Here is a 119,537-nt window from a genome sequence, read left to right on the forward strand (position 1 = left end):
GAACGGAATTTCTTCAAATCAGAAGTGATGTATTTACCATCCATAACACCAATTCAGCAGACCTTTGGCATATAATGCGTCATTCTGAAAAGTACTTAACCATTTGCATGCTGGGAAATTTGTCGTCTGCTAAAATGTTGTCAGCTGAATTTTTAAAATTAGCATTTTCTTCGATTTGTTTCAAAGAATACTATCAGAATAGCAAACAGTTTGGATCCTGATGAAACCCAACCTTCTGTGGTGTCTCATCTGGATCCAAAACTGTTTGCAAAGGCTTTCAAAACTCGGTTCCAGCACTGCAAGAGTTAATTTACAAGCATTAAATAAAAATCAGATCTGTTTTAGGAAAACGGTTCAAATCATTAAGAAAGTATAATATTAATACATCAATATCGTTTAAATGTGTTTTTGAAACTTTTTTTAAATTACCCAGTTCTGTGTAATAGATTTATTTCAAATAATCAATGAAAACATAAAACATACCAATTTATAACACATTGCACAAAAAGTATGTTATGTTTGTACATAGCCTTTACATGTATTCGGTACTGTAACACAAAGAATGTAATTAAACGAATATACCAATATGTTACCATCCTAACAAAATGGATAATGCCCTTATAATACATTTGACCTTTATGTGTGACCTTTACAAAAGGAAACAGGTCATACACAAAACAAGCTATCTGCACATGGTGAACATTTTTAGCCGGATTTTTTTTGAAAAAATCTCGGCTTATAGATTGATGTTGTCGGGCGGGCGGGGGGGGCGGGCGGGCGGGCGGGGTGGCGGCGTGCTCGAAAATGTTAAAGTTCTTATTTCATGGTATAACTTTGGTATGCTTGGACCTAGAGTCTTCAAACTTGACATGAAGGTTGGCCAGGATTAACAGATGACCACTGGTCATTTCAAGGTCATTCATTTGAAGGTCAAGGTCACTGTGACCTTCAATATAAAAAATGTTAAAGTTCTTATAACTTTGGTATGCTTGGACCTAGAGTCTTGAAACTTGACATGAAGGTTGGCCATAACTAGTTAGTAACCACTGGTCATTTCAAGGTCATTCATTTGAAGGTCAAGGTCACTGTGACCTTGAATGTAAAAATGTTAAAGTTCTTATTTCATGGTATAACTTTGGTATGCTTGGACCTAGAGTCTTCAAACTTGACATGAAGGTTGGCCAGGATTAACAGATGACCACTGGTCATTTCAAGGTCATTCATTTGAAGGTGAAGGTCACTGTGACCTTCAATATAAAAATGTTAAAGTTGTTATAACTTTGGTATGCTTGGACCTAGAGTCTTGAAACTTGACATGAAGGTTGGCCAGAACTAGTAAGTAACCACTGGACATTTCAAGGTCATTCATTTGAAGGTCAAGGTCACTGTGACCTTGAATGTAAAAATGTTAAAGTTGTTATAACTTTGGTATGCTTGGACCTAGAGTCTTGAAACTTGACATGAAGGTTGGCCAGAACTAGTAAGTAACCACTGGACATTTCAAGGTCATTCATTTGAAGGTCAAGGTCACTGTGACCTTGAATGTAAAAATGTTAAAGTTCTTATTTCATGTTATAACTTTGGTATGCTTGTACCTAGAGTCTTCAAACTTGAAATAAAGATTGGCCAGTACTAGAAGATGACCACTGGTCATTTCAATGTCATTCATTTGAAGGTCAAGGTCACTGTGACCTTAAATGTTAAAATGTTAAAATTGTTATAACTTTGGTATGCTTGGACATAGAGTCTTCAAACTTGACATGAAGGTTTGCAAGCACACTTAGATGACCACTGGTTATTGTTGTTCATGTATATGCATGCATTCAAAACATAACACAAGGTTTGCTCATGCCTTGAAAAGTACTTACATTTCATTTTGACCTTTGAACAATATTTCAGTAATTTAAGTATTGCATTGACAAAAACACGAAAGGTACTTTCCTGTCATTTAAATCAAAAATCCGGCTTCAATGCGGTCATCTCCGACCGCGGAACTCTTGTAAAATTTTATGGTGAAAAAGGAAGTTGCAGTGTGGAAAAGCTATATATTTCTAAAATGTAACCATTTTTTGCCATGAAGTCACGTCCAAAATTAACCTTTCCCTGTTACCTAGACCCTGAAGCTAGGGACATGAGCTCCACATAGTGAATATTAAGTCTCCAAATGGTGAACAATTCGTCCTCGAGTCGATTTTGTCTTTGAGTCTGACATTGTTATCTTTGTAGTTTGCAAAGATAAGTTTTGTTTAGCATGATTTGTGACGTTATAGCAAACACTTTCGTCTTCATACTCAAAATAAATAAAATTTTGAAATAAAATGTTATAAAATACTATCTCACAATGAATTTGTATTTGTTACAGTATTAATAACTTTTGGTGACGGTCAATTCAGAAGTGTTCAATTATCGATCATCTTTATACCATCACCAATTTTGTCAGATACGTTTCCCCTCATTAAAAAATGACTTGATATTGAAAACATTACCTTATTCTGTAATAAAGAAAGGTAATTTTTAGTGGTTCGCTATATTGTATAGATTTTACAGTAAAAAAAGTATATAACAACTCAATGAGCCCTTGAGGCGAACGATATTCGCCCTTATGGCGATCCTTAGTGTACCTATTGGCAGAGGCATACGGTTGTGAATGAACCAACTATTAATTCCAAATTACATGACTCAATCTATAAAGCATCCCATAGCTCACAACAACAATAATCACATAATGTTGTATCTTTGCTTGTTATCAATGTTACAAATGGTTCCATTGTTGTAAAGTTCAGGTAGACACTTAAAGTGACCATGCAATTTTTTTTCCCTTTTTCTAATTTATTTTTGTCAACATGTTTTACAGTTTACAGTTTATAAACTTATAACATCAAAAAAGAACTATTACTGTAAAATTTGCTTTTTTATAAATATAGGGAATGTATAACTGAATAAATGCTAAATACAAATATGTGAATGTGTTAAGGGCGAATGTGTACAACTCATGGGCAAATTCAGTGGGCTTTGTTAATCAACTGTTTTCTAATGAACATAGCTGGGAATCAAATAATTATTTGTTCAATAGACTCATTTGATATGATACTTAAAGCTTGCACAAGCTTAGTCCCAGCTTTGACCACAAAGCTGGTTATTATAGACTTATACCGTTAACTGTCAAACTCAAGGGCAATTTTAAAATTGCATAATTATGAAAGACAAGTCAAGCTATTAACAGCCTTTCCTTTTTCATCACAGGATGCCAAGTGAAATCCTGTTGTGTTCTCTTCAAAGTTGATTAAAATACACAGTCATCTTCCTGTTGTGATCTCTTCAAAGTTGATTAAAATACACAGTCATCTTCCTGTTGTGATCTCTTCAAAGTTGATTAAAATACACAGTCATCTTCCTGTTGTGATCTCTTCAAAGTTGATTAAAATACACAGTCATCTTTGTTTCTATGCTCGGTGGAGATTTCACAGTTTACCCATCACTCCATTTTCTGAAGACCAAAAATAAAGCACTAATTATTATTGTTTGGATAAACACCATTAACCTCACAATGGCCTTGATGCAAGAATATATTAAATTGCTGTTAAAATGAATACATTAGTATTCTTACACAAATAAAGTAAAAATCCATTTAAGAATCTACCAATACATTTACTATAATGAAGTAATTAAACCTGTTAATCTAAGCATTAACAAAAACCAACTTCTGCTTCAAGCATGCGCCCTTATTGATTTTTATGCCCCCGGATCGAAAGATCGGGGGTATATTGTTTTTGGCCTGTCTGTCATTGTATGTGTGTGTGTGTCCCAAAACTTTAACCAAAACTTTTACCCTGGTCATAACTTTTGCAATATTCAAGATAGCGACTTAATATTTGGCATGCATGTGTATCTCATGGAGCTGCACACTTTGAGTGGTGAAAGGTCAAAGTCATCCTTCAAGGTCAAAGGTCAAAAAAACATATTCAAAACTTTAACTAAAACTTTAACCTTCTTCATAACTTTTGCAATATTGAAGATAGCAACTTGATATTTGGCATACATGTGTATCTCATGGAGCTGCCAATTTTAAGTGGTGAAAGGTCAAGGTCATCCTTCAAGGTCAAAGGTCAAATTTATGGCTTCAAAGCGGCGCAATAGGGGGCAATGTGTTTCTGACAAACACATCTCTTGTTGTTATTTCGAAAACATATTTTTTTAAGTTAATTAGTTCCAACATATTAATATTATTGCTTTTGAAAACTAGTGTTGTGTAAATTAATGTCTGTTAATAATTCAATTACCTATAGCAATATGCTAAAGCTTAAGTTTGACAAATAGGCACCAATTTTATTTTGCCATAATTAAATGTTGACATTGATTCATACTACACACTAACACATGATAATCATTTAACTCGGGGGTCAGAGAACAGAATAAATGAGTCGCGTTCTGAGTAAACTGGGCATAATGCTTGTGCGTAAAGTGTCGTCCCAGATTAGCCTATGCATTCCGCACAGGCTAATCAGGGACAATACTTTCCGCCTAAACAAGATTTTTCAGTAAGATGGGACTTTCTTTAAACCAAAAATACCATAAAAGCAGAAAGTGTCGTCCCTGATTAGCCTGTGCGGACTGCACAGGCTAAGCTAGGACGACACTTTACGCACATGTATTATGTCCAGTTTTCTCAGAACATGACACAAATAATTGAACATCTGAAATTATTTTTTAATTAATTCCATATTTATCATTTTGAAACTAATACTATATATTTTGGTATGTATAAGCAGAAGCAAAAAGTCACCAATTCCATTCAGCATGTGGATTCATGCACAGGAAAAATGGAACATGTGTGCAATAAAAATATAGTAAGTTTGTCTATAATTTTCCAACAATCTGTTTTGGGCATATGTTTAGAGTTTCTTAATGTTCAAAACTGGAAGAAAAGTAAGTGTAAGAAATATTAGAGTAATTACAATAAATAAATTATTATTATTCACATCCTAAAAGGGAGTAATTTTAATATATTTTATGTAAGTTTTAACGATAAGAAAAATGTACCTGCTGAACCAAGCTCCCACATTTTCTGAATACTCTTATTGTGTGTTGTTAAAATATGCAGTGATCTTCTGTCTGAAACAATGACAATCTTGACAAAAAAAGATAAAATAACTCGACTGACACTTATACCATTAATTCTATGACAAAACCTTTATAAGATTTTACAATTAACACATACTGATTTGGTTAGTAACTACACCATAGTTTAACATACAAAAATATGTAATCCACCTAACAAAACTAATTCTTCTGATAATATAGTTATTTTTCTCATGTTTATCATGAGAATAAAAACATATTGCTGGACATTGAATTAATTGGCCGATTCACATCTTATCTGAATTAAATAATTAAAATTAAGCACTTCATATATGGCAAGATGAATTTATTTTGGATACAGCTATTTTGTATGAAAATAAGTTTAAACAAAACTCTTATTGTAAGCTCAACTATATACAGTTTGATATATATATATAGTGTTTCAATATTGTAAATAGTTTGAGCATTAACAAGATCAGAAGAATACCAAAGCACAACCATTTTCAGAATTAGACTTGGATCCATTTGAAACACAAAGGTAAAAGGGTCAGGTTATTATTAAATATCTATGTGCTTTACATCTTCAGCCTACTTTCATAATTACCCCCCTTCGTTCAATGTAATCAAATTTAGCATTTGTAGCAAAGAATTTGATAAATGTTCAAATGATGACAACATGTTGCTGACGTAAAAGAGGTTACCAAAACCAACAGCTGACTGAGCAAGTGAGAGGTCTTCTTTACCAACACCTGACTAAGCAAGTGAGAGGTCTTCTTTACCAACAGCTGTCAGAACAAGTAAGAGGTCCCCTAAACCAACAGCTGACAAAGCAAGTGAGAGAGGTCCCCTAAACTAACAGCTGACAAACCAAGTGAGAGAAGTCCCCTAAACTAACAGCTGACAAACCAAGTGAGAGAGGTCCCCTAAACTAACAGCTGTCAAACCAAGTGAGAGAGGTCCCCTAAACTAACAGCTGACAAACCAAGTGAATGAGGTCCCCTAAACCAACAGCTGACCAAGCAAGTGAGAGAAGTCCACAAAACCAACAGCTTACCTAGAAGGTGAAAGAGGTCCTGTAAACCAACAGCTTACCAAGCAAGTGAGAGAGTATCCCTAATCCAACAGCTTACCAAGCAAGTGAGTGAGGTCCTCAAAACCAACAGATGACCATGCAAGAGAGTGAGGTACCCTAAACTAACAGCTGAACAAGCAAGTAAGAGGTCCACTTCACCAACAGCTTATCAAGCAAGTGAGAGAGGTCTCCTGAACCAACAGCTGACCCCGCAAGTGAGAGAGGTCCCATCAACTAACAGCTGACCAAGCAAGTGAGAGAGGTCCCCTAAACCAACAGCTTACCAAGCAAGTAAGAGAGGTTCAACAAGATGTGTTTGTGAAACACAATGTCCCCCTATATGATGTTTGACCTTGTAGGATGACCTTGACCTTGTGAAGGATGACCTTGACCTTTCACTACTCAAAATGTGCAGCTCCATGAGATACACATGCATGCCAAATATCAAGTTGCTATCTTCAATACTGCAAAAGTATTCATAAAATAAGCGGTTTGGGCCACATATATTTGACCTCTGACCTTGAAGGATGACCTTGACCTTTCACCACTCAAAATGTGCAGCTCCATGAGATGCTTATGCATGCCAAATATCAAGTTGCTATCTTCAATATTGCAAAAGTATTTATAAAATAAGCGATTTGGGCCACATATATTTGACCTCTGACCTTGAAGGATGACCTTGACCTTGACCTTTTACCACTCAAAATGTGCAGCTCCATGAGATACACATGCATGCCAAATATCAAGTTGCTATCTTCAATATTGCAAAAGTATTCATAAAATGAGCGATTTTGGCCACATATATTTGACCTCTGACCTTGAAGGATGACCTTGACCTTGACCTTTCACCACTCAAAATGTGCAGCATCATGAGATACACATGCATGCCAAATATGAAGTTGCTATCTTCAATATAGCAAAAGTTATTGCAAAATGTTAAAGTTGGCGCAAACAGACCAACGTACAGACCAACAGACCAACGTACAGACCAACAGACAGGGCAAAAACAATATGTCCCCCACTACTATAGTGGGGGACATAAAAAGCCAACAGCTGACCAAGAAAGTGAGAGAGGTCCCCTAAACCTACAGCTGACCAAGGGAATAGGTCCCCTAATTAAACAGCTGACCGAGCAAGTGAGCAACAGGTCCCCGCTATCTTCAATATAGCAAAAGTTATTGCAAAATGTTAAAGTTGGCGCAAACAGACCAACGTACAGACCAACAGACCAACGTACAGACCAACAGACAGGGCAAAAACAATATGTCCCCCACTACTATAGTGGGGGACATAAAAAGCCAACAGCTGACCAAGAAAGTGAGAGAGGTCCCCTAAACCTACAGCTGACCAAGGGAATAGGTCCCCTAATTAAACAGCTGACCGAGCAAGTGAGCAACAGGTCCCCTGAACCAACAGCTGACTCAGCAAGTGAGAGAGGTAACCTAAACAGACAGCTGACTGAGCAAGTGGGAGAAGTCCCCTAAAACAACAGCTTAATGAGCAATTGAGAGAGGTGCCCTGAACCAACAGCTGACCAAGCAAGTGAGAAAGGTCCCCTAAACCAACAGCCCCAAGCAAGTGAGAGGTCACCTTGATAACAGCTGACCTAGCAAGTAAGAGAGGTCCCCTTCACCAACAGCTGATGGAGCAAGTGAGAGAGGTCCCCTAAACAGACAGCTGACCCAGCAAGAGAGGTCTCATAAAACTAACAGCCGACCGAGATAGTGAGTGAAGTCCGCTACACAGTCAACTGACAGAGTAAGTGAGAGAGGTCCACTAAACAGACAGCTAACTGAGCTAGTGAGAAAGGTCCCCTAAATAGAGAGCTGAACAAGCAAGTGAGACAGGTCCCCTCAACACACAGCTAAACGAGCAAGTGCGAGAGGTCCCCTAAACCAACAGCTGAACGAGATAGTGAGTGAAGTCAGCTACACAGTCAACTGACAGAGCAAGTGAGAGAGATCCACTAAACAGACAGCTAACTGAGCTAGTGAGAAAGGTCCCATAAATAGACAGCTGAACAAGCAAGTGAGAGGTCTGCTAAACAGACAAATGACTTAGCTAGTGAGAGAGGTCCCCTTAACCAACAGCTGACTGAGCAAGAGGTCCCCTTAAAAAACAGCTGACTTAGCAGTAGTTCCTCTAAACCAACAGCATACTGAGCAAGTGAGAGGGGTCCCCTTAATTAACAGCTGACTGAGCAAGTAAAAGGGAGTCCCCCTAAACCAATAGCTGGCCGATCAAGTGAGAGAGGTCACCTGAACCAACAGCTTACCAAGCAAGTGAAAGAGGACTGCCAAATCAACAGCTCACCGAGCAAGTGTGAGGTTCCCTGAACCAACAGTTGACTGAGCAAAGCGGTACCTTAAACCAACAGCTGACCAAGCAAGTGGGAGAGGTCCCCTAAACCAACAGCTGACCAAACAAGTGGGAGAGGTCCCCTTAACCAACAGCTGACTAAGCAAGTGAGAGGTCCCCTTAACCAAAAGCTGACCAAGCAAGTGAGAGAGGGCCCCTTAACCAAAAGCTGACCAAGGAAGTGAGAGAGGACTCCCAAATCAACAGCTCAACGAGCAAGTGAGAGGTCCCCTTAACCAACAGTTGACTGAGCAAAGCGGTCCCTTAAACCAACAGCTGACCAAGCAAGTGAGAGAGGTCCCCTAAACCAACAGCTGACTAAGCAAGTGAGAGAGGTCCCCTTAACCAACACCTGACTAAGCAAGTGAGAGAGGTCCCCTTAACCAACAGCTGACTGAGTAAGTGAGAGAGGTCCCATAAACCAACCGTTGACCAAACAAGGGAAATAGGTCCCTTAAACAAACAGCTGACTGAGCAAGTGAGAGAGGTCCCCTTGACCAACAGCTAATCGAGCTTAGAGTTCCCCGAAACAAACAACTGACCAAGCAAGCCAGAGAGGTCTCCTAAACCAACAGCCGACCTAGCAAAAGAGACAGGTCCCCTTTATCAACAGCTGACCAAGCAAGCGAGCAAGAGGTCCCCTAATTCAACAGCTGACCTAGCAAAGAGGTCCCCAAACCAACAGCTGACTGAGAAAGTGAGAAAGGTCCTATAAACAAATAGCTGATCAAGAAGAGGTCCCTTAAATCAAAAGCTTACCGATCAAATTAGAGAGGTCCCCTAAACAAACAGCTGACCCAGCAAGTGAGAGAGGTCCCCTTAACCAACAGCTGACTGAGCAAGTTCCCCTACACCAACAGCTGAAAAAACAAGTAAGAGAGGTCCCCTAAACCAACAGCTGAAAAAACATGAGAGATCCCCTAAACCAACAGCTGAAAAAACATGTAAGAGAGGTCCCCTACACCAACAGCTGACCAATCAAGTGAGAGAGGTCCCCAGAGCCAACAGCTGACCAAGAAAGTCAGAGGTTCCCTAAAACAACAGCTGAAAAAACAAGTAAGAGAGGTCCCCTAAACCAACAGCTGACCAAGCAAGTGAGAGAGGTTCCCTAAACCAACAGCTGACCAAGCAAGTATGAGGTTCACTAAACCAACAGCTGACAGATCAAGTGAGAGAGGTCCCCTAAACCAACAGCTGACCAAGCAAGTGAGAGAGGTCCCCTCAACAAACAGATGACCAAGCAAATGAGAGGCCCCCTCAACCAACAGCTGACCAAGCAAGTATGAGGTTCCCTAAACCAACAGATGACCAAGCAAGTGAGAGAGGTCCCCTCAACCAACAGCTGACCAAGCAAGTGCGAGACGTCCCCTAAACCAAAAGCTGACCAAGCAAGTGATAGAGGGCCCTTTTACCAACGGCTGACCTAGCAAGTGAGAGAGGTCCACAAAAGCAACAGATGATCAACATCATTTACAACAACACAAACATTTACTTCCATTTGCTGGTATTGAGACAAGTGAGCAATCAAATACAACAACACACACATTAACCTTCATTTGCTAAGTACTTAGGCAAGTGAGCAATCAAATACAACAACACACACATTTACCTTCATTTGCTAAGTACTTAAACAAGTGAGCAATCAAATTCAACAACACACACATTTACCTTCATTTGCTAATTACTTAGACAAGTAAGCAATCAAATACAACAACACACACATTTACCTTCATTTGCTAAGTACTTAGACAAGTGAGCAATCAAATACAACAACACACACATTTACCTCCATATGCTAATCACTTAGACAAGTAAGCAATCAAATACAACAACACACACATTTACCTTCATTTGCTAAGTACTTAGACAAGTGAGTAATCAAATACAACAACACACATATTTACCTCCATTTGCTAGGTACTGAGACAGGAAAGGTTCTAATGTCGCCAGCGGGACACACATATTGACATGCGGGTAACTAGCACCAGACACTGAATCCCTGTTGGATGAAAAAACAAACAAATATCTCATGGGAAGCATGTACCTAACAGTTAATCAAAACAAAATTTGAGGAAAGTTGTATAATCCGATAAATGGTCTAGAGATTATGGTGAGATTATTCACACAGTATAAAGGAACATAATAATATTTTAAAGGTTTTAAGAATCTTGCCATTAATACTTGCATAAATAATGTGCATTCAGGGTGTTCAATTGAGTCATTTTGTTTCAACATATGTGTTAAATTTTATAATTAAGACAGGCAGGTAAGATTCACCTAAATATTTAAGTAAAAGCATCTATTACTGTATATTTAGTAAGACACGTTTTATTCTAAATAATGAGCATAATGTGACCTCAAGAATTTTTTTAATAACTTTTAATGTTCATTAAATAAAGGTGTTATAATTAAAAGATACGATATTTTCTTAATAACTGACCATTTCAAGGAAGCCACTCTAAACCCTGATGCTTAGTTTTTTTCACTTTTCTTTTCTAGCAATAATCTTTTTGAATAATTGGCTAGATTTTCAAGACAATTTTAACAATTTATTTTTAAACAAGATGTGTTTGTAACACACTATGTCCCTCCTCCATATATTTGACCTTTGACCTTGAAGGATGGCCTTGACCTTTCACCACTCAAAATGTGCAGCTCCATGAAATACACATGCAAGCCAAATATCAAGTTACTATCTTCAATATTACAAAAGTTACGGCAAATGTTAAAGTTTTCCGCAAACAAACCAACAAACAGACAGGGCAAAAGCAATATGCCCCCAAGTATAGACTGGGGGACATAAAAAAATTTATTAGACAGGCTGAATTCATAAAAATGGCTAACAAATCAGAAATATTTTTTATGCATATACATGTAATGAGAAGAGGCCTATATTTGCAATCAAAGGGTTATTCTTTCCAACATCGTATTCTTAAAACAGGCATGGCGAAATTAGAAAAAATCTGCCGGTCATCCGGACAGGCATTTCAGAAAATGTGCCGGTCCGGAGAAAATTTAGCCGGACCGTAAAGCAACAACAACTTAACTAGAAAATTCAAAAATGGCAGCGATCACATCTTGATCTCTTTATTCAACCGGCCGTTAAATTGATTTTAATCGCTAAGAGGTTACACTGGCAGCTAATTGGTGTTAATCGGTTGTGTAATGTCAATCATGTTGTGAAAAATTCGCGTGTCAGTTTTTATTACATGTATTCCCTATTAGAACGGATTGGTGCGATAATTTCAATAACGTATGTGCAAGCCGAATAATTATCAAATTAAAGTTATTCGAAACGATTTTAACATTCTTACTTTAATATGATTGCAGTTTGGAGCGGCTGTTAAAATATACTGCGCACAGTACAAAACACGTTACCTGACATTTAATGATTAAGGCATTTCATTTTTCAGAACGTTTACTAGTAATTAATTAAATAAAAAAGACGATTTATTTACATGCTAACGCAGTGTAATTGTTAACAGAGATTCATTTTCATTTTTGACCAGTATCAGAAAGTCCCCGGGAAGCACGTTTTTTTACATGGCACTGCATATGATGCAATAAAAACATTTCTTTGTACATGTATCGTATTGCATTCAATCTAAATTTAAATTCGCTCGTCCAATGAAAGCTCTGCCCCATAATGCACTGTACTCTTTACACTTATGAAAAATGGCGTATGCATATGGTTGTGTTGATCACGATACCATATTTTATTGTCCTTATCCTACTCGAAAAATATGTAAAAGCTATCAAGATCTTTTTTGTTAGAACGCAGTTGGCGATTTTGCAAACGAGTTTAAAGTAGGTGTTGTGTAACAAGTTGGATTTGCTAATTGTACGTAACAAACCTACAGCAAACATCAAAACAACGAGCGATTTCATTTTCATGATGTAGTAAGCGATTTGCTCTTCGAATTTTCAACTTGAAAAAAAAAGATTTGTTTGCAATCATTTCACATTTTGCCGGTCACCAGGACCGACATTCTTGTTAAACCTGCCGGACCAAATTGAAATCTGCCGGTCAGGACCGGCGGACCGGCAATTTCGCCAAGCCTGTTAAAATCCTTCAAAAGGCTCAAACATCAGAGGAAGACAATACAGACTGAGCTTACCTGGAATTACAGATCACCATGGCTACCAGTTGACCTTTGCTATTGAACACACCCCCGCCACTGGCACCAGCATGTACAGCACAGGTTGTCTTAAAATGTTACAGTACTTGTATAATTAGAACTTCAAGAAATTTTAGAATTTGATATATGCAACATGAACATGAAGAAAATGATTCTTTTCTTTTGAAAAACACGTATTTTGTACATTTTAAGCCCTCACAACACTAAGGTACACAAACTGCTTCATGTTAAATGTATTCAATCACGCAAAATTCAAAACATAACACCAGATTGCTGTGCACATGATGATGATCAACATTGACCCTTTGCATGCTGGGAAATTTATCGTCTGCTAAAATGTCGTCTGCTGAATTTCTACAATTAGCATTTCTTCCATTTATTTTTCAAAAAATACTATCAGAATAGCAAACAGTTTGGATCCAGATGAGACGCCACATTTGTGGCGTCTCATCTGGATCCAAACTGTTTGCAAAGGCCTTCAAAATTTGGTTCCCGCACTGAAAGGGTTAATTGATGTTTAATGAAGTGACATATCTAGTTCTCCAAGGTATTTCAAATTACCTGAAGCATGACTGGTACATTCCCAATCATATTCACCTTGGCAACCACCCCTCTGGTAACCATAGGAACAGGATCACCATCATGTCGAAATATGGCATACCCCACCACATAAACTACTTCTCCTGTAATGAAAGGAATGTCTGGTTTTGGTTTTGAATACCATTTATCATCCCCCGCCAAAGGCGGAGAGATATTGTTTTGGCGTTGTCCGTCCATCTGTCTTTCTGTCCGTCCGGCACTTTTGTGTCCGGAGCCATATCTTGGAAGTGCTTTGGCGGATATAATTGAAATTTTGTATGAGTATATATATGAATAAGAGGATGATGCATGCCAAATCGCATTGTACGCCAATGGACAATAATGGAGTTATGGCCCTTTGTATCTCGAAAAAATGCTTTTTTGTGTGTGTCCGGAGCCATATCTTGGAAGTGCTTTGACGGATTTCATTGAAACTTGGTTGGAGTATATATATGGATAAGAGGATGATGCGCGTTGGCGTTGTCCATCCGTACAGACAACTTTTTTTGTGTCCAGAAGTATATTGGCAGGGGATATCAATTCAACTAATTTGCTTGTTTAATAGAGGGTGACTACTTCACATGGTTATTTGATAAATTGCACTCTTTCTAAAACCATCATCAATTTTTGGGCATAAGGCGTTTCTTTTCATTAGAAAGAGAAAACATGTCTAAAACAGCAACAGTTAAGCCATAGTAAGTTTCATACACTGAACTCTTTATCTTTTACTGAAAACTAAAGGTGTATGAAGACTGAACATGTGTATGCAGTATGTAAGGTGATGGAGGATATTTACAATGTAGTTGCCTGAAGAGCACTTTTGAACTAGATTTCTACTCTTGAACTAGATTTCTACTCAAGAACTAGATTTCTACTCTTGAACTAGATTTCTACTCTTGAACTAGATTTCTACTCTTGAACTAGATTTCAACTCTTGAACTAGATTTCAACTCTTAAACTAGATTTCTACTCTTGAACTAGATTTCTACTCTTGAACTAGATTTTTTGCAGGGGTAACAAGGCCCTGGAAAATTTCATGTTTAAAGAATGTTGCATGTTTTGTTGTTTAAGGAGTTACAAACAATTATGGATAAATTTATACCAACAGATGTTGCATATTTTAGGGCATAAAATTGTACATTAATGTCATCATAATTGTGTATACATGTGATATATTAAGATAACAAATCAATCATAAAAATCACTAGATAATTGATTGCATTTCTGAATGTACTTTTTTCTCTTGGTGATGAAAAGATAAAAAAGAATTAATGATTTTTGTACTAACTGCAGAAGTATTCAGGATCCCAAAGCTCTACAGAAAATCATTGAAGCCCAAAGCAATTAAAGTATGCATACTATCTTGGTAATGAAGCTTCTTAACATTAAGTTTTGCCTAGTTTCAGCCAGTTTTGCCTGGACTAGCATGGTTTGGACAATGCAGTTTATACCTATTTCAGAATGTCTAATATCCTATATTTTTGTACCAAAATCAATGAAATAAAATGAGTGGGTAAAAAGCTTCTCATGTTGGATCCCAGCTGATGAGTTATAGTCACAACAACAAAATGCATGTCACTTTAATATGAGTGCACAAAGCAGGGAACTTAAACATATGAGCCTTGTTCTGAGAAAACTGGGCATAATGCATGTGCGTAAAGTGCCGTCCCAGATTAGCCTGTGCAGTATGCACAGGCTTATCAGGGACGACACTCTCCGCTTTTATGGTATTTTTAGTTTAAAGGAAGTCCCTCCTTACCTAAAAATCAAGTTTAAGCGGAAAGTGTCATCCCAGATTAGCCTGTGTGGACTGCCCAGGCTAATCTGGGATGACACTTTACGCACATGCATTATGCCCAGTTTTCTCAGAACACGACTCATATCAGAACAAGGTTGCTCACCTGAGACTTCTTGTTACTTAACTGCCATGAGCAGCTTGTGTGATGTGTGTAGAACCATTTTCGAAATTGGCTTGGATGTCATTAGAACATAATATTCTGACCAAGTTTCATTAAGATTGGAGAAGATGTCTTCAAGTGTGTTTACAATCTTGCATTATAGCCGTATAAGGAATCCTGCACCTCCCTATTGGCCATGTAATTCACAGACCACAACCATTGTTATCGTGGTTATCTCCTCCGTCTGTCCGTCCATCCGTCCTGGCCACAATCACCTCCTACACTATTAGCACTAGAACTTTGAAACTTACACACATGGTAGCTATGCGAATATGTGCTACCTTGCACTATTTGGAATTTTGATCTGACCCCTGGGTCAGAAGTTAAGGGGGTTGGGGTGGGGCCGGATCAGAGATTTTCACTTATTTTTATATTGACATATTGTTTTTGCCCTGTCTGTTGGTTGGTTGGTCTGTTGGTTGGTTGGTTTGCGCCAACTTTAACATTTGCAAAAACTTTTGCAATATTGAAGATAGCAACTTGATATTTGGCATGCATATGTATCTCATGGAGCTGCACATTTTGAGTGGTGAAAGGTCAAGGTCATCCTTCAAGGTCAAAGGTCAAATATATGGGTCAAAATCGCTCATTTAATGTACACTATTGCAGTATTTCAATATTCAAGATAGCAACTTGATATTTGGCATGCATGAGTATCTCATGGAGCTGCACATTTTGAGTGGTGTAAGGTCAAGGTCATCCTTCAAGGTCAGAGGTCAAAATTATGTGGACAAAATCGCTCATTTTATGAGTACTTTTGCAATATTGAAGAAAGCAACTTGATATTTGGCATGCATGTGTATCTCATGGAGCTGCACATTTTGAGTGGTGTAAGGTCAAGGTCAAGGTCATCCTTCAAGGTCAGAGGTCAAATATATGTGGCCTAAATCGCTCATTTTATGAGTACTTTTGCAATATTGAAGATAGCAACTTGATATTTTGCATGCATGTGTATCTCATGGAGCTGCACATTTTGAGTGGTGAAAGGTCAAGGTCATCCTTTAAGGTCAAAAGAAAAAAAAAATCCAAGGGAAGTAATAAGCTTTAAAGAAGGTAATTAATATCTTCAATATTTCAAAAAGTTATGACCAATGTTAAAGTACATAAAATAAAAAAATGAGTGAAAATCTCTGACCCGGCCCCACCCGAGCCCCCATAACTTCTGACCCAGGGGTCAGACCAAAATTCCAAATAGTGCAGGGTTGCACATATGCTCAAAGCTACCATGCGTGTAAGTTTCAATGTTCCAGTGCTTATAGTGTAGGAGGAAATAGTGGCCAGGACAGACGGAAAGATGGACAGACAAACGGATGGACGGACAGCGGAGATAACCACAATATCCCCACGCTTCTTAAAAAGCGAGGGGAATACTATAGCCATATAAGGAAAAATGCCTGGCCCCCTGTTGGCCATGTTTTTCAACTAACCTGACCAATTGTCAAACTCATTCAATATATCTTAGGGACAAAAAAAAAAGTTTCATACAGATTAGACAATAAATGTGGGCTCTAGAGTGTAAACAAGGTATTACTATAGCCTTATAAGGAAAAATGCCCCCTCCCTAGCGCAAATGTTTTTCAACCAACCGCCACTATTCAACCAACCGCCACTATTTCCACACAGGCTAATCAGGGACGTCACTTTCCGCTTAAACAATGGACTTCATTTAAACGAAAAATACCATTAAAGTGGAAAGTGTCGTCCCTGATTAGCCTATGCGGACTGCACAGGATAATCTGGTACAACACTTTACGCACATGCATTTTGCCAGTTTTCTCAGAACAAGACACATATTATTAACAAATAGTAAATAAATGTATCAATTTGGATATAGTATTATATTATTATAGATGTTGATTTTCCTACCTTCCTCAACACTCTTAATATTGCTGGCACTGGCAGTTTTCTGACCCCTGAATGGGCGACTTTGTAACACGGCAATATCAAACTGGGTCCCCAAAGGGCTCCTATAAATGACATCACAGGCACTCCTCTGCTGACCAGCACTATTCATGACATTCACTGCATGAACATGAGCAAATTAGAACAAGCTTAAAGCTACATTAATATAAATTTAAAATATCATCACCATTTACTTAAGGACCCAAAAGACAACAAGAGCACCGCAAAGCGGGTGCCAACGCTTGGCTGCGGGTGAAGTTTTTAATAAATTAATGCTTGTCAGAAGAATACTAGAGGTCACAGTGACCTTGACCTTTGACCTAGTGACCCAAAAATGGGTGTGGCGTGTAGAACGCATCAAGGTGCAGCTACATATGAAGTTTCAATGTTGTAGGTGGAAGCACTTTGATTTTAAAGCCAATATAAGGTTTGAGCACGACCCGGAAGGCGGAAGAGCTGGCTATGACATTACCTCAACATTCTCAGAAAACAGCAGAGCTAAAAAACAAGACAGTTTTAAATTAAACAAAATACATGTAATTGTGTATGTAATAAAGAGCCTGAATTAGACTCCACACTTTGGTATTTATACAAATATGAAAATTAACCAATTCGCTGTTATGAAAAGTATATTAGTATCATTTAACAGATCCTTCAACAGTTTGTTTCATTATCTGTAGAAAATATTTCAACATGACTCTTCATTCAGTAGAATTTAACTGAAAGTTTCTAACACCAGGTTTCAAAGACCTTGATTCACAACAAACACCCACCATGTTTGATGTGCTCAATGTCTCTCAGAACATGGCTGCAGGTCAGGATGACCCCTAGGTCAAGGTCAAGGTAAACTCCTGACCCCCAGCCAGAACCTACACTGACACAGCACACCTGTGATATCATCCTAGAGCACATCCTGGCACCTGCATTGATAGCAATAAAAATATCATAAGCTGGATCCTTAGTAATACAGCACACATATGTTTTTGGTCTTACAAACCAATGTGGGAATTTGGAGTCAAACGTGCATATTATCAGGCTTTTTACACACCTGAGCCACACTGAGTCTTGTTTTTTTCTGGATGCACCATGTGATCTTTCCATTGAAAAGGAGGTAAGCATAACAAACTAAACAAATGCATAAGTAAATATTATCACCCCATTTACTTCTTACATATTATACATTTTTAAGAAAAATTTCGAACAGTTACCTAAGCTTGAATCAATGCGGCCATTGTCAGCCCAGGAAGTCTGCTGGACTGTAACATGTCTCTTTACAGCATGAATCAACTCTGTAATAGAGCAAGCCAAGGAAAGGCCAACCCATTCTGAATTCTTCCAGCAAAGGGATGCAATCATCATACCTGTAAGGAATCTGCAATAACACAATGAAGCTCACATTAACATTGAGCTGTTTAAATAAAATTGTTTGAACTCTTTATGCCTTTAAGTTTTAATAATCAAGAGGGCCTAGTTGCTCAGTTGACTGAGCACAAAAAATCTGGGCATCTCAGGTTCAATACCCAGTTCAGCCACATAACAAGTGTGTTTGTTGGTAATGAAATTCTGTCTATGGTCTTTCTACCGACTTCCCCTACCTCAGATTCAAGGACAGGTGTCAATTACTGGAATAAAAGAGTCGCGTTCTGAGAAAACTGGGGATAATGCTTGAGCGTTAAGTGTTGTCCCAGATTAACCTGTGCAGTCCGCACAGGCTAATCAGGGACAACACTTTTTGCTTTTATGGTATTTTTTAGTTTCAATGAAGTCCCTCCTTACCGAAAAAAAAGTTTAGGCGGAAAGTGTTGTCCCTAATTAGCCTGTGCAGACTGCACAGGCTAATCTGGGATGACACTTTTTGCACTTGCATTATGCCCAGTTTTCTCAAAAAGCAACTCAAATGTGTGCACTTAGTACTGGTAACCAGCTATCCCAGGATAAGTGTGAGTTGGATAAATTATAAAGTAAATTCTAATTTAAACAAGAGCTGTCTCCATAGGATGATATATGCTCCCGATAAACACTATGATAGAAATTATGAGCATTTTTCGAAACCTAACTGCATTTTTCGAAACCTAAACCCGGACCTTAAGTTCAAGGTCAAGGGGTCAAAATTTGTGTGCGTATGGAAAGACCTTGTCAAAATACACATGCATACCAAATATGAATGTTACATCTGAAGCGACATAGAAGTTATGAGCATTTTTCGAAACCTAAACGCAAAGTGTGACGGACAGACAGACAGATGGGCAGACAGACAGACGGACAGTGCGATCACTTTATGCCCTCCATTGGTGGCATTAAAATTACAATCATTCAGACTTTTTTATGTTAACGCTAACAGTTTTAAAACAAGGCTATTGTCAAGCAATATGGCCCCCTACCGGCTCCACCATTGTCAGAAATTCCACCATTTTCATTTATTTTTTTGGGTTACCATTGCAACCACCTTTTTTGACGTAGGAACAAAATGAAATGACGTGCATAATGTCCATATTGCCATCTATCCATGTTGCAAGTTTCATGAAAAAATATTAAAAACTTTTAAAGTAATCGCAGGATCCAGAAAACCACCATTTTCAGCAGTATTTCTAGTCTTTTTGTTGCCATAGCAACCAGAAATTTTGACGTAGGAACAAAATGAAATGACGTGAATAATGTCCATATTGCCATCTATCCATGTTCAAAGTTTCATGAAAAAATATGAAGAACTTTTAAAGTTATCGCAGGATCCAGAAAAGTGTGACAGACTCACAGATGCACAGAGCGCAAACCATAGGTCCCCTCCGGTGAAACCGGAAGGGGACAATAAATACGACCCATTTCTACCATTATCTCCTTCTTTACATTAAATGATACAATGCAGTCATGTACCTTATTCCATTTTGAACAAAGAAGAGTGCTCCACCTTCACAGCCAGGGAGGCAACGGGCATCTGTGAAGAGTAACACCTTGTCATGGCCAGCCACTTTACTGATAATACCACTACTTCTACAGTTCAGAAATATTTCAGGATGCATTGCACCAAATGGGGTTGCACAAATTTCAATCAAATCACCAGCGACATTGTCCAGTGCATTTCTAAATAACAATGAACTTTGCGTCTGCTCCCAGTTTTCTATCTGTATCAATACAAAGCAAGGGAGCAATATATAACAGAATAAAGAATCTTGTTTTTTCCCTGTTGAATTGTTATTCTGTGCTGGTTCTTGCATGGTTACTGGTTTCTGTGTTTGTCCAGTGATGTCATCTTCAAATTGCCAGTGTTCTTGTGGAAGCATTGCTTGTATCACATCCCTTAGATTCTTGATTTCAAACACACTGATTATCCTTCCAGCATGTTTACTTAAAGAACTTGCATGATTACTGACACCACCACTTAACACCGTGTGTATTGTACTCCCTGTTGGATGTAATCCTGTCCTGTTTTCAAATGCATTAGGAAGTAGGACTTCAACTGTAGCCTTGCAATGAAATATGGGCTTTCCAAACAATGAGGAACCATGACGACTGATTTTATCCAGTAGCTGGTCATGAAAGTAGTCTTGAAGTGTGTATAAGATGGAAGCATGTGTTATAACATACCCATGGCCTGGATCAACTAAAATACCACTTGCTGAGCCGCATACTGCATTAGTTTTAGTTGTGACACTTACTTGAATTGTACAAATTTGATTGTATTGACTTCTTTTCACAAAATCTGCCATAGTGAAGTTCCAGATAGAACACTCCTGAAATATACCAGTATCCACTTAGACTTGTTAATGCTTGTCAAGAGTTCATATTATTCATCTGAGCATGTTACTATGACAATTGAATAAATAGGTTTTCACACAAAAGGTTAAAAGTAATTTGTCAGTCAAAAAACTCTCATAAACGATGTTACATGTATAACTGACTTAATAATGGAAATACTACAAAATCAAAAAGTACTACACTACAGGAATCTAACTCATATTTACCAAACTTTATAATTATTAAATAAATCTACAATAAAAAAATCTATTTTCTAAATGATATGATAATTTATCATCAAATTGACCACAAATAGTAATACTGTAATTTTATAAAATAATTTGAACATATATGACCCTCAGAAATTATCACAATATACCATAATGCCTTTATAACATTTATATAGCTAAAACATATTTTAAAATTGTAAAAACTGTGAATTTATCAACTTTAAAGCATTATTATTATGATTAAAAATTAATAAAAAATAATATTTGTTAATCATTATTACTTAAAATTAATTGTAAATTCTTCATAATCAAACTTTTTTTTAAATTTAAGTTGCAAGAAAATACAAAATGCAATAGAAGTGCAATTACTGGATCTAATAATGTTGTTAGATGTTTAATAGTAATGCAAGTCATCTACCGTAATTACTCTACGTTTTCTTAATTTTCGGACACACGATTTTTCGTCCATTATTTATGTCTCTAAGTTTTCATACAGAATATTTTACAGCGCTATTTTACTAAATTTCGGTCCTGTTTTCGATATCTAATGACACTTCGATCATGGGGTTTTACAACCAGATTAACATCATAAAACATGGAATGTGCATGCCTGAGGGCAACGGACCATTACATTGCGTTATTGGGTAAATAACCTTGTAAACCGGTATATAACAATGGTTTCGCCCGATAGCATTAGCGTTATGACACTTACCAGGGGCAGTACCAATTAACAGTTCAATTATCTACCGCAATGGTCCTACCCCTTCTAAGTAAAATAACTGTGACAAATACTAAACGCTTCAAAGTGTGAAGCACCCTATTGCAAGTTTTACGAACAATGGAAGGTGTTAAAAAACAACTATCTGAAATGAACAAATAAAGAATTCATAGTTTGCTTTTTTGCGCTATATACAGGTTCATACTAGCGAGTATCGGTACGTCACATTCTCATCTTTGAACTTGTTGGTCAAAGTACAACCTTGTAGTAACTTTCTGTCAAATAAATTAAGCATCTAAAATTATTTAAAATGCAGTGCAAATATATATAACTGTAATTTATACTATACGGCATGGTATTTTACAAGCGCATGCTATGACCAGTAGTCGTTGATACAATTGACGCTATTTTCGGACACTTCAATTTTCGACTCTAAGTTTTCGGACACCTGCATTTTGTGAATATTTTTCGTATCTATGTTTTCAGACACAAAAACAAAATATTATTTTTAAGTGTCAAAAAACATAGAGTAATTACGGTAACCACTTGACAATGACATTCAAAAACATTTCTGCTTTTGTACAATTGTTTCTGTTATTGCACCAATAAGTATCATATGATGAATAAAATTAATATATTACATTATGCATGGTTTTTGTAAAATATCTTAATATTATTTTTATAATACTTATTATAACTTGTACTAATGTTTATTAGTGTTGTTTTGTTTTTTTTCCGATAGATTTTGTAGAGTCTAGTGGATTCCTGTATTAACATTACCGCTGACCCTTACCCTTATACAACTCTACTAGAACAACTTGCATTGCATTGTGTGGACTTAATCTAAAACTACCGTAGTGCTGCAACAATATACCGATATACGGTATATATCACAATACGCAATCCGCATATTGCGTTGCGATACGATTTTCATCATACCGGTACGCAAATTCTACAAAAAATCCACATTTTGTCCAGACAAGCCGTCCGAAATAATCAGGGGTGGCGAAATCAAATGTCCGAGTTGCCCGAGTCGTACATTTGCTTGTCTGGGCAACTGATTTTTTTCAATTAAGTTGTCCGTGGACAACAAGTTTGTTAAAAGTCGGGTCCAGGTATACAAAAAAATACATTGTATTAAAGCCGTAATTAAGTTTTACAAAACCGGATGTTGACATGCGATTACATTGTCAGTGCAATTTGCGGAGCAATCAAGCTAAAATACGGGCACTCTCCTGCGCAGTGATCTCCCTTATTCTATAAGAGACCAGGAGCATGCCACATTTTAAACATTAGACAGTGTACAGACTGGTTTCTTTATTTTTACAATCAGACGGAAATAAAAAGTATCAAAGTAAGAAAATCAAAACAACGTCTACCTTGTTATTTTAAACGACTTTAATGGTAAAAATGGAACATTTAGTTTTTTTAAATCTTCAACAACGGAGCAGAAACCCGAAGCTTTCAGCAGTCCACCTCCCAAAAAAACTAAGAAAGATTATGATAAAAAATATGATCTAAGTAAATGCACCAGAACTTTTCAAGAAACTTGGCTCACAGATTTTCAATGGTTACCAGTTGATGATAATCAAATTGCTACCAGTAGCGGAGCAGAGCCTCAGTCTGATGAGGTCGACATATTGGACTAGTTTAATTTGTTAAGATTACGATGTACTTATGTTCAACACATGTTTTAATAACACTAGCTTTGCAAGATTAAAAGTTTTAGAAAGTCTTTATATTGTTTATAATATACTTCTATAATGAATGTACTATTGAAATACAACTATAAACAAAACTAGCAAATCATACTCATTTTAGTATATTCCACATTGTTTTACATTAATCAATAAATGCGTTTATAATTTATATAAACATTAACGGACAAGTGAAGTTCAGCAACGGACAAGTTAAATTTCCTAAATGGTTGTCCGTGGACAAGTATAGTTTTTTGAGATTTCGCCACCCCTGATAATGATACATGTATCAAGGTAAACAAAACAAATCGGTGTAATCTGTTTAGTAAAAATAAATTCTTCCGTAAAAATATCATTCTAAAAAGTCTATTATATGGAGTAGCGATGTAACATGGGAGTCTGCAAGATCTGCTTTTGCATGTCATACTGTTAAATTTAAGATGAAGCTTATGGAAATACGAAAAAAAATTACAATTAATTACAAAATAAAAATGTAAATTGATGTTATTATAAACAGAAGTAATAAGATAAACAAAAATTTTACGTAACAGCATTCTGATAAGTTACATGGCGGGCTTTTAAACATCAACAATTTTCTTTCTGGAAATTATTCTTCTTGTCATCTTTTATAATAGTTCTCAAAATGGCAGACGAAACGAACGCCAAGTTTGACTTTATAGACAATTCCAAGGGAAAAAGTGCTGTTTGGGCATATTTTAGTCTTAAAAGGAAGAGAGAAACGAATGAGGTCGAGGAAGGGGTAGGATATTGTAAGCGGTGTGTAATTCCGCATAAGTTAGCGATATATTGCAATATATTGCAATACAGGTTATTGAACTGACAATATATTGCAATACGGTTTTTGGCGTATTGTTGCAGCACTATCTTAAACAATATTTAATTTGAACATGCAAATTTATTGCAGTCAACGGTAAATCACAGCTTCTCTCCACTTGATAATCAGCGATTTTCGTATTGACAAAAGTTTTTTTGTCAAAATACCGTTCTCACGTTCTCAATTATTGTGCATCTGTCCGAATGAAAAATATCCGAAATTAATTCGCTCTCGAGAAATGTGTCCTGTTAATAAAGAAGACGCAATTTAGTAGATGTACTTAACATTCAAATTTTATTTGTGTATCTTTTCATTTTGCTTCACATTTGCTTTTTATAAATCAGCAGGTTTACATAAAATGCAACGTATTTTTTTCGTGCTTATGTCCCCTCATGCCTACTTACACGTCGTCCAAAACATCCGGTACAAATCCAACGTCAAGGTCGAAAATCGGTTATTCCGTAATTACTAAAAATAGATAATTGGTATTCGCGTCAGATGATCTGCGCATGATACATTTTCAACCTTGACCTTTAAGTACAAATCTTCATTTTTCTAATGAAGCAACGATCAAATTCTTTATAACTTGATATTTGTGGTAAATTAATGAATCTCTGTAGTAGAATTTACAAAAGAAAATCTCTAAATGTGGCTGTGTATCGAGCAAAATATGTAAATTTTTCTATGACGTCACGTGTACAAAGTTCAAACTGCGCCGTGTAAAGTCATATGTAAACCCTGTTAACGCCTGGCACAATACATGACGGTGAGTGTTTTGTGAATATTATTTAGCTGATAAAATTCGCTAGGAAAGGCTGTGGGCTAGCCTATGAGAACAGTAAATGCTCAATATTTGATGTAAATTTCTTATGTATATACTGGAAAATTGCAGACTTGATATGTGCCATTTTAAGTGGCATTTTCGGACGATATGAATGGCCTATTGCACTCCATTAGGCGCCTTTGCGTTATTATGAAAACAGCTTACAGAACGGCAATGTATTTCCCGGGGATTGAATGCATCATTAGAATACGCCCATCTTGATTACACAAACATATGACCTTCGCTTGAAATATTTTTCAACGTATGATGACGTTCCCATTTAGATTAATTTGCACAAAAGAAGGTCGACGATTATTAAATAGGTCAAGACATGAAAATCGTAAATGTTTAAATACACTGTAAACAACTCTTTCATGAACCAATTAAAATTCAATTAAGTATGTTCGTGAATTATATGAACTATTACAATGCAAATATATTAGTGTCATCACATGTCGTACACTAGTCACTAATTTGCTTTAAAAATAGGTATATTCAAGTTCAACCATTTAAAAATTAAATGAATGTTAAAGCCTATCACTCATAATGCATAATGGAAGTCTATGTTTTTCTGATGTAAAATGTGTTCTTACATGTAATTAAAATAAGACAGTTAATGTGTAAACTTGTCTACTAGTACTACAGCTACTACAAACCCTCTCAAAGCTCACTCTGTGTTATCAACATTTCAAGCTTACTGAAAAAACAAATAATGTGCTAGTTTAGTCATAAACTTCTTAGGAAGCAAAATCACAATACTAAGAAGTTACATTTAAATACTTATAGTCAGTGACTTTCTTATGTTCAAATATTAGCAAAAATTGTGTTATTTAAATTTATTATTTTGATTCACACCTTTGTTGAATTAATTTCCATTTATTTAGTCCATCAAATTAAAATGTAGCCTATGTTAAGAATGATTTTGAAGAATGGTTTTATGATATCTTTTTATGGTTGATCCTCCACAAATCAAATCTAAGTAGGTGTCATGAAATAGACTTAATTAATTTGCCATTTCGGTTTGAGAGACTGATATAAAAAAATAGTTTATTTATTTCGGTTTGAGAGACTGATATGAAAAAATAGTTTATTTAAACAGCGTTTTTCCTCACCACTTTGGGACTGGTACCGGTCCAATTGGGACAATTAGCCTCTTTTTCCATCTAAATTGGGACATTTATTAATTTTAGCTAAGTACTTAACAATTTATGTACAAATCATATTATATTAACTAAAACAAAGAAATTTTTAAACAACTGCTGTATTTAATTCATTTACTAGCAAAATATAATAGTTGTACAGGATAATTTCTCTAGGTTAAATGGTCTTGACACTGATCTGAGCCTTACTTGAATGTTGAGGCACAGTCGAAAGTATCGACATCACTGTTATAAATGTGAATTGGGAATTCATAATGTGAATTTTTATTTTACATTTGGGAAAAATGGTTGAATTGGGAATGGTGCCGTTTTAGGGTTCCAAATTTATATAGAGGAAAAATGCTTTATAGCTATTATAATATATTTTTTAATGGATCTGTGGCCCATACTGTTTGTGTATGTTACAGTAGCCTAAATACTTGTTGGTAAAATGACAATTTTCGAATTGTAAAGAATTGTAAAAACATTAATATTTATGAATTGTTAAGAGAAGCAACAAAACATGAATGTTGTAAAAATATATAAGTTATGTAATGGTTTCAACTTTGTATCATAATATTGTATCATTAACACTGATTAAAATTGGACATTCAAGTAAGGACTAGTGAAATATTTGTTTCAATAATTAAATAAAACAAAAAATATTATGAATGAATTGAATCGCAATGAAGACAAGTATTTTTTAAAAGTTACGAAATTGCTTATATATTTTAATAGTGGGGAAAAAATATAAAAATGGCGAAAATGGGTGGCGAAAGGTTTTTTTAACCCAGGGAGAGCCCTTATTACTGACTGTTTACATCTGAGATAAGTCTGTGTTTAGTGATAAATGTACTATTGTATTAATTTAAATGCTATGAGTTTTTTTCTAGACACATTGTTGTTCTAATTACTGTCACCCTTGACATCATTTTTTGAAGTGCTGTACATGTATATGATGGCATTTAAATACAGTAACTGTATAAGAAAATAGGTAATTGTTCATAATTTGATAATAATTGTGTTAGATTTTGCCAAACTTGTTAACTATGTTGTTTTGAGTTTTTTATGTCCCCCACCACTATAGTGGGGGACATTGTTTTTGCCCTGTCTGTTGGTTTGTTTGTTTGTGCAAGCTTTAACATTTGCCATAACTTTTGCAATATTGAAGATAGCAACTTCATATTTGACACATTTTGAGTGGTGAAAGGTCAAGGTCATCCTTCAAAGTCAAAGGTCAAATATATGGGTCAAAATTGCTCATTTAATGTACACTTTTGCAATATTGAAGATAGCAACTTGATATTTGGCATGCATGTGTATCTCATGGAGCTGCACATTTTGAGCGGTGAATATTTGGCAAGCATGTGTATCCCATGGAGCTGCACATTTTGAGTGGTGAAAGGTCAAGGTCATCCTTCAAGGTCAAAGGTCAAATATATGGGTCAAAATCGCTCATTTAATGTACACTTTTGCAATATTGAAGATAGCAACTTGATATTTGACATGCTTGTGTATCTCATGGAGCTGCACATTTTGAGAGGTGAAAGGTCAAGGTCATCCTTCAAGGTCAAAGGTCAAATATATGGGGACATAGTGTTTAACAAACACATCACTTGTTAAATTACGGATTTGGTAAGTTAACCAGTGTATTCAAGTGACTCATTGTTTTCATTTAAACATGTCTACCAATAAGTAAAAAAATAATGCATGTTGTTTTATTTTGTTTTATTTAAGGTATGCCATTATTTGAAACAAATTCAATGTGCAATGATAACTCACACACTCTGCTCTTGTGGACATGGATAATGGAGACTCACTACTGGAGGATTTAGAGTAAGATGAGTATTGCTTTATGAAAAAATTAAGCTGTGCTCTGTGAAAAGGTGGTTTAATGCTTGTGCATTAAGTGTTGTCCCATATTAGCCTGTGCAGTCCGCCCAGGCTAATCAGGGACGACACTTTCCGCCTAAACTTGATTTTTGCTAAGAAGAGACTTTCTTTAAACGCTTTAATAGAAAATAAAAAAGCGGAAAGTGTCGTCCCTGATAAGCCTGTGCCGACTGCACAGGCTTTTATGGGATGTCACTTAACGTACAAGCATTAAACCCCCTTTTCACAGAGCACGGTTCAATTACATTAATTTTTAGCTTGGTGTTTTCGGAGAAAACCTGAGGTATTGTCATAGCCAGCTCGTCATGTCGTCCGACATCCGCCCTCCGCGTCGTGCTAAAACCTTTACATTCTGTTAAGGTTTTAAACATGGGCTCTTAAATCAAAATGCTTCCACCTACAACTTTGAAACTTCATATGTAGATGCACCTTGATGAGTTCTACACACCACACCCATTTTTGGGTCAATAGGTCAAAGGTCAAGGTCACTGTGATGCTTAGAAAAAAAATGACAAACTTTCATTTATTCAAAACTGCAGCCGTAGCCAAGCGTGGCACCCGTTATGCGATGCTCTTGTTTAAACAATTGTATTGGGCCATACTTTTACATGTATGCAATACAGCATTAGATGACAGTGTGTTATTTCACCAACACCAGTTGCCTCTTACTGATTAAATTTGTGGTGCTGTATTGATTAACATTGAATTGGGTAACATAATATTACAATTTGTATATTTATTACATGTAATCAAATTCAATAAATGGGTCATCAGTATATTATTCATTAGAAATTCAGAAATACTATATGGTTCAGTTTTTGTAACATTATTATGCCCCCCTTCGAAGAGAGGGGGTATATTGCTTTGCTCATGTCGGTCGGTCGGTCCGTCCACCAGGTGGTTGTCAGACGATAACTCAAGAACGCTTGGGCCTAGGATCATGAAACTTCATAGGTACATTGATCAAGACTCGCAGATAACCCCTATTGATTTTGAGGTCACTAGGTCCAGGGCCCTCAATCTATCAAATCTGCCGCCGAATTTCGGCGGCAGTCCCCCACCTGAAAAGTATACTTTTTTCCCCTTTTGGGGGGAAAAATTCTCCCTAAAAAAAAAAAAAAAAAAAAATTTTTTTTTTTTTAATAGAAAGATGTGTCTCATGATAATTATATCTCAATTCTATTTCAATTTAATAGTTTCAAACATACTAAATTATGAAAAATGCAATGAATATAGTGCAGACATGTACAAATGAAATAATGAGAGAGTAAGTAAAAAATTCCTCCAAAAAGGGAAATGCCGCGAAAATTCCCCGTCCTAAGGGCTGCGGACCCCTTCCCCCAAAGTAGTGTGAGGACCCTGAGGTCAAAGGTCAAGGTCACGGTGACCAGAAATAGTAAAATGGTTTTTGAATGATAACTCAAGAACGCATACGCCTAGGATCATGAAACTTCATGGGTAGATTGATCGTGACTTGCAGATGACCCCTATTGATTTTGAGGTCACTAGGTCAAAGGTCAAGGTCATGGTGACCCGAAATAGTAAAATGGTTTCCGGATGATAACTCAAGAACGCTTTTGCCTAGGATCATGAAACTTCATGGGTAGATTGATCATGACTTGCAGATGACCCCTATTGATTTTGAGGTCACTAGGTCAAAGGTCAAGGTCACGGTGACCCGAAATAGTAAAATGGTTTTCGGATAACTCAAGAACGCTTTTGCCTAGGATCATGAAACTTCATAGGTAGATTGATCATGACTTGCAGATGACCGCTATTGATTTTGAGGTCACAAGGTCAAGGTCACGGTGAACCGAAATAGTAAAATGATTTTCGGATGATAACTCAAGAACGCTTATGCCTAGGATCATGACACTTCATAGGTACATTGATCGTGACCCGCAGATGACCCCTATTGATTTTCAGGTCACTAGGTCAAAGGTCAAGGTCACAGTGACAAAAATCGTATTCACACAATGGCAACCACTACAACGGACAGTCCATATGGGGGGCATGCATGTTTTACAAACAGCCCCTGTTTTAATAGTTTCTTTTGAAATAAGGGCTGTTAATTGTACATTTTGATGTTGTTGTTTTTTTAAGAAAAAAAATGAATAATTGAATAAAAACTGTGTAATTTTCAGCCAATCTGATCTGTTTGGAAACCACAGTGAAGGAAATGGGGTAAGAATTGTTCGTTAAATACACTTTGTTGAAATTAAAAAAAGCACGAGGTCATCTATGTATTAACCAATATTATTTATGATGTATGTATGAATAAACATTAAAGATCATAGTGTTGCAATAATATTTTTGTACTTGATGATTATTAAAAGGAAAGAAATATTTTGCAATATATATTTGTTTATAAATTGTGTACTGTTAAGTACAGAGTATAACATATTTTCAGTCTCTTTTCAACTGGGCTGATGAATTCCTTGGTGACGATCATGATCCTTCAAACCTTGCCCTGGATGCGGGTAACCTAGCAACCAATGTAAACTCGACCTATCACCTCACCTCCCAGAACTATGCAGTCACGTCCACAAATCCCCTTCAGTTACAAAGCCTATCCTCTCAGCATCTCCCCACCCAGGCAAATGCCGGAATCACAGTTCTCCAACAAGGTTTTGTGTCGTCTTCCCAGTCTGATGGGTAAGAACATTTATCATTATAACAGGCTACAAAAAATCATTTATTTTAAGGCACAAGCTCCATTTACAAAGGCTGTTCTGCTTAAGCTGATTTTTATGCCCCCGGATGGAAAGATCGGGTATATTGTTTTTGGCCTGTCTGTCTGTCATTCTGTCCCAAAACTTTGACCTTGGTCATAACTTTTGCAATATTGAAGATGGCAACTTTATATTTGGCATGCATGTGTATTTCATGGAGCTGCACATGTTGAGTGGTGAAAGTTCGACTCAAGATCATCCTTCAAGGTCAAAGGTCAAATATATGGAGGGGGGGGGGGGCATTGTGTTTCACAAACACAGCTCTTGTTAATTTGTGTATTTAGTGCTTTTCCCAGCAAGGCAAAGGGGCATGGCGCATCCTCAATATTTCAGTCCAGGGGTCATTGACTCCTGGTTTTAAAATCTATTGAAATTCCTGGAGATAGAGAATGTTGTCTTAGGTATCATGCGAAATGACCTTTAATGTTGGCCAATATGGGTTATTGAATATCCCAGTACAAAAGCAAGAATGTGATGCACAATGAAGGGAAACAATCTGGACCAAACTGGATTTATGAATGTTGGATTATCCAGAAAATTGAAGTGGGTGAAAATAAAAGGGGTCCACGGCCGATTCGCGATATATTAGACATCGCAATATAACGGACTGCGATAAATGGAGTTGCAGTGTAGTGCTATAAATGTTTTATGTGATAAAACAACATTTGAAATGCATCTTTAAACCTTTTTTAGCTCATCTATTTTTTGAAAAAAAATTATGAGCTATTGTCATCACCTTGGCGTCGGCGTTGGCGTTGGCGTTGGCGTCGGCGTCCGGTTAAGTTTTGCGTTTAGGTCCACTTTTCTCAGAAAGTATCAATGCTATTGCATTCAAACTTGGTACACTTACTTACTATCATGAGGGGACTAGGCAGGCAAAGTTAGATAACTCTGGCGTGCATTTTGACAGAATTATGTGCCCTTTTTGTACTTAAAAAATTGCAAATTTTGGTTAAGTTTTGCGTTTAGTTCCACTTTTCTCAGTAAGTATCAATGCTATTGCATTCAAACTTGGTACACTTACTTACTATCATGAGGGGACTGGGCAGGCAAAGTTAGATAACTCTGGCATGCATTTTGACAGAATTATGTGCCCTTTTTATACTTAGAAAATTGACAATTTTGGTTAAGTTTTGTGTTTAGGTCCATTTTATTCCTTAAGCATCAAAGCTATTGCTTTCATACTTGCAACACTTACTAACTATCATAAGGGGACTGTGCAGGCAAAGTAATGTAACTCTGACTGGCATTTTGACAGAATTATGTGCCCTTTTTATACTTAGAAAATTGAAAATTTGATTAAGTTTTGTGTTTAGGTCCACTTTATTCCTACAGTATCAAAGCTATTGCTTTCATACTTGCAAGATTTATGAACTATCATAAGGGGACGGTGCAGGCAAAGTTATGTAACTCTGACTGGCATTTGGACGGAATTATGGGCCCTTTATACTTAGAAAATTGAAAATTTGGTTAAGATTTATGTTTTGGTCACTTTACCCCTAAAGTATCATAGATATTGCTTTCATACTTGGAACACTCACAAACTATCATAAGGGTACAGTAAAAGGACAAGTTGCATAACTCTGGTTGTCATTGTTACGGAATTATGGCCCTTTTTTGACTTAGTAACTTTTAATATATGGTTAAATTTTGTGTTTCGATCCACTCGAAGTATCAAGGCTATTGCTTTCAAACTTCAAATACTTACATGCTATCATGAGGTTACTGTACCTGGCAACTTGAATTTTACTTTGACCTTTGAATGACCTTGACTCTCAAGGTCAAATTATTAAATTTTGCTAAAATTGCCATAACTTCTTTATTTATGATTAGATTTGATTGATACTTTGATGAAACTACTCTTACCTGACATACCACAATAGACTTCACCCAAACCATCCCCCGTGCCCTCCCCCCCCCTCCCCCCCCCTCCCCCCCCCCCCCTAATTTTTTTTTTTTTTTTTTTTTTTTTATAAGATCATCTCACAAATGACCACCACACCCTCACACTATACCCCCACCCCACCCCCCCCACCCCCCCCCCCAAATTTTTTTTTTGATTTTTTTTTTTTTTTTTTTTTTTTTTTTTTAAGATCATCTCACAAATTATCACCACACCCTCACACTATACCCCCCCCCCCCCCCCGATTTTTTTTTTTTTTTTTTTTTTTTTTTTCGCTTTTTTGGAAGATAATGTAATAAATGTCCACAACCCCACACTATACACCCCTCTTCACTCCACTCCTCCCTCCTTTGTGATTGAAAATGAGAGTCCCTTCACCTTTAAAAAGAAAATAGATGAGCGGTCTGCACCCGCAAGGCGGTGCTCTTGTTTATATAAAACATCATTCAACTACCTTCAGTCATCGTCACAGTATTCAAATTTACTCCCAAAGTTGTTCAGAATGATAACATTTCACGATTATTTTTTTTAAACGAGTAACGTGTAAAATTAATTTCATTATTTTTTCATGAAACAATAATTTCTTTTCACAAAAAAATAATTATTTGTCATTTTTGGCAAAAAAAATATTCCAATATCATAATATCTATATTAAGAATTGTATGATTTTTATCCAGGTTTTTTTTATGAAATAGAAAATACTGATTATTATATTGGGGGTTGACAGGCTATCAAAAAGATGGTTACTGGTTGTTAACTTTTGTTTGTATTTACAGAACTCAATACAAATTTGAATACAGCAAGCTTGCATTTAGACATAGCTTGGGCACCAAAGTTGTGTGTCAGGTCAAGGCTTAAAATAGACAAACATAAAAAATATTGATGTTGAACTTGACCACCCATTTCTGAAACTCTATTCTAGAAATGAATCCACCCAATTCTGAAACTATTCTAGAAATTAATTCAGCATTAATGAGGCTTATCAGTTATTACATACAAAGCAGGTTAAGGGTTAAATATATTAATTAAACTAAGTTAAATACATCAATTACACAATAACATTTACCTGTGTTTGTTTATGTTTGTCCTGACTGCCAAATATGAGTTGTTGCAGATTAACTGTGATGGGCATATTGTAATGAGAGGTATTAAACAAGTGAAGAGTTTAAACTCATCAAGCCCTGAAATGAAACCACTTCTCTGTTAAATCACCTCATGTCTCACTTATTTTAGCTGTTTTTGTTACGAAATAATATATGTATATAATATCTAAATTACAATACAACATTGCAATATATGCATTGAACATATTCACAACGCAGTCAGTTAAAATGCAGGTTTGTGCCTTATATTGGAGTTACAGTCTATGTTTATTGACCTCAGGTAAAAACTGGACATTCAAGTTAGGGCTAACGTAATATAGGTTTAAACAATAAATCACAGAATAAATGCTATTTATCGCATTCAAGACTTTAGTTTAAGAATATAAAAAAAGGCTAATTTCTATTTATAAGTGGCATAAACAATTTTAAAATGGAGAAAAAATGGCAATGGGATATTTTAGCCCAGCAAGAACCCTGAAATGATACATTATTTGAAAAATTTAAATCCAGACTTAACGCTTTACACTTAGATCTAAGGGAGATACAGATAAAAGATATGTAATGGAAATTACTTAAGAGGTTTTCCTGAAAACTTTTACTTCTGCAATGGATACATTGCCTTTTTATTGGTTTATTTCTTTAATAGTCTTTTTCGGAATAAAAAAATGCGTATCTGGCAATAATAAAAAAAAATATCACCTGGCTGAGATTTAATCTCTTAGCTGATCAGGCGATAGGTTAATTTTGAAGACTGCAGGGATGGGATTGCATTTTTGGGCAGTAAGGTCAAGTGCAAGGTCACATATACAATGAATAGAAAAAAACAATTTTGTAAATAACTTCAGTTTGGAAGGCCGACACATTTTGCACTTGTATTGAGTTTGCTTATATGTGTATGCAAAGCTAGATTAGGGGTTCATTTGGGGCCAGTCAGTTAAGGGCCATGATCCTTGTTATGAAAAGTATAAAAAAAATGGTTACTTAGATTAAGTCTGGGTGGAGATATTTTGTGCTGAAATTGTGCGTGTATGTATCCTACATGTAAACCTAGCTTTGAATTACTTGTGGGTTCTGTTGGGTCAGGTTCAATGTAATTGTTTCTTAAAAAAAAATTCTTTCAATAGATTTAATGTTGGGATTGTTCTTACATTTTGTATGTTTGTAACTTACATCCAGCTTGCAAATGCATTTGGGACTAGTTGGATCAAGGTCAAGGTTACTGTTAGTTAAAATAGAAAAAAAGGTTTAGTGGAGAACTAGCTTGTGAATGCACAATTATTTAAATTAACATATTTATTCTTGATTGTTCAAAACCTTATATTGTGCCGTTAGCATTTTTATGTCCCCCACTATAGTAGTGGGGGACATATTGTTTTTGCCCTGTCTGTTGGTTGGTCTGTTGGTTGGTTGGTTTGCGCCAACTTTAACATTTTGCAATAACTTTTTCTGTATTGAAGATAGCAACTTCATATTTGGCATGCATGTGAATCTCATGAAGCTGCACATTTTGAGTGGTGAAAGGTCAAGGTCATCCTTCAAGGTCAGAGGTCAAATATATGTGGCCAAAATCGCTCATTTTATGAATACTTTTGCAATATTGAAGATAGCAACTTGATATTTGGCATGAATTTGTATCTCATGGAGCTGCACATTTTGAGTGGTGAAAGGTCAAGGTCATCCTTCAAGGTCAGAGGTCAAATATATGTGGCCCAAATTGCTTATTTTATAAATACTTTTGCAATATTGAAGATAGCAACTTGATATTTGGCATGCATGTGTATCTCATGGAGCTGCACATTTTGAGCGGTGAAAGGTCAAGGTCAAGGTCATCCTTCAAGGTCAGAGGTCAAATATATGTGGCCCAAATCGCTTATTTTATGAATACTTTTGCAATATTGAAGATAGCAACTTGATATTTGGCATGCATGTGTATCTCATGGAGCTGCACATTTTGAGTCGTGAAAGGTCAAGGTCATCCTTCAAGGTCAAATATAAGGGTCAAAATTGCGCATGTAATGTCACTTCTGCAATATTGAAGCTAGCAATTTTATATTTGAAATGCATGTGTATCTCAAGGAGCTGCACATTTTGAGTGGTGAAGGGTCAAGGTCAAGGTCATCCTACAAGGTCAAACGTCATATAGGGGGACATTGTGTTTCACAAACACATCTTGTTCTTGTCTAAGTTCTTTGGTGCAAATGAATAGATTAAATATTAATTGTATGAAATGTATATCCGTAATATTGCAACTATAGTTTTGTATTATACTTTTACATGGACAGCTCAAGTTCCCAGATGCTTAGTCAAGATGGTCAACATGTGCTACTGAAGACTGCTTCAGGACAGCAAATCCAGGTGACCCGACAGATGCACCTGCAGCTGCAGCAACAACTACTGCAGCAGCAACAACAGCAGCAGTTGCAGCAACAACAGCAGCAACAGCAGTCAAGTGGTTTCAGTAACCAACAACCTGTAACTCTCCTTGGCCGATCTGTGACTCCCAACTCTGGCATGGCACTTTCCTTTACAAATACTCAGTCTATTTCACAAACATTGTCCCAGCTGACGAGCACAAGCCCTGCACCAAATATGAGCGTACTCCAGCTACCAGCAAGCATGCAGCAGCATCAGAATCAGATGCAGGGCCCACAGCAAATACAGTTTTCAAATGGCACCATTCTGCAGTTGCCCTTTGCAGGGGCCCAAAGTGGGCTTATTCAAGGTCAGACAGTCCTTGGAAACCAGCAGAGCACAATGGTGAATGCACAGAATGCTGTGATACAGAATCCTAATATTGTGAATGTCAACATGGGTACGCAACAAATGCTTCAGACACAACAAAGGAGTAATTTTCAGCTGGCAAATTTTCAAACTGCACCCCAGCCACCATTTAATATACAAGGTTTGTTGTTTAATAACTCTGAATGTGTATGTAAATCTTGCTAGTTTTTCGGCTTTATATATCTTTTTCAAACACTGAGTTATAGTATTTGCCTAATATTACTACTACTAGCACAATGTCCGCACATTTCTGCTCATTCATTGTCTGTACATTAATAGCCTAGGTTTCCACACTGTTTGCGCAATGTTCCCAGATTACGGCACATAATGATTTGTTTATATTCACACTTTAGGAACACTGATCCGTACCGCTGAAGGGAAGAACATATTAATCCCGAGTCAGAACCTTGCTCAGCCAATCAACATCCAGGGTCTGTCTCTTGCCACGCCCTTACAGATTCAGCAGCCATCTCAGAACACTATCTCCAGCGTGCTGTTGTCACAGCCACAGCCCTCTGGACTTACAATGGATAACAGGGCAAATCAAGGTCAGTGCTAAACGATGTAATCAGGATTACTGGGATTAAGCTCATTGCCTCCTTTTCGATATCAAATATTTGTTTATGTCACTGTTCTGGTTGCTATGGCAACAAATAAAAAATAAAAAAATTTTTTTTACTTACAATGGTGGAGTTTCACCAGTAGGGACCATATTGCTTGGCAATCTCTTGTTTGTGTGTGAATTTGTTTGGGACTTTCTTGTAATTTATGGGATTTTAGGATTAATGTGCACAACAAATCATCATTTCAAGATGATGTGTCTGAGTGTCTCATTCAACCATCAAGTTGTATGATTAAGGTGAAGTTCACATTGGACACTTGGAAGTTTTTGCTTATCCCTTATATGTTAATAGTGAAAGTGTATGTTTGTGTTCAGTTTTTAACTTTGTCTTGCATTATGGGATTTAAATATTGATTGTCAAAAATAATCATCTTTTGAAGAAGACATATCGTTGCGATAACCTTGTTGCTTGCTGTCATGTGAAGCAACCTTGTCATTTTTATCTCGACTATTATATATGAATATATATAGTGGAGCTGTCCTACTCACCCCGGCGTCAGCGTTTCCGTGAGTGTTAGCGTGCAAATGTTAAAGTTTTCGTACTACCCCAATTATTTTCATTGTCCCTTGACATATTGCTTTCATATTTTGCATACTTGTTTACCAACATGACCCCAACCTATAAACAAGAGCAGACAACTCAATCAAGCATTTTTAGCTCATCTATTTTTTGAAATAAAATTATAAGCTATTGTCATCACCTTGGCGTCGGCGTCTGGTTAAGTTTTGTGTTTAGGTACACAAAAAGAAAACCTAGACAAGCTAACACCAAAATGGCTTCTTTGCCTGTAGATTTACGCGATATTCCGGATGATTTTATGGACTTGTTTAACACCATATTACACTTGTAAAGGGGTTGATGCCATTTAGTTATTCTGCAAATGCAAAAAATATACAATTAAAGAGAACATCAGCTGTTTATAACGGGTAAATCGGTACATTAAACACGCTCTCAAACGCTTGCGCGCTTACCAAAATCGAACCCGTTATTATGTGTAATGGTGGTATTTGCAATAAATTAACACTTCACCGGTATTTACCCATGTTATTAACAAAATAATTACCGAAACATTCCCCCCTACCCATGTATTTGACACGAAATAGCGCTTTACAACTGGGAATTCGGTGAAGTTTTACGCGCTTTCTGACGCCGGGTGGGTACCTCAATCCCACATGTTATTGCGTATAAAAGTGATATTAATCATATTAAACATATTGCTTATTGGACATTTATCAATCACTATAATTTAAAGCGCAAAAACAACACAGTAAGTTTGGACATTGTCTGATATAAAATTAGCGTTGTAAGAAATGGAATACGGTCAGGCTATTATAAATTAATAAGGCTACCAATATCAGACGCTCGCGCAGGTACCGACTTCCCCGAAGTTACCGCATTTATTGATTAACTAATATCAGTAATAATAACTCTTTTACAATAGCATTTATCGATACTTCTTTATTAAAATAATAACAAAATGGTTTTCACTTGTTTGTGACACACAGAACGGGGATTTCGTAAAGTTACACAAATTGGGTACCAAAATTCTCAATTATTTTACATGCACACGTGACATAATACATACTTAATAATGCTTAGTTATTGCTTATATGACATTTCAAGTTTGTGAAATAAATTAATGTTCTATAAAGGGCATCTCGGTAATTCTTGAAGCTTCCACTCGCTCTTGTCAAGACTGCATTGCCGCGTTGGAAATGGTATAAATTTAATTCATCTAACTTATCTTTCTGGATACCAAATGTCAGAGTTGCATTAACCCTTTTTACAACGTTTTTGCCATATTTCATGTCCGTTTTTTAATTTGAACAAAATAAACGAAACTCGTTTAAAAAATGAAATCTAGGCAATTGAGCTCCTAGTGTGGATTAAAAGCGTTTATTGGTGACACCACATGAGTGCAAATGTGTAGATACAGTTAATAAGATAATATATCACATGTCACCTTCAAATAACATGTATGATGTCAATTAAGTGCATTACTATCAGAGTAATAAAACACAGCATGAATTAGGCTTCATGCTGGGTTTTATTTCTCTTTAAATAATGCAGATGAACCTCGCTTCCAGGTGTTTTTTTGGGTTGTGGGGGAAGGGGCCTTTAGCCCTAATGTGGGGGAAATTTTACGCGGTAATTTCCACTTTGGGGAAAAATTGTGTGCGTGGGAATTTTTGCGGCGTTCCCCTTTTTTGGGGATTTGTTTACTTACTCTCTCATTATTACAATACATTTGTACATGTTTGCACTATATTCATTGTTTTTTCATAATTTATAACATTTGGCAATATTAAATTGAAATAGAATTGAGATATTATAATCATGAGACACATCTTTCTATTAAAAAAAAAAAAAAAAAAATTTTTTTTTTTTAGGGGGAATTTTTGGTTCTGAAAGGGGAAAAAACCAGCCTAGTTTGGTGGGGGAAGACGCCGATATTCGGCGTCTGTTATATAAGGTAAAAAAACCTGCTCGCTTCTGACCTAGTAACTGATATAACTATTTTTTGAAAAGTGAAATATTATGTGATAATCAGATCGATAACAAACTATTTAAATCTGCTAGTATATCCGATAAAAATATATTATAATTGTCTTTGACAGTGTTGACGTTCAGTTGTTGGTGGTGACGACGGCATGTATTTATACATCTCTTACACTTCTCAAGATCTCTTTTCGGCTTTGGAAACGATATAAATTAAATGTCACCAACTAATCTTTCAGGATATCGATTGTCCGAGTAACATAATCCCCATTGACACCGTTAAACCATTTTTAATCGTTTTTTTAAAGAGGAAAACAAAAGAAACTCGTTGGAATAAAAGTGAACCTAAACATGTAGCTTGTCTAGAAAATGGCGGACAGGTCGTTGCTAACGAGTGCGCTCGATTAATCGATCGCTGATTGGTGGATCAAATCTAGTGGGCGGAGCGAATATAGATAAGGCGTCATGTCAATTGCATTCAAACTTGGTACACTTACTTACTATCATGATGGGACTGGGCAGGCAAAGTTAGATAACTCTGGCTTGCATTTCGACAGAATTATGTGCCCTTTTTATACTTAGAAAATTGAAAATTTTGGTTAAGTTTTGTGTTTAGGTCCATTTTATTCCTTAAGTATCAAAGCTATTGCTTTCATACTTGCAACACTTACTAACTATCATAAGGGGACTGTGCAGGCAAAGTTATGTAACTCTGACTGGCATTTTGACAGAATTATGTTCCCTTTTTATACTTAGAAAATTGAAAATTTGGTTAAGTTTTGTGTTTAGGTCCACTTTTTTCCTAAAGTATCAAAGCCATTGCTTTCATTCTTGCAACACTTACTAACTATCGTAAGGGGACTGTGCAGGCAAAGTTATGTAACTCTGACTGGCATTTTGACGGAATCACGTGCCCTTTTTATACTTAGAAAATTAAAAATTTGGTTAAGTTTTATGTTTAGGTCCACTTTTTTCCTAAAGTATCAAAGCCATTGCATTCATACTTGCAACACTTTCTAACTATCGTAAGGGGACTGTGCAGGCAAAGTTATGTAACTCTGACTGGCATTTTGACAGAATTATGTTCCCTTTTTATACTTAGAAAATTGAAAATTTGGTTAAGTTTTGTGTTTAGGTCCACTTTTTTCCTAAAGTATCAAAGCCATTGCTTTCATTCTTGCAACACTTACTAACTATCGTAAGGGGACTGTGCAGGCAAAGTTATGTAACTCTGACTGGCATTTTGACGGAATCATGTGCCCTTTTTATACTTAGAAAATTAAAAATTTGGTTAAGTTTTATGTTTAGGTCCACTTTTTTCCTAAAGTATCAAAGCCATTGCATTCATACTTGCAACACTTTCTAACTATCGTAAGGGGACTGTGCAGGCAAAGTTATGTAACTCTGACTGGCATTTCGACAGAATTATGTGCCCTTTTTATACTTAGAAAATTGAAAATTTGGTTAAGTTTTGTGTTTAGGTCCACTTTTTTCCTAAAGTATCAAAGCCATTGCTTTCATACTTGCAACACTTACTAACTATCGTAAGGGGACTGTGCAGGCAAAGTTATGTAACTCTGACTGGCATTTGGACGGAATTATGGGCCCTTTATACTTGAAAATTTGGTTAAGTTTTGTGTTTTGGTCCACTTTACCCCTAAAGTATCATAGATATTGTTTTCATACAATGTACTACGAACACTCGCAAACTATCATAAGGGGACAGTAAAGGACAAGTTGCATAACTCTGGTTGTCTTTACCGAATTATGGCCCTTTTTTGACTTAGTAACTTTGAATATATGGTTACATTTTGTGTTTAGATTCACTTTACTTCTAAAGTATCAAGGCTATTGCTTTTAAACTTTAAATACTTTCATGCTATCATGAGGGTACTGTACCTGGCAAGTTGAATTTTACCTTGACCTTTGAATGACCTTGACTCTCAAGGTCAAATTATTAAATTTTGCTAAAATTGCCATGACTTCTTTATTTATGATTAGATTTGATTGATACTTTGGCAAAACAACTCTTACCTGACATACCACAATTAACCCCGTCCAAACCATCCCCCCACCCCCCCCCAATCCCTCTTCAGTCCCATCCATCAATAAGTGACCACATCACCCTCACACTATACCCCCCCCCCCCCCCAAAAAAAAAAAATTTATGCCCCCGGTAGGGTGGCATATAGCAGTTGAACTGTCCGTCAGTATGTCAGTCAGTCTGTCTGTCAGTCCGAAAAAAACTTTAACATTGCCCATAACTTTTTCACTTTTTAAGACAAGCAACTTGATATTTGGCATGCATGTGTATCTCATGGAGCTGCACATTTTGAGTGGTGAAAGGTCAAGGTCATCCTTCAAGGTCAAATGTCAAATTTATGGTGTCTGTCCGTCCGAAAACTTTAACATTTGCCATTACTTTTTCAATATTGAAGATACCAACTTGATATTTGGCATGCATGTGTTTCTCATGGAGCTGAACATTTTGAGTTGTGAAAGGTGAAGGTCATCCTTCAAGGTCAAATGTCAAATATATGGCATCTGTCCGTCTGAAAACTTTAACATTGGCCATAACTTTTTTATTATTGAAGATAGCAACTTGATATTTGGCATGCATGTGTATCTCATGAAGCTGCACATTTTGAGTGGTGGAAGTTCAAGGTCAAGGTCATCCTTCAAGGTAAAAAAAAAAATAATCAAAGCGGCGTTCTCATGAAGCTGCACATTTTGAGTGGTGGAAGTTGAAGGTCATCCTTCAAGGTCAAAGGTCAAAAAACAAATAAAAAAATTCAAAGCAGCATTATAATGAAGCTGCACATTTTGAGTTGTGGAAGTTCAAAGTCAAGGTCATTCTTCAAGGTCAAGGTCATCCTTCAAGGTCAAAGGTCAAAAAGAATATTCAAAGCGGCGTTTTCATGAAGCTGCACATTTTGAGTGGTGTAGGTTCAAGGTCAAGGTCATCCTTCAAGGTCAAGGTAATCCTTCAAGGTCAAAGGTCAAACAAAATATAAATAAATTTACAAAGCGGCTACATCATGAAGCTGCACATTTTGAGTGTGGAAGTTCAAGGTCAAGGTCATCCTTCAAGGTCAAAAATAAATATATAAAAAATACAAAGCGGCGTTTTCATGAAGCTGCACATTTTGAGTGGTGGAAGGTCAAGGTCATCCTTCAAGGTCAAAGGTCAAAAAATAATTTAAGCGGCGGTCTCATGAAGCTGCACATTTTGAGTGGTGGAAGGTCAAGGTCATCCTTCAAGGTCAAAGGTAAAAAAAAATAATTTCAAAGCGGCGTTATCATGAAGCTGCACATTTTGAGTGGTGGAAGTTCAAGGTCATCCTTCAAGGTCAAGGTCATCCTTCAAGGTCATAGGTAAAAAAAAAAATATTTCAAAGCGGCCTTCTCATAAAGCTGCACATTTTGAGTGGTGGAAATTCAAGGTCAAGGTCATCCTTCAAGGTCAAAGGTAAAAAAATTAAATCATAATAATTTAAAAGCGGTGCAATAGGGGGCATTGTGTTTCTGACAAACACATCTCTTGTTTTTTTCAAACATGGTTAAAAAACGCAAATATTTATTTTTATTATTTTATTTTTGAAATACCGTCCAACCATCCCACCCAAGAATCCCCCCCCCCCCATTTTTATGCCCCTCTTCAAAGAGGAGGGGGTATATTGCTTTGCTCATGTCGGTCTGTCGGTCGGTCTGTCCGTCCGTCCACCAGGTGGTTGTCAGACGATAACTCGAGAACCCGTGGGCCTAGGATCATGAAACTTCATAGGTACATTGATCATGACTTGCAGATGACCCCTATTGATTTTGAGGTCACTAGGTCAAAGGTCAAGGTCACGATGACCAGAAATAGTAAAATGGTTTTTGAATGATAACTCAAGAACGCATACGCCTAGGATCATGAAACTTCATGGGTAGATTGATCATGACTCGCAGATGACCCCTATTGATTTTGAGGTCACTAGGTCAAAGGTCAAGGTCACGGTGATCCGAAATAGTAAAATGGTTTCCGGATAATAACTCAAGAACGCATACGCCTAGGATCATGAAACTTCATGGGTACATTGATCATGACTCGCAGATGACCCCTATTGATTTTGAGGTCACTAGGTCAAAGGTCAAGGTCACAGTGTACCGAAATAGTAAAATGGTTTTCGGATGATAACTCAAGAACGTTTACGCCTAGGATCATGAAACTTCATAGGTAGATTGATCATGACTTGCAGATGACCCCTATTGATTTTAAGGTCACAAGGTCAAAGGTCAAGGTCACGGTCACCCGAAATAGTAAAATGATTTTCGGATGATAACTCAAGAACGCTTTTGCCTAGGATCATGACACTTCATAGGTACATTAATCGTGACCCGCAGATGACCCCTATTGATTTTCAGGTCACTAGGTCAAAGGTCAAGGTCACAGTGACAAAAATCGTATTCACACAATGGCTGCCACTACAACGGAAAGCCCGTATGGGGGGCATGCATGTTTTACAAACAGCCCTTGTTTTTTTTTGTTTTTTTGCATTTTTGGAAGATAATGTAATAAATGACCACACCCCTACACTATACACCCCTCTCCACTCGACCCCTCCATCCTTTGTGATTGAAATTGAGATAGGTCCCTACACCTTTAAAAAGAAAAATAGATGAGCAGTCTGCACCTGCAAGGCGGTGCTCTTGTTTCATAATTATGGCCCCTTTTCCACTTAGAATATGCAGCAAATGTTAAAGTTTGCGTTCTACCCCGAATATTTTCAATGTCCCTTGACATATTGCTTTCATATTTTGCATACTTGTTTACCATCATGACCCCAACCTACAAACAAGAGCAGACAACTGTATCAAGCATTTTGACAGAATGAGTGCCCCTTTTTATACTTAGAATATGCATATTATTGATAAATCTATTTTAAAGTTTGCGTACTACCCCAAATATTTCCTGTGTCCCTTGACATATTGCTTTCATATTTTGCTTACGTGTTTACCAACATGACCCCCAACCTATAAACAAGAGCAGACAACAGTATCAAGCATTTTGACAGAATTACGGCCCCTTTTATACTTAGATAATTGAACATTTTGCTTATATTGCCATAACTTCTTTATTTATGATCAGATTTTATTAATACTTTGACAAAACAACACTTACCTGAATACCACAATGGATTCCACCCAAACAACTCCACACCTCAACCCAGAATCCCTGCACCTCCCCCCCCCCCCCCCAATTTATTTTTTATTTTTGAAAGATCATCTCATAAATGACCACACACCACATTATACCCCCCCCCCCCCCCCCCCCCCCCCCGTTATACTGTCAAGCACTCGAATAGTCGTGTGCGCTGTCCTCTGACATCTCTTGTTTTAGGATCAGGTCACAGTGTGCACATAACGTTTGTTTTTGTATGTTGTAAGGGTTAAATGTCAGGCCTTTTTCTGCCTATCTCATGGGTCCAAATGTGCATATTTTTTCCCAATTCTCAAAAAAAAATCCAAATTTAATTATTATTATTAATTTTTTTTTTTTTTTTTAGAAAGTTAGAAAGAAGTGTCTTATGACTTATGATTATTAGACTATATATCTCAATTTTATTTTTTAAACAACCTACAAAATATATAATCATAATTTATATGATTTTTATCCAAAATGACTGGAAAACTCCCTTCCCAAATAATGCTTTTGTCGATGAAAATTCTTCCCAATTTGGAAAAATCCCAATTTTGCTAGGTACTTTTTCCCAAAATAGACAGAAAAAGGCCTGAATGTAGTGTATTTAAATGTTTCCGTTTAAAGTTATATTTCTTATAGTGCATGGGCAAAAATGTTCATTATTACATTACAATATGTTTTATGCAGGCCTTTTTCAGACCGTTTTGGGGAAAAGGATGTGGGTTAAGTTATGAAAATAACCATAAATTGAAAAATCTTATTGCTAAATAGGATATATGAATGTAATACCAGAAATTATTTTAATTTCACTCCTTAGTTTGACAAAATACATAACACAGGAATGTAGGGCTGTCACGATTCACCGGTATATCGGTATATTGCGGTGCATGTCGTGAAAAAAATCGCACCGCGGTACGGCGTTGCCGCACCGGTTTTTTAAATATTATTATATTAGCCTAGATATAAATACATTACATTATTATTTTGATATAGATATCGTTTTGAAAAATGTAGAAGCGATTCAAAAGGGCTAAATAAATAATCCGTTAATATCCAGGTCAAGCAAGCGCTTCCACTTGTAGATGTTTAACTTTCACGTTTAAAATACGGCGATGTATGGGTCCATACCTTTTTTGGAATTAGGGACAGATTTCCTTTGCAAATAAGTTCATAATTATCCAAAAGATGTTTATTCTATTTCTTATTTTCTTTCTTTAGTATATCGATCGTTTAAAGCATGGCACATCCGAATCATGTTATCTTAAGATTCTGAATAAGTCGAGGAAGAGTCAGAACGCTACAGATTTTCAATACTGGGCCCGCTGACTCCGCATTTTAAACATGCCTTTGAAGCGTTCGATTTACACAGATCGTAGTCACAGTAATTGTAAACAACATGGCGGACATTTTAGAAAAAAGACGCGAACAATAACAATAACAATGACTACTTCTATCAAGTTTATTATGCCCCCCTTCGAAGAAGAGGGGGTATATTGCTTTGCTCATGTCGGTCGGTCGGTCCGTCCACCAGGTGGTTTTCGGATGATAACTCAAGAACGCTTGGGGCTAGGATCATGAAACTTCATAGGTACATTGATCATGACTCGCAGATGAACCCTATTGATTTTGAGGTCACTAGGTCAAAGGTCAAGGTCACGGTGACCCGAAATAGTAAAATGGTTTTTGAATGATAACTCAAGAACGCATACGCCTAGGATCATGAAACTTTATGGGTAGATTGATCATGACTCGCAGATGACCCCTATTGATTTTGAGATCATTATGTCAAAGGTCAAGGTCACGGTGACCCGAAATAGTAAAATGGTTTCCGGATGATAACTCAAGAATGCATACGCCTAGGATCATGAAACTTCATGGGTAGATTGATCATGACTCGCAGATGACCCCTATTGATTTTGAGGTCACTAGGTCAAAGGTCAAGGTGACCCGAAATAGTAAAATGGTTTTCGGATGATAACTCAAGAACGCATATGCCTAGGATCATGAAACTTCACAGGTAGATTGATCATGACTCGCAGATGACAACTAGTGATTTAGAGGTCACAAGGTCAAGGTCACGGTGACCCGAAATAGAAAAAATGATTTTCGGTTGATAACCTCAAGAACGCTTTTGCCTAGGATCATGACACTTCATATGTACATTGATTGTGACTCACAGATGACCCCTATTGATTTTCAGGTCACTAGGTCAAAGGTCAAGGTCACAGTGACAAAAAAACGTATTCACACAATGGCTGCCACTACAACGGACAGCCCATATGGGGGGCATGCATGTTTTACAAACAGCCCTTGTTACAGTTTCTTTTACAGTTTCTAGTCATACTATGATACCAGTGTTTTCTGATTATTGAGTTTAATAAAGTTTGTAAAACTTGTTTTTCTGCTGTTTTCTTCACAGATACATGTTCTGTGAAATATCGCGGTACGTACCGCGATACAGTGTTGCCGTACCACGATATACCGCGGTACGCTCAGGGCGTATTGTGACAGCCCTACAGGAATGCAAACCTGAGTTGATTGTCAGAATAAATTCATAAATATAATTATTTTCCAGTGTACATGTATGTCTAGAAGATTAACATCAAATATGACCATTGTGGTATCTACATGATTTATCTTAAATGAAACGTTGATACCTACACCATAGAAGTCCTGAAAACATGTGAATACTCAAATACAATACTTGACCTCTTCATGTTGAAATCCTTTATTTGACACATATGTACAAACAGTTTATCCATAATGATGTCAAATTTGATCATATTAATAGACAAACACAACTTTTATGTATTGTGAATAGTGCTGCAACAATATGCCAAAAACCGTTTTGCAATATATTGTCAGTTCAAAAACCTGTATTGCAATATATTGCAATATATTGCTAACTTGTACCAGAATTATAACTCGCCAGCTAATCACAAAAAACAACTTAATTACATGAACTTAACCTTTGTATTGTATTTTTAGGTTCTAGTAATATCCTATTGACAAGCCTTTTTTACAAAATGCTTTATAAATCGGCGTTCGTTTTGTCTGCCATTGTGTGAACTATTATAAAAGCCGCCAAGAAGAATAATAACCCTAAAGAGAATTGTGGATGTTTAAAAACCGGTCATGTAACTTCTCAGAATGCTGTTACTTAAAAAAAAAAAGATCATTATTACTTCTGTTTATAAAAACATCAATTTACATTTGTATGATGTTATTTTATTTTATTTTTTTCGTATTTCCAAAAGCTTCATCTTAAATTTAACAGTATGACATGCAAAAGCGGATCTTGCGGACTCCCATTTAACAACGCTACTTCGTACTTTTTAGAATGCTATTTTTACGTAACAATTTATTTTTACTAAACACCGATTTGTTTTGTTTTCCTTGATATCATTATTTCGGATGGCTTTTCTGGACGAAATGTGGATGAATTGTTGTAGAATTTTCGTACCGGTATGATGACAATTGTATCACAATACAATATGCGGCTTGCGTAATGCAATATATACCGATATACCGGTATATTGTTGCAGTACTAATTGTGAATCCATATTATTGCTAAGCAACAATCGTGCTCGCCCCTTGCAAACATTATTGTCAGCAGTAAAGAGTGTTATTTTTTCATCCAAAATCTGGTCTGGTAATCGGACCCGTTCCCAATAGAAAAAAGTATTTAGTTTTTATACGCCCGTATAAAATACGGGACGTATTATGTGAAACCCCTTGGCGGGCGGGCGGGCGGCGGGCGGAAGGCATCACTTTGTCCGGACTCTAATTCAAATTGTATTCATCCGATCTTCACCAAACTTGGTCAGCAGTTGCATCTAGTTGATATCTAGGCCAAGTTCGAATATGGGTCATGCCGGGTCAAAAACTAGGTCATAGGGTCAATAAGTGCATTTTCAAAGGGGCCACTTTGTCCGGACTCTATTTCAAATTGTATTCATCCGATCTTCACCAAACTTGGTCAGCAGTTGCATCTAGTTGATATATAGGCCAAGTTCGAATATGGGTCATGCCGGGTCAAAAACTAGGTCATAGGGTCAATTAGTGCATTTTCAACGGCGCCACTTTGTCCGGACTCTAATTCAAATTGTATTCATCCGATCTTCACCAAACTTGGTCAGTAGTTGCATCTAGTTGATATCTAGGTCAAGTCCGAATATGGGTCATGCTGGGTCAAAAACTAGGTCAAAGGGTCAATTAGTGCATTTTACTTTGTCCGGACTCTAATTCAAATTGTATAAATCTTATCTTCACCAAACTTGGTCAGTAGTTGCATCTAGTTGATATCTAGGCCAAGTTCGAATATGGGTCATGCCAGGTAAAAAACTAGGTCATAGGGTCAATTAGTCCATTTTCAACAGCGCCACTTTGTCCGGACTCTTATTCAAATTGTATTCATCCGATCTTTACCAAACTTGGTCAGTAGTTGCATCTAGTTGATATCTAGGTCAAGTTCGAATCTGGGTCATGTCGGGTCAAGAACTAGGTCATAGGGTCAATTAGTGCATTTTCAACGGCGCCACTTTGTCCGGACTCTAATTCAAATTGTATTCATCCGAAACTTTTAAACAACTTTTTATCCTGCGTCAAAGTGGTATGGGGGTATAAGTCACATTCAGTGACAAAGCTCTAGTTCAAGTTGAATTCACCAAACTTGGTCAGAGGTAGTATATAGATTATATATCAGTCAGGTCTGATTGGAGACATGCAACCGATTAACACATGCAATATTTTTATGCAATATTTTTATCCAGTTTTATTTTGCGATATTTTCATCGGGTTTATTTTTTTCGCGATTTTTTTTTGCTTATTTCCAAAACAAATACATCAATCATCAGTGTATCATCTCCAATGGCACACGAATCGGGCGTATATTGCTCCGTCATGCGGCGCTCTTGTTACAAATGGGAGTTATAAATCCCAAATGGAAGGTTTCCAAAATAAAATATATTTTTAGCTCTACTGGCCATAGGCCAGAAGAGCGTATGGGATGGCATGGTGTTCATCTGTCTGTCTGTGGGTGTGTGTGTTAGACTTTCTCTTGTTTATCCGATAAAGTCCACATTTTTCATCTGATTCTTTTCAAACTTGTTCAGTGTGTTGATATTAATTAGGACTCGAACCCTATTGAAAATGGGTTACATCAGAGTAATAAGTCCAGAATTATCTCCCCTTGAATTTAAGAAAAAAATGAAAATCTTTAACATTTTGCCATAACTTAAGCAATATTGAAGATAGCAACTTCATATTTGGCATGCATGTGTATCTCATGGAGCTGCACATGCTGAGTGGTGAAAGGTCAAGGGCAAGGTCATCCTTCAAGGTCAAAAGTCAAAAAATGAAAATCTTTAACATTTTGCCATAACTTGCAATATTAAAGATAGCAACTTCATATTTGGCATGCATGTGTATCTCATGGAGCTGCACATTTTGAGTGGTGAAAGGTCAAGGGCAAGGTCATCCTTCAAGGTCAAAGGTAAAAAAAAATCAAAGCGGCGCAGAAGGGGACATAGTGTTTCCGACAAACACATTTCTGGTTTGTTAACATATAAAGTTCTATCCTTTTGAAACTTCAACGGATGTTTTATATCATCAAGGGCCAGAACCCCATTGAGAGTGAAGAAAATTTGTCCAACTTATTGTTGACAAGGAGCCATTTGAAGTTTAAATTTTAAGTTTCTTCTTGTTTATGCGATGAATTTCCCATTTTGGGTCTGTTTGTTTAAAACTTACTCAGATTGTTCATACTATCGAGGGCTTGAGCCCTATTGATTCCAGCCAGTAGAGCGATTCAGGCCCTCATGGGCTTCTTGTTTTTAGATCTCAATGTTTTGTTCATCTCCCATCCATATAGGTTTAACCTTTGTAAATATAATACTGCAAACACTTCCATTCTAAATTTTGAAGTAATTTTTAGCAAAACAACAACAACACTTCCCAATTTTAGTAAAAACGCCGCAAATGTTCCCAATCCAATGCTGACCCATTTCCCAAAATGGTCAAAAAACACTGGTAGATAAGGGGATCCAAATGCATTATCATAGTACTGTTGACACACAATAAAGGTGTGGTTTCGGATAACCTCGTAACAAAAGTAATACCAATCCCCCATTTTTGTTTCACCCAAATTGTTTACTTGTTGCATAATTTAAAAATTATATTTCAGTGAAGTTGTGTATATTTTGTAAAAACACTCTTTGTGTGCATGTTTCAGGACTTCAGCAGATAGTGTTGAATCACGGGGGTAGGCAGCTTTTGTTGCAGAGTGGTGCGGTGACGGTCAGTCAGCAGCCCCAGAACATTGTGGTGCGAGCTGCCACGGCCCAGCCCAATATCCTTCAGCTGCAACCCTCACAGCAGATACAGGTAGTCTGCAGTTGTCAGTCATAGCCATGCATTTGCACACTTGAGTATTAACTCATTTATGCCTAGTGGACTCTCCCATCCTTCTAAATTGGATCAATTTATTTCCAAAATTAGGGATGTCTAGTATATTTATTTCTATATTTAGAATATTTCTTACAGAAATTCCTTTAAGCAAGCAGCGCAGACCCTGCATCATGCGGCTTCTCATCTGGGTCTATGCTGTTTGCCAAGGCATTTTTTCTTGACGCTAGGCATAAATGGGTTTATTGGTATTTTCATTTTTGCCCAACTGAAAGTTTCATGAGTTTGAATCACAATCCCAGTCAAGCCACACAACTTGATAATTTGTGCAGGGATAAGTTATGAAAATATTTTGTGTTGTACATGCTCACCTTTCCTTTAAGTTGTATTAAAAAATGGCAATTGCCAATTGCTATGTGCACTCAGCACTTGTAAACTGCTTCGACTGTCTTAACTTAACCAGCAAACATATGAGTTATCTTAACTACATAATTGTCCCCTACCGGTGAAACCGGAGGGGACTTATGGTTTGCGCTCCGTGTGTCAGTCAGTCTGTCAGTCCGTCACATTTTTCTGGATTCTGCAATAACTTTAAAAGTTCTTCATATTTTTTCATGAAACTTGAAACATGGATAAATGGCAATATGGAGAGTATGCACGTCATTTCATTTCGTTCCTACGTCAAGAATTCTGGTTGCTATGGCAACAGATATTAAAAAAAACAAAACAAGTTTTTACTGACAATGGTGGAGTTTCACCGGTAGGGGAAAATATTGCTTGGCAATCTCTTGCTTTATCTAAGGTTTGAAAAAAGAAGTATATAAACACAACATGCTGTTGCCAAATAAATAAAATAAGATTACAGTTTATTATACCTTGTTGCGTCAAATATAGTTGAATAACTGTTTTCCTTTTGTCTGTCAAAATACTTGCACATTATCTGTTCAAGTTACAGATTTTCTTAAATACTCATCAGTTGAAATGCCATTAATTGTTTTCGTTGTGACTTTAGACCCTCACGGCCCATACTATGAATCAGCCTGTGCGGCTGATGAACCAGTCAGGTCAGAGTGCCGTTACCATGGTGAACATAGGCGGTCAGAACATTCCACTGTCTCAGCTCTCGGCTCACCTTGGAAACCTGCAGGTAGGCCAAACTTCTACAGTCATTTGTCTTTACTGTGAATTTATTATGTGGATTTGGGAGTGTACTGAAGGTTTTAATATCTGCATGCTTGGAGGATAATTTACTTAAAATATCTTAGTTTGATTGATACAATTATTATCAAATATATCATTATGCATTACTAGATTTTATTTAGCAAACACAAACATGTATTTAACTAAATAAGGCTTTAATCAATAGTTTAACAAACTTATTAAGCTTATTAAATTATATGATATCCAAGTAGCTAATTATTTGCAAAAGAAAAGAGAGAAATGTTGCTTTAAAAAAATCCTAGGGCGTTACATACTTTGGATAATCACTTGCCCCCTAGCATTTAAACCTGTCACAAGCAATCAGATGTCAGCTTAAGTAAACCCCAAGGATATGGATACACCAATATTAACATGCACAAGTCCAATCTTAGACATAGTGGCATTTGACCAATGAAAGTCAACACTAAAACTTGCAAGCATTCTCCTTGATACATATTTTGAGACTTGTTAGAGACAAAAGGGTTTGTAGTCATTTAGACTGAAGGCCAAAGATTAAAATTATTTCTGTTGATTTAAAATTAAATTGGGATATTTAGCTGTCACACAAATTACATATACAGTACTGGTCAAAAACAGAAATATTGCTGGTCTGACATCCTATTACCAGCCATCAAAAGTGATTCATCCTTAACTGTACATGATTTAAAATATTAGAAAAACAAATGTTACAGAAACAATTCCATATTCCAGAATCAACATGTGCAGCAACAAGTCCCTAAGCAACAGCCACAGCAGCAGATATCTCACCCTTCAGCCTCAGCAAGTCCCTTGACCTTCAGTCAAGGTCAGCAGAATGTTCCACAGCAGCTGGGCGGAGGTCAACAGAGGGTGTTGCTAGGTAATTCTCCCAGCGTGACATCTGTAAATGTGAGCGGGGACAGTCAGATGCAGATGATCCTGCAGCAAATACAAGACAGCTTGAAGAAATCACAGGCAGCTACTAATTCTGCTGTATCCAAGACACTACAGACCTTCTCGGCTGTTCATGCATTGCCAAACATGGCTGTAACAAGCATTAAACAGGAACCTGGTGTTGTGGCTCAGTCAAATAGAGTTGTCACTCAGACCTTTGTACCAGCGGTTTCAGTGAAGTCTGAGGCTAGTATTATAGACGGCCTAATAAAAAAAGAAGCTGATGTTAAGCCTTTCATGGCTAGTTGCTCTGGTGGGGCATCTTCAAATATATCTCAACTTCTTCAGAACAATGTACAGAATACACCAGTGACAATCACAGTCTCAAATGCTACCACCCCAATGTCCTTGTATCTAGTGTCTAATAGTGCTCAAAATGTAGGAGGTACATCATCTTCCATATCAAGTGCCTTAACTACTAACTCATCCATGACAAATGTGCAGCATAGTTCTAGTGACTTGGTGAATGCTGATACTGCAACCATATCAATTCAAAGGCAACAGCCCTCTGGGGTCATGTCTGTGCAGACTGTTCAGCTGCCGGTTGAGTTTCAGCAGCACTTTCAGCGTGTTCAACAACAAATAAAAAATGTTCAGGCTGCCACCAATTTAACACAGGAGCAGAAGCATGAGCAGCTGCAGCAACTTTACATGTTTCAAAAGAAGATTCTGTTAAAAGGGCGTGTAATTTCCAGCACGAAAACAGAAGCTAATCAGCAGCAAATGAACAGTGTTGTTTCACATAGTCAACCACTGTCATTTGATTCACAATTGCTTACATCCAACAAAATAAGCTCTGTGCCAAATCAAATTAGTACCACCATGCAACAAGCTGTGACAGCTTCCAATATCGGTAAGAAATGTATGCCAATTACTGTTCTTGTGTGGAGATTGGCAATGAAGTTCTTTCTTCAGTTTTTTTTCTCCTTAAGTTACCTATGACTATGGCAGTTGTCAGTCTCTGTAAGTAATTCAGCGATACTGGTACCAGTACTTTCCCCAATCGGACAAAAAATCAATTTACCGCAGTGATATTTGACTCAAGTACACCGAAGTCAGTATTAAATGTACAAAAAAACAACATTATTCTTTTATATATTATTAATTATTTGTTTTTAATTTATCTTAACTTTTGCATTCCATGTAATGTATTTTTTTATGGACTGAACCCTGTAGAAATAAAGTATTTTTAGCTCGGCTGTTTTCAGAGAAAACCTGAGGTATTGTCATAGCAAGCTTGTTGTGTCGTCAGCCGTCCGCCGAAGGTGTGGTTCTAAAACCTTGACATTGGCTCTTAAATCAAGGTGCTTCCACCTACAACTTTGAAACTTCATATGTAATTGCACCTTGATAAGTTCTACACGCCACACCCATTTTTGGGTCACTAGGTCAAAGGTCAAGGTCACTGACCTCTTAAAAAAAAATCTTCTGACAAGCTTTCATTTATTCAAAACTGCACCCGCAGTCAAGTGTTGGCAACCGTTATGCGGTGCTCTTGTTTTGAATTTTCTTCTGGCTTACAAATTTGTACTTGTATATACTCCGTTAAAATTACTTATATTTAATCCATGTTGTTTTTTCTTACAACAGGTCCTAAAATGTCCACCATGAATTCGTCTTCAGGCCCTATAATGTCTAGTGGGAGTGCCTCTCCACAGTTTTTGCCAGCCCCTAGTCCTTCATCCAGTCATTCATCCTTGCCTGTCAATCACCTGCCACCCACTCCTGGGATAAATGTTTCCATTGCAACACAGAGCCAGGCTGTAGAGACGCCACAATCTAATACTGAAGCTAGTGGAGCTCAGGTTGCTGTTCCAACTCAAATCAAGGTCTTTTTTCATTGTTTGCACTTGGCTGTTAATGTTGTGTTGACGGTGATCAAGCGGATTTGATATTTGAAGAATTTGTAAAAGATGTTCAAATATTTTTTTGTTGAGCCCATTTCGGAAAGCTGGATTAAGCATTCTCTATATGTATTCTTATAAACCAGATTTGTAGTTTCTAAAGTTAACAGGCTCAGCTGTCGGACTGCGGGAACTCTTCCGATAACACATTGACAGATTTGGAATGACCATAAAACTATAAATAGAAATTCCTCATACCTTTTGTTGACTCTTTGTCCCGACAAAAAGCGCGCAAAATCTATGCAACCATGTTCAACGTCATGCCTTATGCATGGAAAGCATGCATATATTGCTTTTAGGGTAAAAACATTGAGATCTGTGAATTTCGATTAAAAGCATCGTTTTTTATCAAAGTTATATCGCGAATAATTTTGACTTGATATTTCCTTTAAAATAATTTCAAATAAAACACACTGCATCTTTATTGGTACAGTCTTTTAGTTGAGTTATTATTGAAACAGTTATTGTACTGATTAAAGAGAACATCCGGACAAAACTGGATTTAGTGTTGTGCGTTATGAAAACACGCCAGTGCTCCAGCTAGGCCTAAATCGAAGGGCGCGGCGCCCTGCCCTTCCGAACCTCCGCCCTGCCCCCCCGAACCTCCGCCCTGCCCCCCCCCCTAAAAAAAAAAAAAAAAAAAATTTTTTTTTTTTTTTTTTTTTTTTACATGATTATTCATAAATCTCTTATTACATTGTAATTACTTTAATCCTCATTGTAGACATTATATTTGAATGGTTTAATAATAATGGGAATAATACAATTATTTATAACATATAAATTAACATGCAATAGGAAGCATTCCAGTAACACCCGCGCGCTCGTTCGTGCCCTTTTCACAAAATACTGCGCGTCGAAAGTGCCCTTTTGAATAATAAGCCCCCCTGCCCTTTTCAAATCCTAGCTGGAGCACTGCACGCTAAGCACGTCCATTGACCTTTTGTGTATTCTGTGGTGTTATGACAAAACTGTTTATAATGCCATTATTTTTTAAAGCAATACTGGCTAAATTTAATTTCTGGAGATTGGGGGGGGGGGGACCAGTGAACCTCCAGCCAAACATTACAGTTTTCAGACATTTTTTCAACTTTCACCCATGTCTATGGTCTTGATAACATGCAGAGAACCAAATATGATGTGTATCTGATTTAAATACTAACATGATTTTTTTGAATGAGTAAACAAAGTTAAAGACGATTCACCTTTCAACATGAGCCATCAGTAGGCATACCACATTTTCCAATATTATACATATTTTGGTTGCCTGTTCCAGATCGCTGATAAAGTGCTCACCCTCAGTCTGACACAAGCGCAGAAGGATAAGGTTCTGTCATACCTGGACCGTATGAGCCCTGAGCAGCAGCAGCAGTACCTGCAGTCACAGCAGCATGTCCTCCAGCGCATACAGCGCCAGCAGCAGCTCAACGCACAGGTCCGTGCACAGGTTGAGGCTCAGAAGAAACTGGCAGGTCCCAGTCTGAGCCAGGCGGGGGCTGCAGAGTTTAATGATTCCGAAGTTTCAGTAAAATTAGAGGTAATGACCAGATAAGGGAGATTGTTATCAAGCTTCCCCCAACCTGACAAAAAATATATTAATAAAAATAAACCAATAAAAAAAAAGCTGATACAGGGTGCAAGATCATGTGACTTTTTGGGGTTCCACCTTTTAACTTTAATGGATTTTAACAGGACGGTAAGTGGTGCTTAATTGTCCCCTACCGGTTTCACCGGTCGATGTCTATAATTTACATTTATCTTTTTGTTGCAAACATTTTCCTTTAAGAAAGAATTGTTTATACAAAATGTGCAAAACATTATTTTCTCGTATTTTGTGTCTTAGTGTATTATCAATATAAAGTACCGGTAGTGAATTACACAATTTGCAATGTATTTTACTTATTCTCATTATTTGCACCTGTCTGAAATTACAGGGGCATTCATCATCTTAAATGACTGTTCTATTAATTATTGCAACTACAATTGCATGAATAGCTTTATTTAAAAAAAGATGTTCTATTAAAGTTCCTAAATCCCATGTGTCTTTAACAGATGTCTGCTATTTGCATAGATGGTATATACATGTAAGAAATATTTGTTTACATTGTGTGTTGCAAAAAACATGGCTGCCAAGGGGCTTAGAGGGGGCTGAGTGGTTTTTAACCAGGTTTTCCGAAGGAAAAAACTGGTTATTAGATTGGCGAATGCGGGCGGGCTGGCGGAACAAGCTTGTCCGGGCCATAACTATGTCGTTCATTGTCAGATTTTAAAATCATTTGGCACATTTGTTCACCATCATTGGACGGTGTGTCGCGCGAAATAATTACGTCGATATCTCCAAGGTCAAGGTCACACTTTGAGTTCAAAGGTCAAAAATGGCCATAAATGAGCTTGTCCTGGCCATAACTATGTCATTCATTGTGAGATTTTAAAATCATTTGGCACATGTGTTCACCGTCATGGTACGGTGTGTCGCACGAAAGAATCACGTCAATATCTCCAATGTCAAGGTCGCCACGACTAAAAATAGATTATTTTTTTTTTAAACAAACTTACAAAGGGGGTTAATTTTGTTTGTTCATTTCAAAAGTTCAGTTTGAGTTTTCTCCCTTTATCAGATTTTTTTTTCACAATGAAAACCTGGTTTTGCGACTATTTTGTCCCTTGTCTTAATTTGGCTCTAGTATAGTGAAACCTTGTAAACACAAGCAGTCATATTTTTTGTCAATCCACATGCAATGTGCTTACAACTCTGTTTCAAATGATATCTTGGCTTAGTTAAAATATGGCTTTGTAGCAACCTTTCTTCAAAGAAACCATTTTAACACAAAAAGTTACTCTTTTTGCCCAGTCAGCATGAAACTTTATCGAAACCATCATTTTATGGCATCCAAGCAAAGTTTTAAAAATGGTACTGGATAAAAAGCATGCAGGTCAGATGCCTCATATATTAAAAAAAACTTCACAAGAGCTGTTAAGAATAGTTCAGTTCCTTCAGATCTCAGTTGAGCAACTTAGCGTCTTTGGTTCTCTTGTTAAGTTTTTGGACTGACATTTTAGAAATTGGAATATATTGCACAATTCTCTATTTCTCAGAGAGGAAAGAGTTTATTGAGAATCTATATGATGCAGCAGTACCAGATGTCAAATAAGCACTTGTGCTGTTTATTTGATATAAATATTTATAAGTGATAAAGCAAATACAGCGGAACGAACATTACATATTTCCTTGTCATTGAAGTTGAACCCGATTTATTAGTTTAATTTGAGGGGAAAAAAAAAACATGTTGGTTTTTCTAAATTAGAAGTCATAAAAATAATCTAAGGTACATTACATTTATGTAAACAGCTGTGTTAATTCACACTGAGCTATGCAAAATATTGGTTTCATTCCAGTGTTAGTTTACTTTGAAGGACAACTAATATGCCATATGAACGTTCTTCTATATTTTTTTCTTCACAGCCCTTGTCCAGCAGTATGGCTACAACAGGGTTAGCCATGCAGCCTCTGGCAGAAGTGAGGAAGATCCCAGGGCCCATCTCAGTTGCTGGCCTGACGCAGGTGAAGGTTGAACCAACCACAACACTGCAGAGGGGGACCAAGAGATCATTCATGGACATACCAAAGCAAACCTTGTAAGTTTTCATGAATACATACATTTTGCATTTTATTGTTTATAAAAATATTTTGAATTTGTGTTATGCTTGTAAATGTGGTTAAACACAAGTTAATGAAGTTTAAATTAATAAAATAGTAGCTCTTATAGTATGTATTATAGGCTGTTATGAATCAACAATATGATGTGTTAAGCCGCATAAAATATTGTTATACCCCCATTACCATTGGTAATGGGGGCTATATAGGAGTCACTTTGTCAGTCTGTCGGTCGGTCTGTCCCGAAATTTCATCCGATCTTCACCAAACTTGGTCAGAAGTTGTATCAAGATGATGTCTAGGTTAAGTTTGAATATGGGTCATGCCAGGTCAAAAACTAGGTCACAGGGTCACTTAGTGTAGAGTTTTTCCCAAGAGGGCAAAGAGGCATGGCGCATTACTTTCAAAAAGGGCATTTTAGCGGGCAGTTTAGGCAAAAAAGAGCAAAAACATTCCCTGAATACCTTAATTATGGGGAAACATGTAATCGCATCAGAAGCAGTTGTGGAAAAAATAACATATAAACAAGCACATTTAATGGTAATAGATGTATTTAGCTTACTATGATTTATATTAATATATTTACCTTGCAATTTACATTTAAGTTCCATGCTGTTTCAATAAACTGTACAGCACGACAAACATAATAAAGCAATATATGCATATGAATCTGATTATACACAGATCCACTAACATATAAATGAAACCATGTTTGTCTAATCCCATTTTCTAACAATAATCTTGACAGATGTTTAAAATAACATTGCGAGTAAATTGATCGCTAACAATATGCAAACACTCTTTTCCGTGACATACATCCACCGAGTAGATTACAAATAAATAATGTTGTTGCTATCTAAAGCATTTTTATGCATTGTTGATTATCACAGACATTTCATTAATTCCTTCTTAATGTATAATCTCCATCGTTAATTTTTTCGTTTACGACGTTATTTGCCATTTTTGCCTAGTCTCAATTTAATTCTGTATGGTCCGCCATGTTGATAAAATGTCAAATGATGTAAGCGACAGGTGCGCATAGCAACGTTAAATCGTATACGCGATTTGCATTTTGTTAAATTAGTATACGTCTCAGTAATTATTTCAATAATTAGATCTAATTATCTCAAAGACGAAACGATAAAGAATAAATTTGTTTTTGATTTTAAATGTAATTATGCGTAAAAATATATGTTTTGATATAACTGAATAATGCATGCAATGCACAATTGCAACGAGAATAACATAGAGTTTTTCATCAAAAGTCTCCGAAGTAATGATATTATCGTGGAGCAGTACACATTACCGACCGAACAGTGCGTGTGGTATAACATAGCCTCCGGCATTATCGTTTGATACTGACACGGGGTTATTCACGCATGACTAATTCACAGCTTTGGAGCAGTCAGTAAGACCTACCTATCAATAGAGCACTGTAATAGATTAAATCTGCTCAATTAATAAAGTCGATTAGAGGTTGACGTCTCTCGAGTAAATCAAGCACAGTCGGAGCGTCACAGACAATCAAGGATGCTGATTTTGCGGACCAAGTTAGGTCATAAGGCAATAAAGATGTTATCGATAAGGGCGCGTGGCTAAATTTGCCTTTGAAAAGGGCAGAGTGGCTATCCGTGAGGGCGGCGTGGCTTTTCGCCACGCTTAAATGGCCTGGGAAAAACACTATTAGTGTGTTTTAAACTGAAAGTTTGTCCGGTCCATGACTATGTCATTTATCGTTAGATTTTAAAATGACATGGGACGGTGTGTCGTGTGAAAAAAGTACGTCAATATCTCAAAGGTCAAGGTCACACTTGGAGTTAAAAGGTCAAATGCTTGTCCTGGCCATAACTTTGTCATTTATTGTGAGATTTTGAAATCATTTTGCAAATTTGTTCATAATATGGACGGTGTGTCGCCCGAAAGAATTACGTCGATATCTCCAAGGTCAAGGTCACACTTTGAGTTCAACGATCATAAATGAGCTTGTCCTGGCCATAACTCATAACTATGTCATTCATTGTAAGATTTTAAAATCATTTGGCACATTTGTTCACCATCATTGGACGGTGTGTTGCGCGAAAGAATTACGTCCATATCTCCAAGGTCAAGGTTACACTTAAAGTTCAAAGGTAAAAAATGGCCATAAATGAGCTTGTCCGGTCCACAACTATGTCGTTTATTGTGAGAATTTAAAATCATTTGGCACATTTGTTCACCATCATTGGACGGTGTGTTGCTCAAAAGAATTACGACGATATCTCCAAGGTCAAGGTCACACTTTGAGTAGAAAGGTAAAAAATTGCCATAAATGAGCTTGTCCGGGCCACAACTATGTGGTTCATTGTGAGATTTAAAAATCATTTTGCACATATGTTCACCATAATTGGACGGTGTGTCACGCGAAAGAATTAGGTCGATGTCTCCAAGGTCAAGGTCACACTTAAAATTAAAAGGTCAAAAATGGCCATAAATGAGCTTGTCCAGGCCATAACTATGTTGTTCATTGTGAAATTTTTAAATCATTTGCCACATGTGTTCACCATCATTGGACGGTGTGTCGCACGAAAGAATAACAGTGAACCCGCGTTTATCCGGAATTCGATAGTCCGGAAATCTCGCGATCCGGACGAAAGTCAAGGGGAACGGATTTATTATGCAGTATTTTACCCAGTTAAGTCGGGAATCTCGAGCTCCGGATCAGGACATAGATTTCGCGACACTGATCTGTGTATTTAGCTGTAATTTTGTCTTGGTAATCCGGATGCTTCCCAACATGGGGGCTTAAATGCCCACCCGCTGTATAAATAAAAGCGCACCGAGGCGTGAAGTATTGTTGTTTTAGGCTAAATGTTTAGGCGTGATAGCTACTAGGCGTGACTAAACATGATTCGACTCCGACTTTAAACTTAATTGATATCTGCATTACACAATTCATCTTAAATGACACATTTGTTTAGATGTTTGATTTTCTTTAATGTCTTAAATGAGCTGAACACACGATTAATTAAGACGCATGGAGAATGATGACTGTTCTTCAAGACCGATCCATCAAGGAGTGTCGCCAAACAAAAGTGACGGATTTTTTCACGAAATGAACTTGTTATGCGTGAAAAGTTGTGCGAGGATTATTTAAACAATCCATTTAAAATGCATCTAGCGTAACATGTCGCTAGTTTAATCATTTCAACATTCTGTTGTATGAGACGGGTTATAAATAAAGTTATTAAAACAGTATCGCAGTTTTATGTCTTATTTTCATTTGCCTTCAACACCCTTGATTTGTAACTCTGTGACGTCACCAGCTTACAGCTCGAGTGCCACTCATGGCAACGTTTTAAGCTCACCTGTCACGAAGTGACATGGTGAGCTTATGTGACAGTGTGATGTCCGGCATCCGTATGTGTGTGCGTGCTTCCGTCCATCCGTCAACAATTTGTTTGTGTAGACAGTAGAGGTCACAGTTTTCCTCCAATCTTTATGAAATTTGGTCAAAATGTTTATCTTGATGAAATCTGGGTTGGGATTGTATTTGGGTCATCTGGGGTCAAAAACTAGGTCACATAATAGGTCAAATAATAGAAAAACCTTGTGTAGACAATAGAGGTCGCAGTTTTCATCCAATCTTTTTGAAATTTAGTCAGAATGTTTATCTTGATGAAATCTGGGTTGGGATTGTATTTGGGTCATCTGGGGTCAAAAACTAGGTCACTAGGTAAAAAAACTAGGTCAAATAATAGAAAAACCTTGTGTAGACAATAGAGGTCACAGTCTTTATCCAATCTTGATGAAATTTGGTCAGAATGTTTATCTTGATGAAATCTGGGATGGGATTGTATTTGGGTCATCTGGGGTCAAAAACTAGATCACTAGGTCAAAAACTAGGTCAAATAGCAGAAAAACTATGTAGACAGTAGAGGTCACAGTTTTCATCCAATCGTTATAAAATTTGGTCAGAATGTTTATCTTGATTAATTTGGTCAGAATGTTTATCTTGATAAAATCTGGGTTGGGATTGTATTTGGGTCATCTGGGGTCAAAAACTAGGTCACTAGGTCAAATAATAGAAAAACCTTGTGTAGACAATAGAGGTGGCAGTTTTCATCCAATCTTTATGAAATTTGGTCAGAATGTTTATCTTGATAAAATCTGGGTTGGGATTGTATATGGGTCATCTGTGGTCAAAAACTAGGTCACTAGGTCAAATAATAGAAAACCCGTCAACAATTTGTTTGTGTAGACAGTAGAGGTCACAGTTTTCATCCAATCTTTATGAAATTTGATCAGAATGTTTATCTTGATGAAATCTGGGTTGGGATTGTATTTGGGTCATCTGGGGTCAAAAACTAGGTCACTAGGTCAAAAACTAGGTCACTAGGTCAAATAATAGAAAAACCTTGTATAGACAATAGAGGTCACAGTTTTCATCCAACCTTTATGAAATTTGGTCAGAATGTTTATCTTGATGAAATCTGGGTTGGGATTGTATTTGGGTCATCTGGGGTCAAAAACTAGGTCACTTGGTCAAATAATAGAAAAGCCTTGTGTAGACAATAGAGGTCACAGCATCATGTGTTTCCGGCAGCCATTTTGAACAGAGATCAATTTTTGTAAATAAAGATTAACCGCCACTTCAAAGAAAAACAAAGAGAAACAGACGAACCAGAGAGCCACAACAATACCAGAACATCTATCCACTACGCCGCACTGTCCCTTACCCTTCCGCTGATTCTTTTTTTTTTTTTTTTTCGTAAATTTCTAAAACTTGCAGCATTTCGGACGTCATTTGGTATTCGGAATTATTTTTGGCTTCTTCATCGCATAAATTAAACATTACCAAATGACAAATTAACTACCTTATTTACTTATATAAACTATATTGGGTTGTTTACTGGTGCGGTGCCTGCATTTAGTGCTTTACACGTATTAAGAGCTGTGTCAAATAAAAACCATTATTATATCACACACATAACATCTAAGATTCCCACGAAACTAGCGTCGTTCTTTCTTTATTTCATTTTCATTTCTACAATATGTCGTCCTACAAAAGAGCATCCATCTACCCATCTAAGGGGCAGTGTCAAAACCTGACCCCTTTACTAGGGGAGGCACGTTCAGGGTCGGATAGGCATCACCTATCTCATAACACCATGCCCTTTAAGTGCCTCCTCCAGTCAGCTGGAAGTGTAGCCCCCATCATGTCTCTTCTTACCATTTTTCAATTGGCCTCAGGTTTGGCGGGGGTACTCCCCGGACTAGTTGAGCGGGCGGTGCCCCTGGTGTCTGGCTGCGTGCTTTTGCAGCTCAAGTCCGCTCAAGCGCTTGCCACCCTCCTTTCTAGGGGTACTTTCTATCTTGGCAAAGTCGCGGTCCGGGCCTTATCCCCGTCGAACATGAGGACGGTTCATGGTTATATAGCAGGGATCCCTGAAAGCCAGGATTCGATGGAACTTCAGACATCTCTTTCTTTTAAACCTGCAATCTCTATCTCTGATATCCTCATTACTAATTTGGAAAGGGTTGAGCCTTATCGCCCTGCCCCACCTGGCTTTCCGAGACTGGTCAAAATCTCTTTTTTAGCGTCCGTACCAGTCCCAAATAAAATCTTAGTCAAGGACACCAGTATCACCCTTGACATTCGTCCCTGCCCCGTCACACCTGCCCGTTGCTTCAATTGCCAGGTCTTTGGTCATATAGCCAGCAGGGGTAAATGCTCTAATACCACCTCTTGCTGCCGCTGCGCCGGCCCTACTTGCCAAAGAAGGTGCACAAACAAATTTCGTTTGTGCGCCAACTGTGGCGGCCAGCACTCCGCATCCTACCAGGGGTGCCCCTCCTATAAGAAGGCTATCCATATAGCCACCTATGCCAATTTTTATGGGGTCACCTGGTCCGAGGCGGAGAGCAGGCTACTTGCACCTGACACTGTGAGCCACAGCGTGGGCGCCCTAAACTCCATCATCACAACCGGTTCCGCTTCTTCACCTAAACATGCCTCTCCCGGTTCTATCTCGCCCCAACCCGGGAGGACATGCACCATAGTTGAGGGGCTAGTGGGTAAGAGTAACCCCCCTCAACCTATAAATAGGGAATCCCCCCCCCCCCAAGGTTACCTTTGCGGAACCGGTAACCAAACACACACCCGATTTATGCACCCCCCCCCCCCTGTATCACCTATCCAGGGGGATCCACCCACTCAGAGACGCCCTCCTGTGGCTACCAGGGGGTCCTCCCCGTCCACCACGTTGACCGACGGTGCTAGCGACACCACCTGTAGTGGTCCTACACTGTCGAGCGACTCTATGTTTGATATCACGGGGAGAGACTCTCTGGTGACAGTGCACTCCAGTATATTGGAGAACCTTTCTATCTCTGGTATCTGTGAAATAGAGGAGGAACCCCGAGTTAGTGTCCCCCCTAACCGTCCCAGAATGGTCGACTCCCAGACATCCCCAATGAGCTCCCCTACCGACAACACCAGCCGACGTAACTCGTTTGCTGGGGACTCATTTATTAAAATCAAGGATCCGCCAGCAACAGGTCCCACATATAGGAAAATATATCTCAGCGAGCTGGCGGATCTGGTTGCTGAGATAATAAAGGACCAGAAAAGGCCCACTGGGAATCGAGTTATATCTTACATTTATAACAAAATTGATTCTCGATTCAAAAATTGCAGAGAATCAATAACAAAGGTCATCCCCCATGATAAAATTTTAACTAATAAAATCCATTCTGGAACTGGGGATCCTCCAATAGTAGTAGCAGATCAAGGATGCCCCCCCCCCCCCCTCGGCCAGCGGTACCCTCCCTGCAAATAAGAAACACGTTAGGCTTGCCAGGACCCCCGCGAAGCTCAAAGGGGCCTGTGCAGGCCACAAACTAGGAGTTAAATCTCCTCACCACTCAATAAAACAGATTAATCGCAAGTTAATTTCGTACCACTATGGACAGTAACCTGCAAATAATTTCATTCAATGTTGGTGGTCTTTCCGCCAACAAATTTACAGAATTAAAATATTTTATTGACTGCAACCCTAATACCCATATCATATGTTTACAGGAAACTAAATTTTCAAATATTTCTGTAAAACAAATACCAGGGTATAACTGCGAATTTAAGAATTATGTTACTTCAAACCAAAATATTGCTGGTGGTCATGCCATATATATTAAAAATACAATTAATTATGAACACCTGGGAGTGAACAACCAATTTAAATCTGATTGTAGCACTGCTATTGAGGCATTAGCAATTAAATTGGTTAGTGACAAGAACCGGCCTCTTATCCTGGTCAATTTATATTCAAGAGGATGTGATCTTGAAACCCTGAACAACCTCTTTAAGGAATTAAGGACCATTAAAGGACCCTTTGATGTAATATTCACAGGCGACTTTAATGCACATCACCCTGCTTGGGGTTCCATAAATTCAGATGCAGAAGGTCGGGCGGTAATTGAATGGTTGGAGGAGCAAGATCTTATACTGCTCAATGACGGTTCTCCAACCAGGCTTAACCCCACTGGTTTAAACTCCCACATTGACCTTACTGCTGTTAATGCCAGGATAGCAAGTGCGTCTGCATGGGCAACTGTTAAAGATACCATGGGATCTGATCACCTCCCACAACAGGTTACCCAGCTCAACTATATTGCACAGGGAACTGAGGCCCAATGCTCAGGAGAGCAAAAGTTTTTATTGGAAAAAGCTAATTGGGCTCAGTTTAGGGACCTCTGCTCAGATCTCTCCCTTGCAGATGTTCACACCCAGGATCCAAATCTGTTTTGTATTAACTTAACCAGCAGGATACTGTCCATGGCGGAATGTAGCATACCGGTCTCCTCCGGCAAGGTCAAAGCCAGAAATAGGGTCCCGTGGTGGAATGAGGCGTGCTCCAATGCGGTACAGGATCGTAAAAATGCTTTAAAAATTCTTAAAAAGAACCCCGCTGAGCATAATCTTCTTAATTATAGGTCCCTCGAAAAGCAGGCAAAGCGGGTTATTTTGGAAGCAAAAACTCAAAATTGGAAAGAATTCTGTGATTCAGCTATCATTAATAAGAAAAATACTAGGGATTTTTGGCAAAAAATTCACAGAATTAAAGGAAATTCATTCACCCCTGTACCGCTACTTAAATACAAAGGCGAAATTGCCACTACCCCAAGGGACAAGGCTCAATTTTTGGTACGACATTTCCAATCTGTCTCCAGTGACTCAAACCTTCCCGTTGAAACTTTGAATTATCAAAAGCGGTTTGAGACTGAGCACCGAAATATTTTAAATGAGCCTGGGGATAACAGCACGCCTCTCAATTTACCATTCACTATTATAGAATTATTAAGTGCCATTAACAGCAGGAGCAACACCGCCACGGGGCCTGACAAGATAGCATATTTAATGTTTAAAAATATGCAAGCCATAACTCAAAAAATCTGGCTTCACCTATTCAATCAGGTGTATAGCACAGGCAGGATAACACCCGAGTGGAGGCAGGCCACAGTGATTCCAATTCCTAAACCCGGTAAAGACAAAAATGATCCAAACTCATATCGTCCAATAAGTCTAACATCACATGCAGGTAAATTACTAGAAATAATGGTCAAAAATAGATTAGAACACTTATTGGAATCAAATAATATACTAAACCCCTTCCAGTCTGGCTTTAGGAAGGGGCGATCTACTCTTGATCAGCTAGCTAGATTACAACATGATATTCTTTCTGCAAAAAATCAAGGGCAATCAGTATTAGCAATTTTTTTGGACCTTCAGGCCGCCTTTGATTTAACATGGACCTTCGGCATACTAAAAAAGCTAGCTGACTATGGAATCACTGGATACTGTTTCCACTACCTCAGAGCATTCCTAGACAGGGTTCGCACAGGACTTGAAAAGTGCTTGAAAACGAGTCCAAGGCTTGAAAAGCCCTTGAACAAAGGTTGGCCTTGAAAAAGTGCTTGAAAAGTGCTTATTTCGTGTAAAAAGCCTTGAAAATGTTTATTTATGCTCAAAATTACTTTTATCATCGCTTTAATTATTTTACTTAAATCGTTCTTAAGGGAAATATTATGAAAATTTATCATAAATTCTTTCGCGCATAAAAAGTTGAATACGAAATATAAGTTTTGTACACTATTTAGTACGAAACGTTATGTGTACACGTCACAGATTATGTGTATTACGTCAGAGGTTCTCCATTGTGATCAATTTTTGCGAGTGAAAACGCAGGGATGGGGAAGTGTCCTTTCAAACCAGGTAAAGTGAATAAGAGGAGAGAGCTGGAAGAACTGGAAAAGGAAATCAATTCTGTTAAAGACAAAATGTTATAGTAACTGACTGCTGTTCAAATGTAATGAACTAGTCTGTTTGATGTGAAAAAGACGATGTGTTTGTTTGTAGTAACTTTTCAAAGTAAATACAGTACAGTACAGGCAACGTGTACTTTGACAAAAACGTGTGTCTGCGGTGTTCAATTTTCCCGATGGGTGACATTTCGCGGGGGGCGGACACGCTACTGACCGCGGTGTTCGGCGAACACCCAAAATCGCCGCGATTGCACGCTATCATTAACTGGAACACCCGTGATCACCGCAATGCCGCGCGGCCATTGATACATGTAATACCTGTCTGCGATGGTCATTCAAGAGTTTTAAATTTACATGTACAATGTACAAATGAACATAATAAACTACATGTATGTGCAAATGTATGCGTACTTAAAGTGATATTATGGGCAACTAACAGTATTTGCAATATACAATGTAGGTGTGTATCGTAACCGTTGTTTGTTTTTTGTGTTTTCGCTCGATATACACTTGTATTTGTTAATGCAGCATCAACATAATTAAACAATATCCCCAAAAGAAAAATAATCCATTTGAATATCAACCGTACTTTCGTTTTGACAACTTACGACAGAAATGAATCGATGTACGATGCGAGTCTAAATGTAGTTTTCATGCAGATTCTTTCATACCACACAATGACACAATTTGGTTTTACGGATCATTTCAGGTTAGAGGGATGGGTGAGTCATGTAACATATCGAAAATAATATAAATTTTTTATAAACAACTGGTAACAAGATGAGTTGTAGATAATTTCAGATACCACATTCATTATAACTTATTGTTTTCACCCGTTTCTTTTCAGCTCAATTCAACAGTAACAAAATGCCCATCACTTTAAATTATCTACAACTCGTCTTGCTTCCAGTGGTTAATAAAAAAAAAAAATATTCGATATTTTTCATGACAGTTCAGTCCTCTAAGCCGAAATGATCCGTAAAACAAATTTGTGTCTTTGTGTCGTATGAATGAATCTGCACTAAAATGAAATTTAGGTTTACATCGTACCCCTAATCATAACGAAAGTACAATTGATATTCAAATGATTTTTTTATTTTTCCGGGATATCGTTTTAGAATGTTGATGATGCATTCATAGATATGAGTTTATGTAAAGTGACAACACCAAAAAATAACCGACGGTTGCGATAGACACCTATAAACATTGCATATATTGTTAGATGCGCATAATATTACGTTAAATACTTAAAATATCCTTCGACCAGCATGTACATAAAAATAGACTATATTTACTTGTATTCATTATCGCTTAAAGCGGGTATATACGATTTTTTATATGTGTTTAATTGTAATACATTGATAAAATATGTTACAATAACACAAAATAGGCAAGAAAAATTACACATTAAAGCCGAATTTCATAAAATGCAGCAAAGACAAATTAGCGCCCCGAGTCGATTGTGACGTACATATTTTCCTACAATAACCGAAGCATTCGTCTTTGCATTAGGATCAGAGTTAGTGTTCGTGTGTCGTATGAATAGATATCGTTGCAGGAATTCAAATAAACCGTTAAACTAAGTTAAGATTCACATCGTACATGTATGGTTTACATGCTAGCGAATTCGGCTGTACAGCCGTTTTAAATTTCAGAATTAAATATCTGGCTTATTTCGCATTTTTCGACACGTTCTTCTTAACTTTTATTTTAATTTATATTTAAATATATATATAATAAGTTTATTACACATTTTATATAAATTCATAAATATTTGACAACAACGTATATACCCGCTTTAAATGAAAGGGATCAATAATTTACGTTTATATTTAATTAATTTTTTTTTGCGAACACGATGAACACCGCGGAAGATATAATGGGTCCGCGGTGATTCGCGGTGTCCACCTTATTGAAAACGGCCCCCGCGAATATTTGATCTGAACACCCATCGCGGGGGTCGTTTGGTAAGCGAACACCGTAAAATGAACACCGCGACGAGTGGCGTTTGTCAAAGTACACGTTGCCTGTACTGTACAGCCAATGCGGAACAAACGTATTTCGCGATCCGCGGCGGCAAGGCGAAACGAGTCGATGCCGCGTCAGTCGTTGAAGCCGCGTCAGTATGCGGCGGCAGGTCGCATTTCGCCGCGAAACTTCGCTTCTGTCCGCCGAGGCATGCCGCGATCCTTGACATGATGCCGAGTCGATGCGCATCATGAAATAAAAAATCTTTTTAAAATTTTTAGTTACATGTAGTTAACAAATTTTAAAAGAATTATAATAATAATTAAAATCATAATAAATTTATTGTGCGCGGAGTGTATTAGCATATACATGTAAGCATAGTTAATGTGTCTGGCCAATTAAGTTTGTTTCCCGCCCGTAGTGTATGTATTTCACACATAAACAATGTCACTTAATTATGTTTTCGCACATACAAGTGGTCAAGGCTCCAGCATATGGTGGATTTATAAATTAATTGCATGTTGATTTTGCTATCATATTTAAGCTGAGAAAATTAGCTGTTTGAAGCCACATCAATAATCAAGACGGTGAGGACGTATTTGTTGTTTTGTTAATTATCAGCTTATTATAACTATTGTTTGAATATGTGTATGTAAACACGTTTTATTTTGTTCATATTATACAGTTAATATCGCTACTAATTACCCGATAATTCTGTATATTCCAGTTTTAAAGCAAATGCTGGTAAATATTAACGATACACAAACATTCGCGATATTTCCTTAAGTATCAAATACATTTTGGCATGTGTTACTATTTATAGAGATGATGAAATAACGTCTAATCGGGGCTTTTTTTTCAACTGAACACGCGATTTACGCGTGACGTGATGTTCATGTATTTATACAACACAAAATACACCCAAACTTTCCAGACGACGTTCTACATGTCTGCATAATTTTCGCGCGCTTTTTATGAAACAAAGGATATTTTAGCACTATTTATTTGACGCTAGAATTTGCTAAAGGTCGCGTTAGCATTATAATTCGGAAGTGTGTTTCGGATTACAAATTTAATAATGATAATCAAACAAAACATTAACAGTTGCGCGTAATTAATTCTACGCTTCACATACATGTATGTACATGTAGGTGGATAACTTTTCACTCGATCCGCCGCGTACCTATGGATTTACTCCGCGAAAGAACGCGAGGTTAATACAGACTCTGCGTCGTTGCGCGGATCGATGCCGATTGCCACAGCGATACGCCGCGTGAACACACGATTCGGCGGCCGCATACTAATAATCTGGCCGTGGCGTAGCCGCGGATTATGTTTGTGCCGCATTGGCTGTACTGTACATATGTGAGACTCATTGAGTTATGGATGGATAACCTGTATTTCTATGTAATAACTAGAAATAACATGTATGAGTTATTGTGGAATAAGTGTAATGTGTTTGAGCAAATAAAAAAAAGATATTTACTATGTTAATCTGGTTTGAAAATGCAGTTTCAAAAGGAAACTAACGTACGGTTCTCGGCCTTGAAAATGAAAATTTGGCCTTGAAAAGTGCTTGAATTTAGGTTTGAGATTTCTGTTTGAACCATGCTAGAGGGCCGTAAAATCCAGGTCAGGGTCGATGGGGAGTTATCAGAGGTAGCCATAACTGACTGCGGAACCGGTTACCCCTCAGGGGTCCGTAATATCCCCAACTCTGTTCTCCCTCATCGTAAACGGTCTACCTGATGCCGTAAAAGACTCAGGAATGGTTATCTCCCAGTTTGCCGATGACTCAGGCACTTGGTTAAAGGGGTCTAACATGTTACGCCTGCAAAAGAGGGCTCAAGCAGGCTTAGACTCCATATGGAAATGGGCAATTGAATGGGGATTCAAAATTTCTCCAACCAAAACAGTAGGAGTACTATTTGGCGAACAATTTCAGCACTCTTTGGACTTAAATTTAGGCGGCACCAAAATTATCTTTGAAAAAGTGGTGAAATTTCTAGGTATGTACCTAGATAAACAGTTAACTTTTACTCACCACTTCAAATATTTGGCAGAAAGGTGCGAAAGGGACCTAAATTTAATGAGAATGTTAAGAGGCACAGGTTTCGGATCAGATAAAAATAGCCTCTTAACACTCTACAAGTCCCTTATACGTCCAAAGCTAGATTATGGAGCCCAAATCTATGCATGTGCTAAGCCAAACGCCCTAAAAATGGTTGATGCCATTCAACACAAGGCCCTAAGGATAGCTCTGAGAGCCCTAAACTGTACACCGGGTGCACTGCTAGAGGAGGAGGCCGGTGTGTTACCTCTTGACTTGCGTAGAAAACAACAGTCCCTCAATTTCTGGGCCAAGGTTAAGTCTCGGCATGGTTCAAACCCCGTTAACAAACTTGTCGGGACTGGCACCTTCGTCAAGGGGAAAATACTTAAGCGTAAGCATGTCGCCCTACCTTTTGGTGCGAGTATTAGGACCCTGGTTGAGGATGCCGGTCTCGACAAGGTACATGTAGCAGACCTGAGGCCCTCCAAGGCCCCCCCCCCTGGACGCTTGGACCCACTGATGTTGACCTATCACTCTCTAATAAAATAACGAAAACTGACTTGCCACAACTCATCAAGTCAGAAGCTCTCTCTCTTATAGATAATATGTATGCTGAGCATCTAAAAATCTACTCTGACGGCTCCAAATGCCCTGACTCTGGTTTGGTAGCCAACTCTTTTGTAATCCCTTCAAAAAACATTAGTAAAACGCACAGGCTCAGCAACAATCTCTCTATTTTTACAGCAGAACTTTTGGCAATTAAATTCTCTCTGTGCTGGATATTGGTCAATAAACCTACTAAAACTGCTACTTTATCAGACTCAATGTCATCTCTTGAGTCCATAAAAAACAGAAATAGCAGATCTAGGCCTGATATTTTAGCTAGCATTTTGGAACTTCATCAACAGTGCCTAGATAAATCTTTAAAGGTCACATTAGTATGGTGTCCAGCACATGTCAACATCAGTGGGAATGAACAGGCCGACAGGGGGGCCAAAGAGGGCCTCTTGAGGGGGGCCGTAGATGTTGGGGAACCCCTGGCACCTTCTGAGATCTACTCCTTGACAAAGAAATTTGTTTTGGGCGAGTGGAATCTCCGGACCGACAATTTGTCTTCCCGTCGACATACTTTTACTAGACCTGCGAAAACCCTCAGGCCGCCTGACAGATACTCAGCAAGCATTGTGCTTGACAGAGCCATCACGCGCCTGAGGATGGGAACCACCCTATTACCCGGTGGCGCAGGAAAGTATGTCCTCGGTATAGACCCTGCATGTCCTAGGTGCCAGGAACCTCTCACTGCGCCCCACATGCTGCTACACTGTCCTAACCATAAGGCGCAGAGGGACCACCTCGAAGCTGCATTGCACACCCATGGACTAGTTTTTAACCTTACAAACGTGCTAGACCCCAAGGGAGCAGCTAGGGGCCCGGTCTTCTCTGCCCTCGCCAAATACTTACTAGATTGTCAAATAACTGACAAAATCTAGGTCATTGGGGGAGGGAGAGCAGCCAACACCCACCTAATTATACAGTCTTGTGACTGTTTTTCTTTTAAAATGTGTAATCTCTGCACAAACCTGATGTAATTTAATAATTGTGTTGGATTTGTGTCGCTTTTACACAACCTTTATTTTAGCTTTTAATGGGTTTATTGTTCTACCCCGCCCTTTCTAAATCAGGCCAATGGCATTGACCTGGACTTCTTTATTTTAATACATTTTTTATGAGAGTATGACGTTAGTCCACCATTTACATTTTTCAGTTTTTTAATATAATCATATTTTATGGCATTTCTTACTACAAGAAAGGACGAGGCTGTCCAGTAACCTGGGATTGTTGGCTGCATTGCACCCCCTCCCTTCCTCTTTGACACCCCACCCTTTCCCCTTCAAACTCGAAGAACCATGTCGGACTGGAGTGCACGGTGCAGGGCCTTATACCATTATAAACACCTATTTAGCCCTAACTAGGACAAAGTATTGTCGACCTTGTTGAAACTGCTAATTTTGTATCTTGGAGTACATTAAGTATTATTATAACTGCTATTTTGTGTGGCAATTTCCTTATTTTTGTGAAAACTGCTATTTTATATAGCAAATTGCCTTAATTTTTATCACAATATTGCTATTCCTTCACCATAGCAACCATTTTACTTTGTATTGCATTAACTCATGTTAAAATTGCTACTTTTATAGCAAATATCCTAATTAACCAGGTTTTCGGAAGGAAAAAACTGGTTATTAGATTGGCGAATGCAGGCGGGCTGGCTGGCTGGCGGGCTGGCGGAATAAGCTTGTCCGGGCCATAACTATGTCGTTCATCGTCAGATTTTAAAATCATTTGGCACATTTGTTCACCATCATTGGACGGTGTGTCGCGCGAAATAATTACGTCGATATCTCCAAGGTCAAGGTCACACTTTGAGTTCAAAGGTCAAAAATGGCCATAAATGAGCTTGTCCTGGCCATAACTATGTCATTCATTGTGAGATTTTAAAATCATTTGGCACATTTGTTCACCATCATGGGACGGTGTGTCCCACGAAAGAATCACGTCAATATCTCCAATGTCAAGGTCGCCACGACTAAAAATAGATTTAAAAAAAAAAAAACTTACAAAGGGGGTTAATTTTTTTTGGTCATTTCAAAAGTTCAGTTTGAGTTTTCTCCCTTTATCAGATTTTTTTTTCACAATGAAAACCTGGTTTTGTGACAATTTTGTCCCTTGTTTTTATATTAAATTGCTATTTTATATAGCAAATTGCCTCGGTTTTTCTGATTAATTGTCATTTTGCATACCATACAAGGTACTTTAGTATTATTTCCTCCAATGTTATCATCAGTATATTAATAATATTGGTTAGATTAGAGCTTTTTGGGTTTATCTTAATGCATCTAGGTAATATTTGGTCTTTTTACCATTTTACATCTTACCATTATCTATTTTCCTTCAATAGTATACAAACTATTTTTCATTTACCGTGCACTCCCTCTGGTCCAGGGGAAACAACCATTGTAGACTCCATCACCACAATTACCTCCCTTAGTACAACTGAGTGATACCACCTCTGCTGGCTCTTCTTTTTCCCCACCCACATCGGCCTACACTTCCAAAAATCTCTCCTTCTTTCAACCCTCCAGGGTGGCAACATGTATTTTAAATATATAAATGCATATAGTTCTGTACATATTGTAAATAATGTACCTCTTGTACAAATTTAGCTGTTTTTGTCTCATTTTTAACTGTAAAGCACATTGTCTTACCCTTAATTTTTATGTGGCCCTATGAAGGTGACCGTTTGGAGACACGTAAGTTAATGCCCTTAACATATAAGGGTTTATTACTAAACCCACTTTTAAATATTGTTTTAATGCCACTCTGGGGGGACCTTTCTTCTCCATAGCCCAATCCTCCTTAAGTTCCATACAGACAGGGTCTTATGTTGGAGCATTACGGCTATATTCCCTGTCTGCAAGTGTTCAACATTGAGCCACACACATAAGCTTGAACTCATTACTTTTTTAACAACTCAATACTCAATTGCAATATTAATATATAATTGAGAGTTACACTCCCTATGTGTTATTATATATTGTCTTTTTTTCCTTTCCTACTCATATAATTGCATTTACACATGCAGCTCCACTCCACATTTGAGAGCTGTTAAATCAGGCTCTGGCATCCCTATTAATTAATGTTCATAGATATAAACATATCCCTCCTATGATTAGATCTTGTTGTGCGGCATTTAGTTTAAACTTTAAATATACACATAAAAATGGTACTTGACTATGTATGTAAACATATTGTGGCAATGTTCAACCACTTTGTGATCTGGAAAACCCTCAAATATTATTATTTTGTTACACAAACATATTACACATCTGTGTATCCCTTTTTCTATAAGTATTATATTAAAATAGTCCTATTTGGTTTCAAACATTTAAAACACAGATCACAAAGTTTAAAGACTCCAACAAACCCATTGCAGTATATACTGAACAGTGGGTCTGGTAATGATGATGCCACATACAACAGTATGTGTGTTTTCACCATCTTTACTTATAAAAATTGGGCTATTCTTTCTCTCTCCTCCTTAAAAATAATACAAACAATAACATACAATAACAACATCATATTAATGATAATAATAAATAATAAGTACAGTAACATAACAAAACATAGTAATCTAATACTATAAAACAACTCCAAGTTCTTTTGGATTAATTCATCCTTTTCTTTCATTTATATTTTTGCATATAAACTATTATTGTTTACTTTTTCTTAAAGTACATCGTCAGCCGTGGGAAAATCTATTTTTAAACGGATTGACCTACTTGCAATCCTTAATAATAAATTTCGGCCAATCCGCGCCAGCTTTTTAAAAGTACATCAACCAATAAAAAAGCCGCTTTTTAAACAGCGTTAGGCCCATTCATTGTAAAGCACTGCGTCTTTTTAACGCTTCTTATAAATGTTAGATATTTTTAAACCTATAGATTTTTATTAGGGCACCGCACCAACACTGCAAAGTTTTATATTTATGCCAATGGTACAGCCCAGTAAAATCGGGCTGTCCATTTTATGGCCGTTTTCGGCTTTTTTATGCAGAGTTCTATGTTAAGCAGTGTGCTCGGGCAATGGTTTTTAACCGAAGTCGCGAGGGTAAATAACCCCATTAGTCAGTCAGTAGAGGTCACAGTTTTCATCTAATCTTTATGAAATTTGGTCAGAATGTTTATCTTGATGAAATCTGGGTTGGGATTGTATTTGGTAAGTCAGGTGAGCGATTCAGGGCCATTATGGCCCTCTTGTTTTTAACTGCGGCAGTATCACACAAGATACACGCAGTCCTCGTGGAAAGTGTATACAGCAACAAAAAATCGATTCAATACTAAGCTATCAACGCTTACTGTGTGATTGTAACATTCACAAAGCTTTACGTCATGAGTGTAAATGTACTATAATTCGGTTACGCGTTTTTGCGTAACAAGAAAATATCATTCTTGATGCGAAATAAGTATGTAAATGTACATAAACATAAGGATTATGTCATAAGTTAAATATCTAACTATTGAAACAGCACTGGTTCGATAATCCAGAAGTTTCGTTAATCCGGAAATTTCTGCCGGAACGGACGTGTCCGGATAAACGCGGGGTCACTGTACATCAATATCTCCAAGATCAAGGTAACACTTTGAGTTCAAAGGTCAAAAATGGCCATAAATGAGCTTGTCGGGGCCATAACTATGAAGTTTATTTTGAGATTTTAAAATCATGGGGCTCTTGTTCACCATCATTGGATGGGTGTGTGTGGCGTGAAAGAATTACATAAATATCTCAAAGGTCAAGGTCACACTTTTAGTTCAAAGGTCAAAAATGGCTATCAGTGATCTTGTCTGTGCCATAACTATGTCATTCATTGTGAGATTTTAAAATGAATCTGTACATTAATTTTGTTCACAGTCATTGGACGGCGTGTCATGTGAAAGAATCAAGAGTTCAAAGGTCAAAATGGCTATAAATGATAATGGCATAATAATTCTTAAAAATCGCCAAAAATTAGATTCTCTTGTTTTGTAAAGACAGCATGCAAAATAGTCTGTGTCAATGCGGCACGTGGGGGTATACGTCACGTCTGTGACAAAGCTCTAGTTATGTATTGTTTCAAATATAATATAAATTTAATGTATTGTGGGGGAATAAACAATTAGATTTGTTGAAACTATAATCATGTCTAAAGATACAATATTGATTCCATGTCATTCAATTCTGTCATTTCATCCTCTTTGGCCATTCATTATTACACCTTTTCATTTCAGATTTAATCAGCAGATAAGACAGGACCAGAATCATGCAGTCGCCCCAGATACAAAGAGACCATTTAAATCTAAAGGAGACGCCTGTAGACGACTCTTGAGATTCCATGTTTTTCAGAGTTATGGCCCTTGTGGGACTGATTTTGATAAATTTGACAGTAACTTTGGTGATATATCAGACGATCTCTTGCAAAGGAAAGACAAAATGCTGGAAAAATTCAGACATCTTCTTTTTCAAGAAACAATTGTAAGTGAACTTGCCTTTGAAATTTATCTTTAAGTAATATGAATGCTATTTATAATAGTAAATATTTATTTATTTGTACCTTATCTGAGCGGAAATTGTTCAAGATGAGCTTTTGTGATGGCCTTTTTGACTTTGTGCTGCGTGTGTTGTCAATATTTACCTTGCTAACACTTTAGAAGCCACATTTATTGTCCATTCTTCATGAAACTTGGTCAGAAGATTTGTCCTTATATCTTGGAAGAGTTTGGTTCTGGTTGGTAGAAAAACATGGCAACAAGGGGCGGGTTTGTTATGCTCCCTATATATATATGGGAAGCATATAGTTGCCAGTTTGTACTTCCGTACTTCCTTCCGTCACACTTTTGTTACAGTTTCTCATGGCGCCTTCAATATTTTACCGATCTCTTACATATTTGGCATGTAGGTACCTTGCATTGACCTCTACCTTATGATGAGGTTTGACGTCACTGGGGTCAAGGTCACCGAGTCTATTAATAGATTTTCCATCACACTTTGTTACAGGTTCTCATAGCGCCTTCAATATTTTACCGATCTCTTACATATTTGGCATGTAGGTACCTTGCATGGACTACCTATTGATGAGGTTTGACGTCATTGGGGTCAAGGTCAATGTCACCGAGGCTAATTATAGATTTTCCATTACACTTTTGTTACAGTTTCTCATAGCGCCTTCAATATTTTACCTATCTCTTACATATTTGGCTTGAAGGTACCTTGCATGGACCTCTACCTTTTGATGAGGTTTGACGTCACTTCGGTCAAGGTTACCGAGGCTAGTAATAGATTTTCTCAAGGTCACACTTTACCACACATTTTACCACTATATCGACAAAGCATCATTGGGGAGCATCCATCAGTTTTACTGATATTCTTTTTTTTTTTTTATATGGCTCTAGTAAAACCTTGTTAACACTAGAGCACACTATTTATTCACTATACCATTCATATTTTTCTTATTTTTGATTAATTAAGTTTTAAGTAATAAATGACCACACCCCCACACTATACACCCCTGTCCATCCCACTCCACCTTTTGGATTGAAGTATTGAGATAGGTCCCTTTACCTTACAAAATGAAAAATAGATGAGCGGTCTGCACCTGCTAAGCGATGCTCTTGTATCATTTTGTTTTTAAGCTCACCTGAGCACAATGTACAGGTGAGCTTTTGTGATCGCTATTTATGTCCCCCACTATAGTAGTGGGGGACATATTGTTTTTGCCCTGTCTGTTGGTCTGTTGGTTGGTTTGCGCCAACTTTAACATTTGCAATAACTTTTGCAATATTGAAGATAGCAACTTGATATTTGGCATGCATATGTATCTCATGGAGCTGCACATTTTGAGTGGTGAAAGGTCAAGGTCATCCTTCAAGGTCAAAGGTCAAATATATGGGTCAAAATCGCTCATTTAATGTACACTTTTGCAGTATTTCAATATTCAAGATAGCAACTTGATTTTGAGTGGTGAAAGGTCAAGGTCATCCTTCAAGGTCAGAGGTCAAAATTATGTGGACAAAATCGCTCATTTTATGAGTACTTTTGCAATATTGAAGATAACAACTTGATATTTGGCATGCATGTGTATCTCATGGAGCTGCACATGTTGAGTGGTGAAAGGTCAAGGTCATCCTTCAAGGTCACAGGTCAAATTTATGTGGCCCAAATCGCTTATTTTATGAATACTTTTGCAATATTGAAGATAGCAACCAACTTGATATTTGGCATGCATGTGTATCTCATGGAGCTGCACATTTTGAGTGGTGAAAGGTCAAGGTCATCCTTCAAGGTCAAATATATGGGTCAAAATTTCTCATGTAATGTCACTTCTGCAATATTGAAGCTAGCAATTTTATATTTGAAATGCATGTGTATCTCATAGAGCTGCACATTTTGAGTGGTGAAGGGTCAAGGTCATCCTTCAAGGTCAAACGTCATATAGGGGGACATTGTGTTTCACAAACACATCTTGTTTTTATTGTACTTTGTGCGACGTAAACATTTTCCTTGTAAACACTCTATGCAAAATACTCACCCAAATCACATGACCTCATTTTTACATTAACAGTATAAACCTGCTGTTGAACTTATGCTTGCTTGAGTTATCCAAATTAACTATAAGATGAACATCAATGGTACTTACTAAAAAGATTTGATACGTCCATGCAACCACTCTGAACTCATTTTGCACTTAAGACTGAGTGACCTAATTTTGAACTAAGACATATTCAAATGAACCAATACACTAACCATGGAAGACAAATGTTGAGCTTTTTAAAAAAAAAAAAAACTAGAATCTGAATACCCTCATTTTGTGTTTTCTTACTGCAGAGGGAACAACCATCTTCAGAGCTTGTGATGTTGCAACGAATGCAAAATCAAGAACTAAGGAAACTAATTGAAGAGGAACGCCAGCAAGTCAGCATTGATCCTGGTATGCTTGTGTTTAATATATTAAATGCTTCTTGTATTTTTTAGTTGGAAAGTAAAACTTCTTCATTAGTATCTGACATTGATAATGTTTTTGTTAATAAATGAACATTAATGAAAAAGTTCTGATGCTGAGTTCACATTAATATTAAAATGTTCAAATATTGTGTTTGCTTTACATTTTTGAGGTTACAGGTTTAAACCCTCCTTTGGCAGCATTCTCAATATCGTCCCATAAATTCCAAGGACTTATTTTTTTAAAGGAAATTTAGGCTTTTGATGCAATCAAGGTTTCTATAGATACCAAGAACTTGTTCTTCCCAAAAAACAAATTTGAGATTCTTATCACCCAAAGGCTCTATTTGCAATTAAGCTAAATTAAATAATAAGTACATTACTGCACACATTTTATGTCATTTTAGATGGTTTGACAAATGCTTTTCAGCTTCATTCAGACCGATGCCGCTGCGCTACCTATGCAACAGTGCCGATGGACAGACAAGCAGAACAGAGAGTGAGAGGTGCGAGAGTTTGCAAGCAGAGCATATGGACGACACTGGGAGTGACAATGGTGTCAATCTGGATTGTAGCTATGATGATCATGTTGACGTCATTGATGACGGTGTCAAAGAAGTTGGAGATTCTGAGGTAAAGGTGCGAAAACTGGTGATAAAAACTGACGGAATGAGGTTCAGTAGTACGTTTAAAAGAAACAGTTTGGACCATTCCTTTACGAGCTGCAGTGAAATGGGGGAGGAAAGTGAAAGTGGTGGAGAAGTGGATTCTCCGGAGAAGACATCTCATTACACGGGGCTGTATGATCCTCGAAGCAGTGTAGACAATAGTGATGAGGATACCAATGAATATTCAGGTGATAACACATGCAGTTTTGAGGAGGAAACAAAACAGGCTGCTATTCTCATTTCTTCCGCAGAGGAAGGAGAGAATTCCCAGCTTGATGATGTTTATAGCTTCGGCAACTCCAACAGAATGTCTGGCCAGTCAGCTGTTGATATAAACAGTGAAAACAGACAAAATTATGAACTCACAGATCAATCATTCCACCGTAGTAATCACTATGAGTCTCTGAATTCTGTGGAGCAGCTGACTGGCTTTGACCCCAGCAACGACGGCTACATTCCAGACCAGTCACCTTTGTCTGACGCAGACACGGGTGACGAGACTTTTACACAGAAGACAGAGGATTCTCTTGATCAGTTTGACATGTATCAGCCTATCACGGAGTGCCTGACAGATAGTGAAGAGAACTCGTATATTCCGACAGCAGGCACTGATCGGAGACAATCAGTGGGTAGCAACATTAATTCTGCTGGTAGTAATGCCCAGCTGTATGAGTCGGATCCGGAATCGGACCAAGAAGTGAAGGCTCAAATGGAGAGTGCAATACATTCTATTCTAAGTCTTAGTAGTGGCGATGCTCCACCATCAGTATTTATGTATAGCGGTAGTCAACAAAATCATGTTCTAACAAATAACCAGGTACGACCGCTGTCAAGTGGTCACAGGAACAGTGCTGCTCATTTAAGTTCCATAGATAATCAAATGGTAGAATTTGAACATGATCTTGATGATGCTGTGAATAGTATTTTGATTTAATGTGGAATTTTTTAATATAATTTGGATGCAAATTAACACTGTGAAATCTATCTTTTATGCACAATGAGATTGAATGTGTTCTCTTAAGTATATCTTTAAGTGTCTTTAATAACTGTACAACGATTGCTTCAAAAATGTTTTAGTGCTGTTAAAATGATCGCATGATGAAGGACTGGTTTCCTACTATAGTATTGAAGTTTAATATATATTTTTTTAAGTTCAATTGCTAACTCAAACCTGTACAAGTTTTGCAGCAGGACTGCTTGCCATGTTTCAAATGTATTTATTTAAGCAATATGCTTACATTCTGTCAATTTTTTACTGCAGCAGTGCTCCAGCTAGGATTTAAAAAGAGCAGGGTGGCTTTTTTGCCAAAAGGGCACTTTCGACGCGTAGAATTTTGTCAAAAGGGCACTTTCGAGTGCACGGGCTTTTCTGGAATGCTTCCACATGCATTTTAATTTATATGTTATTAATAATTGTTAGAATATATTATTCCCATTATTATTAAACCATTTAAATATAATGTCTACAAAATGAAATAAATTAGTTACTTGTAATGTAATACGAGATTTATCAATTATCATATGTAAAAAAATAAAATAAAATTGTTGTTGGGGGGGGGGGGCAGGGCGGAGGTTCGGGAGGGCAGGGCGGGGCGCCCTCAAATTTAGGCCTAGCTGGAGCACTGCTGCAGTGTATTTTGCATATCATTCTGAACATTTATTTAGTTAAAAATAAGATTTATAAATTACGTGTGTCGTGGGAATATGGGTCTTTTTCATTTGTAGCCAGCATAGCCCTAGACCATTCTGGTCAGTGTCCACACTGTCAGCTTTAAGGTTACATAAGGTTTCATGATCTCATTAGGGGTCAGGGAAGCACCTAACGAGGCTGAGCAGATGTACATGCTGGTCTGTTGCTATGCTGGTTGCATATGGCATAATATTTGTGCAAGTTTCGGGTCATATTACTTGATTGAAAAGACCCTGTACATTTTTCTGTGTTTATCTGCATTGTTTATTTTGTTACACTTTTTTTGCAAAATAAATTTTGTTTACATTTTTTCCAAGCAATGTGAATAAAACAATGAAAGAAATAGCAATGAAATAGCAGGTTGTAACGCGATGTCTGGGTATGGTTTCCCCTTCTGCCTTGTTGGGTTGGTCAAAACAAAGAATTGTGAAAATTGTTTGAATTTATACTTCTTTTAAAAACAAATATATTACCTATGAATATACTAAGAAAAATGAATGGACTATCATATGCAAGTCTTTGTTATGAGTGTTTAGCAGAGAAATTATTAAGATTTATTATGCCCCCCTTCGAAGAAGAGGGGGTATATTGCTTGCTTTGCTCATGTCGGTAGGTCGGTCGGTCCGTCCGTCCACCAGGTGGTTGTCAGACGATAACTCAAGAACGCTTGGGCCTAGGATCATGAAATTTCATAGGTACATTGATCATGACTTGCAGATGACCCCTATTGATTTTGAGGTCAAAGGTCAAGGTCACATTGACCCGAAATAGTAAAATGGTTTCCGGATGATAACTCAAGAACGCATACGCCTAGGATCATGAAACTTCATGGGTAGATTGATCATGACTCGCAGATGACCCCTATTGATTTTGAGGTCACTAGGTCAAAGGTCAAGGTGACCCGAAATAGTAAAATGGTTTCCGGATGATAATTCAAGAACGCATACGCCTAGGATCATGAAACTTCATGGGTAGATTGATCATGACTCGCAGATGACCCCTATAGATTTTGAGGTCACTATGTCAAAGGTCAAGTTCACGGTGACCCGAAATAGTAAAATGATTTTCGGATGATAATTCAAGAACGCATATGCCTAGGATCATGAAACTTTATAGGTAGATTGATCATGACTCGCAGATGACCACTATTGATGTTCAGGTCACTAGGTCAAAGGTCAAGGTGACCCGAAATAGTAAAATGATTTTCGGATGATAACTCAAGAACGCATAAGTCTAGGATCATGAAACTTCATAGGTAGATTGATCATGACTCGCAGATGGCCCCTATTGATTTTGAGGTCACAAGGTAAAAGGTCAAGGTCACAGTGACCCGAAATAGTAAAATGATTTTCGGATGATAACTCAAGAACGCTTTTGCCTAGGATCATGACACTTCATAGCTACATTGATCGTGACTTGCAGATGACCCCTATTGATTTTGAGGTCACTAGGTCAAAGGTCAAGGTCACAGTGACAAAAGTCGTATTCACACAATGGGTGCCAGTACAACGGACAGCCCATATGGGGGGCATGCATGTTTTACAAACAGCCCTTGTTAAACTGATACTAAATAAAAACACTTGATTGTTGCGTCTTCACCCTCCTCTTTTGAGCTGCACCCTGTATATATTGAGATCTAGATCTTTCCTTAAGAAAAATCTATATTCATGTCAAATGTCTTGGGTAGCAAATTTTTATATACAATCTGTGATAGTGTGTTTATGTGTGAAGACATGTTTTTGCTATGCTCAGAAAAAAGAAATACTTCAATGCACAATTTAATGTGTTTCTAAAATGAGCTGGCTTAACATGCTTCCTTTTCTTTGATCAGCATACTGGTATGTGTGTGTGTGATCAGTATTTGTAAGAAAAAAAGTTATAAAATCTTTGCCATCACATGATTGTAACTATTTATAAATGGTGCTACTGTTATATATTACTTTTCAATCTGTGCTGTCTTTATTTTAAGTTTTATCTTTGTTTATCAGCCAGTATCTTTACTTACCTTTTGCTCTTCTGTTTGGTTTCTAGTCTTTGTTACTGTTTCCTTGCGCTAATCACCTCAATGTGTTTACTTAGTCGTTTATTACCCACCACCAGAGGTGAAGGGATGAAGAATTGGCGTTCTCCGTCAGTCAGTCTTTCCTTCTGTCACAAAATTTATTTTGGGCGGGGGATATCAATTCAATGCATTGAACCATGCTTGCTAAGAGTTGCTGGTACATGTAGTGTGTTATATACCGGGGTATTTAATTGTCAGCTACAGTTAAGTTGAGATTCTGATGTAAAATTGGCTCAGTGTTTTGGTCACAAACCATTACTAGTCCGTCAGACAATCTTGCCTATCATCTGCCTTAAAAATAAGAATGTATAGGTGTCAAGATATTTAAGCCTGTCTCAAAATCAGTCATGAAAAAAGGGCTTAATGCATGTGCTTAAACTACATTCAAAGTATTTCCTTCGAAGTGCGCTCAGGCTTATCAGGGACAACACTTTCTGCTTTTATGGAATTTTTCATTTAAAGGAAGTCTCTTATGAACGAAACTTCAGCTTTGGTGGAAAAGAGCAACGTGGTACAACACTGTATGCACAGACATTGCGCCTGGCTTTCTCAGGGACTTGCTCATCTATGAGTCGTGTAAAGTGTTGTCCCAGATTAGCCTGTTCAGTCCGCACAGGCTAATCAGGGACAACACTTTCCACCTAAACTTGATTTTCGGTAAGGAGCGACTTCCTTGAAACTAAAAATACCATAAAAGCGAAGTGTCGTCCCTGATTAGCCTTTGCGGACTGAACAGGCTAATCTGGGACAACACTTTACGCACATGCATTATGCCCAGTTTATTCAGGACACGACTCATATAGATTCACTTGCTCAATGTATTTGCAATGGTATTTTTTTTTAAGGCAACACATTCAATTCTGGAGAAGTCCTCACATTATGCATTCTTAAGAATTATCTCTTATCACTTCGAAATAGCAAACATACACATTTGTGTACACGCTCGTCATGCTTATTGCTGTGAATGTTTGGACATTGGCATAGAATTTGAAATGTCCGGCATTTGAGTTTGTTTTGTATGATTGTTCAAGATTTTTAAAAAGTTTTCTATATCCACTGATAATGCAATATCTAATTTAGAAATAATTACAATTTGTGATAATATTGACATGCATTCAAATTGTTTATGTACATTGTATATATCATGTGCCATATTAATCAGTTGTTGTAAAAATGCAGACTTCGCCCATGTGCGAATACTTTTGTATATTTTTGTATTTTTGTCAATTTATTATTGACCAGTTGTCCATTTCAGCTTATGAAATCCAATTATGTACAGAATAAAATTTTGAAATGACTGGCAGCATTTGTTTTGGTTTTGAAAGAGAAAAGAACTAATGTGTTCTCTTAATTTGGCACTAAAGACAACATATTGAAACATTAAAAAGTATATCGAAACAATGTTTTTCGCAAACAGCTCAGGTAAACATTTTTGCTTTTGAGAGCGAAAGGCAACACATGCTTTAAGTCAAAGGAAAGACATAACATGTTCATACATGTATATTAGTCTGTCCTACACAATATCCTCAATGTCGCCTTTAGTCATTTGTGTGTCACTTTTGTTTTGTGAACACTAAATGCCGCACTTATTGCCCAATCTTCACGATACTTTATAAGAACATTATTTCCAGTGACATTTTTGGCCAAGTTCATAAACTAGGTCAAAGGGTCAAGGAAAAAAGCCTGTAAGCAATCTAGAGGCCACATTTATTACACTAACTGCATGCAACTTGGTCAAAACATGTGTTACAATGATAAATTAGCAGAATTCGAGATTCGGTCATGTGGGTCTAAGAAAATATGTCACAATGTCAAATTTATTTATTAACAACTTCTGAACATTGTATGCAACTTTTGTATGCCCAAAACAGAAAGCAATGGAACTTCAAAAGTCACGCTTCGATATCGCCATACTGAAGACGCCTCAGGACAAGCAAGAGTCTTCATCCGTCTGAGAAACAAATACGAAGCTCTGGCGGATGCAGATGCTGATTCCCTGGAGAAGAAATGGGACCAGGTAAAGAATACCTTCACATCTGTCTGTGAAGAAAGGCTCGGCTTTCGAGCACTTTGATGAACTCCTGAACGGGACACCAGTTACGCAAACCCCACCATAGAAGATGGTCTTAACCTGGCAATGAGAACAGGACCAATAACCTAACAGGAAATCACAAAAGCCATCAACAAGATAAAGAGCAGGAAAACCCCAGGGCCTGACAAAATCCCAACAGAAGCGATGAAGGCATCGACAGACGTCAGTGCTGACATCATGTTTGACCTCATCCAACAGATCTGGGACACAGAAGAAGTTCCTGTATAGTGGCAGACATGATATCTTGTGAAGCTTCCAAAGAAAGGAAACCTGAGCGACTACAACAACTGGCGAGGTATCCATCTGCTATCCATGCCCTGCAAGGTATTATCGAGAATCATTCTAGAGAGAATGAAAGCGGAAGTCAACAATCTCATAGAGAAGAGCAAGCGGTCCATACAATCACCGAAAAGCACCGAATAGCACCGAAAAGCACTAAATTTCTCTCTCTATATATGCAATATGTCGTTTCTAGTGTGTGTTAACGAGTTTAATTAGTAATAAATGGATATATGATTGTATGTTTATACTACATTGTGCCCAAAATGGTAAATATCGGCAATTACCGACCGAAAAGCACTTCATGTGAAGACCGAAAAGCACTCAATTTCTCGCTATATATATGAATATTTGCGTTTCTATTGTGTGTAAACGGATTAAATTAGTTATAAATGGTTATATTACATGCATATTTATACTACCCGGTACCTTGTGTTTTTATGAGGTATTAATGCCCAAAATTGGATAAATATCGGCAATATACCGACCGAAAAGCACTTCATGTGAAGACCGGAAAGCACTCAATTTCTCGCTATATATATAATATTTGCGTTCCTATTGTGTGTAAACGGTTTAAATTAGTTATAAATGGTTATATTTCATGCATATTTATACTACCTTGTGTTTATTATGAGATATTAATGCCCAAAATTGGATAAATATCGGCAATATACCGACCGATAAGCACTTCATGTGAAGACCGAAAAGCACTCGATTTCTCGCTATATATATATGAATATTTGCGTTTCTATTGTGTGTAAACGGATTAAATTAGTTATAAATGGTTATATTTCATGCATATTTGTACTACCTTGTGTTTATTATGAGGTATTAAAGGGGCCTTTTCACAGATTTTGGCATTTTTTTAACTTATTCATTAAATGCTTTATATTGATAAATGTAAACATTGGATCGTAAAAGCTCCAGTAAAAAATCAAGAAAAAAAATAAAAAAAGGAAAAGAACATTGCCCGGAGCAGGTTTCGAACCAGTGACCCCTGGAGTCCTGCCAGAGTCCTGAAGTAAAAACGGTTTAGCCTACTGAGCTATTCCGCCGAGTACACTTTATTGACGTATTTTATACATTATATAAGCAATCTTCATAGTTTCACAAAATTTAACGACAAAAACAGAACTCTCCAAATTATTCAATCGTTTCGCGTTGCAACGCTTTATAATTTTTAACCAGGTTTTCCGAAGGAAAAAACTGGTTATTAGATTGGCGAATGCGGGCGGGCTGGCTGGCGGGCTGGCTGGCTGGCTGGCTGGCGGGCTGGCGGAATAAGCTTGTCCGGGCCATAACTATGTCGTTCATTGTCAGATTTTAAAATCATTTGGCACATTTGTTCACCATCATTGGACGGTGTTTCGCGCGAAATAATTACGTCGATATCTCCAAGGTCAAGGTCACACTTTGAGTTCAAAGGTCAAAACTGGCCATAAATGAGCTTGTCCGAGCCATAACTATGTCGTTCATCGTCAGATATTAAAATCATTTGGCACATTTGTTCACCATCATTGGACGGTGTGTCGCGCGAAATAATTACGTCGATATCTCCAAGGTCAAGGTCACACTTTGAGTTCAAAGGTCAAAAATGGCCATAAATGAGCTTGTCCTGGCCATAACTATGTCATTCATTGTGAGATTTTAAAATCATTTGGCACATTTGTTCACCATCATGGGACGGTGTGTCCCACGAAAGAATCACGTCAATATCTCCAATGTCAAGGTCGCCACGACTAAAAATAGATTTAAAAAAAAAACTTACAAAGGGGGTTAATTTTTTTTGGTCATTTCAAAAGTTCAGTTTGAGTTTTCTCCCTTTATCAGATTTTTTTTCACAATGAAAACCTGGTTTTGTGACAATTTTGTCCCTTGTTAGGTTTTAAAATCGTCAAAAGATGCATATAATGGCTATATTAGAGCATGGTTAATGTTCAGTATTACTGTTTCCTCACAAATATCATAACTGAAACGAAAACTTACGAATCTGAAACAATTTTTTTCAATTTTGTCAATTTACCAAAGCGTGAAAAGATCCCTTTAATGCCCAAAATTGGATAAATATCGGCAATATACCGACCGAAAAGCACTTCATGTGAAGACCGAAAAGCACTCAATTTCTCGCTATATATAATATTTGCGTTTCTATTGTGTGTAAACGGTTTAAATTAGTTATAAATGGTTATAATTCATGCATATGTATACTACCTTGTGTTAATTATGAGGTATTAATGCCAAAAATTGGATAAATATCGGCAATATACCGACCGATAAGCACTTCATGTGAAGACCGAAAAGCACTCAATTTCTCGCTATATATATGAATATTTGCGTTTCTATTATGTGTAAACGGATTAAATTGGTTATAAATGGTTATAATTTATGCATATTTATACTACCTTGTGTTTATTATGAGTTATTTATGTCCAAAATTGAATAAATATCGGCAATATACCGACCGAATAGCACTTCATGTGAAGACCGAAAAGCACTCAATTTCTCGCTATATATATAATATTTGCGTTTCTATTGTGTGTAAACGGTTTAAATTAGTTATAAATGGTTATATTTCATGCATATTTATATTACATTGTGTTTATTATGAGGTATTAATGCCCAAAATTGGATAAATAGCGGCAATAAACCGACCGAATCACTTCATGTGAAGAAATTTGAATTATTTGTGTAAATGTTGTGCATTCAGAGGAACGGATTATGATGCAGAAGGGTCGCTGACGAGGTAAGTGCATTAGAACGATAAGTTGTAAATTCCTATGATTGTTTTCAAAAAACAAAAAATAAAATAAGACAATGCGTTAGATCCAAGATTTATCTCATGTTATAATAAAAATAATAATAATACATATATCACCAATATTACATAAACAAAATTGTAATGGAATTTAGCGTTTGACACTACATGAGTCTTTGTAGTCGGTACTGATACTTGCGCATGCCGTTGTTTCCCGGGATACGACTCTCCAAATGCACCAGATCTTTGGAATAGTCGGCAGGGAATTTAATACCAGGAAAATTTAGTAAATTGTTCTTAAATGTTTTGGCTAGGCACTTGTTGATTTTGATTCTCTGTCTGTCGAAGACTATTTTCTGTAATCCCGGTCATTTAGAGAAATTTCCACGTGTCAGTATTTCTGTGATGTACACGTGCTCACATCCATTTCGTGATATTTCATTAACGATTTCGGTGATTCTTTTCACAATCTCTTTGTGTCGTGATGTAGGGGTAATGTCATTACCGCCGACAGCTACGATGACGATGTCCCCTTTTTCCTTTAACATCTTGCCGTACAGATCTGTGTTCATTCTGTCCGTTCTCAAACCGCCTTGGCCGTACCATTTTACATTATAGGGCACGTGTAGTCCTTTTCTCTCGTCGCAAAAGAAACATAGACGTTTGATGTAACTATCGCCGAACAATACTACTTTAGCCATTGTAGAAAAATATTCTGCCAGTTAGATTGTGCTGTTCTTATTTATATTAGTTGATACTGTTGAGTTAAAGATGTCAGCACAATTCAAGCTGACATAATAATATCAGTTTGTAAGATTTAATTCACACCTCGCTTATGCAGTATTCACTCAACGTGCTGACACAATAGTATCTGTTTTTAATTATGTGTAATTGCATTCGCACCTCTCGCTTAACTCAACGTTCAAAGGCACGCGCACATTCACACTTTACTAGCGCCGTCTTTAAACCCTTTTAATCTCCATTTAAAGAACAGATTTATGTGAACTTAATTAACAAAATTATTTTAACTAATACAAGCTAGAATTAATATGTGACTACTTGCTATACAATCAGTATCATTCGAAAATGGATCTTATTTAATTGTGGTTAATTTTTTGGAGAAATGAAAGATTCAAATGTGTCTTATATATACTATATCCATGTATCATGTGTATTCAGTGACATGCGAAAATAGATCTTATTTCTTAATTTCCACCTTCACACTTTATTAGCGCCGTCTTTAATTAACTCAGTAAATTAATTAATTTAATAAAAAATGTGCAACGGTGAGGTGGATCAATTCGCGTTGTTAATTGTTAAAGTACACACCACTTCAGCAATAAATGAAATCAGTTATTTTGGCCGTAAATCCGATATTTCCAGTACAGTAGCCATGTTCCTGTGTATTGAGCTGATAAGATAAGATCACCACAGCAGGTTGCTAATACACAGTGTAGACTGAAATGAAAACAGTTATTTGGCTCTATTGAGCTGATAAGATAAGATCACCACAGCAGGTTGCTAATACACAGTGTAGACTGAAATGAAAACAGTTATTTTGGCTGTAAATCCAGTACAGTAGCCGTGTTCCTGTGTATTGAACTGATAAGGTCACCACAGCAGGTTGCTTATACACAGTGTAGACTTCCCCTGTTTTATTATAGTAATTGTTATTTACCTGCTTGGAATAAATGGTGTATTCATTCGGGTCTGATGGCGTTACAATTTCATGAAACAATGGATATATTGGCGTGATGGAACATGATTTATAAATCAAGCTGACAGAATAGTATCAGCTTTTAATTATGTGTAATTTAATACGCATCACCCCATTAACTCAACGTTTAATGGCACGCGCACTTAACAAAATTATAAAATATCATGTGCATCGTTATTTTTCTTTTTTATAAATTATGTACAAATATTATATGTTATACATGTTTTTTTGTGTTTTTTTACTCAACCAGAAAGAAGTAATATAACATTGTTATATATAAAGCTCGTTAATTTTGCAAAATTCTACATTAAATAAAGAAATATCTTTCTTTTTTTGCTAAGTGTACGTGCTTGATTTATTTATATAAAATAACAGTTTTTTCTAATACAATCGGAATTTGACATTCAATTTGATGCATTCCACATTTTTTAAAAGCGTCCAAGCGCAGTATTCTTAATTGATGTCAGTATTACACAATTCATCTTAAATGACACATGAAATTTGGTCAGAATGTTTATCTTTATGAAATCTGGGTTGAGATTTTATTTGGGTCATCTAGGGTCAAAAACTAGGTCACTAGGTCAAATAATAGTAAAACCTTGTGAAGACAATAGAGGTCACAGTTTTCATCCAATCTTTATAAAATTTGATCAGAATGTTCATCTTGATGAAATCTGGGTTGGGATTGTATTTGGGTCACCTGGGGTCAAAAACTAGGTCACTAGGTCAAATTATAGAAAAACCTTGTGTAAACAATAGAGGTCACAGTTTTTATCTAATCTTTATGAAATTTGGTCAGAATGTTTATCTTGATGAAATCTGGGTTGGGATTGTATTTGGTTAGTCAGGTGAGCGATTCAGGGCCATCATGGCCTTCTTGTTTTTAACTGCGGCAGTATCACACAAGATACACGCAGTCCTCATGGAAAGTGTATACAGCAACAAAAAATCGATTCAATACTTAGCTATCAACGCTTGCTCTGTGATTGTAACATTCACAAAGCTTTACGTCATGAGTGTAAATGTACTATAATTCGGTAACGCGTTTTTGCGTAACAAGAAAACATCATTCTTGATGCGAAATAAGTATGTAAATGTACATAAACATAAGGATTATGTCATAAGTTAAATATCTAACTATTGAAACGGCACTGGTTCGATAATCCAGAAGTTTCATTTATCCGGAAATTTCTTCCGGAACGGACGTGTCCGGATAAACGCGGGGTCACTGTACATCAATATCTCCAAGATCAAGGTAACACTTTGAGTTCAAAGGTCAAAAATGGCCATAAATGAGCTTGTCGGGGTCATAACTATGACGTTTATTTTGAGATTTTAAAATCACTTGGCTCTTTTGTTAACCATCATTGGACGGTGTGTCGCGTGAAAGAATTACGTCAATATCTCAAAGGTCAAGGTCACACTTTTAGTTAAAAGGTCAAAAATGGCTATAAATGATCTTGTCTGGGCCATAACTATGTAATTCATTGTGAGATTTTAAAATGACTCTGTACATTAATTTTGTTCACAGTCATTGGACGGCGTGTCATGTGAAAGAATCAAGAGTTCAAAGGTCAAGATGGCTATAAATGATAATGGCATAATATTCTTAAAAATAACCATAAATTAGATTCTCTTGTTTTGTAAAGACAGCATGCAAAATAGTCTCTGTCAATGCGGCACGTGGGGGTATACGTCACGTCTGTGACAATGCTCTAGTTATGTATTGTTTCAAATATAATATAAATTTAATGTATTGTGGGGGAATGAACAATTAGATTTGTTGAAACTATAATCATGTCTAAAGATACAATATTGATTCCATGTCATTCACTTCTGTCATTTCATCCTCTTTGGCCATTCATTATTACACCTTTTCATTTCAGATTTAATCAGCAGATAAGACAGGACCAGAATCATGCAGTCGCCCCAGATACAAAGAGACCATTTAAATCTAAAGGAGACGCCTGTAGACGACTCTTGAGATTCCATGTTTTTCAGAGTTATGGCCCTTGTGGGACTGATTTTGATAAATTTGACAGTTACTTTGGTGATATATCAGACGAGCTCTTGCAAAGGAAAGACAAAATGCTGGAAAATTCAGACATCTTCTTTTTCAAGAAACAATTGTAAGTGAACTTGACTTTGAAATTTATCTGTAAGTAAATTTCCAGTCAAGTAATATGAATGCTATTTATAATAGTAAATATTTATGATATATATAAATATATATATGGGAAGCATATAGTTGCCAGTTTGTACTTCCGTACTTCCTTCCGTCACACTTTGTTACAGTTTCTCATAGCGCCTTCAATATTTTACTGATTTCTTACATATTTGGCATGTAGGTACCTTGCATAGACTACCTATTGATGAGTCATTGGGGTCAAGGTCACCGAGGCTAATAATAGATTTTCCATTACACTTTTGTTACAGTTTCTCATAGCGCCTTCAATATTTTACCTATCTCTTACATATTTGGCTTGAAGGTACCTTGCATGGACCTCTACCTTTTGATGAGGTTTGACGTCACTGCGGTCAAGGTTACCGAGGCTAGTAATAGATTTTTCTTAAGGTCACACTTTTTTCCACACATTTTACATCTATATCGACAAAGCATCATTGGGGAGCATCCATCAGTTTTACTAATATTCTTGTTTTTTTCTTATATCGCTTTAGTAAAACCTTGTTAACACTAGAGCACACTATTTATTCACTATTTATACCATTCATGTTTTTCTTATTTTTGAGTTATTAAGTTTTAAGTAATAAATGACCACAACCCCACACTATACACCCCTGTCCATCCCACTCCACCTCCCTGTTGGATTGAAGTATTGAGATAGGTCCCTTAACCTTACAAAATGAAAAATAGATGAGCGGTCTGCACCCGCTAGGCGATGTTCTTGTATCATTTTGTTTTTAAGCTCACCTGAGCACAATGTACAGGTGAGCTTTTGTGATTGCTTTTTTTTCATTGTACTTTTTGCGACGTCAACATTTTCCTTGTTTACACTCTATGCAAAATACTCACCCAAATCACATGACCTCATTTTTACATTTTGCTGTTGAACTTATGCTTGCTTGAGTTATCCAAATTAACTATAAGATGAACATCAATGGTACTTAATAAAAAGATTTGATACGTCCATGCAACCACTCTTCACACTCACATAACTTGAACTCATTTTGCACTTAAGACTGAGTGACCTAATTTTGAACTAAGACATATTCAAATGAACCAATACACTAACCATGGAAGACAAATGTTGAGCTTTTTAAAAAAAAACTAGAATCTGAATACCCTCATTTTGTGTTTTCTTACTGCAGAGGGAACAACCATCTTCAGAGCTTGTGATGTTGCAACGAATGCAAAATCAAGAACTAAGGAAACTAATTGAAGAGGAACGCCAGCAAGTCAGCATTGATCCTGGTATGCTTGTGTTTAATATATTAAATGCTTCTTGTATTTTTTAGTTTGAAAGTAAAACTTCTTCATTAGTATCTGGCATCGATAATGTTTTTGTTATAAATGAACATTAATGAAAAAGTTCTGATGTTGAGTTCACATTAATATTAAAATGTTCAAATATTGTGTTTGCTTTACATTTTTGAGGTTACAGGTTTAAACCCTCCTTTGGCAGCATTCTCAATATCGTCCCATAAATTCCAAGGACTGTTTTTTTAAAGGAAATTTAGGCTTTTGATGCAATCAATGTTTCTATAGATACCAAGAACTTGTTCTTCCCCGAAAACAAATTTGAGATTCTTATCACCCAAAGGCTCTATATGCAATTAAGCTTAATTAAATAAGTACATTACTGCACACATTTTATGTCATTTTAGATGGTTTGACAAATGCTTTTCAGCTTCATTCAGACCGATGCCGCTGCGCTACCTATGCAACAGTGCCGATGGACAGACAAGCAGAACAGAGAGTGAGAGGTGCGAGAGTTTGCAAGCAGAGCATATGGACGACACTGGGAGTGACAATGGTGTCAATCTGGATTGTAGCTATGATGATCATGTTGACGTCATTGATGACGGTGTCAAAGAAGTTGGAGATTCTGAGGTAAAGGTGCGAAAACTGGTGATAAAAACTGACGGAATGAGGTTCAGTAGTACGTTTAAAAGAAACAGTTTGGACCATTCCTTTACGAGCTGCAGTGAAATGGGGGAGGAAAGTGAAAGTGGTGGAGAAGTGGATTCTCCGGAGAAGACATCTCATTACACGGGGCTGTATGATCCTCGAAGCAGTGTAGACAATAGTGATGAGGATACCAATGAATATGCAGGTGATAACACATGCAGTTTTGAGGAGGAAACAAAACAGGCTGCTATTCTCATTTCTTCCGCAGAGGAAGGAGAGAATTCCCAGCTTGATGATGTTTATAGCTTCGGCAACTCCAACAGAATGTCTGGCCAGTCAGCTGTTGATATAAACAGTGAAAACAGACAAAATTATGAACTCACAGATCAATCATTCCACCGTAGTAATCACTATGAGTCTCTGAATTCTGTGGAGCAGCTGACTGGCTTTGACCCCAGCAACGACGGCTACATTCCAGACCAGTCACCTTTGTCTGACGCAGACACGGGTGACGAGACTTTTACACAGAAGACAGAGGATTCTCTTGATCAGTTTGACATGTATCAGCCTATCACGGAGTGCCTGACAGATAGTGAAGAGAACTCGTATATTCCGACAGCAGGCACTGATCGGAGACAATCAGTGGGTAGCAACATTAATTCTGCTGGTAGTAATGCCCAGCTGTATGAGTCGGATCCGGAATCGGACCAAGAAGTGAAGGCTCAAATGGAGAGTGCAATACATTCTATTCTAAGTCTTAGTAGTGGCGATGCTCCACCACCAGTATTTATGTATAGCGGTAGTCAACAAAATCATGTTCTAACAAATAACCAGGTACGACCGCTGTCAAGTGGTCACAGGAACAGTGCTGCTCATTTAAGTTCCATAGATAATCAAATGGTAGAATTTGAACATGATCTTGATGATGCTGTGAATAGTATTTTGATTTAATGTGGAATTTTTTAATATAATTTGGATGCAAATTAACACTGTGAAATCTATCTTTTATGCACAATGATATTGAATGTGTTCTCTTAAGTATATCTTTAAGTGTCTTTAATAACTGTTCAACGATTGCTTCAAAAATGTTTTAGTGCTGTTAAAATGATCGCATGATGAAGGACTGGTTTCCTACTATAGTATTGAAGTTTAATATATATTTTTTTAAGTTAAATTGCTAACTCAAACCTGAACAAGTTTTGCAGCAGGACTGCTTGCCATGTTTCAAATGTATTTATTTAAGCAATATGCTTACATTCTGTCAATTTTCTACTGCAGTCAGTGCTCCAGCTAGGATTTAAAAAGAGCAGGGTGGCTTTTTTGCCAAAAGGGCACTTTCGACGCGTAGAATTTTGTCAAAAGGGCACTTTCGAGTGCACGGGCTTTTCTGGAATGCTTCCACATGCATTTTAATTTATATGTTATTAATAATTGTTAGAATATATTATTCCCATTATTATTAAACCATTTAAATATAATGTCTACAAAATGAAATAAATTAGTTACTTGTAATGTAATACGAGATTTATCAATTATCATTATATGTAAAAAATAAAATAAAATAAAATTGTTGTTGGGGGGGGGCAGGGCGGAGGTTCGGGAGGGCAGGGCGGGGCGCCCTCAAATTTAGGCCTAGCTGGAGCACTGCTGCTGTGTATTTTGCATATCATTCTGAACATTTATTTAGTTAAAAATAAGATTTATAAATTACGTGTGTCGTGGGAATATGGGTCTTTTTCATGTGTAGCCAGCATAGCCCTAGACCATTCTGGTCAGTGTCCACACTGTCAGCTTTAAGGTTACATAAGGTTTCATGATCTCATTAGGGGTCAGGGAAGCACCTAACGAGGCTGAGCAGATGTACATGCTGGTCTGTTGCTATGCTGGTTGCATATGGCATAATATTTGTGCAAGTTTCGGGTCATATTACTTGATTGAAAAGACCCTGTACATTTTTCTGTGTTTATCTGCATTGTTTATTTTGTTACACTTTTTTGCAAAATAAATTTTGTTTACATTTTTTCCAAGCAATGTGAATAAAACAATGAAAGAAATAACAATGAAATAGCAGGTTGTAACGCGATGTCTGGGTATGGTTTCCCCTTCTGCCTTGTTGGGTTGGTCAAAACAAAGAATTGTGAAAATTGTTTGAATTTTTACTTCTTTTAAAAACAAATATATTACCTATGAATATACTAAGAAAAATGAATGGACTATCATATATATACAAGTCGTTGTTATGAGTGTTTAGCAGAGAAATTATTAAGATTTATTATGCCCCTCTTCGAAGAAGAGGGGGTATATTGCTTGCTTTGCTCATGTCGGTAGGTCGGTCGGTCCGTCCGTCCACCAGGTGGTTGTCAGACGATAACTCAAGAACGCTTGGGCCTAGGATCATGAAATTTCACAGGTACATTGATCATGACTTGCAGATGACCCCTATTGATTTTGAGGTCACTAGGTCAAAGGTCAAGGTCACATTGACCCGAAATAGTAAAATGGTTTCCGGATGATAACTCAAGAACGCATACGCCTAGGATCATGAAACTTCATGGGTAGATTGATCATGACTCGCAGATGACCCCTATTGATTTTGAGGTCACTAGGTCAAAGGTCAAGGTGACCCGAAATAGTAAAATGGTTTCCGGATGATAATTCAAGAACGCATACGCCTAGGATCATGAAACTTCATGGGTAGATTGATCATGACTCGCAGATGACCCCTATAGATTTTGAGGTCACTATGTCAAAGGTCAAGTTCACGGTGACCCGAAATAGTAAAATGATTTTCAGATGATAATTCAAGAACGCATATGCCTAGGATCATGAAACTTTATAGGTAGATTGATCATGACTCGCAGATGACCCCTATTGACCCCTATTGATTTTGAGGTCACAAGGTAAAAGGTCAAGGTCACAGTGACTCGAAATAGTAAAATGACTTTCGGATGATAACTCAAGAACGCTTTTGCCTAGGATCATGACACTTCATAGCTACATTAATCGTGACTTGCAGATGACCCCTATTGATTTTGAGGTCACTAGGTCAAAGGTCAAGGTCACAGTGACAAAAGTCGTATTCACACAATGGGTGCCAGTACAACGGACAGACCATATGGGGGGCATGCATGTTTTACAAACAGCCCTTGTTAAACTGATACTAAATAAAAACACTTGATTGTTGCGTCTTCACCCTCCTCTTTTGAGCTGCACCCTGTATATATTGAGATCTAGATCTTTCCTTAAGAAAAATCTATATTCATGTCAAATGTCTTGGGTAGCAAATTTTTATATACAATCTGTGATAGTGTGTTTATGTGTGAAGACATGTTTTTGCTATGCTCAGAAAAAAGAAATACTTCAATGCACAAATTTAATGTGTTTCTAAAATGAGCTGGCTTAACATGCTTCCTTTTCTTTGATCAGCATACTGGTATGTGTGTGTGTGATCAGTATTTGTAAGAAAAAAAGTTATAAAATCTTTGCCATCACATGATTGTAACTATTTATAAATGGTGCTACTGTTATATATTACTTTTCAATCTGTGCTGTCTTTATTTTAAGTTTTATCTTTGTTTATCAGCCAGTATCTTTACTTACCTTTTGCTCTTCTGTTTGGTTTCTAGTCTTTGTTACTGTTTCCTTGCGCTAATCACCTCAATGTGTTTACTTAGTCGTTTATTACCCACCACCAGAGGTGAAGGGATGAAGAATTGGCGTTCTCCGTCAGTCAGTCTTTCCTTCTGTCACAAAATTTATTTTGGGCGGGGGATATCAATTCAATGCATTGAACCATGCTTGCTAAGAGTTGCTGGTACATGTAGTGTGTTATATACCGGGGTATTTAATTGTCAGCTACAGTTAAGTTGAGATTCTGATGTAAAATTGGCTCAGTGTTTTGGTCACAAACCATTACTAGTCCGTCAGACAATCTTGCCTATCATCTGCCTTAAAAATAAGAATGTATAGGTGTCAAGATATTTAAGCCTGTCTCAAAATCAGTCATGAAAAAAGGGCTTAATGCATGTGCTTAAACTACATTCAAAGTATTTCCTTCGAAGTGCGCTCAGGCTTATCAGGGACAACACTTTCTGCTTTTATGGAATTTTTCATTTAAAGGAAGTCTCTTATGAACGAAACTTCAGCTTTGGTGGAAAAGAGCAACGTGGTACAACACTGTATGCACAGACATTGCGCCTGGCTTTCTCAGGGACTGGCTCATCTATGAGTCGTGTAAAGTGTTGTCCCAGATTAGCCTGTTCAGTCCGCACAGGCTAATCAGGGACAACACTTTCCACCTAAACTTGATTTTCGGTAAGGAGCGACTTCCTTGAAACTAAAAATACCATAAAAGCGAAGTGTCGTCCCTGATTAGCCTTTGCGGACTGAACAGGCTAATCTGGGACAACACTTTACGCACATGCATTATGCCCAGTTTATTCAGGACACGACTCATATAGATTCACTTGCTCAATGTATTTGCAATGGTATTTTTTTTAAGGCAACACATTCAATTCTGGAGAAGTCCTCACATTATGCATTCTTAAGAATTATCTCTTATCACTTCGAAATAGCAAACATACACATTTGTGTACACGCTCGTCATGCTTATTGCTGTGAATGTTTGGACATTGGCATAGAATTTGAAATGTCCGGCATTTGAGTTTGTTTTGTATGATTGTTCAAGATTTTTAAAAGTTTTCTATATCCACTGAATGCAATATCTAATTTAGAAATAATTACAATTTGTGATAATATTGACATGCATTCAAATTGTTTATGTACATGTATATATCATGTGCCATATTAATCAGTTGTTGTAAAAATGCAGACTTCGCCCATGTGCGAATACTTTTGTATCTGTTTTTAATTATGTGTAATTGCATTCGCACCTCTCGCTTAACTCAACGTTCAAAGGCACGCGCACATTCACACTTTACTAGCGCCGTCTTTAAACCCTTTTAATCTCCATTTAAGAAACAGATTTATGTGAACTTAATTAACAAAATTATTTTAACTAATACAAGCTAGAATTAATATGTGACTACTTGCTATACAATCAGTATCATTCGAAAATGGATCTTATTTAATTGTGGTTAATTTTTTGGAGAAATGAAAGATTCAAATGTGTCTTATATATACTATATCCATGTATCATGTGTATTCAGTGACATGCGAAAATAGATCTTATTTCTTAATTTCCACCTTCACACTTTATTAGCGCCGTCTTTAATTAACTCAGTAAATTAATTAATTTAATAAAAAATGTGCAACGGTGAGGTGGATCAATTCGCGTTGTTAATTGTTAAAGTACACACCACTTCAGCAATAAATGAAATCAGTTATTTTGGCCGTAAATCCGATATTTCCAGTACAGTAGCCATGTTCCTGTGTATTGAGCTGATAAGATAAGATCACCACAGCAGGTTGCTAATACACAGTGTAGACTGAAATGAAAACAGTTATTTGGCTCTATTGAGCTGATAAGATAAGATCACCACAGCAGGTTGCTAATACACAGTGTAGACTGAAATGAAAACAGTTATTTTGGCTGTAAATCCAGTACAGTAGCCGTGTTCCTGTGTATTGAACTGATAAGGTCACCACAGCAGGTTGCTTATACACAGTGTAGACTTCCCCTGTTTTATTATAGTAATTGTTATTTACCTGCTTGGAATAAATGGTGTATTCATTCGGGTCTGATGGCGTTACAATTTCATGAAACAATGGATATATTGGCGTGATGGAACATGATTTATAAATCAAGCTGACAGAATAGTATCAGCTTTTAATTATGTGTAATTTAATACGCATCACCCCATTAACTCAACGTTTAATGGCACGCGCACTTAACAAAATTATAAAATATCATGTGCATCGTTATTTTTCTTTTTTATAAATTATGTACAAATATTATATGTTATACATGTTTTTTTGTGTTTTTTTACTCAACCAGAAAGAAGTAATATAACATTGTTATATATAAAGCTCGTTAATTTTGCAAAATTCTACATTAAATAAAGAAATATCTTTTTTTTTTGCTAAGTGTACGTGCTTGATTTATTTATATAAAATAACAGTTTTTTTCTAATACAATCGGAATTTGACATTCAATTTGATGCATTCCACATTTTTTAAAAGCGTCCAAGCGCAGTATTCTTAATTGATGTCAGTATTACACAATTCATCTTAAATGACACATGAAATTTGGTCAGAATGTTTATCTTTATGAAATCTGGGTTGAGATTTTATTTGGGTCATCTAGGGTCAAAAACTAGGTCACTAGGTCAAATAATAGTAAAACCTTGTGAAGACAATAGAGGTCACAGTTTTCATCCAATTTTTATAAAATTTGATCAGAATGTTCATCTTGATGAAATCTGGGTTGGGATTGTATTTGGGTCACCTGGGGTCAAAAACTAGGTCACTAGGTCAAATTATAGAAAAACCTTGTGTAAACAATAGAGGTCACAGTTTTCATCTAATCTTTATGAAATTTGGTCAGAATGTTTATCTTGATGAAATCTGGGTTGGGATTGTATTTGGTTAGTCAGGTGAGCGATTCAGGGCCATCATGGCCTTCTTGTTTTTAACTGCGGCAGTATCACACAAGATACACGCAGTCCTCATGGAAAGTGTATACAGCAACAAAAAATCGATTCAATACTTAGCTATCAACGCTTGCTCTGTGATTGTAACATTCACAAAGCTTTACGTCATGAGTGTAAATGTACTATAATTCGGTTACGCGTTTTTGCGTAACAAGAAAACATCATTCTTGATGCGAAATAAGTATGTAAATGTACATAAACATAAGGATTATGTCATAAGTTAAATATCTAACTATTGAAACGGCACTGGTTCGATAATCCAGAAGTTTCATTTATCCGGAAATTTCTTCCGGAACGGACGTGTCCGGATAAACGCGGGGTCACTGTACATCAATATCTCCAAGATCAAGGTAACACTTTGAGTTCAAAGGTCAAAAATGGCCATAAATGAGCTTGTCGGGGTCATAACTATGACGTTTATTTTGAGATTTTAAAATCACTTGGCTCTTTTGTTAACCATCATTGGACGGTGTGTCGCGTGAAAGAATTACGTCAATATCTCAAAGGTCAAGGTCACACTTTTAGTTAAAAGGTCAAAAATGGCTATTAATGATCTTGTCTGGGCCATAACTATGTAATTCATTGTGAGATTTTAAAATGACTCTGTACATTAATTTTGTTCACAGTCATTGGACGGCGTGTCATGTGAAAGAATCAAGAGTTCAAAGGTCAAGATGGCTATAAATGATAATGGCATAATAATTCTTAAAAATCACCATAAATTAGATTCTCTTGTTTTGTAAAGACAGCATGCAAAATAGTCTCTGTCAATGCGGCACGTGGGGGTATACGTCACGTCTGTGACAATGCTCTAGTTATGTATTGTTTCAAATATAATATAAATTTAATGTATTGTGGGGGAATGAACAATTAGATTTGTTGAAACTATAATCATGTCTAAAGATACAATATTGATTCCATGTCATTCACTTCTGTCATTTCATCCTCTTTGGCCATTCATTATTACACCTTTTCATTTCAGATTTAATCAGCAGATAAGACAGGACCAGAATCATGCAGTCGCCCCAGATACAAAGAGACCATTTAAATCTAAAGGAGACGCCTGTAGACGACTCTTGAGATTCCATGTTTTTCAGAGTTATGGCCCTTGTGGGACTGATTTTGATAAATTTGACAGTTACTTTGGTGATATATCAGACGATCTCTTGCAAAGGAAAGACAAAATGCTGGAAAAATTCAGACATCTTCTTTTTCAAGAAACAATTGTAAGTGAACTTGACTTTGAAATTTATCTGTAAGTAAATTTCCAGTCAAGTAATATGAATGCTATTTATAATAGTAAATATTTATGATATATATATATATATATATATGGGAAGCATATAGTTGCCAGTTTGTACTTCCGTACTTCCTTCCGTCACACTTTGTTACAGTTTCTCATAGCGCCTTCAATATTTTACTGATTTCTTACATATTTGGCATGTAGGTACCTTGCATAGACTACCTATTGATGAGTCATTGGGGTCAAGGTCACCGAGGCTAATAATAGATTTTCCATTACACTTTTGTTACAGTTTCTCATAGCGCCTTCAATATTTTACCTATCTCTTACATATTTGGCTTGAAGGTACCTTGCATGGACCTCTACCTTTTGATGAGGTTTGACGTCACTGCGGTCAAGGTTACCGAGGCTAGTAATAGATTTTTCTTAAGGTCACACTTTTTTCCACACATTTTACATCTATATCGACAAAGCATCATTGGGGAGCATCCATCAGTTTTACTAATATTCTTGTTTTTTTCTTATATCGCTTTAGTAAAACCTTGTTAACACTAGAGCACACTATTTATTCACTATTTATACCATTCATGTTTTTCTTATTTTTGAGTTATTAAGTTTTAAGTAATAAATGACCACAACCCCACACTATACACCCCTGTCCATCCCACTCCACCTCCCTGTTGGATTGAAGTATTGAGATAGGTCCCTTAACCTTACAAAATGAAAAATAGATGAGCGGTCTGCACCCGCTAGGCGATGTTCTTGTATCATTTTGTTTTTAAGCTCACCTGAGCACAATGTACAGGTGAGCTTTTGTGATTGCTTTTTTTTCATTGTACTTTTTGCGACGTCAACATTTTCCTTGTTTACACTCTATGCAAAATACTCACCCAAATCACATGACCTCATTTTTACATTTTGCTGTTGAACTTATGCTTGCTTGAGTTATCCAAATTAACTATAAGATGAACATCAATGGTACTTAATAAAAAGATTTGATACGTCCATGCAACCACTCTTCACACTCACATAACTTGAACTCATTTTGCACTTAAGACTGAGTGACCTAATTTTGAACTAAGACATATTCAAATGAACCAATACACTAACCATGGAAGACAAATGTTGAGCTTTTAAAAAAAAAACTAGAATCTGAATACCCTCATTTTGTGTTTTCTTACTGCAGAGGGAACAACCATCTTCAGAGCTTGTGATGTTGCAACGAATGCAAAATCAAGAACTAAGGAAACTAATTGAAGAGGAACGCCAGCAAGTCAGCATTGATCCTGGTATGCTTGTGTTTAATATATTAAATGCTTCTTGTATTTTTTAGTTTGAAAGTAAAACTTCTTCATTAGTATCTGGCATCGATAATGTTTTTGTTAATAAATGAACATTAATGAAAAAGTTCTGATGTTGAGTTCACATTAATATTAAAATGTTCAAATATTGTGTTTGCTTTACATTTTTGAGGTTACAGGTTTAAACCCTCCTTTGGCAGCATTCTCAATATCGTCCCATAAATTCCAAGGACTGTTTTTTTAAAGGAAATTTAGGCTTTTGATGCAATCAATGTTTCTATAGATACCAAGAACTTGTTCTTCCCCGAAAACAAATTTGAGATTCTTATCACCCAAAGGCTCTATATGCAATTAAGCTTAATTAAATAAGTACATTACTGCACACATTTTATGTCATTTAAGATGGTTTGACAAATGCTTTTCAGCTTCATTCAGACCGATGCCGCTGCGCTACCTATGCAACAGTGCCGATGGACAGACAAGCAGAACAGAGAGTGAGAGGTGCGAGAGTTTGCAAGCAGAGCATATGGACGACACTGGGAGTGACAATGGTGTCAATCTGGATTGTAGCTATGATGATCATGTTGACGTCATTGATGACGGTGTCAAAGAAGTTGGAGATTCTGAGGTAAAGGTGCGAAAACTGGTGATAAAACTGACGGAATGAGGTTCAGTAGTACGTTTAAAAGAAACAGTTTGGACCATTCCTTTACGAGCTGCAGTGAAATGGGGGAGGAAAGTGAAAGTGGTGGAGAAGTGGATTCTCCGGAGAAGACATCTCATTACACGGGGCTGTATGATCCTCGAAGCAGTGTAGACAATAGTGATGAGGATACCAATGAATATGCAGGTGATAACACATGCAGTTTTGAGGAGGAAACAAAACAGGCTGCTATTCTCATTTCTTCCGCAGAGGAAGGAGAGAATTCCCAGCTTGATGATGTTTATAGCTTCGGCAACTCCAACAGAATGTCTGGCCAGTCAGCTGTTGATATAAACAGTGAAAACAGACAAAATTATGAACTCACAGATCAATCATTCCACCGTAGTAATCACTATGAGTCTCTGAATTCTGTGGAGCAGCTGACTGGCTTTGACCCCAGCAACGACGGCTACATTCCAGACCAGTCACCTTTGTCTGACGCAGACACGGGTGACGAGACTTTTACACAGAAGACAGAGGATTCTCTTGATCAGTTTGACATGTATCAGCCTATCACGGAGTGCCTGACAGATAGTGAAGAGAACTCGTATATTCCGACAGCAGGCACTGATCGGAGACAATCAGTGGGTAGCAACATTAATTCTGCTGGTAGTAATGCCCAGCTGTATGAGTCGGATCCGGAATCGGACCAAGAAGTGAAGGCTCAAATGGAGAGTGCAATACATTCTATTCTAAGTCTTAGTAGTGGCGATGCTCCACCACCAGTATTTATGTATAGCGGTAGTCAACAAAATCATGTTCTAACAAATAACCAGGTACGACCGCTGTCAAGTGGTCACAGGAACAGTGCTGCTCATTTAAGTTCCATAGATAATCAAATGGTAGAATTTGAACATGATCTTGATGATGCTGTGAATAGTATTTTGATTTAATGTGGAATTTTTTAATATAATTTGGATGCAAATTAACACTGTGAAATCTATCTTTTATGCACAATGATATTGAATGTGTTCTCTTAAGTATATCTTTAAGTGTCTTTAATAACTGTTCAACGATTGCTTCAAAAATGTTTTAGTGCTGTTAAAATGATCGCATGATGAAGGACTGGTTTCCTACTATAGTATTGAAGTTTAATATATATTTTTTTAAGTTAAATTGCTAACTCAAACCTGAACAAGTTTTGCAGCAGGACTGCTTGCCATGTTTCAAATGTATTTATTTAAGCAATATGCTTACATTCTGTCAATTTTCTACTGCAGTCAGTGCTCCAGCTAGGATTTAAAAAGAGCAGGGTGGCTTTTTTGCCAAAAGGGCACTTTCGACGCGTAGAATTTTGTCAAAAGGGCACTTTCGAGTGCACGGGCTTTTCTGGAATGCTTCCACATGCATTTTAATTTATATGTTATTAATAATTGTTAGAATATATTATTCCCATTATTATTAAACCATTTAAATATAATGTCTACAAAATGAAATAAATTAGTTACTTGTAATGTAATACGAGATTTATCAATTATCATTATATGTAAAAAAATAAAATAAAATAAAATTGTTGTTGGGGGGGGGGCAGGGCGGAGGTTCGGGAGGGCAGGGCGGGGCGCCCTCAAATTTAGGCCTAGCTGGAGCACTGCTGCTGTGTATTTTGCATATCATTCTGAACATTTATTTAGTTAAAAATAAGATTTATAAATTACGTGTGTCGTGGGAATATGGGTCTTTTTCATGTGTAGCCAGCATAGCCCTAGACCATTCTGGTCAGTGTCCACACTGTCAGCTTTAAGGTTACATAAGGTTTCATGATCTCATTAGGGGTCAGGGAAGCACCTAACGAGGCTGAGCAGATGTACATGCTGGTCTGTTGCTATGCTGGTTGCATATGGCATAATATTTGTGCAAGTTTCGGGTCATATTACTTGATTGAAAAGACCCTGTACATTTTTCTGTGTTTATCTGCATTGTTTATTTTGTTACACTTTTTTGCAAAATAAATTTTGTTTACATTTTTTCCAAGCAATGTGAATAAAACAATGAAAGAAATAACAATGAAATAGCAGGTTGTAACGCGATGTCTGGGTATGGTTTCCCCTTCTGCCTTGTTGGGTTGGTCAAAACAAAGAATTGTGAAAATTGTTTGAATTTATACTTCTTTTAAAAACAAATATATTACCTATGAATATACTAAGAAAAATGAATGGACTATCATATATATACAAGTCGTTGTTATGAGTGTTTAGCAGAGAAATTATTAAGATTTATTATGCCCCCCTTCGAAGAAGAGGGGGTATATTGCTTGCTTTGCTCATGTCGGTAGGTCGGTCGGTCCGTCCGTCCACCAGGTGGTTGTCAGACGATAACTCAAGAACGCTTGGGCCTAGGATCATGAAATTTCATAGGTACATTGATCATGACTTGCAGATGACCCCTATTGATTTTGTGGTCACTAGGTCAAAGGTCAAGGTCACATTGACCCGAAATAGTAAAATGGTTTCCGGATGATAACTCAAGAACGCATACGCCTAGGATCATGAAACTTCATGGGTAGATTGATCATGACTCGCAGATGACCCCTATTGATTTTGAGGTCACTAGGTCAAAGGTCAAGGTGACCCGAAATAGTAAAATGGTTTCCGGATGATAATTCAAGAACGCATACGCCTAGGATCATGAAACTTCATGGGTAGATTGATCATGACTCGCAGATGACCCCTATAGATTTTGAGGTCACTATGTCAAAGGTCAAGTTCACTGTGACCCGAAATAGTAAAATTATTTTCAGATGATAATTCAAGAACGCATATGCCTAGGATCATGAAACTTTATAGGTAGATTGATCATGACTCGCAGATGACCCCTATTGACCCCTATTGATTTTGAGGTCACAAGGTAAAAGGTCAAGGTCACAGTGACTCGAAATAGTAAAATGATTTTCGGATGATAACTCAAGAACGCTTTTGCCTAGGATCATGACACTTCATAGCTACATTAATCGTGACTTGCAGATGACCCCTATTGATTTTGAGGTCACTAGGTCAAAGGTCAAGGTCACAGTGACAAAAGTCGTATTCACACAATGGGTGCCAGTACAACGGACAGACCATATGGGGGGCATGCATGTTTTACAAACAGCCCTTGTTAAACTGATACTAAATAAAAACACTTGATTGTTGCGTCTTCACCCTCCTCTTTTGAGCTGCACCCTGTATATATTGAGATCTAGATCTTTCCTTAAGAAAAATCTATATTCATGTCAAATGTCTTGGGTAGCAAATTTTTATATACAATCTGTGATAGTGTGTTTATGTGTGAAGACATGTTTTTGCTATGCTCAGAAATAAGAAATACTTCAATGCACAAATTTAATGTGTTTCTAAAATGAGCTGGCTTAACATGCTTCCTTTTCTTTGATCAGCATACTGGTATGTGTGTGTGTGATCAGTATTTGTAAGAAAAAAAGTTATAAAATCTTTGCCATCACATGATTGTAACTATTTATAAATGGTGCTACTGTTATACATTACTTTTCAATCTGTGCTGTCTTTATTTTAAGTTTTATCTTTGTTTATCAGCCAGTATCTTTACTTACCTTTTGCTCTTCTGTTTGGTTTCTAGTCTTTGTTACTGTTTCCTTGCGCTAATCCCCTCTATGTGTTTACTTAGTCGTTTATTACCCACCACCAGAGGTGAAGGGATGAAGAATTTGCGTTCTCCGTCAGTCAGTCTTTCCTTCTGTCACAAAATTTATTTTGGGCGGGGGATATCAATTCAATGCATGGAACCATGCTTGCTAAGAGTTGCTGGTACATGTAGTGTGTTATATACCGGGGTATTTAATTGTCAGCTACAGTTTAGTTGAGATTCTGATGTAAAATTGGCTCAGTGTTTTGGTCACAAACCATTACTAGTCCGTCAGACAATCTTGCCTATCATCTGCCTTAAAAATAAGAATGTATAGGTGTCAAGATATTTAAGCCAGTCTCAAAATCAGTCATGAAAAAAGGGCTTAATGCATGTGCTTAAACTACATTCAAAGTATTTCCTTCGAAGTGCGCTCAGGCTTATCAGGGACAACACTTTCTGCTTTTATGGAATTTTTCATTTAAAGGAAGTCTCTTATGAACGAAACTCCAGTTTTGGTGGAAAAGAGCAACGTGGTACAACACTGTATGCACAGACATTGAGCCTGGCTTTCTCAGGGACTGGCTCATCTATGAGTCGTGTAAAGTGTTGTCCCAGATTAGCCTGTTCAGTCCGCACAGGCCAATCAGGGACAACACTTTCCACCTAAACTTGATTTTCGGTAAGGAGCGACTTCCTTGAAACTAAAAATACCATAAAAGCGAAGTGTCGTCCCTGATTAGCCTTTGCGGACTGAACAGGCTAATCTGGGACAACACTTTACGCACATGCATTATGCCCAGTTTATTCAGGACACGACTCATATAGATTCACTTGCTCAATGTATTTGCAATGGTTTTTTTTTAAGGCAACACATTCAATTCTGGAGAAGTCCTCACATTATGCATTCTTAAGAATTATCTCTTATCACTTCGAAATAGCAAACATACACATTTGTGTACACGCTCGTCATGCTTATTGCTGTGAATGTTTGGACATTGGCATAGAATTTGAAATGTCCGGCATTTGAGTTTGTTTTGTATGATTGTTCAAGATTTTTAAAAAGTTTTCTATATCCACTGATAATGCAATATCTAATTTAGAAATAATTACAATTTGTGATAATATTGACATGCATTCAAATTGTTTATGTACATTGTATATATCATGTGCCATATTAATCAGTTGTTGTAAAAATGCAGACTTCGCCCATGTGCGAATACTTTTGTATATTTTTGTATTTTTGTCAATTTATTATTGACCAGTTGTCCATTTCAGCTTATGAAATCCAATTATGTACAGAATAAAATTTTGAAATGACTGGCAGCATTTGTTTTGGTTTTGAAAGAGAAAAGAACTAATGTGTTCTCTTAATTTGGCACTAAAGACAACATATTGAAACATTAAAAAGTATATCGAAACAATGTTTTTCGCAAACAGCTCAGGTAAACATTTTTGCTTTTGAGAGCGAAAGGCAACACATGCTTTAAGTCAAAGGAAAGACATAACATGTTCATACATGTATATTAGTCTGTCCTACACAATATTCTCAATGTCGCCTTTAGTCATTTGTGTGTCACTTTTGTTTTGTGAACACTAAATGCCGCACTTATTGCCCAATCTTCACGAAACTTTATAAGAACATTATTTCCAGTGACATTTTGGCCAAGTTCATAAACTAGGTCAAAGGGTCAAGGAAAAAAGCCTGTAAGCAATCTAGAGGCCACATTTATTACACTAACTGCATGCAACTTGGTCAAAACATGTGTTACAATGATAAATTAGCAGAATTCGAGATTCGGTCATGTGGGTCTAAGAAAATATGTCACAATGTCAAATTTATTTATTAACAACTTCTGAACATTGTATGCAACTTTTGTATGCCCAAAACAGAAAGCAATGGAACTGCAAAAGTCACGCTTCGATATCGCCATACTGAAGACGCCTCAGGACAAGCAAGAGTCTTCATCCGTCTGAGAAACAAATACGAAGCTCTGGCGGATGCAGATGCTGACTCCCTGGAGAAGAAATGGGACCAGGTAAAGAATACCTTCACATCTGTCTGTGAAGAAAGGCTCGGCTTCCGAACTCACACCCACAAGACCTTGATCTCAGAACTATCAATAAGATTGAAAAAAAAAACACGAGCAATTCGTCTAAGGCTTCTCCAAGCAAAAACCAGAGAACAGTCATGAGCGAATAAAGAACCTTATAAAAGGAGGTTAAAAAAAGCTGCAGACAAGACAAACGCACAATGATTTACCACCAAGCAGCTGAAGCAGAAAAAGCTGCACAACAAAATGACATGGCTACCCTTTACCAGATAACTCGCAAGCTAGCAGGACGCCAAAGCAACTCAAACACGCCAGTGAAAGACCGAAATGGAAACATCCTGATCAAGCCAGAAGACCAGCTGAAAAGGTGGAAGGAGCACTTTGATGAACTCCTGAACGGGACACCAGTTACACAAACCCCACCATAGAAGATGGTCTTAACCTGGCAATGAGAACAGGACCAATAACCAAACAGGAAATCACAAAAGCCATCAACAAGATAAAGAGCAGGAAAACCCCAGGGCCTGACAAAATCCCAACAGAAGCGATGAAGGCATCGACGTCAGTGCTGACATCATGTTTGACCTCATCCAACAGATCTGGGACACAGAAGAAGTTCCTGTATAGTGGCAGACATGATATCTTGTGAAGCTTCCAAAGAAAGGAAACCTGAGCGACTACAACAACTGGCGAGGTATCCATCTGCTATCCATGCCCTGCAAGGTATTATCGAGAATCATTCTAGAGAGAATGAAAGCGGAAGTCAACAATCTCATAGAGAAGAGCAAGCGGTCCATACAATCACCGAAAAGCACCGAATAGCACCGAAAAGCACTCAATTTCTCTCTATATATCTGCAATATGTCGTTTCTAGTGTGTGTTAACGTGTTTAATTAGTAATAAATGGATATATGATTGTATGTTTATACTACATTGTGCCCAAAATGGTAAATATCGGCAATTACCGACCGAAAAGCACTTAATGTGAAGACCGAAAAGCACTCAATTTCTCGCTATATATATGAATATTTGCGTTTCTATTGTGTGTAAACGGATTAAATTAGTTATAAATGGTTATATTACATGCATATTTATACTACCTTGTGTTTTTATGAGGTATTAATGCCCAAAATTGGATAAATATCGGCAATATACCGACCGAAAAGCACTTCATGTGAAGACCGGAAAGCACTCAATTTCTCGCTATATATATAATATTTGCGATCCTATTGTGTGTAAACGATTTAAATTAGTTATAAATGGTTATATTTCATGCATATTTATACTACCTTGTGTTTATTATGAGATATTAATGCCCAAAATTGGATAAATATCGGCAATATACCGACCGAAAAGAACTTCATGTGAAGACCGAAAAGCACTCAATTTCTCGCTATATATATATGAATATTTGCGTTTCTATTGTGTGTAAACGGATTAAATTAGTTATAAATGGTTATATTTCATGCATATTTGTACTACCTTGTGTTTATTATGAGGTATTAATGCCCAAAATTGGATAAATATCGGCAATATACCGACCGAAAAGCACTTCATGTGAAGACCGAAAAGCACTAAATTTCTCGCTATATATAATATTTGCGTTTGTATTGTGTGTAAACGGTTTAAATTAGTTATAAATGGTTATAATTCATGCATATGTATACTACCTTGTGTTAATTATGAGGTATTAATGCCAAAAATTGGATAAATATCGGCAATATACCGACCGAAAAGCACTTCATGTGAAGACCGAAAAGCACTCAATTTCTCGCTATATATATGAATATTTGCGTTTCTATTATGTGTAAACGGATTAAATTGGTTATAAATGGTTATAATTTATGCATATTTATACTACCTTGTGTTTATTATGAGTTATTTATGTCCAAAATTGAATAAATATCGGCAATATACCGACCGAAAAGCACTTCATGTGAAGACCGAAAAGCACTCAATTTCTCGCTATATATAATATTTGCGTTCCTATTGTGTGTAAACGGTTTAAATTAGTTATAAATGGTTATATTTCATGCATATTTATACTACATTGTGTTTATTATGAGGTATTAATGCCCAAAATTGGATAAATAGCGGCAATAAACCGACCGAATGCACTTCATGTGAAGAAGATTGAATTATTTGTGTAAATGTTGTGCATTCAGAGGAACGGATTATGATGCAGAAGGGTCGCTGACGAGGTAAGTGCATTAGAACGATAAGTTGTAAATTCCTATGATTGTTTTCAAAACACAAAAAATAAAATAAGACAATGCGTTAGATCCAAGATTTATCTCATGTTATAATAAAAATAATAATAATACATATATCACCAATATTACATAAACAAAATTGTAATGGAATTTAGCGTTTGACACTACATGAGTCTTCGTAGTCGGTAATGATACTTGCGCATGCCGTTGTTTCCCGGGGTACGACTCTCCAAATGCACCAGATCTTTGGAATAGTCGGCAGGGAATTTAATACCAGGAAAATTTAGTAAATTGTTCTTAAATGTTTTGGCTAGGCACTTGTTGATTTTGATTCCCTGTCTGTCGAAGACTATTTTCTGTAATCCCGGACATTTAGAGAAATTTCCACGTGTCAGTATTTCTGTGATGTACACGTGCTCACATCCATTTCGTGATATTTCATTAACGATTTCGGTGATTCTTTTCACAATCTCTTTGTGTCGTGATGTAGGGGTAATGTCATTACCGCCGACAGCTACGATGACGATGTCCCTTTTTCCTTTAACATCTTGCCGTACAGATCTGTGTTCATTCTGTCCGTTCTCAAACCGCTTTGGCCGTACCATTTTACATTATAAGGCACGTGTAGTCCGTTTCTCTCGTCGCAAAAGAAACATAGACGTTTGAAAAATATTCTGCCAGTTACTGACTGACTATTGGGGTTATTTACCCTCGGGACTTCGGTTAAAAACCATTGCCCGAGCACACTGCTTAACATAGAAGTCTGAACTCTGCATAAAAAGCCGAAAACGGCCATAAAATGGACAGCCCGATTTTACTGGGCTGTACCATTGGTATAAATATAAAACTTTGCAGTGTTGGTGCGGTGCCTTAATAAAAATCTATTGGTTTAAAAATATATAACCTTTATATGAAGCGTTAAAAAGACGCAGTGCTATACAGTGAATAGGCCTAACGCGGTTAAAAAGCGGCGTTTTAATTGGTTGATGCGCCTATATAACGATGGCGCTGATTGGCCGAAATTTCTTATAAAGGATTGCCAGTAGGTCAATCCGTTTTTAAAATAGATTTTCCCACGGCTGACTTTGTACTTTTAAGAAAAAGTAAACAATGATGGTTTATATGCAAAAATATAAATGAAAGAACAAGAATGAGTTAATCCAAAAGAACTTGGAGTTGTTTTTTAGTATTAGATTACTATGTTTTGTTACGTTACTGTACTTATTATTAATTTATATCATTCATATGATGTTGTTATTGTATGTTATTCTTTGTATTGTTTTTTAAGGAGGAGAGAGAGAAAGAATAGCCCAATTTTTATAAGTAAAGATGGTGAAAACACACATACTGTTGTATGTGGCAGCATCATTACCAGACCCACTGTTCAGTATATACTGCAATGGGTTTGTTGGAGTCTTTAGACTTTGTGATCTGTGGTTTAAAAATTTGAATCCAAATAGGACTATTTTAATATATTAAAGGGATCTTTTCACGCTTTGGTAAATTGACAAAATTGAAAAAAGTTGTTTCAGATCCGCAAATTTTCGTTTTAGTTTTGATATTTGTGAGGAAACAGTAATACTGAACATTTACTATGCTCTAATATAGCCATTATATGCATCTTTTGACGATTTTAAAACCTAAAAATTATAAAGCGTTGCAACGCGAAACGATTGAATAATTTGGAGAGTTCTGTTTTTGTCGTTAAATTTTGTGAAACTATGAAGATTGCTTATATAAGGTATAAAATACGTCGAGAATGTGTACTCGGCGGAATAGCTCAGTAGGCTAAAGCGTTTTTACTTCAGGACTCTGGCAGGACTCCAGGGGTCACTGGTTCGAAACCTGCTCCGGGCAATGTTCTTTTCCTTTTTTAAATTTTATTCTTGATTTTTTACTGGTGCTTTTACGATCCAATGTTTACATTTATCAATATAAAGCATTTAATGAATACGTTAAAAAATGCCAAAATCTGTGAAAAGGCCCCTTTAATTATAGAAAAAAAAAGGAATACACAGATTTGTAATATGTTTGTGTAACAATATAATAATATTTGAGGGTTTTCCAGATCACAAAGTGGTTGAACATTGCCACAATATGTTTACATGCATAGTCAAGTACCATTTTTATGTGTATGTTTAAAGTTTAAACTAAATGCCAAACAACAAGATCTAATCATAAGAGAGATATGTTTATATCTAAGAACATTTATTAATAGGGATGCCAGAGCCTGATTTAACAGCTCTCAAATGTAGAGTGAAGTTGCATGTGCAAATGCAATTATATGAGAAGGAAAGGAAAAAAAGAAAAAAAGACAATATACGATATCACATAGAGTGTGTAACTCTCAATTATATATTAATATTGCAATTGAGTATTGAGTTGTTAAAAAATTAATGAGTACAAGTTTATGTATGTGGCTCAATGTTGAACACTTGCAGACAGGGAATATAGGCGTAATGCTCCAACATAAGACCCTGTCTGTATGGAACTTAAGGAGGATTGGGCTATGGAAAAGAGAGATCCCCCCAGAGTGGCATTAAAACAATATTTAAAAGTGGGTTTAGTAATAAACCCTTATATGTTAAGGGCAATAACTTACGTGTCTCCAAACGGTCACCTTCATAGGGCCACATAAAAATTAAGGGTAAGACAATGTACTTTACAGTTAAAAATAAGACAAAGACAGCTAAATTTGTACAAGATGTACATTATTTACAATATGTACAGGACTATATGCATTTATATATTTAAAATACATGTTGCCACCCTGGAGGGTTGAAAGGAGGAGAGATTTTATGGAAGTGTAGGCCGATGTGGGTGGGGGAAAAGAAGAGCCAGCAGGGGTGGTGTCACTCAGTTGTACTAAGGGAGGTAATTGTGATGATGAAGTCTACAATGGTTGTTTCCCCTGGACCAGAGGGAGTGCACGGTAAATGAAAAATAGTGTGTATACTATTGAAGGAAAATTGATAATGGTAAAATGTAAAATGGTAAAAAGACCAAATACTACCTAGATACGTTAAGATAAACCCAAAAAGCTCTAATCTATCCAATATTATTAGTATACTGATGATAACATTGTAGGAAATAATACTAAAGTACCTTATATGGTATCCAAAATGACAATTAGACAGTAAAACCGAGGCAATTTGCTATATAAAATAGCAATTTAATATAAAAAATTAGGATATGTGCTATTAAAGTAGCAATTTGAACATGAGTTACTGCAATAATAATAAAATTAAGGCAATTTGCTATATAAAATAGCAGTTTTCACAAAAATAAGGAAATTGCTACACAAGATAGCAGTTATAATAATCCTTAATGTGCTCCAAGGTACAAGATTAGTACTTTCAGCAAGATCGACAATACTTTCTGCCAGTTAGATTGTGCTGTTCTTATTTATATTAGTTGATACTGTTGAGTTAAAGATGTCAGCACAATTCGAGCTGACATAATAATATCAGTTTGTAAGATTTAATTCACACCTCGCTTATGCAGTATTCACTCAACGTGCTGACACAATAGTATCTGTTTTTAATTATGTGTAATTGCATTCGCACCTCTCGCTTAACTCAACGTTCAAAGGCACGCGCACATTCACACTTTATTAGCGCCGTCTTTAAACCCTTTTAATCTCCATTTAAAGAACAGATTTATGTGAACTTAATTAACAAAATTATTTTAACTAATACAAGCTAGAATTAATATGTGACTACTTGCTATACAATCAGTATCATTCGAAAATGGATCTTATTTAATTGTGGTTAATTTTTTGGAGAAATGAAAGATTCAAATGTGTCTTATATATATTATATCCATGTATCATGTGTATTCAGTGACATGCGAAAATAGATCTTATTTCTTAATTTCCACCTTCACACTTTATTAGCGCCGTCTTTAAGGTAGTGCACCTCTAATGATTTCCCGCGATTTCTTCGAAGGTTGAAGAGCCTACTATTAGGTGCCGTAGCCTAGTGGTTAAGGCGATAGACTAGAAATCTTTTGGGATATTCCCGCGCAGGTTCGAATCCTGCCGACGACGTATACTTTTTTGCGACGCGTTTTATTTATTTTCTAACGTAATTTGATTTAATATGGCATATAAGCTATATTTATTGTTAAATATGTTGCAATTTTTATGCACATTTTTCAATTATTAAAATTAAAACAACGTTATGGCGAAATTGGGTGATTTACTGTTGAAAATACGAACCATGCATGTTGCATTTTTATTTTTATTTCAAAAAGTAAACGGTAAATCTGTCTAGTTCTTGGTATTTTTGCTGTATATAGTGTTTCTATAAAAACTAAGTTTAAAATATGACTTAAATGATACTATTTTGAATTTTATGACACTTTGTTTTTAACCGACCCAATTTTTACTTGGCTGAAATCACTTACATTTCATGGTGCTCTTCCATAGATAAAAATTTGTAAAAAATAAATGTCTGTAAAAGAATACTTATTTCATCTTGTTTAAACTTGAAACACCTTTACAGCATCTGTACACACCAACTGCATGCCCATATTTGGAAATTTGAATGAATTATGGAACTTTTATATACCCCAGGGGTGAAAATAAACTGGACAAAAGCCGAGCGTGGGGGTGGTTTTGAAAAAATCGGTATATTTTTTTAAAAAGCATGGAAAGCCTACCTACAAATTTGCATGTAGTTCAGTGAAATGATGCTGATTAAGAAAATAATTAATTAGATTATATTTGGATATGTGCCCATTAGAGGTGCACTACCTTAATTAACTCAGTAAATTAATTAATTTAATAAAAAATGTGCAACGGTGAGGTGGATCAATTCGCGTTGTTAATTGTTAAAGTACACACCACTTCAGCAATAAATGAAATCAGTTATTTTGGCCGTAAATCCGATATTTCCAGTACAGTAGCCATGTTCCTGTGTATTGAGCTGATAAGATAAGATCATCACAGCAGGTTGCTAATACACAGTGTAGACTGAAATGAAAACAGTTATTTGGCTCTATTGAGCTGATAAGATAAGATCACCACAGCAGGTTGCTAATACACAGTGTAGACTGAAATGAAAACAGTTATTTTGGCTGTAAATCCAGTACAGTAGCCATGTTCCTGTGTATTGAACTGATAAGGTCACCACAGCAGGTTGCTTATACACAGTGTAGACTTCCCCTGTTTTATTATAGTAATTGTTATTTACCTGCTTGGAATAAATGGTGTATTCATTCGGGTCTGATGGCGTTACAATTTCATGAAACAATGGATATATTGGCGTGATGGAACATGATTTATAAATCAAGCTGACAGAATAGTATCAGCTTTTAATTATGTGTAATTTAATACGCATCACCCCCTTAACTCAACGTTTAATGGCACGCGCACTTAACAAAATTATAAAATATCATGTGCATCGTTATTTTTCTTTTTTATAAATTATGTACAAATATTATATGTTATACATGTTTTTTTGTGTTTTTTTTACTCAACCAGAAAGAAGTAATATAACATTGTTATATATAAAGCTCGTTAATTTTGCAAAATTCTACATTAAATAAAGA

General features: G+C 36.9%; 2 protein-coding genes across 20 annotated transcripts; one reads left to right on the forward strand and one right to left on the reverse strand.

Annotated features, from left to right (window-relative positions):
* Positions 1-2,898: 2,898 nt before the first annotated feature.
* LOC127853236 (peroxisomal leader peptide-processing protease-like) lies at positions 2,899-24,860 on the reverse strand. Of its 6 annotated transcripts, none has more exons than XM_052387570.1 (10): positions 24,704-24,860; positions 19,959-20,815; positions 18,296-18,459; positions 17,861-18,007; positions 17,052-17,207; positions 13,210-13,331; positions 12,628-12,716; positions 10,414-10,508; positions 5,041-5,112; positions 2,899-3,487 (listed from the first exon to the last, which is right to left on the reverse strand). In XM_052387570.1, exons 2-10 carry the CDS (start codon positions 20,789-20,791, stop codon positions 3,462-3,464), a joined length of 1,704 nt encoding a protein of 567 aa, XP_052243530.1. In that variant the 5' UTR covers positions 20,792-20,815; positions 24,704-24,860; the 3' UTR covers positions 2,899-3,461. The 6 variants fall into 6 exon arrangements, with proteins under 6 accessions (XP_052243530.1, XP_052243532.1, XP_052243531.1 ...); XM_052387572.1 differs by having other exon boundaries at positions 24,653-24,706; XM_052387571.1 differs by having other exon boundaries at positions 24,585-24,706.
* A 68-nt stretch (positions 24,861-24,928) lies between these two features.
* Positions 24,929-106,116, forward strand: LOC127853230 (BRD4-interacting chromatin-remodeling complex-associated protein-like). 14 transcript variants are annotated; one of them, XR_008036535.1, is made up of 15 exons: positions 24,929-25,065; positions 27,999-28,097; positions 30,299-30,338; positions 30,565-30,809; positions 36,175-36,794; positions 37,027-37,221; positions 51,213-51,364; positions 52,398-52,532; positions 53,297-54,371; positions 55,109-55,347; positions 56,699-56,959; positions 58,886-59,058; positions 94,080-94,322; positions 95,524-95,626; positions 105,864-106,012. XR_008036535.1 is itself a non-coding variant. In XM_052387537.1 (15 exons), the coding sequence occupies exons 2-15, from the start codon at positions 28,063-28,065 to the stop codon at positions 106,103-106,105; spliced, it is 3,759 nt and encodes a 1,252-aa protein (XP_052243497.1). In that variant the 5' UTR covers positions 24,929-25,065; positions 27,999-28,062; the 3' UTR covers positions 106,106-106,116. The 14 variants fall into 14 exon arrangements, 11 of the variants coding, with proteins under 11 accessions (XP_052243497.1, XP_052243496.1, XP_052243495.1 ...); XR_008036534.1 differs by lacking the exon at positions 95,524-95,626 and adding an exon at positions 105,324-105,426; XR_008036533.1 differs by lacking the exon at positions 105,864-106,012 and adding an exon at positions 96,063-96,211.
* Positions 106,117-119,537: the final 13,421 nt, after the last annotated feature.

This window comes from Dreissena polymorpha, chromosome 12 (assembly GCF_020536995.1).
Source record: "Dreissena polymorpha isolate Duluth1 chromosome 12, UMN_Dpol_1.0, whole genome shotgun sequence".
In the NCBI taxonomy this organism is placed as follows: domain Eukaryota; kingdom Metazoa; phylum Mollusca; class Bivalvia; order Myida; family Dreissenidae; genus Dreissena; species Dreissena polymorpha.

Bases quoted from the DNA above. Each gene is read 5' to 3' on its own strand.
- LOC127853236 (XM_052387570.1), bottom strand. From the start codon at position 20,791: ATGGCAGATTTTGTGAAAAGAAGTCAATACAATCAAATTTGTACAATT. The intron at 18,008-18,295 runs GTAACTGTTCGA...CTATCAATGCAG, and splicing joins CCGCATTGATTCAAGCTTAG to GTGCCAGGATGTGCTCTAGG. The intron at 13,332-17,051 runs GTAGGAAAATCA...CTTTCATTACAG, and splicing joins TATTAAGAGTGTTGAGGAAG to GAGAAGTAGTTTATGTGGTG.
- LOC127853230 (XM_052387529.1), top strand. From the start codon at position 28,063: ATGGATAATGGAGACTCACTACTGGAGGATTTAGA. The intron at 30,810-36,174 runs GTAAGAACATTT...TTACATGGACAG, and splicing joins TCGTCTTCCCAGTCTGATGG to CTCAAGTTCCCAGATGCTTA. The intron at 78,468-80,816 runs GTAAGTGAACTT...TTCTTACTGCAG, and splicing joins TTCTTTTTCAAGAAACAATT to AGGGAACAACCATCTTCAGA.